Raw genomic sequence first — 144,179 nt, forward strand, 5'->3', positions numbered from 1 at the left:
AAATTAATGAAACAACGACAATGATGTGGGTATCAGTGGCTGGATCTCAATAGAGATACAAAAAAAAGCGAAAAGCTAAATCAAAACGATAAAGTAAAACAGCCAGAAAAACAATTTATATAAATACATCCATGTTTGTTTTTTTCTCAACAGTTTATGACTTTAACAAATTCAGTACACTTAAAGGCATAAGATTAAGCAAAACATACATTGTGTAACATATTTAATTTAAGGTATATATGTGTAAGGATGTGGACAACAACACAAAAGGAAAAACACGCCTTTTCTCACTTTTACCACGGTCCGGTGGTGTATTTGGTTTTAATTTGTTTTTAGCATAACAATAGAGATCAGTATGGTCCTGAAAACCACAAAATAAATACAATGAGAAACAAAAGTAAATAATATTCTAAAATACAAGCCAATTCTTAGTAACGACCTCAACTTAACAGGCGACTCTAATAAAAAGGATTCTCTCTGAGGACTGCGACTATTACGTCAAACGGCACGTCTACCTAAACAGCCTCTGTATACTTTGTTAGAGTATACAAATACCTAATTAATTACCTACACAATTGCATCATAAGTGCCTGAATATTACTATTATATTACTAGAATAAATGCATGTTGGAATTTACTCACACTATTTGAATACTAAACTTAGTCTATTCATTGAATCAAGGAGTTATAATCTTAGGTTTGTGTAAAATATATAAATAACAAATCCATGGGCGCAGCCATTTTGTATGATAAATAGAGGGCGCACTACATGACGATCTATCACGAGCATGGTAGCCTCGTGTGTACAAATTAATCAAGTGTGAACTGTAGGATGAACTATTTTATACAAACTGTTAACTAGAAACTATCTTCTATAAACTAAACATTACTAAATCTATCTAAACATATTTTGTTAATACAAAGAAGGTTTATCACAAAAGTATATATTATAACATTATATGGCATAAAATCCTAGTTCAAAGATTGTAACACAATACTATTCAATAGGCTTCCTAACTGCACATTCCATGAGTCAAGGTTAACCCAAAACAAATGTCTAGGCCTATGAATGCAATCATCTTAAAATACAACATTAATGTTTCTTAAACATAACAGAATCTTATAAATGTATAACAAAGTAATATATGTATAAAGTAGAGTAATTACCTTTTAATCAGATCTTTAATTAAGTAAGAGACAAAACTATCTGCTTCCTTGACCGGTTCATGAATACAAAAGAAAGCAAATCATTTGAAAAAGACTGTTACAATTATAGGGGGCAGTAACACCTATAGGGGGCAGTATTTAATTATCACATGATTAGATTAATCCCCACACTCCCCTGTTTAAGCCGAGTTTGTCCTCAAACTTAATATTATTCACAACAAGAAGAATCTTTTCAGCATTTTCAGAGTCAATGCCAGCATCATCAGGCCAGTCAGGGTAAACGTCCCCAGTACCATCGTCTTCAACAAAGGACTCTACACATTCCCCTTCGGCTCCCACAAAGTGTCTCATCTTCTTCTCTGGGAGAACATATACTGTGTTTCCATTACCATGGGCAGCACGCCTAGTTGCTTCTAGTTCGGCTCTTAGCTCATCAACCGTCCTCTGCACATCTCGCAACGATGCCTTGCTTGCCATCACTGATCTCTAATGTTAAAGCCAAATACGATCCACGATCCCACTTCTGACACCAAATTGTAAGGATGTGGACAACAACACAAAAGGAAAAACACGCCTTTTCTCACTTTTACCACGGTCCGGTGGTGTATTTGGTTTTAATTTGTTTTTAGCATAACAATAGAGATCAGTATGGTCCTGAAAACCACAAAATAAATACAATGAGAAACAAAAGTAAATAATATTCTAAAATACAAGCCAATTCTTAGTAACGACCTCAACTTAACAGGCGACTCTAATAAAAAGGATTCTCTCTGAGGACTGCGACTATTACGTCAAACGGCACGTCTACCTAAACAGCCTCTGTATACTTTGTTAGAGTATACAAATACCTAATTAATTACCTACACAATTGCATCATAAGTGCCTGAATATTACTATTATATTACTAGAATAAATGCATGTTGGAATTTACTCACACTATTTGAATACTAAACTTAGTCTATTCATTGAATCAAGGAGTTATAATCTTAGGTTTGTGTAAAATATATAAATAACAAATCCATGGGCGCAGCCATTTTGTATGATAAATAGAGGGCGCACTACATGACGATCTATCACGAGCATGGTAGCCTCGTGTGTACAAATTAATCAAGTGTGAACTGTAGGATGAACTATTTTATACAAACTGTTAACTAGAAACTATCTTCTATAAACTAAACATTACTAAATCTATCTAAACATATTTTGTTAATACAAAGAAGGTTTATCACAAAAGTATATATTATAACATTATATGGCATAAAATCCTAGTTCAAAGATTGTAACACAATACTATTCAATAGGCTTCCTAACTGCACATTCCATGAGTCAAGGTTAACCCAAAACAAATGTCTAGGCCTATGAATGCAATCATCTTAAAATACAACATTAATGTTTCTTAAACATAACAGAATCTTATAAATGTATAACAAAGTAATATATGTATAAAGTAGAGTAATTACCTTTTAATCAGATCTTTAATTAAGTAAGAGACAAAACTATCTGCTTCCTTGACCGGTTCATGAATACAAAAGAAAGCAAATCATTTGAAAAAGACTGTTACAATTATAGGGGGCAGTAACACCTATAGGGGGCAGTATTTAATTATCACATGATTAGATTAATCCCCACATATGTTTTATTTCATCGACCCAGTTTTAAGTGTTATTTATTAGTGTCATGTTTGGTTCAACTCAATGAGTTAGCAATGTTCGTGAGGTTCTCTCTCCAGCTGATCCTGACACAAAAACTAAAATAGTCAGAAATAAAATTGCAGAACTTTCTCTCATGCAACACACACTAACCCTTCCCCAGTACAGGATATATAGGGCCTACACTGTTAAAAAAATTCTTATAAAAAAACTGTAAATTACTGGCAATCTGGACGCCAGTAATTTACCGTAATGTAGAATTACAGGTACTGTTGAAAATAAATTACTGTAAAACTACAGTAAATTATTGTTGGTCATAAAGTCGGTTGTCTACCGTAATGTAGAATCACAGGTACTGTTGAAAATAAATTACGGTAAAACTACAAATTACTGTTAACTTGAAAGTCGGATGTCAACTATAACGTAAAATCACAGGTACCGTTTCTAATAAATTACTACAGTATAATTACTGTTAATCTGAAAGTCTGTTAATGTCAACAATAACGTAAAATCACGGGTACCATAAAACTACGTAAAATTACTGTCGATTTCAAAGGAAGTGGTCTACCATTAATGTAGAATAATGTTGATAAATAACTGTAAAACTACATTAAAATTACTGTCGATTTCAATGGTCAATGATAATGTAAAATCACAGGTACCGTTATTAATAAATTACTGCAAAAGATTCAGTGAATTCCAACCAAACAAAATATTACAAAAATATAAATACCATACAAACAAAATAAATACATGCCAATAATCTTATTTCATGCCTTATATTAAAATGACCATCAAATAAATGGAAGGTTTATTCCAGAGTACATGACCTGGATGTGGTAGATGGACACTTAACAGTAAACCACAGTAAGAATGTTGTTGATCCAATAACAGGAGTCCACACTCAAAACATAGAATCCTACTGGAATCGTGAAAAATTAAAGTTAAAAAGAATAGGTGTAAACGGGAATGGTTACCGGAATACCTTGACGAATTTATGTGGCGAGAAAGATATGGCATAATATAAATTAAACAGATTAAGTAAGTTAAAATAGTATATGTTCCTTGTGCCTTATTAAATAATGTTAAAGTCTTGTGCCTTATATTTGAATAAAGTTTGAAGAATGTATCTTTCGATCTAACGATTTTTTTCTTGTCGTTTGTAGAGGCTATTTGCAACTGTTGAGAAAAAACCAAACATGGATGTATTTATATAAATTAAAACATAAATTGGATATTTTATATAAATTAAAACATAAATTAAATAAGATTAAAATGTATATGAATCTTTTTCTTGATCTTTTCTTGTTATTTGTAGAGGCTACTTGATTTAACTGTTGAGTAAAAAAACATGTTAGGGCCTATAGGCTACTTTATATAGTGTAAAATACGATATAATTTACAGACACATAATAAAAGCTATAGGCTAACTACAGCAGCAGTTTTTTGTTTGTTTTTATCAAACACAGTGAAATACAAAACAATTGGCACAATGACACGAACAATAGAAGCCTCAACAAGCCTGGCACACCCAACCCAACATATTGACTAACACCCCTATAAATAATAATGGAATAGTCCTATATTCAAATACATGCCGAAAACTCGGGTTGATCCCTGATTTAACCTAAAGCCATAGAAATGTAAACTAAAATATGCGTAGTGCATGAATATAGAGTAACAGTAACATTTTTAGTTTTTAATCTTTCTCAGTTTACTTTTAATAATGCTTTGTTTTTTTACGTTTTGTTTTATATTTGAAGATATCAAATTTGTCAGTGGTTTGTCATGACAAATTATACTTTTTAAATATTTTTTTAATGGTTTTTATGTATATTTTTTTAAAAATATAATTATGTTTATTTACTCTTGTTGCACATCTCCCTCATTGAGACTGTGCCTCTGATAAAGAGATAAAAAAAATTCATAACATAATTAACTGTACGCCACATTAAATCTTAAAAAAAAAGTTTATATAAACTTTAGATTCTATCATCAAAACACTTCCCCTATTATGATCAAATCATCTTTCATGTAAACTTGGCCTATTTTTCAGAAATGAATATCCTTATAGTAATACGATGAGTGGTAAGTTCAGAGCTTGGGATTTTTTTAGGAAACAATGAGTTTGAAAGAATCCCAATTTGATTGGTCAAAATTATCGCTACTTATACGTCCGCTATAGATGGCGCTTTTTTTCATACAGATAACTACATAAACAGAACACAATTGTTAAAGAATAATTAATAATATTAAAGAACCAATTCTTTTAATTATTCCTTGTATAAAAATTGTCCCCATGTATGGCAAGATATTCCTAATTTTATCGTATATCATCTTTAATTGTCTGTACACACGAACCATGTTATCTGTATATTTAAATGATTGTTCACACAATTTATTATATCTTATGTATTTTTATTGTTTTACTAAGTTTTATGATTGAAATGCAGTATAGATAACCAATTCGATAGTGCTTAGCACTCAAGAAAGGAAATTCCCAGGTTGCTTTGTTGCGTTGTTTGACTGCGTGAAAATTTAATAAAATAATTCTGTTCGATCCTTTTCCTTCATCTATATGGCTTGTGTTTTTGTAATTTCTGTGTGCATGCTATACATGTTGGCTTCGTCTATGAATTTGTTACCGATTGGCTATTTCCTTTGATTGTTAATGCGTTGGTGGTTGGTTACAATCAGGCCTGCATATTATTTTTCAAAATTATAACATTTTAAATTTTGTTGTAAATTGATGCTTTCAATAATGATTGTAGATCATTTTCACTATTTCCAATGAGAATTATATCGTCGGCCAAGAATGAGTCTTTTTATCAATAAAAAATATTAATCTCTTTCTCTTTGAAATCTTTTGTAAGTTCATTTATATATAATATTAACAGAATTAGAGAGAGAGAGAGACAGCCTTTGTGTGTTGAAAAAAATGGATAATTTTCAATATAAATCCAAATTACTGAAAGAAGACAATGCTGTGGGTATCAGTGTGGCTGGGGGTATCAGCGGCTTGATCTTAATAAAGATACAAAATAATATAAACAAAAAGCTAAATCTAAACGATACAATTTAAACAACTAGACAAAATTAGCAGAGCTTTCGGGCAAAACTAGCCCTTCATCAGTGTGTAGAAATCAAGCGCTGCCTGAGTGGACTGGAATAAAAGAAATAAAACAAAAGAGGCATAATGCTGGTGAAAAGAGTGAGATTAGAAAACAATAAAGATAGCTTGGTATATATAAACAATTTAGAAATTGAATTAAAAATCAACTCAAATGGTGGTTAATATTGAAACATTAAATTTAGGTAGTCGATGGAATAATTTTACCGATCTGGGAATATGTTCCTAATGTTAAGTCAAAATATTTCGTGGTTTTAAGTAGTAATTCCAAGTGGTTTTCATGGTCTGCCCTGTCGTGAAAGAACGTCGCAATTGACACATTTTAAAAAAGCTTTTTGGGCAATTTAGGGAATGATACACCTTGTGGTGCATTCGGATTTTCAATTACTTGCAATTATTGTTCATTCCGGATGATAACAAAAACACGTTTGGTTGATTATCTGAAAATTATGCAGTATGCAGTTGAGAGGTTATTTCATGACGGGGCAGAAATGTAGGCTAATAATAATTTGTTTTGCACAATGCATGGTTAATATTAAACATCTTTTTTATGCGAGTCTTCCTTATTACTTTCATTTAAACGAAACACAATTAAGTCACCTATGTGCGCTCACTTTGCTTTTTCACTTTGCAATGTTATCGATAACTTTAAACGAAGGGAGCCAACCGAAGCGCACCCGCATCATTTGGACGCAATCATAATGGGTTTTTGGACCGATGTCTTATTAACGTTCCCTTTTGTAATGAAAATTATGTATAAAGGGTTTTTTTTCGGACCGACATAAAAGTAAGTCGAGATTCATGACATTTTTCGTTCTTTAATTTTTAAATGCCAAGGAGAACTAAATTTAGCAAAAGTATAGTCACGCGAGGGTTTATGAGTGCTATAGGATGCAAGTACAGCACGTTAGTAAATCAGGAAAGGTATGGATGATTTGTATAATGATATTGTTTGTGCTCTATCTAGTGCCTCCAAAATGTGTTTTAAAAATAAGAAAATAAAAAATGGGACCCACATTCCAGGGTGGAATGAAAATGTCGCAGAATGCCATAATGTGGCTAGAGAATCATTCCTTCTATGGGTTAATAATGGAAAGCCTAAATCTGGTTCATTATTTGAGGCGATGCGTTTTAAATGACAAGATCTCAATTTAAAATGAGTTTACGCTAGTGTAAATCAGAAGAAGAACAGCATAGGGCTGATTCTATGGTTAAGTCTTTATTAAACAAGGCCAACAGCCATTAAGTCGCGTGCTACAATGCATAGTGATACCGGACCGACAGACAAACAGACCGACAGACAGACGGACCGACCGACATAGTGAACTATACTGACCGAAATTACTGAACATGTTTACAAATGTTGAAATGTTTAAAAACATTTATATTTTTTTAATTTACACGTGCGTAGCCTGTCACTTTTGACGTGCTCGTATAACGTAATTTCGAGTTGAAAAGTAAGTCAAGAAAACAGAAATCGGGCAAAAAGAGTGCGCAATAACATTTAACGCGCAGTGCGCGCACAAAAATTTGCGCACTCATGGCAATTTTGTAAACGCTTAAAATTTCTTGAAACGTACGTCTCTTATTTCATCGAAAATAAATTTTGAAAATTTTAAGCGCGCGTACGCATGCGTTACATGCACTACGCACGTAATTGTATTGCCATATGATGATTTATGCCCTGAAATTTATGAGTACCAAATTTTATTTAATTGTGATTTATGGTTGTTAAGATATGATTACAAACGTGATTTCGTTAAATCGTGCGTAGACCGCGTACTTTTTTATTGCGCACCGTGAAAACATAACCACATCGATTCCTGGCCATAAGGAATATTCTGTGAAAAATTGACTTAGCTAGATTAAACTGATATCAAGATAAGGTCATAAAGCGATAAAACGCATAGTGATACCGGACCGACAGACAGACCGACAGACAGACCGACAGACAGACCGACCGACCGACATAGTGAACTATAGAGTCGCTTCCACGCGACTAAAAATGATTATGCTGATTTGTGGAAAAGGTTTATAAGTCTAAATCATGTACTCCTGTTCTTACTTCTTCTTTCTTGGAAATTTAAGAAATACTTACAGAATCTTTGGATAATGTTAATGGTGAATATGATAATTATAAGTAACCACTGGGCAGCTCATTTTGAGGAGCTGTTTAATTGTGTTCATAATGATAGTAATAAGGATTATGTTCACAGTATACTTGTTAATTGTAATGATGATTGTGGTTGTGAGGTAAATGTCCAACAGGTAGCGGGCATTATTAAAGATTTATCTAGTGATAAATTGTTCCGATTTTAAAATCTAAATCAGGTGATATTACGAGTAAAAGCAATTAGGCCTATAGCTTTAGCTAGTGTGGTATCTAAGGTACTAGAATTTGTATTAATTAAATTGTCCGGAGATAGCCTTAAGTCATCTGACCATCAGTTTGCGTTTAAATCGGGTCACTCCACAGATACATGTATATTAATCTTAAAACAAGTTGTTGCATTTTATAGTCGGCAAAATAGCCCTGTATATGCTTGCTTTCTTGATGCCTCTAAGGCATATGACAGATTAAATAACTGGACTCTTTTTTTAAAAATTGTTAAACAGAAAGATGCCAACCGCAATTGTAAAATTGTTATCGTGTTGGTACTCACAGCAACAGTTTTGTATTAAATGGGGAAGATCTATCTCCCGATAGTTCTATGTAAGAAACGGAGTGCGACAGGGTGGAATCATGTATCCGTTACTGTATAATGTTTACATTTCCCAAGAACCAGTGGGAATATTAAAAGAAAGCCGATCACGCTTACTAACATCTTTTAAACGGAGTTTTGGACGACGATATCAAATGCCTGTTGCCACTGAATTGGACTGTGACTTTCATATCTTGTTTTTACGTGATATTAGGATTTATTGCTAAAAATCATATACAGTATAACCAAAGTTAAATATAAACTATGAAATTATGAGCCTATGAAACATTTTAATTAACGCTTGAACTTTTTTTAAATTAATGTGATTGTAAATAGGGGCCTACCTGATTTGTATTAAAATGTTTCTATAATTATCAATTATTCCTTATATTCATCTGAATATAAAACAAAAGTCTACTTCCGAATTGGCAGGGTCGGAGTCACTATAATGTAATTAGCTACCCCATTTGGACGGAAAATAATAATAATAATAACGTTCAAATTACTAATATAATGTTCAGATACTTTAGTCTAATACCACCTCAGCCCGACCATGGGGTTGGTTAGAGCATTTTTTAGGAATATGGACATAGCTTAGATTGCTAGCAATTCCACTATTAACTCTTGATAATATCACAGATAAGTTTAAAGTTTTAAAAAAACGCTGATTATAGTTTCAAGCAATAAATAGATAGGACTGGACATGCCCTCTAGAGTAAAACTAGGTAAAACTATAGGAATCCATCCCAAAAACGTATTGGATTTGTTTCCGTTTAAAAAACTTTTCATTTACAATAATTTTTAGTTCATACATTAAATGCCAAGGAAAACTAAATTTAGCAATATTATTTGTTTAGGGGTGCAAATAAAAGTGAAAACTATAGACAAGATGTAAAGTAGTCTAATGTACCGTTTCTTCGATAATCTTAATTTTACCTATACCTATACTTTTATTCAGACATTCCGGATTTTTAATCCTCTCAAAAATAATGTTAGCTAAAAGTAAGAGTGCATTGCCTGGTCTATATTCCTGAAAAAAGTTTTGTCGTCTCTCGATTTTATGATGCTGTGTCCGATTCTATAAATACGTTTTATATTAACACTGGCAGCATTTATCTATATTAACGAACACATGCCTTTTTACTTTCCGTACTTTTGAACCTTCTGAACATAGTCTGGTTATACTGAGATTGTTTATCTAATTGAATTCGTATCATATATTACGTAATATTAGGATATATTGCTAAAAATCAAGAAGTAAATAATTGTTCGGGTTGAGTGCTATAGGATAGAATTACAGTTATGAAAAATGTAACGAACAATACACTTTAGAAGTTGTTTGAATCCCATCTAGTCTACACACTTTAAACTATTTTAATTTGATCGTAAATACCTATATTCGTGTCATTGATATTACACGATTGCGACATGAATTTTCATCAAAGTATCATACATTAAAAGTGATGCTGGTGATTGTAAATGAAAGCTCTTTTAAATGGCAACCATATACCATACGTTTCTTATAGACCTAATCCGTTAGAAAATTAAAATACTTTTAAAACTTTTAATTTGCATCTCCTATTTAGGCATCAAAACTTATTGTGTGTTGTCCCTTAGATGGAAACCAGGCAATCTAGCACCAAAATAATTTCGTAATTATATACTGTAGGCCTAGTGTATATATTAATAAAAATCACTCGAATAATTACAATACAAGTTATTGCCTATTCCCTATCGAAGTTCAAAGTTCTTCTGTATGACTAAGATACAGTCACTAAAGGCAATATTGTATGTATGTTAACTATTAAATACAAGCCCGTACTTCATCATTCAACATAATTAATAATTTCGCCATGCAAACTTCGAAGTGTTTTTTTGTATACTTTACTAAGTACTTTCCATGTATTTTAAATAGTCAATTAAGCTAAGAATATAGAGCACCGTGTTTTTTATAGGTTCAGCTTTTAAATGTGTCTCGTTGTGTGCTTTGCATCTGTTTAAAAAAAAATCGTCACATTTGTCTTAGCTTTCGGAGTCAAAAATCTCGAATGACTTTTATGTCGGTCGAACAAATTTATTATGATGAACTCGTATGTTGATTCTCTCTCTCGGACAACATCTTTATAAAACTGGCTAATCGTATCTCAGCGGTATCAGGTCGGCTGTCTTCGTTTTGCTTCTAGATATCGCATTAAGCTATTAGTAGGCCTACCTGATATAACCGAGCTATCAAAAAGCGAACTTCAATCACAGAGGTGACTTATTTGTCCCAAATTTAGTTGAGAATGTTTTAAGGCCTAAACGAATTATTATTACAAAATTTAGTGGGCCTATATTATAAAGTGATTAGTTTAATGAAATTAATAACAAAGACTCGAATTAAAAAGTACAGTATAATTAATCATGCACGTTTAAAACAAATTATTATATTAGCCTATATTTTAATGCCAACACTTTTCCAATACGTGCTTAAATTGGCTTTGCTTGTTGCTTCATAGAAAATCATAACCAATTAATTGTCTAACCAAAAATGTCATTTATCTCATACACTGTAATATTTGTAGTGAGTGGTAGAAACCAAAACACTCTCCGTATGAGAATGACACAGAGATCAGCTATAAAAAACATTAAAGTTTTTCTGTAACCGAAATGTTATTTCAACCTACTTGCAGAAATCGCACAGGACTTTTAATGTAGTCCTGTTGCTTTCAAAAGTCATGTCGCAATCGTTTAATATCTTATATCAATGACACGAACATATTAGGTTGTCAAATGGAGCGACAAAACTCGCAAAGACAAAAAAACACTTGGAATTACTACTTAAAGCCACAAAACTGTTTGATCTTAACATTAACATACTCCCAGATCAGTAAAATTATTCCATCGACTACCTAAGTTTAAGGTTCAATATTAACCACCATTTGAGTTGCTTTTTTTTAGATACAATCCTAATTGTTTATATCTACCAAGCTATCTTCATTGTTTTTAGCTTGTGCCTTGATCCTTTGTTTTTATTTCTTTATTCCAGTCCACTCAGGCAGTGCTTGTTTGCTTCATATTCTCAATTTTGTTCTTTCACTTATAAAGGGCTAGTGGATTTATATTTAAATGTTTTTTAATTTTCTGTTTTTTAACTCACATAATGTCTAAAAGATCGCAATAATAATGAAGCTTTTGAAATGGATGTAAAATATTCATATTCTCAATTTTGTAAAAGCACTTCCACTGATATAGTATATTATCCTATTAATTAAATATGACAAGTTGTACAGGTAGTTTCAGTTTTTATTTTCTATTGTTTTTGTATATATTTTTTTTAAAGTAATTGTGTTGCTTAAATCATGGAGGTATAAACATATTTTGATATGCTTAAATGTTGTATGTGTGCCACTGTTAAATATGTGTTGCTCCAAATAAATATTATTATATTATTATTACAAGGTACAGTATTCATTTCTGAAAATTATATACATAAAAGATGATTTGATCATACAGGAAATTGTTTGAAGATAGAATTTAAAGTTTAGATTTAACTTGTTTTAAAGATTTAATGTGGCTATACTTTGATATATTATAAACGAATTTAACAAAACTCTTTGAAATTTATAATTCTATTGAGCCTATATGCGTGGTACGGTCACTGTTACTCTTTATTCATTGATTTAAAATTCAGGTTAGACTTTTAATTAGAAAGAAATAAACACACCAGGGTTAAAAGGGTTAAATGATCCATAATTAAGCGATATATCTACACTGTGAGACACAAAATGCTTTCATAAAATTACACATTTATACCTTTGCTTAATAATAATATTTTATAATAATTCATTTTAACGGCACTACGCCTACATGATGATCATGGGTAGCTAATGGCATGGGGCTCCGACCCTGTATGCCACTTTTGGAAGTGTTTATATTGATGTTGCAAACAATTTCATTATCAAAATTTATATGTAGAAGACAAAACTGATTAATTAGTGTGCATGATGCATATAAGAAGTAATTACTGAAAACTATCATTGTAGTACATTTTTTATAGTATTAGTAGTACTTTATAGTATAAAGGGTGTATAAAGTTGTGCCTTTTTCAAGCATGATTTGAGTGATAGTTGTTTTTGGGGTTGGCAATTATTGCGACAAAATTGTAATGTCCTTGACGTTATTAATGCCTAATTTCCGTGACAGAGATAAACCCTTATATCAATAACATATCATTGGGATTTTTTTTTATCTAATGTGATATAAAGGGATAATCGCAGAAACAGCACAGAACTCCGAATTCCTAAAAATGCTCTAAACATTAGTCCCAATCATAGTCGAGCTGACGTGGGTTTGGACTTCCAAATATACACAACCTTAAATTACCACTAAATTTCAAAAACGTTGCGCCGGTTCTGAATATTATATCTAATCTGAATGATATAGGCCTAAATGAATAATACTGATACTTGCAGAAACCGCAAAGAACGTTCAATGTATTGCATTCAAAAGACATGTCACATTCGTGTAATATCTTATATCAATGACACGAACATATTAGGTTGTCAAAAGACAAAAAAAACTTGGAATTACTACTTAAAGCCACAAAACTGTTTGATCTTAACATTAACATACTCCCAGATCATTAAAATTATTCCATCGACTACCTAAGTTTAAGGTTCAATATTAACCACCATTTGAGTTGCTTTTTTTTAGATGCAATCCTAATTGTTTATATCTACCAAGCTATCTTCATTGTTTTCAGCTTGTGCCTTGATCCTTTGTTTTTATTTCTTTATTCCAGTCCACTCAGGCAGTGCTTGTTTGCTTCATATTCTCAATTTTGTTCTTTCACTTATAAAGGGCTAGTGGATTTATATTTAAATGTTTTTTTAATTTTCTGTTTTTTAACTCACATAATGTCTAAAAGATCGCAATAATAATGAAGCTTTTGAAATGGATGTAAAATATTCATATTCTCAATTTTGTAAAAGCACTTCCACTGATATAGTATATTATCCTATTAATTAAATATGACAAGTTGTACAGGTAGTTTCAGTTTTTATTTTCTATTGTTTCTGTATATTTTTTTTTAAAGTAATTGTGTTGCTTAAATCATGGAGGTATAAACATATTTTGATATGCTTAAATGTTGTATGTGTGCCACTGTTAAATATGTGTTGCTCCAAATAAATATTATTATATTATTATTACAAGGTACAGTATTCATTTCTGAAAATTATATACATAAAAGATGATTTGATCATACAGGAAATTGTTTGAAGATAGAATTTAACGTTTAGATTTAACTTGTTTTAAAGATTTAATGTGGCTATACTTTGATATATTATAAACGAATTTAACAAAACTCTTTGAAATTTATAATTCTATTGAGCCTATATGCGTGGTACGGTCACTGTTACTCTTTATTCATTGATTTAAAATTTAGGTTAGACTTTTAATTAGAAAGAAATAAACACACCAGGGTTAAAAGGGTTAAATGATCCATAATTAAGCGATATATCTACACTGTGAGACACAAAATGCTTTCATAAAATTACACATTTATACCTTTGCTTAATAATAATATTTTATAATAATTCATTTTAACGGCACTACGCCTACATGATGATCATGGGTAGCTAATGGCATGAGGCTCCGACCCTGTATGCCACTTTTGGAAGTGTTTATATTGATGTTGCAAACAATTTCATTATCAAAATTTATATGTAGAAGACAAAACTGATTAATTAGTGTGCATGATGCATATAAGAAGTAATTACTGAAAACTATCATTGTAGTACATTTTTTATAGTATTAGTAGTACTTTATAGTATAAAGGGTGTATAAAGTTGTGCCTTTTTCAAGCATGATTTGAGTGATAGTTGTTTTTGGGGTTGGCAATTATTGCGACAAAATTGTAATGTCCTTGACGTTATTAATGCTTAATTTCCGTGACAGAGATAAACCCTTATATCAATAACATATCATTGGGGTTTTTTTTTATCTAATGTGATATAAAGGGATAATCGCAGAAACAGCACAGAACTCCGAATTCCTAAAAATGCTCTAAACATTAGTCCCAATCATAGTCGAGCTGACGTGGGTTTGGACTTCCAAATATACACAACCTTAAATTACCACTAAATTTCAAAAACGTTGCGCCGGTTCTGAATATTATATCTAATCTGAATGATATAGGCCTAAATGAATAATACTGATACTTGCAGAAACCGCAAAGAACGTTCAATGTATTGCATTCAAAAGACATGTCACATTCGTGTAATATCTTATATCAATGACACGAACATATTAGGTTGTCAAAAGACAAAAAAAACTTGGAATTACTACTTAAAGCCACAAAACTGTTTGATCTTAACATTAACATACTCCCAGATCAGTAAAATTATTCCATCGACTACCTAAGTTTAAGGTTCAATATTAACCACCATTTGAGTTGCTTTTTTTTAGATGCAATCCTAATTGTTTATATCTACCAAGCTATCTTCATTGTTTTCAGCTTGTGCCTTGATCCTTTGTTTTTATTTCTTTATTCCAGTCCACTCAGGCAGTGCTTGTTTGCTTCATATTCTCAATTTTGTTCTTTCACTTATAAAGGGCTAGTGGATTTATATTTAAATGTTTTTTTAATTTTCTGTTTTTTAACTCACATAATGTCTAAAAGATCGCAATAATAATGAAGCTTTTGAAATGGATGTAAAATATTCATATTCTCAATTTTGTAAAAGCACTTCCACTGATATAGTATATTATCCTATTAATTAAATATGACAAGTTGTACAGGTAGTTTCAGTTTTTATTTTCTATTGTTTTTGTATATTTTTTTTAAAAAGTAATTGTGTTGCTTAAATCATGGAGGTATAAACATATTTTGATATGCTTAAATGTTGTATGTGTGCCACTGTTAAATATGTGTTGCTCCAAATAAATATTATTATATTATTATTACAAGGTACAGTATTCATTTCTGAAAATTATATACATAAAAGATGATTTGATCATACAGGAAATTGTTTGAAGATAGAATTTAAAGTTTAGATTTAACTTGTTTTAAAGATTTAATGTGGCTATACTTTGATATATTATAAACGAATTTAACAAAACTCTTTGAAATTTATAATTCTATTGAGCCTATATGCGTGGTACGGTCACTGTTACTCTTTATTCATTGATTTAAAATTCAGGTTAGACTTTTAATTAGAAAGAAATAAACACACCAGGGTTAAAAGGGTTAAATGATCCATAATTAAGCGATATATCTACACTGTGAGACACAAAATGCTTTCATAAAATTACACATTTATACCTTTGCTTAATAATAATATTTTATAATAATTCATTTTAACGGCACTACGCCTACATGATGATCATGGGTAGCTAATGGCATGGGGCTCCGACCCTGTATGCCACTTTTGGAAGTGTTTATATTGATGTTGCAAACAATTTCATTATCAAAATTTATATGTAGAAGACAAAACTGATTAATTAGTGTGCATGATGCATATAAGAAGTAATTACTGAAAACTATCATTGTAGTACATTTTTTATAGTATTAGTAGTACTTTATAGTATAAAGGGTGTATAAAGTTGTGCCTTTTTCAAGCATGATTTGAGTGATAGTTGTTTTTGGGGTTGGCAATTATTGCGACAAAATTGTAATGTCCTTGACGTTATTAATGCCTAATTTCCGTGACAGAGATAAACCCTTATATCAATAACATATCATTGGGGTTTTTTTTTTATCTAATGTGATATAAAGGGATAATCGCAGAAACAGCACAGAACTCCGAATTCCTAAAAATGCTCTAAACATTAGTCCCAATCATAGTCGAGCTGACGTGGGTTTGGACTTCCAAATATACACAACCTTAAATTACCACTAAATTTCAAAAACGTTGCGCCGGTTCTGAATATTATATCTAATCTGAATGATATAGGCCTAAATGAATAATACTGATACTTGCAGAAACCGCAAAGAACGTTCAATGTATTGCATTCAAAAGACATGTCACATTCGTGTAATATCTTATATCAATGACACGAACATATTAGGTTGTCAAAAGACAAAAAAAACTTGGAATTACTACTTAAAGCCACAAAACTGTTTGATCTTAACATTAACATACTCCCAGATCAGTAAAATTATTCCATCGACTACCTAAGTTTAAGGTTCAATATTAACCACCATTTGAGTTGCTTTTTTTTAGATGCAATCCTAATTGTTTATATCTACCAAGCTATCTTCATTGTTTTCAGCTTGTGCCTTGATCCTTTGTTTTTATTTCTTTATTCCAGTCCACTCAGGCAGTGCTTGTTTGCTTCATATTCTCAATTTTGTTCTTTCACTTATAAAGGGCTAGTGGATTTATATTTAAATGTTTTTTTAATTTTCTGTTTTTTAACTCACATAATGTCTAAAAGATCGCAATAATAATGAAGCTTTTGAAATGGATGTAAAATATTCATATTCTCAATTTTGTAAAAGCACTTTCACTGATATAGGGCTAGTGTTGCCCATATATTATCCTAATTAAATACGATTTAATGTGGCTTTACTTTTATATATTATAATAATATTTTATAATTATTCATTTTAACGGCACTTTGATAAAACAATGTTATATATCATACTATTGCACCTTTATTCATGGGGTGACCTACTATAACCTTACACTATTATGGAAGAAAAGAAAAAAAAAAACAAATAAGAATTGTGAAAGTTAACCCAATGTATCACGGGTGTGACTTGGGTACACAATTGAAAAATTCATTATATAATAATATCATGTGCATGCAAAAACAAAATTGTATTATTAAATGTGCATATCATTTATTTGTCCAATATAATTTTATATATTAGTTTAATTTATTTTTCTAACGCCTAGTTTGACAGGCCAACTTTGAAATTGAAATAATCTTTTCGTTCGACACAATATTTCAGAGATACGTGAACATTTGATGATGGTCTATCCGATATGACTTTGTTTTTTTGTACATAAAAAGTGGACAATTTTGGTTTAGATCAATGAATGCTTAAAATTGTTTTTATTTTGTGCTATATTTTTCAAGTTGATATCTGGAATACTATCAACGCTTTTATCTTATAATACACGATATATTCATATTTTTTTACAAGAAAATAAAGTATTGATCACTAGCTTGTTTTTATGTATTTAATAACTATTCTAAGTTCATTTTAAATAGGCGTATGTTTATATTTTAATGATTCATGGTAAACAATTATAAACAGCTTCAATATTACACAGTAGGTTATTCAAAAGAGACGCACAATTTATACGGACGTGTTTTTAACGACAAAATTGACCAATCAAAATGGAAATAGTCAAAATACAATAATTTTATGTTCATTGGCTACCCCACCAACAACCTAAACTTCAAATAATAAAACATCTCTGTAATACTGTATTTAAAAAAAAGCATATTTGCAACCGAAATTTCTTATTTTATAAATATAATATAAATTTACAATTATACAAAACAATATACAACTGCTTATAAAAAAGGAATTTAATTAAAGAATTTTAATTTAGTTAAAATATCAGGATTTCTTACTTCAATTTGATGTTTCCTTTAGAGGCACTAAACTTTTGAATATATGATTTATTTATTTTTTGTTATTATGTTATGTGCAAATAAAGTATTTACATAGTTGATATATATATATATATATATTATGCAGTGTAGCATAGGTGAAATTACGGGAGCCCAATATGAATTAGTTTGAAATGGTAAAAATTATTTTACTACAGTATAAGTAGATTAAAATATATAAGTTAATCTATGAAAATGATTATATATTACTGGCAGATTTTATCGATCTCTATCGTGCAAATAATACTCGTTATCGATATGAAATACGATTTGCACTTGAGTTTTTCTTCCTGCTGATCTGTAGCTTTAGTATAAACAATGTGAACAATGCCCAAACAGGGAGTTGACTAATAACTCCCTGGCCCAAATAAAAGATCGTAACAGTGTGAAAGTGCGTCACTCGTCGCCCAACATTGTTTGTGATCACTTCGTTATCGCATTTGATAAAAATGGACTGGAGGTTTTGTGTAGAGGAAGACAACATTGCTTATCTAATAATTAATAACACTAGGGCAATAAAGCATTCTGATGGTGAACAGTTAGGCAAGGTTATAAAATTTACCAAAACAACTAAAGGCAAAAACTGGCTTAAGGTAAGATTGTTGTGTTCTTCTAAATAATATAATTTTATTTTAATGTTTTTAGGGAACCATTCTTCACCAGTCTTATTACTTTATAAAGATGTTTTATTTTCCATTTTGCAGTTTTAAAAAGTGTTTCAAGCCACGCAATTATTAGTTTTATTAGTATTTTCCCAGGGGCACAATCTTCAGCTGTTTAATAGGCCTATTATATTTGGATTTTATAGGCTTTCTGATTATAATATATATTATGATTTATTCGATTATTTATTTCATCTAATTAATTGGAATGTTGTTTCAGGCCTAAAACTAAATTGTAATATATCTTTACTATAGGACCATTGATACTAATTTTGTTGACCATTTTTTTAACATTAAAGTTTTATATATGATTTAAAAAATGCATTTTCATCAAGAGCACCAACACTGAATATTAGGGTGTAGTGTGTACACTTAACAACTATATAAATTTCTATGTTTAGTAGTACGCTTGCTGCAACCAAAGTATTGTGGAGCAAATTCAAACCGGACGAAAATTGCCCATTTTGCAAATGCAAGACAATTGACGACCTTACCAAAACATTGCAAACATTACGAAAGCGAAAAGCTCAAGATGCTGAAAACGTAACTACAAAGAGAACAAGAATTAACATAAAGACAATTGACGAAACAATCAAAGAAAAGATCATTGGTTAGTATATGAAACATTTGTTATTGAAGTTACATACTGTACCATGCCCCATGGACAAGCATAATTATTATCTGCTTTTGTTTTACTGTAGTTTACAATTAAACAAACGTTACTGTTTTATATTTTTTCAAATGTTTTGTTGAATATGTCACATAATAGCTATTCACTTTGATCTTGGATAACAAAAACTGTAATTTTAAACATAACTCACAATAACTATAGGCCTAACCATGATTAGATTTAATGTATCTACAATTCGTTACGTTAAATTAGTATAATCTGGCTAGATAAGTAATTATACGTACTAGGCCTATTAAAATATAAAGCGGATGAACACATTTTTCGAAGATGAACGAACTAAAGATATTTTGAACACAGGTTTTAACTTCTTATAGTTACTCTATTTTCTATTTGTTTTATTGTTATTTAAGTTTCAAACAGTTATTATAAAACGCATAAATAGATTCCGGTCATTCGATTGGACAATTTTCTTTCACATGACTACTACTAGCCTTGCAAACCCAGACCTAGCCCGGATGCTAACATACACTAGGCCTAACCTTCCTAGATATTGTGCAAAATACCTATATAAATTCAAAATTAACTAAAATATAAAAAATAACATGTGCAGGGTGATCTCCATGCACTCAAGCAGGCAGGGGGTGATGATGTCCTGACACTACCTAGGCCTAGACTAAACGGCCTATACTGTATGGCAACGTTAAATTTTTAGGATATATATTGTTAATAAAATAAAACTAATATTAAAATATAATTTCAATCATTTTTTGTAATTCATATAATTTAATAATGTATCCTTTTTCTGAAAATGTCCAACTTTGTATGTAAAACAATTTTTAAAAATGTTTTTTACTGATGTCGCAACTTGCAATTACTGTGGAATTCCCCATTTTAGTGAAAAATAAAATTGGTTTATTAAATATGAAAATCCTATCATAATAATAATACAATGACATATTTATATTAAGTTGTTTCATTATTCAATAATATTCAAACTGTTTTTAGAGATTATATATATTATTTTATAATTCTACCCATTCTAACTGACCCCCCGAAGCCTGACACATGCAATTTTTGCATAACACAGTAACATTGAGACTGCACTGGTTTTGTTACTGGTTTTGTTACTGTTGTTATTCTTATTATATTATTTTTTCTATGCTTTTTTTTTGTAGAAATGTGAAAAAGAAATGCTGATTTCTGATGTCATCGTAGTTGTTTGCAATGACGAGGACCTGCTATACAATATGACTATTTTAAAAGACAACGATAGAGTCATGCAAGTACAGTATTGGTACTGCGAAGAACAAGGTATACCCAGTTTGTTATTGTATTTACAAATATAGTTCAGTCATTTTTATTCAATTATAAATATAGGTCAATCATTGATTGGCAGTCTACTAAAAAATTCACCAATTTGCAATACTAACTGCTTTTTGGTATGAGGTGGATGGTGGGGTAATGGGGTTATTTCTTCTTGTGTCTAATAAAAGAAAAAAAAAAGAAATGTACCATTGATATTATTATTATTATATTCAAATATACAGGAAAGTTAATGTAAGTATGTAGGCCTACAGTTTAATGATGATTCATATTTTTTTTAGACACCATTCGCACGTTATTAGTAAGCCCTCAACACGAACGCATGATGAATGGAATTGGTGGCGTCATTAAGGCTAAGTCACTAGAACTGCTAATTAAGCAACTAGTGACAAGGCATAGCAGAGAAGGTCACTTAGTTGTAAATTGCCTAGGATGGAATGGTAAATAATACATTTATACCATAACTCATAATAATCATTCATTGATGTTAACCAAAAACATATCGCGTGACAATTGGGCATGTCGCTAAAATCCAATCAAATGGGAAAAATTCTTGTTCTTTGAGTCATTACTATTGTCGTTTGTACAAACGACATTAATGAACTAACAAACTAATTTAATATTCAATTGAAATCTATTTTATTGTTATTATAATTACAGTGTTCAAGGAAATAATTTTGCAACGGCGCAATTGTATAACCTTGCTCGAGAATGATGGAGAATCTGAATTAAGATCCAGATTAGTTCGTTTCAAAGAAGAAATTGAAAACAGCATTCAGCTTGAAAATGGAGCCCAATCAGATGGTAAGTTTAAGTTAAATTAACTTTATTGTTTATCTATTGTCATGGATGCTAATACGAAGAACAATATACAAGCGATATTGTATACATTCAAGTCGCAATACAATGCTGATGATTTGATGTTTGTAGTGCAATATACTGCTACTTTTTGTTCAGGAATTTTAAAACGGCATATTAAGCTGTATTCTCATAACTTGGACGGCATACTATGCTATCTGTATTGTAAACTTGTATAAACACAGCCCATGCATTTAATTTTTAATCAATATTCAAAATACCCATAATCAATTTCTGACCCAATTTGAAACATATAGTAATACAAATTTAAAAAAAAACAAGATTCTCTATTTTAAAATTTTGTTTACACAGAGCTTCTAAAAAAATGATACAACTATTTAGAGGTCTATTAAATAATAGGGCCTTGGTTTATTCATCATTTCAGATGAGGACGACAGTACAGATGAGGAGGTTGAAAATAATGCGGAGATGGCAAATGAGGAGGACGACTACACATTTCCGGGGTGAAAATAGCATTCATGATACTGGACACATGCCTTGCAGTCACATTTTATATAACTTTTCAAATTAATTTATTAAATTTATTCTGTGCCTTGTGATGTTTATATATATACTGTATATACAATTGAGAGACTAGTACTGTTCCGCCGTACTACGACAGTGGTCTAATGGTCATCTGCATATCAAGCAGAATGTTCCGGGTTCGGATCTTGGATTGGGCATTCTCACTGATTTCCTCATCTTTATCGTTTAAAATTAAATAATTAAATTTCACTGGGCGGTTTAGAATTATTCTGTGCCTGTGAAATGTATATATCTTTTAAATATTTTCTACTACAATCACGTATAAATAGTTAGTAATGCATACAATACTTATTTTACTAGAAGCCGAGTTTAATTCTTTCTAAATTAATAACCAGTGTTAGTGAATAAATAGTTAAAATTTATCAGTTCTTTAATTCTTTGATGTAAGGCTGAGAAAAAACATGAGTGTATTCATGTTTTGTCATTAATAAAAAGCTTGTATAGCACACTAAAACTTTGTCTACTAATTATTTTTACAGAGAAATTCTTGTATTTCTGAAGTCATAAATTTTATGACCTAATGGCAGCTTCACAATCATGTCATAAATATTATGACTTATGTAAAAATAGTCAATACCTTGAAGCCCGGAAATCACAGCCTCATGTACTATAACCAGCGTATTCCGAGACATAACATGTAGTTTTAAATTGTCATAAATTTTATGACCTAATGACTGCTAAATTAATGTCATAAATATTATGACTTATGTGAAAATAGTCAATACTGTACCAGGAAGCCCCGAAATTAGTGCTTCCTGTACTATACACTATAACTAGCGTATTCCGAGACTTAACATGTACCTTTAAATTGTCATAAATGTTATGACCTAATGACTGCTAAATTAATGTCATAAATATTATGACTTATGTGAAAATAGTCAATAGGCAGCTACCATGTCGATCGAATAATACACGCTGTTATCTGCTGTATATAGCCCATAACTTTATAACTTTTTTGTTGAATCTAATATATTATTACCGAGTATAAGGTGGTTAGGAGCTAATAATACTAAGCTTTAGAGCTGAGTGGAAATGGGCCGCTACTACTAGTAATTACACCAAAGTGTTTTGTGTATGATAATCGAAGTGCAGCTAGCTCTGCCAACAAATGCATGGATTAATACATTCATTTATAAAAATAGTTTTTAACACTCAGCTAGCTTTTATCTCATTATCATAAATGAAAACAAAAAAGAATTGCCTTTTTCAACTACAAATAAAAACATATCATCCAAACTAATACACAGAAAAAAGAAACAATTATTCAATCAATATTATAGTTTATCGTTAAAGTAAGTTGATATATTTATGTTTCATTATACATTGTATTAAACTAGTTAATGTCGATGTATACATTTATATAAAACAAGGTTTTGTTTATTAATTTCTCAGCGTTACTAAAATCAAAATATAAAACAAAACAAATTATACGGCAAGTTTATGCAAATAAAAATAATTATAAGAGGAAATGTTTGTTATCGCTAAATTGTAGTATTTTGATAATATTGAAATCGATAAAAATCAAAATATGCATATTTTACGATTTTGTATACATTTTAGCTATGAATGGCCAAAATTAAAGTAAAGGTCGATTTTGTTGAATCTACACAGACGTATAATGTTTGTACTGAAAATAAAACGTGTTGTAACCAAGTTTCATCGAAAATCACAAAATGGTCTAAAACGTCTCAAAATGCGATTTGAAGCTTTTCTAAGCACTTTGGTGTTTTTATGTTAACAAGTTTTTTCGAAAATCACGAAATGGTCTAAAATGTCTCCAAATGCGATTTGAAGATATTCTGAGCACTTTGGTGTTTTTATGTTAAAAAGTTTTTTCGAAAATCACAAAATGGTCTAAAACGTCTCCAAATGCGATTTGAAGCTCTTCTGTACACTTTGATGTTTTGTGTGAAAAAGTTTTGTCGAAATGCTCAAAATGGTCTAAAACGTTTTTAAATACGATATTAAGCTGTTTTGTGCACTTTGATGATTTGTGTGAAAAGTTTTAACGAAATGCTCAAAATGGTCTAAAACGGTTTCTAATGTGATTTTAAGCACTTTGATGTTTTTGTGTAACCAAGTTTTTTCGAAAATCACAAAATAGTCTAAAACGTCTCCAAATGCGATTTGAAGCTTTTCTAAGCACTTTGGTGTTTTTATGTTAACAAGTTTTTTCGAAAATCACAAAATGGTCTAAAACGTCTCCAAATGCGATTTGAGGATATTCTGAGCACTTTGGTGTTTTTTTGTTAAAAAGTTTTTTCGAAAATCACAAAATGGTCTAAAACGTCTCCAAATGCGATTTGAAGCTATTCTGTACACTTTGATGTTTTGTGTGAAAAAGTTTTGTCGAAATGCTCAAAATGGTCTAAAACGTTTTTAAATACGATATTAAGCTATTTTGTGATCTTTGATGTTTTTGTGTGAAAAGTTTTATCGAAATGCTCAAAATGGTCTAAAACTGTTTCTATTGTGATTTTGAGCACTTTGATGATTTTGTGTAACCAAGTTTCATCGAAATGTACAAAATGGTCTAAAACGTCTCCAAATGCGATTTGAAGCTATTCTAAGTACTTTTGTGTTTTTATGTTAACAAGTTTTTTCGAAAATCACAAAATGGTCTAAAACGTCTCAAAATGCGATTTGAAGCTATTCTGTACACTTTGATGTTTTGTGTGAAAAAGTTTTGTCGAAATGCTCAAAATGGTCTAAAACGTTTTTAAAACGATATTAAGCTATTTTGTGCTCTTTGATGTTTTTGTGTAACCAAGTTTCATCGAAATCAACAAAATGGTCTAATACGTCTCCAAATGCGATTTGAAGCTTTTCCAAGCTTTTTGCTGTTTTTATGTTAAGTTTTTTCGAAAATCACAAAATGGTCTAAAACGTCTTCAAATGCGATTTGAAGCTATTCTGTACACTTTTATGTTTTGTGTGAAAAAGTTTTGTCGAAATTCTCAAAATGGTCTAAAACGTTTTTAAATACGATATTAAGCTGTTTTGTGCACTTTGATGATTTGTGTGAAAAGTTTTAACGAAATGCTCAAAATGGTCTAAAACGGTTTCTAATGTGATTTTAAGCACTTTGATGTTTTTGTAAAACCAAGTTTTTTCGAAAATCACAAAATAGTCTAAAACGTCTCCAAATGCGATTTGAAGCTTTTCTAAGCACTTTGGTGTTTTTATGTTAACAAGTTTTTTCGAAAATCACAAAATGGTCTAAAACGTCTCCAAATGCGATTTGAGGATATTCTGAGCACTTTGGTGTTTTTTTGTTAAAAAGTTTTTTCGAAAATAACAAAATGGTCTAAAACGTCTCCAAATGCGATTTGAAGCTATTCTGTACACTTTGATGTTTTGTGTGAAAAAGTTTTGTCGAAATGCTCAAAATGGTCTAAAACGTTTTTAAATACGATATTAAGCTATTTTGTGATCTTTGATGTTTTTGTGTGAAAAGTTTTATCGAAATGCTCAAAATGGTCTAAAACGGTTTCTATTGTGATTTTAAGCACTTTGATGATTTTGTGTAACCAAGTTTCATCGAAATGTACAAAATGGTCTAAAACGTCTCCAAATGCGATTTGAAGCTATTCTAAGTACTTTTGTGTTTTTATGTTAACAAGTTTTTTCGAAAATCACAAAATGGTCTAAAACGTCTTCAAATGCGATTTGAAGCTATTCTGTACACTTTGATGTTTTGTGTGAAAAAGTTTTGTCAAAATGCTCAAAATGGTCTAAAACGTTTTTAAAACGATATTAAGCTATTTTGTGCTCTTTGATGTTTTTGCGTAACCAAGTTTCATCGAAAATCACAAAATGGTCTAAAACGTCTCCAAATGCGATTTGAAGCTTTTCTAAGCACTTTGGTGTTTTTATGTTAACAAGTTTTTTCGAAAATCACAAAATGGTCTAAAACGTCTCCAAATGCGATTTGAAGCTCTTCTGTACACTTTGATGTTCTGTGTGAAAAAGTTTTGTCGAAATTCTCAAAATGGTCTAAAAGGTTTTTAAATACGATATTAAGCTGTTTTGTGCACTTTGATGATTTGTGTGAAAAGTTTTAACGAAATGCTCAAAATGGTCTAAAACGGTTTCTAATGCGATTTGAAGCTATTCTGTACACTTTGATGTTTTGTGTGAAAAAGTTTTGTCAAAATGCTCAAAATGGTCTAAAACGTTTTTAAAACGATATTAAGCTATTTTGTGCTCTTTGATGTTTTTGTGTAACCAAGTTTCATCGAAAATCACAAAATGATCTAAAACGTCTCCAAATGCGATTTGAAGCTTTTCTAAGCACTTTGGTGTTTTTATGTTAACAAGTTTTTTCGAAAATCACAAAATGGTCTAAAACGTCTCCAAATGCGATTTGAAGCTCTTCTGTACACTTTGATGTTTTGTTTGAAAAAGTTTTGTCGAAATTCTCAAAATGGTCTAAAACGTTTTTAAATACGATATTAAGCTGTTTTGTGCACTTTGATGATTTGTGTGAAAAGTTTTAACGAAATGCTCAAAATGGTCTAAAACGGTTTCTAATGTGATTTTAAGCACTTTGATGTTTTTGTGTAACCAAGTTTTATCGAAAATCACAAAATAGTCTAAAACGTCTCCAAATGCGATTTGAAGCTTTTCTAAGCACTTTGGTGTTTTTATGTTAACAAGTTTTTTCGAAAATCACAAAATGGTCTAAAACGTCTCCAAATGCGATTTGAAGCTATTCTAAGTACTTTTGTGTTTTTATGTTAACAAGTTTTTTCGAAAATCACAAAATGGTCTAAAACGTCTTCAAATGCGATTTGAAGCTATTCTGTACACTTTGATGTTTTGTGTGAAAAAGTTTTGTCAAAATGCTCAAAATGGTCTAAAACGTTTTTAAAACGATATTAAGCTATTTTGTGCTCTTTGATGTTTTTGTGTAACCAAGTTTCATCGAAAATCACAAAATGGTCTAAAACGTCTCCAAATGCGATTTGAAGCTTTTCTAAGCACTTTGGTGTTTTTATGTTAACAAGTTTTTTCGAAAATCACAAAATGGTCTAAATCGTCTCCAAATGCGATTTGAAGCTCTTCTGTACACTTTGATGTTTTGTTTGAAAAAGTTTTGTCGAAATTCTCAAAATGGTCTAAAACGTTTTTAAATACGATATTAAGCTGTTTTGTGCACTTTGATGATTTGTGTGAAAAGTTTTAACGAAATGCTCAAAATGGTCTAAAACGGTTTCTAATGTGATTTTAAGCACTTTGATGTTTTTGTGTAACCAAGTTTTTTCGAAAATCACAAAATAGTCTAAAACGTCTCCAAATGCGATTTGAAGCTTTTCTAAGCACTTTGGTGTTTTTATGTTAACAAGTTTTTTCGAAAATCACAAAATGGTCGAAAACGTCTCAAAATGCGATTTGAGGATATTCTGAGCACTTTGGTGTTTTTTTGTTAAAAGGTTTTTTCGAAAATCACAAAATGGTCTAAAACGTCTCCAAATGCGATTTGAAGCTATTCTGTACACTTTGATGTTTTGTGTGAAAAAGTTTTGTCGAAATGCTCAAAATGGTCTAAAACGTTTTTAAATACGATATTAAGCTATTTTGTGATCTTTGATGTTTTTGTGTGAAAAGTTTTATCGAAATGCTCAAAATGGTCTAAAACGTTTTTAAAACGATATTAAGCTATTTTGTGCTCTTTGATGTTTTTGTGTAACCAAGTTTCATCGAAAATCACAAAATGGTCTAAAACGTCGCCAAATGCGATTTGAAGCTATTCTGTACACTTTGATGTTTTGTGTGAAAAAGTTTTGTCGAAATGCTCAAAATGGTCTAAAACGTTTTTAAATACGATATTAAGCTATTTTGTGATCTTTGATGTTTTTGTGTGAAAAGTTTTATCAAAATGCTCAAAATGGTCTGAAACGGTTTCTAATGCGATTTGAAGCTATTCTGTACACTTTGAAGTTTTGTGTGAAAAAGTTTTCTCGAAATGCTCAAAATGGTCTAAAACGTTTTTATATACCATATTAAGCTATTTTGTGCACTTTGATGTTTTTTTTGAAAAGTTTTATCGAAATGCTCAAAATGGTCTAAAACGGTTTCTATTGGGATTTTAAGCACTTTGATGATTTTGTGTAACCAAGTTTCATCGAAAATCACAAAATGGTCTAAAACGTCTCCAAATGCGATTTGAAGCTTTTCTAAGCACTTTTGTGTTTTTATGTTAACAAGTTTTTTCGAAAATCACACAATGGTCTAAAACGTCTTCAAATGCGATTTGAAGCTATTCTGTACACTTTTATGTTTTGTGTGAAAAAGTTTTGTCGAAATTCTCAAAATGGTCTAAAACGTTTTTAAATACGATATTAAGCTGTTTTGTGCACTTTGATGATTTGTGTGAAAAGTTTTAACGAAATGCTCAAAATGGTCTAAAACGGTTTCTAATGTGATTTTAAGCACTTTGATGTTTTTGTGTAACCAAGTTTTTTCGAAAATCACAAAATAGTCTAAAACGTCTCCAAATGCGATTTGAAGCTTTTCTAAGCACTTTGGTGTTTTTATGTTAACAAGTTTTTTCGAAAATCACAAAATGGTCTAAAACGTCTCCAAATGCGATTTGAGGATATTCTGAGCACTTTGGTGTTTTTTTGTTAAAAAGTTTTTTCGAAAATCACAAAATGGTCTAAAACGTCTCCAAATGCGATTTGAAGCTATTCAGTACACTTTGATGTTTTGTGTGAAAAAGTTTTGTCGAAATGCTCAAAATGGTCTAAAACGTTTTTAAATACGATATTAAGCTATTTTGTGATCTTTGATGTTTTTGTGTGAAAAGTTTTATCGAAATGCTCAAAATGGTCTAAAACGTTTTTAAAACGATAGTAAGCTATTTTGTGCTCTTTGATGTTTTTGTGTAACCAAGTTTCATCGAAAATCACAAAATGGTCTAAAACGTCGCCAAATGCGATTTGAAGCTTTTCTAAGCACTTTGGTGTTTTTATGTTAACAAGTTTTTTCGAAAATCACGAAATGGTCTAAAATATCTCCAAATGCGATTTGAAGATATTCTGAGCACTTTGGTGTTTTTATGTTAAAAAGTTTTTTCGAAAATCACAAAATGGTCTAAAACGTCTCCAAACGCGATTTGAAGCTCTTCTGTACACTTTGATGTTTTGTGTGAAAAAGTTTTGTCGAAATTCTCAAAATGGTCTAAAACGTTTTTAAATACGATATTAAGCTGTTTTGTGCACTTTGATGATTTGTGTGAAAAGTTTTAACGAAATGCTCAAAATGGTCAAAAACGGTTTCTAATGTGATTTTAAGCACTTTGATGTTTTTGTGTAACCAAGTTTTTTCAAAAATCACAAAATGGTCTAAAACGTCTCCAAATGCGATTTGAAGCTTTTCTAAGCACTTTGGTGTTTTTATGTTAACAAGTTTTTTCGAAAATCACAAAATGGTCTAAAACGTCTCCAAATGCGATTTGAAGATATTCTGAGCACTTTGGTGTTTTTATGTTAAAAAGTTTTTTCGAAAATCACAAAATAGTCTAAAACGTCTCCAAATGCGATTTGAAGCTATTCTGTACACTTTGATGTTTTGTGTGAAAAAGTTTTGTCGAAATGCTCAAAATGGTCTAAAACGTTTTTAAAACGATATTATTAAGCTATTTTGTGCTCTTTGATGTTTTTGTGTAACCAAGTTTCATCGAAAATCACAAAATGGTCTAAAACGTCTCAAAATGCGATTTGAAGCTTTTCTAAGCACTTTGGTGTTTTTATCTTAACAAGTTTTTTCGAAAATCACGAAATGGTCTAAAATGTCTCCAAATGCGATTTGAAGATATTCTGAGCACTTTGGTGTTTTTATGTTAAAAAGTTTTTTCGAAAATCACAAAATGGTCTAAAACGTCTCCAAACGCGATTTGAAGCTCTTCTGTACACTTTTATGTTTTGTGTGAAAAAGTTTTGTCGAAATGCTCAAAATGGTCTAAGACGTTTTTAAATACGATATTAGGCTGTTTTGTGCACTTTGATGATTTGTGTGAAAAGTTTTAACGAAATGCTCAAAATGGTCAAAAACGGTTTCTAATGTGATTTTAAGCACTTTGATGTTTTTGTGTAACCAAGTTTTTTCAAAAATCACAAAATGGTCTAAAACGTCTCCAAATGCGATTTGAAGCTTTTCTAAGCACTTTGGTGTTTTTATGTTAACAAGTTTTTTCGAAAATCACAAAATGGTCTAAAACGTCTCCAAATGCGATTTGAAGATATTCTGAGCACTTTGGTGTTTTTATGTTAAAAAGTTTTTTCGAAAATCACAAAATAGTCTAAAACGTCTCCAAATGCGATTTGAAGCTATTCTGTACACTTTGATGTTTTGTGTGAAAATGTTTTGTCGAAATGCTCAAAATGGTCTAAAACGTTTTTAAAACGATATTATTAAGCTATTTTGTGCTCTTTGATGTTTTTGTGTAACCAAGTTTCATCGAAAATCACAAAATGGTCTAAAACGTCTCAAAATGCGATTTGAAGCTTTTCTAAGCACTTTGGTGTTTTTATCTTAACAAGTTTTTTCGAAAATCACGAAATGGTCTAAAATGTCTCCAAATGCGATTTGAAGATATTCTGAGCACTTTGGTGTTTTTATGTTAAAAAGTTTTTTCGAAAATCACAAAATGGTCTAAAACGTCTCCAAATGCGATTTGAAGCTCTTCTGTACACTTTTATGTTTTGTGTGAAAAAGTTTTGTCGAAATGCTCAAAATGGTCTAAAACGTTTTTAAATACGATATTAAGCTGTTTTGTGCACTTTGATGATTTGTGTGAAAAGTTTTAACGAAATGCTCAAAATGGTCTAAAACGGTTTCTAATGTGATTTTAAGCACTTTGATGTTTTTGTGTAACCAAGTTTTTTCGAAAATCACAAAATAGTCTAAAACGTCTCCAAATGCGATTTGAAGCTTTTCTAAGCACTTTGGTGTTTTTATGTTAACAAGTTTTTTCGAAAATCACAAAATGGTCTAAAACGTCTCCAAATGCGATTTGAGGATATTCTGAGCACTTTGGTGTTTTTTTGTTAAAAAGTTTTTTCGAAAATCACAAAATGGTCTAAAACGTCTCCAAATGCGATTTGAAGCTATTCTGTACACTTTGATGTTTTGTGTGAAAAAGTTTTGTCGAAATGCTCAAAATGGTCTAAAACGTTTTTAAATACGATATTAAGCTATTTTGTGATCTTTGATGTTTTTGTGTGAAAAGTTTTATCGAAATGCTCAAAATGGTCTAAAACGGTTTCTATTGTGATTTTAAGCACTTTGATGATTTTGTGTAACCAAGTTTCATCGAAATGTACAAAATGGTCTAAAACGTCTCCAAATGCGATTTGAAGCTATTCTAAGTACTTTTGTGTTTTTATGTTAACAAGTTTTTTCGAAAATCACAAAATGGTCTAAAACGTCTCAAAATGCGATTTGAAGCTATTCTGTACACTTTGATGTTTTGTGTGAAAAAGTTTTGTCGAAATGCTCAAAATGGTCTAAAACGTTTTTAAAACGATATTAAGCTATTTTGTGGTCTTTGATGTTTTTGTGTAACCAAGTTTCATCGAAATCAACAAAATGGTCTAATACGTCTCCAAATGCGATTTGAAGCTTTTCCAAGCTTTTTGCTGTTTTTATGTTAAGTTTTTTCGAAAATCACAAAATGGTCTAAAACGTTTTCAAATGCGATTTGAAGCTATTCTGTACACTTTGATGTTTTGTGTGAAAAAGTTTTGTCGAAATGCTCAAAATGGTCTAAAACGTTTTTAAATACGATATTAAGCTATTTTGTGATCTTTGATGTTTTTGTGTGAAAAGTTTTATCAAAATGCTCAAAATGGTCTGAAACGGTTTCTAATGCGATTTGAAGCTATTCTGTACACTTTGAAGTTTTGTGTGAAAAAGTTTTCTCGAAATGCTCAAAATGGTCTAAAACGTTTTTATATACCATATTAAGCTATTTTGTGCACTTTGATGTTTTTTTTGAAAAGTTTTATCGAAATGCTCAAAATGGTCTAAAACGGTTTCTATTGGGATTTTAAGCACTTTGATGATTTTGTGTAACCAAGTTTCATCGAAAATCACAAAATGGTCTAAAACGTCTCCAAATGCGATTTGAAGCTTTTCTAAGCACTTTTGTGTTTTTATGTTAACAAGTTTTTTCGAAAATCACAAAATGGTCTAAAACGTCTTCAAATGCGATTTGAAGCTATTCTGTACACTTTTATGTTTTGTGTGAAAAAGTTTTGTCGAAATTCTCAAAATGGTCTAAAACGTTTTTAAATACGATATTAAGCTGTTTTGTGCACTTTGATGATTTGTGTGAAAAGTTTTAACGAAATGCTCAAAATGGTCTAAAACGGTTTCTAATGTGATTTTAAGCACTTTGATGTTTTTGTGTAACCAAGTTTTTTCGAAAATCACAAAATAGTCTAAAACGTCTCCAAATGCGATTTGAAACTTTTCTAAGCACTTTGGTGTTTTTATGTTAACAAGTTTTTTCGAAAAACACAAAATGGTCTAAAACGTCTCCAAATGCGATTTGAGGATATTCTGAGCACTTTGGTGTTTTTTTGTTAAAAAGTTTTTTCGAAAATAACAAAATGGTCTAAAACGTCTCCAAATGCGATTTGAAGCTATTCTGTACACTTTGATGTTTTGTGTGAAAAAGTTTTGTCGAAATGCTCAAAATGGTCTAAAACGTTTTTAAATACGATATTAAGCTATTTTGTGATCTTTGATGTTTTTGTGTGAAAAGTTTTATCGAAATGCTCAAAATGGTCTAAAACGGTTTCTATTGTGATTTTAAGCACTTTGATGATTTTGTGTAACCAAGTTTCATCGAAATGTACAAAATGGTCTAAAACGTCTCCAAATGCGATTTGAAGCTATTCTAAGTACTTTTGTGTTTTTATGTTAACAAGTTTTTTCGAAAATCACAAAATGGTCTAAAACGTCTTCAAATGCGATTTGAAGCTATTCTGTACACTTTGATGTTTTGTGTGAAAAAGTTTTGTCAAAATGCTCAAAATGGTCTAAAACGTTTTTAAAACGATATTAAGCTATTTTGTGCTCTTTGATGTTTTTGTGTAACCAAGTTTCATCGAAAATCACAAAATGGTCTAAAACGTCTCCAAATGCGATTTGAAGCTTTTCTAAGCACTTTGGTGTTTTTATGTTAACAAGTTTTTTCGAAAATCACAAAATGGTCTAAAACGTCTCCAAATGCGATTTGAAGCTCTTCTGTACACTTTGATGTTCTGTGTGAAAAAGTTTTGTCGAAATTCTCAAAATGGTCTAAAAGGTTTTTAAATACGATATTAAGCTGTTTTGTGCACTTTGATGATTTGTGTGAAAAGTTTTAACGAAATGCTCAAAATGGTCTAAAACGGTTTCTAATGTGATTTTAAGCACTTTGATGTTTTTGTGTAACCAAGTTTTTTCGAAAATCACAAAATGGTCTAATACGTCTCCAAATGCGATTTGAAGCTTTTCCAAGCACTTTGCTGTTTTTATGTTAAGTTTTTTCGAAAATCACAAAATGGTCTAAAACGTCTTCAAATGCGATTTGAAGCTATTCTGTACACTTTGATGTTTTGTGTGAAAAAGTTTTGTCGAAATGCTCAAAATGGTCTAAAACGTTTTTAAATACGATATTAAGCTATTTTGTTATCTTTGATGTTTTTGTGTGAAAAGTTTTATCAAAATGCTCAAAATGGTCTGAAACGGTTTCTAATGCGATTTGAAGCTATTCTGTACACTTTGATGTTTTGTGTGAAAAAGTTTTGTCAAAATGCTCAAAATGGTCTAAAACGTTTTTAAAACGATATTAAGCTATTTTGTGCTCTTTGATGTTTTTGTGTAACCAAGTTTCATCGAAAATCACAAAATGATCTAAAACGTCTCCAAATGCGATTTGAAGCTTTTCTAAGCACTTTGGTGTTTTTATGTTAACAAGTTTTTTCGAAAATCACAAAATGGTCTAAAACGTCTCCAAATGCGATTTGAAGCTCTTCTGTACACTTTGATGTTTTGTTTGAAAAAGTTTTGTCGAAATTCTCAAAATGGTCTAAAACGTTTTTAAATACGATATTAAGCTGTTTTGTGCACTTTGATGATTTGTGTGAAAAGTTTTAACGAAATGCTCAAAATGGTCTAAAACGGTTTCTAATGTGATTTTAAGCACTTTGATGTTTTTGTGTAACCAAGTTTTATCGAAAATCACAAAATAGTCTAAAACGTCTCCAAATGCGATTTGAAGCTTTTCTAAGCACTTTGGTGTTTTTATGTTAACAAGTTTTTTCGAAAATCACAAAATGGTCTAAAACGTCTCCAAATGCGATTTGAAGCTATTCTAAGTACTTTTGTGTTTTTATGTTAACAAGTTTTTTCGAAAATCACAAAATGGTCTAAAACGTCTTCAAATGCGATTTGAAGCTATTCTGTACACTTTGATGTTTTGTGTGAAAAAGTTTTGTCAAAATGCTCAAAATGGTCTAAAACGTTTTTAAAACGATATTAAGCTATTTTGTGCTCTTTGATGTTTTTGTGTAACCAAGTTTCATCGAAAATCACAAAATGGTCTAAAACGTCTCCAAATGCGATTTGAAGCTTTTCTAAGCACTTTGGTGTTTTTATGTTAACAAGTTTTTTCGAAAATCACAAAATGGTCTAAATCGTCTCCAAATGCGATTTGAAGCTCTTCTGTACACTTTGATGTTTTGTTTGAAAAAGTTTTGTCGAAATTCTCAAAATGGTCTAAAACGTTTTTAAATACGATATTAAGCTGTTTTGTGCACTTTGATGATTTGTGTGAAAAGTTTTAACGAAATGCTCAAAATGGTCTAAAACGGTTTCTAATGTGATTTTAAGCACTTTGATGTTTTTGTGTAACCAAGTTTTTTCGAAAATCACAAAATAGTCTAAAACGTCTCCAAATGCGATTTGAAGCTTTTCTAAGCACTTTGGTGTTTTTATGTTAACAAGTTTTTTCGAAAATCACAAAATGGTCTAAAACGTCTCCAAATGCGATTTGAGGATATTCTGAGCACTTTGGTGTTTTTTTGTTAAAAAGTTTTTTCGAAAATCACAAAATGGTCTAAAACGTCTCCAAATGCGATTTGAAGCTATTCTGTACACTTTGATGTTTTGTGTGAAAAAGTTTTGTCGAAATGCTCAAAATGGTCTAAAACGTTTTTAAATACGATATTAAGCTATTTTGTGATCTTTGATGTTTTTGTGTGAAAAGTTTTATCGAAATGCTCAAAATGGTCTAAAACGTTTTTAAAACGATATTAAGCTATTTTGTGCTCTTTGATGTTTTTGTGTAACCAAGTTTCATCGAAAATCACAAAATGGTCTAAAACGTCGCCAAATGCGATTTGAAGCTATTCTGTACACTTTGATGTTTTGTGTGAAAAAGTTTTGTCGAAATGCTCAAAATGGTCTAAAACGTTTTTAAAACGATATTAAGCTATTTTGTGCTCTTTGATGTTTTTGTGTAACCAAGTTTCATCGAAAATCACAAAATGGTCTAAAACGTCTCCAAATGCGATTTGAAGCTTTTCTAAGCACTTTGGTGTTTTTATGTTAACAAGTTTTTTCGAAAATCACAAAATGGTCTAAAACGTCTCCAAATGCGATTTGAAGCTCTTCTGTACACTTTGATGTTTTGTTTGAAAAAGTTTTGTCGAAATTTTCAAAATGGTCTAAAACGTTTTTAAATACGATATTAAGCTGTTTTGTGCACTTTGATGATTTGTGTGAAAAGTTTTAACGAAATGCTCAAAATGGTCTAAAACGGTTTCTAATGTGATTTTAAGCACTTTGATGTTTTTGTGTAACCAAGTTTTTTCGAAAATCACAAAATAGTCTAAAACGTCTCCAAATGCGATTTGAAGCTTTTCTAAGCACTTTGGTGTTTTTATGTTAACAAGTTTTTTCGAAAATCACAAAATGGTCTAAAACGTCTCCAAATGCGATTTGAGGATATTCTGAGCACTTTGGTGTTTTTTTGTTAAAAAGTTTTTTCGAAAATCACAAAATGGTCTAAAACGTCTCCAAATGCGATTTGAAGCTATTCTGTACACTTTGATGTTTTGTGTGAAAAAGTTTTGTCGAAATGCTCAAAATGGTCTAAAACGTTTTTAAATACGATATTAAGCTATTTTGTGATCTTTGATGTTTTTGTGTGAAAAGTTTTATCGAAATGCTCAAAATGGTCTAAAACGTTTTTAAAACGATATTAAGCTATTTTGTGCTCTTTGATGTTTTTGTGTAACCAAGTTTCATCGAAAATCACAAAATGGTCTAAAACGTCGCCAAATGCGATTTGAAGCTTTTCTAAGCACTTTGGTGTTTTTATGTTAACAAGTTTTTTCGAAAATCACGAAATGGTCTAAAATATCTCCAAATGCGATTTGAAGATATTCTGAGCACTTTGGTGTTTTTATGTTAAAAAGTTTTTTCGAAAATCACAAAATGGTCTAAAACGTCTCCAAACGCGATTTGAAGCTCTTCTGTACACTTTGATGTTTTGTGTGAAAAAGTTTTGTCGAAATTCTCAAAATGGTCTAAAACGTTTTTAAATACGATATTAAGCTGTTTTGTGCACTTTGATGATTTGTGTGAAAAGTTTTAACGAAATGCTCAAAATGGTCAAAAACGGTTTCTAATGTGATTTTAAGCACTTTGATGTTTTTGTGTAACCAAGTTTTTTCAAAAATCACAAAATGGTCTAAAACGTCTCCAAATGCGATTTGAAGCTTTTCTAAGCACTTTGGTGTTTTTATGTTAACAAGTTTTTTCGAAAATCACAAAATGGTCTAAAACGTCTCCAAATGCGATTTGAAGATATTCTGAGCACTTTGGTGTTTTTATGTTAAAAAGTTTTTTCGAAAATCACAAAATAGTCTAAAACGTCTCCAAATGCGATTTGAAGCTATTCTGTACACTTTGATGTTTTGTGTGAAAAAGTTTTGTCGAAATGCTCAAAATGGTCTAAAACGTTTTTAAAACGATATTATTAAGCTATTTTGTGCTCTTTGATGTTTTTGTGTAACCAAGTTTCATCGAAAATCACAAAATGGTCTAAAACGTCTCAAAATGCGATTTGAAGCTTTTCTAAGCACTTTGGTGTTTTTATCTTAACAAGTTTTTTCGAAAATCACGAAATGGTCTAAAATGTCTCCAAATGCGATTTGAAGATATTCTGAGCACTTTGGTGTTTTTATGTTAAAAAGTTTTTTCGAAAATCACAAAATGGTCTAAAACGTCTCCAAATGCGATTTGAAGCTCTTCTGTACACTTTTATGTTTTGTGTGAAAAAGTTTTGTCGAAATGCTCAAAATGGTCTAAAACGTTTTTAAATACGATATTAAGCTGTTTTGTGCACTTTGATGATTTGTGTGAAAAGTTTTAACGAAATGCTCAAAATGGTTCAAAACGGTTTCTAATGTGATTTTAAGCACTTTGATGTTTTTGTGTAACCAAGTTTTTTCGAAAATCACAAAATAGTCTAAAACGTCTCCAAATGCGATTTGAAGCTTTTCTAAGCACTTTGGTGTTTTTATGTTAACAAGTTTTTTCGAAAATCACAAAATGGTCTAAAACGTCTCCAAATACGATTTGAGGATATTCTGAGCACTTTGGTGTTTTTTTGTTAAAAAGTTTTTTCGAAAATCACAAAATGGTCTAAAACGTCTCCAAATGCGATTTGAAGCTATTCTGTACACTTTGATGTTTTGTGTGAAAAAGTTTTGTCGAAATGCTCAAAATGGTCTAAAACGTTTTTAAATACGATATTAAGCTATTTTGTGATCTTTGATGTTTTTGTGTGAAAAGTTTTATCGAAATGCTCAAAATGGTCTAAAACGGTTTCTATTGTGATTTTAAGCACTTTGATGATTTTGTGTAACCAAGTTTCATCGAAATGTACAAAATGGTCTAAAACGTCTCCAAATGCGATTTGAAGCTATTCTAAGTACTTTTGTGTTTTTATGTTAACAAGTTTTTTCGAAAATCACAAAATGGTCTAAAACGTCTCAAAATGCGATTTGAAGCTATTCTGTACACTTTGATGTTTTGTGTGAAAAAGTTTTGTCGAAATGCTCAAAATGGTCTAAAACGTTTTTAAAACGATATTAAGCTATTTTGTGCTCTTTGATGTTTTTGTGTAACCAAGTTTCATCGAAATCAACAAAATGGTCTAATACGTCTCCAAATGCGATTTGAAGCTTTTCCAAGCTTTTTGCTGTTTTTATGTTAAGTTTTTTCGAAAATCACAAAATGGTCTAAAACGTCTTCAAATGCGATTTGAAGCTATTCTGTACACCTTTATGTTTTGTGTGAAAAAGTTTTGTCGAAATGCTCAAAATGGTCTAAAACGTTTTTAAATACGATATTAAGCTATTTTGTGATCTTTGATGTTTTTGTGTGAAAAGTTTTATCAAAATGCTCAAAATGGTCTGAAACGGTTTCTAATGCGATTTGAAGCTATTCTGTAATCTTTGAAGTTTTGTGTGAAAAAGTTTTCTCGAAATGCTCAAAATGGTCTAAAACGTTTTTATATACCATATTAAGCTATTTTGTGCACTTTGATGTTTTTGTGTGAAAAGTTTTATCGAAATGCTCAAAATGGTCTAAAACGGTTTCTATTGTGATTTTAAGCACTTTGATGATTTTGTGTAACCAAGTTTCATCGAAATGTACAAAATGGTCTAAAACGTCTCCAAATGCGATTTGAAGCTATTCTAAGTACTTTTGTGTTTTTATGTTAACAAGTTTTTTCGAAAATCACAAAATGGTCTAAAACGTCTCAAAATGCGATTTGAAGCTATTCTGTACACTTTGATGTTTTGTGTGAAAAAGTTTTGTCGAAATGCTCAAAATGGTCTAAAACGTTTTTAAAACGATATTAAGCTATTTTGTGCTCTTTGATGTTTTTGTGTAACCAAGTTTCATCGAAATCAACAAAATGGTCTAATACGTCTCCAAATGCGATTTGAAGCTTTTCCAAGCTTTTTGCTGTTTTTATGTTAAGTTTTTTCGAAAATCACAAAATGGTCTAAAACGTCTTCAAATGCGATTTGAAGCTATTCTGTACACTTTGATGTTTTGTGTGAAAAAGTTTTGTCGAAATGCTCAAAATGGTCTAAAACGTTTTTAAATACGATATAAAGCTATTTTGTGATCTTTGATGTTTTTGTGTGAAAAGTTTTATCAAAATGCTCAAAATGGTCTAAAACGGTTTCTAATGCGATTTGAAGCTATTCTGTACCCTTTGAAGTTTTTTGTGAAAAAGTTTTCTCGAAATGCTCAAAATGGTCTAAAAAGTTTTTATATACCATATTAAGCTATTTTGTGCACTTTGATGTTTTTTGTGAAAAGTTTTATCGAAATGCTCAAAATGGTCTAAAACGGTTTCTATTGGGATTTTAAGCACTTTGATGATTTTGTGTAACCAAGTTTCATCGAAATGTACAAAATGGTCTAAAACGTCTCCAAATGCGATTTGAAGCTATTCTAAGTACTTTTGTGTTTTTATGTTAACAAGTTTTTTCGAAAATCACAAAATGGTCTAAAACGTCTTCAAATGCGATTTGAAGCTATTCTGTACACTTTTATGTTTTGTGTGAAAAAGTTTTGTCGAAATTCTCAAAATGGTCTAAAACGTTTTTAAATACGATATTAAGCTGTTTTGTGCACTTTGATGATTTGTGTGAAAAGTTTTAACGAAATGCTCAAAATGGTCAAAAACGGTTTCTAATGTGATTTTAAGCACTTTGATGTTCTTGTGTAACCAAGTTTTTTCAAAAATCACAAAATGGTCTAAAACGTCTCCAAATGCGATTTGAAGCTTTTCTAAGCACTTTGGTGTTTTTATGTTAACAAGTTTTTTCGAAAATCACAAAATGGTCTAAAACGTCTCCAAATGCGATTTGAAGATATTCTGAGCACTTTGGTGTTTTTATGTTAAAAAGTTTTTTCGAAAATCACAAAATAGTCTAAAACGTCTCCAAATGCGATTTGAAGCTATTCTGTACACTTTGATGTTTTGTGTGAAAAAGTTTTGTCGAAATGCTCAAAATGGTCTAAAACGTTTTTAAAACGATATTAAGCTATTTTGTGCTCTTTGATGTTTTTGTGTAACCAAGTTTCATCGAAAATCACAAAATGGTCTAAAACGTCTCAAAATGCGATTTGAAGCTTTTCTAAGCACTTTGGTGTTTTTATGTTAACAAGTTTTTTCGAAAATCACGAAATGGTTTAAAATATCTCCAAATGCGATTTGAAGATATTCTGAGCACTTTGGTGTTTTTATGTTAAAAAGTTTTTTCGAAAATCACAAAATGGTCTAAAACGTCTCCAAATGCGATTTGAAGCTCTTCTGTACACTTTGATGTTTTGTGTGAAAAAGTTTTGTCGAAATGCTCAAAATGGTCTAAAACGTTTTCAAATACGATATTAAGCTGTTTTGTGCACTTTGATGATTTGTGTGAAAAGTTTTAACGAAATCCTCAAAATGGTCTAAAACGGTTTCTAATGTGATTTTAAGCACTTTGATGTTTTTGTGTAACCAAGTTTTATCGAAAATCACAAAATAGTCTAAAACGTCTCCAAATGCGATTTGAAGCTTTTCTAAGCACTTTGGTGTTTTTATGTTAACAAGTTTTTTCGAAAATCACAAAATGGTCTAAAACGTCTCCAAATGCGATTTGAGGATATTCTGAGCACTTTGGTGTTTTTTTGTTAAAAAGTTTTTTCGAAAATCACAAAATGGTCTAAAACGTCTCCAAATGCGATTTGAAGCTATTCTGTACACTTTGATGTTTTGTGTGAAAAAGTTTTGTCGAAATGCTCAAAATGGTCTAAAACATTTTTAAATACGATATTAAGCTATTTTGTGATCTTTGATGTTTTTGTGTGAAAAGTTTTATCGAAATGCTCAAAATGGTCTAAAACGGTTTCTATTGTGATTTTAAGCACTTTGATGATTTTGTGTAACCAAGTTTCATCGAAATGTACAAAATGGTCTAAAACGTCTCCAAATGCGATTTGAAGCTATTCTAAGTACTTTTGTGTTTTTATGTTAACAAGTTTTTTCGAAAATCACAAAATGGTCTAAAACGTCTTCAAATGCGATTTGAAGCTATTCTGTACACTTTGATGTTTTGTGTGAAAAAGTTTTGTCAAAATGCTCAAAATGGTCTAAAACGTTTTTAAAACGATATTAAGCTATTTTGTGCTCTTTGATGTTTTTGTGTAACCAAGTTTCATCGAAAATCACAACATGGTCTAAAACGTCTCCAAATGCGATTTGAAGCTTTTCTAAGCACTTTGGTGTTTTTATGTTAACAAGTTTTTTCGAAAATCACAAAATGGTCTAAAACGTCTCCAAATGCGATTTGAAGCTCTTCTGTACACTTTGATGTTTTGTTTGAAAAAGTTTTGTCGAAATTCTCAAAATGGTCTAAAACGTTTTTAAATTCGATATTAAGCTGTTTTGTGCACTTTGATGATTTGTGTGAAAAGTTTTAACGAAATGCTCAAAATGGTCAAAAACGGTTTCTAATGTGATTTTAAGCACTTTGATGTTTTTGTGTAACCAAGTTTTTTCAAAAATCACAAAATGGTCTAAAACGTCTCCAAATGCGATTTGAAGCTTTTCTAAGCACTTTGGTGTTTTTATGTTAACAAGTTTTTTCGAAAATCACAAAATGGTCTAAAACGTCTCAAAATGCGATTTGAAGCTAATCTGTACACTTTGATGTTTTGTGTGAAAAAGTTTTGTCGAAATGCTCAAAATGGTCTAAAACGTTTTTAAAACGATATTAAGCTATTTTGTGCTCTTTGATGTTTTTGTGTAACCAAGTTTCATCGAAATGTACAAAATGGTCTAAAACGTCTTTAAATGCGATTTGAAGCTATTCTAAGTACTTTTGTGTTTTTATGTTAACAAGTTTTTTCGAAAATCACAAAATGGTCTAAAACGTCTTCAAATGCGATTTGAAGCTATTCTGTACACTTTGATGTTTTGTGTGAAAAAGTTTTGTCAAAATGCTCAAAATGGTCTAAAACGTTTTTAAAACGATATTAAGCTATTTTGTGCTCTTTGATGTTTTTGTGTAACCAAGTTTCATCGAAAATCACAACATGGTCTAAAACGTCTCCAAATGCGATTTGAAGCTTTTCTAAGCACTTTGGTGTTTTTATGTTAACAAGTTTTTTCGAAAATCACAAAATGGTCTAAAACGTCTCCAAATGCGATTTGAAGCTCTTCAGTACACTTTGATGTTTTGTTTGAAAAAGTTTTGTCGAAATTCTCAAAATGGTCTAAAACGTTTTTAAATTCGATATTAAGCTGTTTTGTGCACTTTGATGATTTGTGTGAAAAGTTTTAACGAAATGCTCAAAATGGTCTAAAACGGTTTCTAATGTGATTTTAAGCACTTTGATGTTTTTGTGTAACCAAGTTTTTTCGAAAATCACAAAATAGTCTAAAACGTCTCCAAATGCGATTTGAAGCTTTTCTAAGCACTTTGGTGTTTTTATGTTAACAAGTTTTTTCGAAAATCACAAAATGGTCTAAAACGTCTCCAAATGCGATTTGAGGATATTCTGAGCACTTTGGTGTTTTTTTGTTAAAAAGTTTTTTCGAAAATCACAAAATGGTCTAAAACGTCTCCAAATGCGATTTGAAGCTATTCTGTACACTTTGATGTTTTGTGTGAAAAAGTTTTGTCGAAATGCTCAAAATGGTCTAAAACGTTTTTAAAACGATATTATTAAGCTATTTTGTGCTCTTTGATGTTTTTGTGTAACCAAGTTTCATCGAAAATCACAAAATGGTCTAAAACGTCTCAAAATGCGATTTGAAGCTTTTCTAAGCACTTTGGTGTTTTTGTGTAACCAAGTTTCATCGAAAATCACAAAATGGTCTAAAACGTCTCAAAATGCGATTTGAAGCTTTTCTAAGCACTTTGGTGTTTTTATGTTAACAAGTTTTTTCGAAAATCACGAAATGGTCTAAAATATCTCCAAATGCGATTTGAAGATATTCTGAGCACTTTGGTGTTTTTATGTTGAAAAGTTTTTTCGAAAATCACAAAATGGTCTAAAACGTCTCCAAATGCGATTTGAAGCTCTTCTGTACACTTTGATGTTTTGTGTGAAAAAGTTTTGTCGAAATGCTCAAAATGGTCTAAAACGTTTTTAAATACGATATTAAGCTGTTTTGTGCACTTTGATGATAATTGTGAAAAGTTTTAACGAAATGCTCAAAATGGTCTAAAACGGTTTCTAATGTGATTTTAAGCACTTTGATGTTTTTGTGTAACCAAGTTTTTTCGAAAATCACAAAATAGTCTAAAACGTCTCCAAATGCGATTTGAAGCTTTTCTAAGCACTTTGGTGTTTTTATGTTAACAAGTTTTTTCGAAAAATACAAAATGGTCTAAAACGTCTCCAAATGCGATTTGAGGATATTCTGAGCACTTTGGTGTTTTTTTGTTAAAAAGTTTTTTCGAAAATCACAAAATGGTCTAAAACGTCTCCAAATGCGATTTGAAGCTATTCTGTACACTTTGATGTTTTGTGTGAAAAAGTTTTGTTGAAATGCTCAAAATGGTCTAAAACGTTTTTAAATACGATATAAAGCTATTTTGTGATCTTTGATGTTTTTGTGTGAAAAGTTTTATCGAAATGCTCAAAATGGTCTAAAACGGTTTCTATTGTGATTTTAAGCACTTTGATGATTTTGTGTAACCAAGTTTCATCGAAATGTACAAAATGGTCTAAAACGTCTCCAAATGCGATTTGAAGCTATTCTAAGTACTTTTGTGTTTTTATGTTAACAAGTTTTTTCGAAAATCACAAAATGGTCTAAAACGTCTTCAAATGCGATTTGAAGCTATTCTGTACACTTTGATGTTTTGTGTGAAAAAGTTTTGTCAAAATGCTCAAAATGGTCTAAAACGTTTTTAAAACGATATTAAGCTATTTTGTGCTCTTTGATGTTTTTGTGTAACCAAGTTTCATCGAAAATCACAACATGGTCTAAAACGTCTCCAAATGCGATTTGAAGCTTTTCTAAGCACTTTGGTGTTTTTATGTTAACAAGTTTTTTCAAAAATCACAAAATGGTCTAAAACGTCTCCAAATGCGATTTGAAGCTCTTCTGCACACTTTGATGTTTTGTTTGAAAAAGTTTTGTCGAAATTCTCAAAATGGTCTAAAACGTTTTTAAATTCGATATTAAGCTATTTTGTGCACTTTGATGATTTGTGTGAAAAGTTTTAACGAAATGCTCAAAATGGTCAAAAACGGTTTCTAATGTGATTTTAAGCACTTTGATGTTTTTGTGTAACCAAGTTTTTTCGAAAATCACAAAATGGTCTAAAACGTCTCCAAATGCGATTTGAGGATATTCTGAGCACTTTGGTGTTTTTATGTTAAAAAGTTTTTTCGAAAATCACAAAATGGTCTAAAACGTCTCAAAATGCGATTTGAAGCTAATCTGTACACTTTGATGTTTTGTGTGAAAAAGTTTTGTCGAAATGCTCAAAATGGTCTAAAACGTTTTTAAAACGATATTAAGCTATTTTGTGCTCTTTGATGTTTTTGTGTAACCAAGTTTCATCGAAATCAACAAAATGGTCTAATACGTCTCCAAATGCGATTTGAAGCTTTTCCAAGCACTTTGCTGTTTTTATGTTAACAAGTTTTTTCGAAAATCACAAAATGGTCTAAAACGTCTTCAAATGCGATTTGAAGCTATTCTGTAGACTTTGATGTTTTGTGTGAAAAAGTTTTGTCGAAATGCTCAAAATGGTCTAAAACGTTTTTAAATACGATATTAAGCTATTTTGTGATCTTTGATGTTTTTGTGTGAAAAGTTTTATCAAAATGCTCAAAATGGTCTGAAACGGTTTCTAATGCGATTTGAAGCTATTCTGTACACTTTGAAGTTTTGTCTGAAAAAGTTTTCTCGAAATGCTCAAAATGGTCTAAAACGTTTTTATATACCATATTAAGCTATTTTGTGCACTTTGATGTTTTTTGTGAAAAGTTTTATCGAAATGCTCAAAATGGTCTAAAACGGTTTCTATTGGGATTTTAAGCACTTTGATGATTTTGTGTAACCAAGTTTCATCGAAATGTACAAAATGGTCTAAAACGTCTCCAAATGCGATTTGAAGCTATTCTAAGTACTTTTGTGTTTTTATGTTAACAAGTTTTTTCGAAAATCACAAAATGGTCTAAAACGTCTTTCAAATGCGATTTGAAGCTATTCTGTACACTTTTATGTTTTGTGTGAAAAAGTTTTGTCGAAATTCTCAAAATGGTCTAAAACGTTTTTAAATACGATATTAAGCTGTTTTGTGCACTTTGATGATTTGTGTGAAAAGTTTTAACGAAATGCTCAAAATGGTCAAAAACGGTTTCTAATTTGATTTTAAGCACTTTGATGTTTTTGTGTAACCAAGTTTTTTCAAAAATCACAAAATGGTCTAAAACGTCTCCAAATGCGATTTGAAGCTTTTCTAAGCACTTTGGTGTTTTTATGTTAACAAGTTTTTTCGAAAATCACAAAATGGTCTAAAACGTCTCCAAATGCGATTTGAAGATATTCTGAGCACTTTGGTGTTTTTATGTTAAAAAGTTTTTTCGAAAATCACAAAATAGTCTAAAACGTCTCCAAATGCGATTTGAAGCTATTCTGTACACTTTGATGTTTTGTGTGAAAAAGTTTTGTCGAAATGCTCAAAATGGTCTAAAACGTTTTTAAAACGATATTAAGCTATTTTGTGCTCTTTGATGTTTTTTTGTAACCAAGTTTCATCGAAAATCACAAAATGGTCTAAAACGTCTCAAAATGCGATTTGAAGCTTTTCTAAGCAATTTGGTGTTTTTATGTTAACAAGTTTTTTCGAAAATCACGAAATGGTCTAAAATGTCTCCAAATGCGATTTGAAGATATTCTGAGCACTTTGGTGTTTTTATGTTAAAAAGTTTTTTCGAAAATCACAAAATGGTCTAAAACGTCTCCAAATGCGATTTGAAGCTCTTCTGTACACTTTGATGTTTTGTGTGAAAAAGTTTTGTCGAAATGCTCAAAATGGTCTAAAACGTTTTCAAATACGATATTAAGCTGTTTTGTGCACTTTGATGATTTGTGTGAAAAGTTTTAACGAAATGCTCAAAATGGTCTAAAACGGTTTCTAATGTGATTTTAAGCACTTTGGTGTTTTTATGTTAACAAGTTTTTTCGAAAATCACAAAATGGTCTAAAACGTCTCCAAATGCGATTTGAGGATATTCTGAGAACTTTGGTGTTTTTTTGTTAAAAAGTTTTTTCGAAAATCACAAAATGGTCTAAAACGTCTCCAAATGCGATTTGAAGCTATTCTGTACACTTTGATGTTTTGTGTGAAAAAGTTTTGTCGAAATGCTCAAAATGGTCTAAAACGTTTTTAAATACGATATTAAGCTATTTTGTGATCTTTGATGTTTTTGTGTGAAAAGTTTTATCGAAATGCTCAAAATGGTCTAAAACGTTTTTAAAACGATATTAAGCTATTTTGTGCTCTTTGATGTTTTTGTGTAACCAAGTTTCATCGAAAATCACAAAATGGTCTAAAACGTCGCCAAATGCGATTTGAAGCTTTTCTAAGCACTTTGGTGTTTTTATGTTAACAAGTTTTTTCGAAAAATACAAAATGGTCTAAAACGTCTCCAAATGCGATTTGAGGATATTCTGAGCACTTTGGTGTTTTTTTGTTAAAAAGTTTTTTCGAAAATCACAAAATGGTCTAAAACGTCTCCAAATGCGATTTGAAGCTATTCTGTACACTTTGATGTTTTGTGTGAAAAAGTTTTGTTGAAATGCTCAAAATGGTCTAAAACGTTTTTAAATACGATATAAAGCTATTTTGTGATCTTTGATGTTTTTGTGTGAAAAGTTTTATCGAAATGCTCAAAATGGTCTAAAACGGTTTCTATTGTGATTTTAAGCACTTTGATGATTTTGTGTAACCAAGTTTCATCGAAATGTACAAAATGGTCTAAAACGTCTCCAAATGCGATTTGAAGCTATTCTAAGTACTTTTGTGTTTTTATGTTAACAAGTTTTTTCGAAAATCACAAAATGGTCTAAAACGTCTTCAAATGCGATTTGAAGCTATTCTGTACACTTTGATGTTTTGTGTGAAAAAGTTTTGTCAAAATGCTCAAAATGGTCTAAAACGTTTTTAAAACGATATTAAGCTATTTTGTGCTCTTTGATGTTTTTGTGTAACCAAGTTTCATCGAAAATCACAACATGGTCTAAAACGTCTCCAAATGCGATTTGAAGCTTTTCTAAGCACTTTGGTGTTTTTATGTTAACAAGTTTTTTCAAAAATCACAAAATGGTCTAAAACGTCTCCAAATGCGATTTGAAGCTCTTCTGCACACTTTGATGTTTTGTTTGAAAAAGTTTTGTCGAAATTCTCAAAATGGTCTAAAACGTTTTTAAATTCGATATTAAGCTATTTTGTGCACTTTGATGATTTGTGTGAAAAGTTTTAACGAAATGCTCAAAATGGTCAAAAACGGTTTCTAATGTGATTTTAAGCACTTTGATGTTTTTGTGTAACCAAGTTTTTTCGAAAATCACAAAATGGTCTAAAACGTCTCCAAATGCGATTTGAGGATATTCTGAGCACTTTGGTGTTTTTATGTTAAAAAGTTTTTTCGAAAATCACAAAATGGTCTAAAACGTCTCAAAATGCGATTTGAAGCTAATCTGTACACTTTGATGTTTTGTGTGAAAAAGTTTTGTCGAAATGCTCAAAATGGTCTAAAACGTTTTTAAAACGATATTAAGCTATTTTGTGCTCTTTGATGTTTTTGTGTAACCAAGTTTCATCGAAATCAACAAAATGGTCTAATACGTCTCCAAATGCGATTTGAAGCTTTTCCAAGCACTTTGCTGTTTTTATGTTAACAAGTTTTTTCGAAAATCACAAAATGGTCTAAAACGTCTTCAAATGCGATTTGAAGCTATTCTGTAGACTTTGATGTTTTGTGTGAAAAAGTTTTGTCGAAATGCTCAAAATGGTCTAAAACGTTTTTAAATACGATATTAAGCTATTTTGTGATCTTTGATGTTTTTGTGTGAAAAGTTTTATCAAAATGCTCAAAATGGTCTGAAACGGTTTCTAATGCGATTTGAAGCTATTCTGTACACTTTGAAGTTTTGTCTGAAAAAGTTTTCTCGAAATGCTCAAAATGGTCTAAAACGTTTTTATATACCATATTAAGCTATTTTGTGCACTTTGATGTTTTTTGTGAAAAGTTTTATCGAAATGCTCAAAATGGTCTAAAACGGTTTCTATTGGGATTTTAAGCACTTTGATGATTTTGTGTAACCAAGTTTCATCGAAATGTACAAAATGGTCTAAAACGTCTCCAAATGCGATTTGAAGCTATTCTAAGTACTTTTGTGTTTTTATGTTAACAAGTTTTTTCGAAAATCACAAAATGGTCTAAAACGTCTTTCAAATGCGATTTGAAGCTATTCTGTACACTTTTATGTTTTGTGTGAAAAAGTTTTGTCGAAATTCTCAAAATGGTCTAAAACGTTTTTAAATACGATATTAAGCTGTTTTGTGCACTTTGATGATTTGTGTGAAAAGTTTTAACGAAATGCTCAAAATGGTCAAAAACGGTTTCTAATTTGATTTTAAGCACTTTGATGTTTTTGTGTAACCAAGTTTTTTCAAAAATCACAAAATGGTCTAAAACGTCTCCAAATGCGATTTGAAGCTTTTCTAAGCACTTTGGTGTTTTTATGTTAACAAGTTTTTTCGAAAATCACAAAATGGTCTAAAACGTCTCCAAATGCGATTTGAAGATATTCTGAGCACTTTGGTGTTTTTATGTTAAAAAGTTTTTTCGAAAATCACAAAATAGTCTAAAACGTCTCCAAATGCGATTTGAAGCTATTCTGTACACTTTGATGTTTTGTGTGAAAAAGTTTTGTCGAAATGCTCAAAATGGTCTAAAACGTTTTTAAAACGATATTAAGCTATTTTGTGCTCTTTGATGTTTTTTTGTAACCAAGTTTCATCGAAAATCACAAAATGGTCTAAAACGTCTCAAAATGCGATTTGAAGCTTTTCTAAGCAATTTGGTGTTTTTATGTTAACAAGTTTTTTCGAAAATCACGAAATGGTCTAAAATGTCTCCAAATGCGATTTGAAGATATTCTGAGCACTTTGGTGTTTTTATGTTAAAAAGTTTTTTCGAAAATCACAAAATGGTCTAAAACGTCTCCAAATGCGATTTGAAGCTCTTCTGTACACTTTGATGTTTTGTGTGAAAAAGTTTTGTCGAAATGCTCAAAATGGTCTAAAACGTTTTCAAATACGATATTAAGCTGTTTTGTGCACTTTGATGATTTGTGTGAAAAGTTTTAACGAAATGCTCAAAATGGTCTAAAACGGTTTCTAATGTGATTTTAAGCACTTTGGTGTTTTTATGTTAACAAGTTTTTTCGAAAATCACAAAATGGTCTAAAACGTCTCCAAATGCGATTTGAGGATATTCTGAGCTCTTTGGTGTTTTTTTGTTAAAAAGTTTTTTCGAAAATCACAAAATGGTCTAAAACGTCTCCAAATGCGATTTGAAGCTATTCTGTACACTTTGATGTTTTGTGTGAAAAAGTTTTGTCGAAATGCTCAAAATGGTCTAAAACATTTTTAAATACGATATTAAGCTATTTTGTGATCTTTGATGTTTTTGTGTGAAAAGTTTTATCGAAATGCTCAAAATGGTCTAAAACGGTTTCTATTGTGATTTTAAGCACTTTGATGATTTTGTGTAACCAAGTTTCATCGAAATGTACAAAATGGTCTAAAACGTCTTTAAATGCGATTTGAAGCTATTCTAAGTACTTTTGTGTTTTAATGTTAACAAGTTTTTTCGAAAATCACAAAATGGTCTAAAACGTCTTCAAATGCGATTTGAAGCTATTCTGTACACTTTGATGTTTTGTGTGAAAAAGTTTTGTCAAAATGCTCAAAATGGTCTAAAACGTTTTTAAAACGATATTAAGCTATTTTGTGCTCTTTGATGTTTTTGTGTAACCAAGTTTCATCGAAAATCACAACATGGTCTAAAACGTCTCCAAATGCGATTTGAAGCTTTTCTAAGCACTTTGGTGTTTTTATGTTAACAAGTTTTTTCGAAAATCACAAAATGGTCTAAAACGTCTCCAAATGCGATTTGAAGCTCTTCAGTACACTTTGATGTTTTGTTTGAAAAAGTTTTGTCGAAATTCTCAAAATGGTCTAAAACGTTTTTAAATTCGATATTAAGCTGTTTTGTGCACTTTGATGATTTGTGTGAAAAGTTTTAACGAAATGCTCAAAATGGTCTAAAACGGTTTCTAATGTGATTTTAAGCACTTTGATGTTTTTGTGTAACCAAGTTTTTTCGAAAATCACAAAATAGTCTAAAACGTCTCCAAATGCGATTTGAAGCTTTTCTAAGCACTTTGGTGTTTTTATGTTAACAAGTTTTTTCGAAAATCACAAAATGGTCTAAAACGTCTCCAAATGCGATTTGAGGATATTCTGAGCACTTTGGTGTTTTTTTGTTAAAAAGTTTTTTCGAAAATCACAAAATGGTCTAAAACGTCTCCAAATGCGATTTGAAGCTATTCTGTACACTTTGATGTTTTGTGTGAAAAAGTTTTGTCGAAATGCTCAAAATGGTCTAAAACATTTTTAAATACGATATTAAGCTATTTTGTGATCTTTGATGTTTTTGTGTGAAAAGTTTTATCGAAATGCTCAAAATGGTCTAAAACGGTTTCTATTGTGATTTTAAGCACTTTGATGATTTTGTGTAACCAAGTTTCATCGAAATGTACAAAATGGTCTAAAACGTCTCCAAATGCGATTTGAAGCTATTCTAAGTACTTTTGTGTTTTTATGTTAACAAGTTTTTTCGAAAATCACAAAATGGTCTAAAACGTCTTCAAATGCGATTTGAAGCTATTCTGTACACTTTGATGTTTTGTGTGAAAAAGTTTTGTCAAAATGCTCAAAATGGTCTAAAACGTTTTTAAAACGATATTAAGCTATTTTGTGCTCTTTGATGTTTTTGTGTAACCAAGTTTCATCGAAAATCACAACATGGTCTAAAACGTCTCCAAATGCGATTTGAAGCTTTTCTAAGCACTTTGGTGTTTTTATGTTAACAAGTTTTTTCGATAATCACAAAATGGTCTAAAACGTCTCCAAATGCGATTTGAAGCTCTTCTGTACACTTTGATGTTTTGTTTGAAAAAGTTTTGTCGAAATTTTCAAAATGGTCTAAAACGTTTTTAAATACGATATTAAGCTGTTTTGTGCACTTTGATGATTTGTGTGAAAAGTTTTAAGAAATGCTCAAAATGGTCTAAAACGGTTTCTAATGTGATTTTAAGCACTTTGATGTTTTTGTGTAACCAAGTTTTTTCGAAAATCACAAAATAGTCTAAAACGTCTCCAAATGCGATTTGAAGCTTTTCTAAGCACTTTGGTGTTTTTATGTTAACAAGTTGTTTCGAAAATCACAAAATGGTCTAAAACGTCTCCAAATGCGATTTGAGGATATTCTGAGCACTTTGGTGTTTTTTTGTTAAAAAGTTTTTTCGAAAATCACAAAATGGTCTAAAACGTCTCCAAATGCGATTTGAAGCTATTCTGTACACTTTGATGTTTTGTGTGAAAAAGTTTTGTCGAAATGCTCAAAATGGTCTAAAACGTTTTTAAATACGATATTAAGCTATTTTGTGATCTTTGATGTTTTTGTGTGAAAAGTTTTATCGAAATGCTCAAAATGGTCTAAAACGTTTTTAAAACGATATTAAGCTATTTTGTGCTCTTTGATGTTTTTGTGTAACCAAGTTTCATCGAAAATCACAAAATGGTCTAAAACGTCGCCAAATGCGATTTGAAGCTTTTCTAAGCACTTTGGTGTTTTTATGTTAACAAGTTTTTTCGAAAATCACGAAATGGTCTAAAATATCTCCAAATGCGATTTGAAGATATTCTGAGCACTTTGGTGTTTTTATGTTAAAAAGTTTTTTCGAAAATCACAAAATGGTCTAAAACGTCTCCAAACGCGATTTGAAGCTCTTCTGTACACTTTGATGTTTTGTGTGAAAAAGTTTTGTCGAAATTCTCAAAATGGTCTAAAACGTTTTTAAATACGATATTAAGCTGTTTTGTGCACTCTGATGATTTGTGTGAAAAGTTTTATCGAAATGCTCAAAATGGTCTAAAACGTTTTTAAAACGATATTAAGCTATTTTGTGCTCTTTGATGTTTTTGTGTAACCAAGTTTCATCGAAAATCACAAAATGGTCTAAAACGTCGCCAAATGCGATTTGAAGCTTTTCTAAGCACTTTGGTGTTTTTATGTTAACAAGTTTTTTCGAAAATCACGAAATGGTCTAAAATATCTCCAAATGCGATTTGAAGATATTCTGAGCACTTTGGTGTTTTTATGTTAAAAAGTTTTTTCGAAAATCACAAAATGGTCTAAAACGTCTCCAAACGCGATTTGAAGCTCTTCTGTACACTTTGATGTTTTGTGTGAAAAAGTTTTGTCGAAATTCTCAAAATGGTCTAAAACGTTTTTAAATACGATATTAAGCTGTTTTGTGCACTCTGATGATTTGTGTGAAAAGTTTTAACGAAATGCTCAAAATGGTCAAAAACGGTTTCTAATGTGATTTTAAGCACTTTGATGTTTTTGTGTAACCAAGTTTTTTCAAAAATCACAAAATGGTCTAAAACGTCTCCAAATGCGATTTGAAGCTTTTCTAAGCACTTTGGTGTTTTTATGTTAACAAGTTTTTTCGAAAATCACAAAATGGTCTAAAACGTCTCCAAATGCGATTTGAAGATATTCTGAGCACTTTGGTGTTTTTATGTTAAAAAGTTTTTTCGAAAATCACAAAATAGTCTAAAACGTCTCCAAATGCGATTTGAAGCTATTCTGTACACTTTGATGTTTTGTGTGAAAAAGTTTTGTCGAAATGCTCAAAATGGTCTAAAACGTTTTTAAAACGATATTAAGCTATTTTGTGCTCTTTGATGTTTTTTTGTAACCAAGTTTCATCGAAAATCACAAAATGGTCTAAAACGTCTCAAAATGCGATTTGAAGCTTTTCTAAGCACTTTGGTGTTTTTATGTTAACAAGTTTTTTCGAAAATCACAAAATGGTCTAAAACGTCTCCAAATGCGATTTGAGGATATTCTGAGCACTTTGGTGTTTTTTTGTTAAAAAGTTTTTTCGAAAATCACAAAATGGTCTAAAACGTCTCCAAATGCGATTTGAAGCTATTCTGTACACTTTGATGTTTTGTGTGAAAAAGTTTTGTCGAAATGCTCAAAATGGTCTAAAACATTTTTAAATACGATATTAAGCTATTTTGTGATCTTTGATGTTTTTGTGTGAAAAGTTTAATCGAAATGCTCAAAATGGTCTAAAACGGTTTCTATTGTGATTTTAAGCACTTTGATGATTTTGTGTAACCAAGTTTCATCGAAATGTACAAAATGGTCTAAAACGTCTCCAAATGCGATTTGAAGCTATTCTAAGTACTTTTGTGTTTTTATGTTAACAAGTTTTTTCGAAAATCACAAAATGGTCTAAAACGTCTTCAAATGCGATTTGAAGCTATTCTGTACACTTTGATGTTTTGTGTGAAAAAGTTTTGTCAAAATGCTCAAAATGGTCTAAAACGTTTTTAAAACGATATTAAGCTATTTTGTGCTCTTTGATGTTTTTGTGTAACCAAGTTTCATCGAAAATCACAACATGGTCTAAAACGTCTCCAAATGCGATTTGAAGCTTTTCTAAGCACTTTGGTGTTTTTATGTTAACAAGTTTTTTCGATAATCACAAAATGGTCTAAAACGTCTCCAAATGCGATTTGAAGCTCTTCTGTACACTTTGATGTTTTGTTTGAAAAAGTTTTGTCGAAATTTTCAAAATGGTCTAAAACGTTTTTAAATACGATATTAAGCTGTTTTGTGCACTTTGATGATTTGTGTGAAAAGTTTTAACAAATGCTCAAAATGGTCTAAAACGGTTTCTAATGTGATTTTAAGCACTTTGATGTTTTTGTGTAACCAAGTTTTTTCGAAAATCACAAAATAGTCTAAAACGTCTCCAAATGCGATTTGAAGCTTTTCTAAGCACTTTGGTGTTTTTATGTTAACAAGTTGTTTCGAAAATCACAAAATGGTCTAAAACGTCTCCAAATGCGATTTGAGGATATTCTGAGCACTTTGGTGTTTTTTTGTTAAAAAGTTTTTTCGAAAATCACAAAATGGTCTAAAACGTCTCCAAATGCGATTTGAAGCTATTCTGTACACTTTGATGTTTTGTGTGAAAAAGTTTTGTCGAAATGCTCAAAATGGTCTAAAACGTTTTTAAATACGATATTAAGCTATTTTGTGATCTTTGATGTTTTTGTGTGAAAAGTTTTATCGAAATGCTCAAAATGGTCTAAAACGTTTTTAAAACGATATTAAGCTATTTTGTGCTCTTTGATGTTTTTGTGTAACCAAGTTTCATCGAAAATCACAAAATGGTCTAAAACGTCGCCAAATGCGATTTGAAGCTTTTCTAAGCACTTTGGTGTTTTTATGTTAACAAGTTTTTTCGAAAATCACGAAATGGTCTAAAATATCTCCAAATGCGATTTGAAGATATTCTGAGCACTTTGGTGTTTTTATGTTAAAAAGTTTTTTCGAAAATCACAAAATGGTCTAAAACGTCTCCAAACGCGATTTGAAGCTCTTCTGTACACTTTGATGTTTTGTGTGAAAAAGTTTTGTCGAAATTCTCAAAATGGTCTAAAACGTTTTTAAATACGATATTAAGCTGTTTTGTGCACTCTGATGATTTGTGTGAAAAGTTTTAACGAAATGCTCAAAATGGTCAAAAACGGTTTCTAATGTGATTTTAAGCACTTTGATGTTTTTGTGTAACCAAGTTTTTTCAAAAATCACAAAATGGTCTAAAACGTCTCCAAATGCGATTTGAAGCTTTTCTAAGCACTTTGGTGTTTTTATGTTAACAAGTTTTTTCGAAAATCACAAAATGGTCTAAAACGTCTCCAAATGCGATTTGAAGATATTCTGAGCACTTTGGTGTTTTTATGTTAAAAAGTTTTTTCGAAAATCACAAAATAGTCTAAAACGTCTCCAAATGCGATTTGAAGCTATTCTGTACACTTTGATGTTTTGTGTGAAAAAGTTTTGTCGAAATGCTCAAAATGGTCTAAAACGTTTTTAAAACGATATTAAGCTATTTTGTGCTCTTTGATGTTTTTTTGTAACCAAGTTTCATCGAAAATCACAAAATGGTCTAAAACGTCTCAAAATGCGATTTGAAGCTTTTCTAAGCACTTTGGTGTTTTTATGTTAACAAGTTTTTTCGAAAATCACGAAATGGTCTAAAATGTCTCCAAATGCGATTTGAAGATATTCTGAGCACTTTGGTGTTTTTATCTTAACAAGTTTTTTCGAAAATCACGAAATGGTCTAAAATGTCTCCAAATGCGATTTGAAGATATTCTGAGCACTTTGGTGTTTTTATGTTGAAAAGTTTTTTCGAAAATCACAAAATGGTCTAAAACGTCTCCAAATGCGATTTGAAGCTCTTCTGTACACTTTGATGTTTTGTGTGAAAAAGTTTTGTCGAAATGCTCAAAATGGTCTAAAACGTTTTTAAATACGATATTAAGCTGTTTTGTGCACTTTGATGATTTGTGTGAAAAGTTTTAACGAAATGCTCAAAATGGTCTAAAACGGTTTCTAATGTGATTTTAAGCACTTTGATGTTTTTGTGTAACCAAGTTTTTTCGAAAATCACAAAATAGTCTAAAACGTCTCCAAATGCGATTTGAAGCTTTTCTAAGCACTTTGGTGTTTTTATGTTAACAAGTTTTTTCGAAAATCACAAAATGGTCTAAAACGTCTCCAAATGCGATTTGAGGATATTCTGAGCACTTTGGTGTTTTTTTGTTAAAAAGTTTTTTCGAAAATCACAAAATGGTCTAAAACGTCTCCAAATGCGATTTGAAGCTATTCTGTACACTTTGATGTTTTGTGTGAAAAAGTTTTTTCGAAATGCTCAAAATGGTCTAAAACGTTTTTAAATACGATATAAAGCTATTTTGTGATCTTTGATGTTTTTGTGTGAAAAGTTTTATCGAAATGCTCAAAATGGTCTAAAACGGTTTCTATTGTGATTTTAAGCACTTTGATGATTTTGTGTAACCAAGTTTCATCGAAATGTACAAAATGGTCTAAAACGTCTCCAAATGCGATTTGAAGCTATTCTAAGTACTTTTGTGTTTTTATGTTAACAAGTTTTTTCGAAAATCACAAAATGGTCTAAAACGTCTTCAAATGCGATTTGAAGCTATTCTGTACACTTTGATGTTTTGTGTGAAAAAGTTTTGTCAAAATGCTCAAAATGGTCTAAAACGTTTTTAAAACGATATTAAGCTATTTTGTGCTCTTTGATGTTTTTGTGTAACCAAGTTTCATCGAAAATCACAACATGGTCTAAAACGTCTCCAAATGCGATTTGAAGCTTTTCTAAGCACTTTGGTGTTTTTATGTTAACAAGTTTTTTCGAAAATCACAAAATGGTCTAAAACGTCTCCAAATGCGATTTGAAGCTCTTCAGTACACTTTGATGTTTTGTTTGAAAAAGTTTTGTCGAAATTCTCAAAATGGTCTAAAACGTTTTTAAATTCGATATTAAGCTGTTTTGTGCACTTTGATGATTTGTGTGAAAAGTTTTAACGAAATGCTCAAAATGGTCTAAAACGGTTTCTAATGTGATTTTAAGCACTTTGATGTTTTTGTGTAACCAAGTTTTTTCGAAAATCACAAAATAGTCTAAAACGTCTCCAAATGCGATTTGAAGCTTTTCTAAGCACTTTGGTGTTTTTATGTTAACAAGTTTTTTCGAAAATCACAAAATGGTCTAAAACGTCTCCAAATGCGATTTGAGGATATTCTGAGCACTTTGGTGTTTTTTTGTTAAAAAGTTTTTTCGAAAATCACAAAATGGTCTAAAACGTCTCCAAATGCGATTTGAAGCTATTCTGTACACTTTGATGTTTTGTGTGAAAAAGTTTTGTCGAAATGCTCAAAATGGTCTAAAACATTTTTAAATACGATATTAAGCTATTTTGTGATCTTTGATGTTTTTGTGTGAAAAGTTTTATCGAAATGCTCAAAATGGTCTAAAACGGTTTCTATTGTGATTTTAAGCACTTTGATGATTTTGTGTAACCAAGTTTCATCGAAATGTACAAAATGGTCTAAAACGTCTCCAAATGCGATTTGAAGCTATTCTAAGTACTTTTGTGTTTTTATGTTAACAAGTTTTTCGAAAATCACAAAATGGTCTAAAACGTCTTCAAATGCGATTTGAAGCTATTCTGTACACTTTGATGTTTTGTGTGAAAAAGTTTTGTCAAAATGCTCAAAATGGTCTAAAACGTTTTTAAAACGATATTAAGCTATTTTGTGCTCTTTGATGTTTTTGTGTAACCAAGTTTCATCGAAAATCACAACATGGTCTAAAACGTCTCCAAATGCGATTTGAAGCTTTTCTAAGCACTTTGGTGTTTTTATGTTAACAAGTTTTTTCGAAAATCACAAAATGGTCTAAAACGTCTCCAAATGCGATTTGAAGCTCTTCTGTACACTTTGATGTTTTGTTTGAAAAAGTTTTGTCGAAATTTTCAAAATGGTCTAAAACGTTTTTAAATACGATATTAAGCTGTTTTGTGCACTTTGATGATTTGTGTGAAAAGTTTTAACGAAATGCTCAAAATGGTCTAAAACGGTTTCTAATGTGATTTTAAGCACTTTGATGTTTTTGTGTAACCAAGTTTTTTCGAAAATCACAAAATAGTCTAAAACGTCTCCAAATGCGATTTGAAGCTTTTCTAAGCACTTTGGTGTTTTTATGTTAACAAGTTGTTTCGAAAATCACAAAATGGTCTAAAACGTCTCCAAATGCGATTTGAGGATATTCTGAGCACTTTGGTGTTTTTTTGTTAAAAAGTTTTTTCGAAAATCACAAAATGGTCTAAAACGTCTCCAAATGCGATTTGAAGCTATTCTGTACACTTTGATGTTTTGTGTGAAAAAGTTTTGTCGAAATGCTCAAAATGGTCTAAAACGTTTTTAAATACGATATTAAGCTATTTTGTGATCTTTGATGTTTTTGTGTGAAAAGTTTTATCGAAATGCTCAAAATGGTCTAAAACGTTTTTAAAACGATATTAAGCTATTTTGTGCTCTTTGATGTTTTTGTGTAACCAAGTTTCATCGAAAATCACAAAATGGTCTAAAACGTCGCCAAATGCGATTTGAAGCTTTTCTAAGCACTTTGGTGTTTTTATGTTAACAAGTTTTTTCGAAAATCACGAAATGGTCTAAAATATCTCCAAATGCGATTTGAAGATATTCTGAGCACTTTGGTGTTTTTATGTTAAAAAGTTTTTTCGAAAATCACAAAATGGTCTAAAACGTCTCCAAACGCGATTTGAAGCTCTTCTGTACACTTTGATGTTTTGTGTGAAAAAGTTTTGTCGAAATTCTCAAAATGGTCTAAAACGTTTTTAAATACGATATTAAGCTGTTTTGTGCACTTTGATGATTTGTGTGAAAAGTTTTAACGAAATGCTCAAAATGGTCAAAAACGGTTTCTAATGTGATTTTAAGCACTTTGATGTTTTTGTGTAACCAAGTTTTTTCAAAAATCACAAAATGGTCTAAAACGTCTCCAAATGCGATTTGAAGCTTTTCTAAGCACTTTGGTGTTTTTATGTTAACAAGTTTTTTCGAAAATCACAAAATGGTCTAAAACGTCTCCAAATGCGATTTGAAGATATTCTGAGCACTTTGGTGTTTTTATGTTAAAAAGTTTTTTCGAAAATCACAAAATAGTCTAAAACGTCTCCAAATGCGATTTGAAGCTATTCTGTACACTTTGATGTTTTGTGTGAAAAAGTTTTGTCGAAATGCTCAAAATGGTCTAAAACGTTTTTAAAACGATATTAAGCTATTTTGTGCTCTTTGATGTTTTTTTGTAACCAAGTTTCATCGAAAATCACAAAATGGTCTAAAACGTCTCAAAATGCGATTTGAAGCTTTTCTAAGCACTTTGGTGTTTTTATGTTAACAAGTTTTTTCGAAAATCACGAAATGGTCTAAAATGTCTCCAAATGCGATTTGAAGATATTCTGAGCACTTTGGTGTTTTTATCTTAACAAGTTTTTTCGAAAATCACGAAATGGTCTAAAATGTCTCCAAATGCGATTTGAAGATATTCTGAGCACTTTGGTGTTTTTATGTTGAAAAGTTTTTTCAAAAATCACAAAATGGTCTAAAACGTCTCCAAATGCGATTTGAAGCTCTTCTGTACACTTTGATGTTTTGTGTGAAAAAGTTTTGTCGAAATGCTCAAAATGGTCTAAAACGTTTTTAAATACGATATTAAGCTGTTTTGTGCACTTTGATGATTTGTGTGAAAAGTTTTAACGAAATGCTCAAAATGGTCTAAAACGGTTTCTAATGTGATTTTAAGCACTTTGATGTTTTTGTGTAACCAAGTTTTTTCGAAAATCACAAAATAGTCTAAAACGTCTCCAAATGCGATTTGAAGCTTTTCTAAGCACTTTGGTGTTTTTATGTTAACAAGTTTTTTCGAAAAATACAAAATGGTCTAAAACGTCTCCAAATGCGATTTGAGGATATTCTGAGCACTTTGGTGTTTTTTTGTTAAAAAGTTTTTTCGAAAATCACAAAATGGTCTAAAACGTCTCCAAATGCGATTTGAAGCTATTCTGTACACTTTGATGTTTTGTGTGAAAAAGTTTTGTTGAAATGCTCAAAATGGTCTAAAACGTTTTTAAATACGATATAAAGCTATTTTGTGATCTTTGATGTTTTTGTGTGAAAAGTTTTATCGAAATGCTCAAAATGGTCTAAAACGGTTTCTATTGTGATTTTAAGCACTTTGATGATTTTGTGTAACCAAGTTTCATCGAAATGTACAAAATGGTCTAAAACGTCTCCAAATGCGATTTGAAGCTATTCTAAGTACTTTTGTGTTTTTATGTTAACAAGTTTTTTCGAAAATCACAAAATGGTCTAAAACGTCTTCAAATGCGATTTGAAGCTATTCTGTACACTTTGATGTTTTGTGTGAAAAAGTTTTGGCAAAATGCTCAAAATGGTCTAAAACGTTTTTAAAACGATATTAAGCTATTTTGTGCTCTTTGATGTTTTTGTGTAACCAAGTTTCATCGAAAATCACAACATGGTCTAAAACGTCTCCAAATGCGATTTGAAGCTTTTCTAAGCACTTTGGTGTTTTTATGTTAACAAGTTTTTTCAAAAATCACAAAATGGTCTAAAACGTCTCCAAATGCGATTTGAAGCTCTTCTGCACACTTTGATGTTTTGTTTGAAAAAGTTTTGTCGAAATTCTCAAAATGGTCTAAAACGTTTTTAAATTCGATATTAAGCTGTTTTGTGCACTTTGATGATTTGTGTGAAAAGTTTTAACGAAATGCTCAAAATGGTCAAAAACGGTTTCTAATGTGATTTTAAGCACTTTGATGTTTTTGTGTAACCAAGTTTTTTCGAAAATCACAAAATGGTCTAAAACGTCTCCAAATGCGATTTGAGGATATTCTGAGCACTTTGGTGTTTTTATGTTAAAAAGTTTTTTCGAAAATCACAAAATGGTCTAAAACGTCTCAAAATGCGATTTGAAGCTAATCTGTACACTTTGATGTTTTGTGTGAAAAAGTTTTGTCGAAATGCTCAAAATGGTCTAAAACGTTTTTAAAACGATATTAAGCTATTTTGTGCTCTTTGATGTTTTTGTGTAACCAAGTTTCATCGAAATCAACAAAATGGTCTAATACGTCTCCAAATGCGATTTGAAGCTTTTCCAAGCACTTTGCTGTTTTTATGTTAACAAGTTTTTTCGAAAATCACAAAATGGTCTAAAACGTCTTCAAATGCGATTTGAAGCTATTCTGTAGACTTTGATGTTTTGTGTGAAAAAGTTTTGTCGAAATGCTCAAAATGGTCTAAAACGTTTTTAAATACGATATTAAGCTATTTTGTGATCTTTGATGTTTTTGTGTGAAAAGTTTTATCAAAATGCTCAAAATGGTCTGAAACGGTTTCTAATGCGATTTGAAGCTATTCTGTACACTTTGAAGTTTTGTCTGAAAAAGTTTTCTCGAAATGCTCAAAATGGTCTAAAACGTTTTTATATACCATATTAAGCTATTTTGTGCACTTTGATGTTTTTTGTGAAAAGTTTTATCGAAATGCTCAAAATGGTCTAAAACGGTTTCTATTGGGATTTTAAGCACTTTGATGATTTTGTGTAACCAAGTTTCATCGAAATGTACAAAATGGTCTAAAACGTTTCCAAATGCGATTTGAAGCTATTCTAAGTACTTTTGTGTTTTTATGTTAACAAGTTTTTTCGAAAATCACAAAATGGTCTAAAACGTCTTTCAAATGCGATTTGAAGCTATTCTGTACACTTTTATGTTTTGTGTGAAAAAGTTTTGTCGAAATTCTCAAAATGGTCTAAAACGTTTTTAAATACGATATTAAGCTGTTTTGTGCACTTTGATGATTTGTGTGAAAAGTTTTAACGAAATGCTCAAAATGGTCAAAAACGGTTTCTAATGTGATTTTAAGCACTTTGATGTTTTTGTGTAACCAAGTTTTTTCAAAAATCACAAAATGGTCTAAAACGTCTCCAAATGCGATTTGAAGCTTTTCTAAGCACTTTGGTGTTTTTATGTTAACAAGTTTTTTCGAAAATCACAAAATGGTCTAAAACGTCTCCAAATGCGATTTGAAGATATTCTGAGCACTTTGGTGTTTTTATGTTAAAAAGTTTTTTCGAAAATCACAAAATAGTCTAAAACGTCTCCAAATGCGATTTGAAGCTATTCTGTACACTTTGATGTTTTGTGTGAAAAAGTTTTGTCGAAATGCTCAAAATGGTCTAAAACGTTTTTAAAACGATATTAAGCTATTTTGTGCTCTTTGATGTTTTTTTGTAACCAAGTTTCATCGAAAATCACAAAATGGTCTAAAACGTCTCAAAATGCGATTTGAAGCTTTTCTAAGCAATTTGGTGTTTTTATGTTAACAAGTTTTTTCGAAAATCACGAAATGGTCTAAAATGTCTCCAAATGCGATTTGAAGATATTCTGAGCACTTTGGTGTTTTTATGTTAAAAAGTTTTTTCGAAAATCACAAAATGGTCTAAAACGTCTTCAAATGCGATTTGAAGCTATTCTGTACACTTTGATGTTTTGTGTGAAAAAGTTTTGTCAAAATGCTCAAAATGGTCTAAAACGTTTTTAAAACGATATTAAGCTATTTTGTGCTCTTTGATGTTTTTGTGTAACCAAGTTTCATCGAAAATCACAACATGGTCTAAAACGTCTCCAAATGCGATTTGAAGCTTTTCTAAGCACTTTGGTGTTTTTATGTTAACAAGTTTTTTCGATAATCACAAAATGGTCTAAAACGTCTCCAAATGCGATTTGAAGCTCTTCTGTACACTTTGATGTTTTGTTTGAAAAAGTTTTGTCGAAATTTTCAAAATGGTCTAAAACGTTTTTAAATACGATATTAAGCTGTTTTGTGCACTTTGATGATTTGTGTGAAAAGTTTTAACAAATGCTCAAAATGGTCTAAAACGGTTTCTAATGTGATTTTAAGCACTTTGATGTTTTTGTGTAACCAAGTTTTTTCGAAAATCACAAAATAGTCTAAAACGTCTCCAAATGCGATTTGAAGCTTTTCTAAGCACTTTGGTGTTTTTATGTTAACAAGTTGTTTCGAAAATCACAAAATGGTCTAAAACGTCTCCAAATGCGATTTGAGGATATTCTGAGCACTTTGGTGTTTTTTTGTTAAAAAGTTTTTTCGAAAATCACAAAATGGTCTAAAACGTCTCCAAATGCGATTTGAAGCTATTCTGTACACTTTGATGTTTTGTGTGAAAAAGTTTTGTCGAAATGCTCAAAATGGTCTAAAACGTTTTTAAATACGATATTAAGCTATTTTGTGATCTTTGATGTTTTTGTGTGAAAAGTTTTATCGAAATGCTCAAAATGGTCTAAAACGTTTTTAAAACGATATTAAGCTATTTTGTGCTCTTTGATGTTTTTGTGTAACCAAGTTTCATCGAAAATCACAAAATGGTCTAAAACGTCGCCAAATGCGATTTGAAGATTTTCTAAGCACTTTGGTGTTTTTATGTTAACAAGTTTTTTCGAAAATCACGAAATGGTCTAAAATATCTCCAAATGCGATTTGAAGATATTCTGAGCACTTTGGTGTTTTTATGTTAAAAAGTTTTTTCGAAAATCACAAAATGGTCTAAAACGTCTCCAAACGCGATTTGAAGCTCTTCTGTACACTTTGATGTTTTGTGTGAAAAAGTTTTGTCGAAATTCTCAAAATGGTCTAAAACGTTTTTAAATACGATATTAAGCTGTTTTGTGCACTCTGATGATTTGTGTGAAAAGTTTTAACGAAATGCTCAAAATGGTCAAAAACGGTTTCTAATGTGATTTTAAGCACTTTGATGTTTTTGTGTAACCAAGTTTTTTCAAAAATCACAAAATGGTCTAAAACGTCTCCAAATGCGATTTGAAGCTTTTCTAAGCACTTTGGTGTTTTTATGTTAACAAGTTTTTTCGAAAATCACAAAATGGTCTAAAACGTCTCCAAATGCGATTTGAAGATATTCTGAGCACTTTGGTGTTTTTATGTTAAAAAGTTTTTTCGAAAATCACAAAATAGTCTAAAACGTCTCCAAATGCGATTTGAAGCTATTCTGTACACTTTGATGTTTTGTGTGAAAAAGTTTTGTCGAAATGCTCAAAATGGTCTAAAACGTTTTTAAAACGATATTAAGCTATTTTGTGCTCTTTGATGTTTTTTTGTAACCAAGTTTCATCGAAAATCACAAAATGGTCTAAAACGTCTCAAAATGCGATTTGAAGCTTTTCTAAGCACTTTGGTGTTTTTATGTTAACAAGTTTTTTCGAAAATCACAAAATGGTCTAAAACGTCTCCAAATGCGATTTGAGGATATTCTGAGCACTTTGGTGTTTTTTTGTTAAAAAGTTTTTTCGAAAATCACAAAATGGTCTAAAACGTCTCCAAATGCGATTTGAAGCTATTCTGTACACTTTGATGTTTTGTGTGAAAAAGTTTTGTCGAAATGCTCAAAATGGTCTAAAACATTTTTAAATACGATATTAAGCTATTTTGTGATCTTTGATGTTTTTGTGTGAAAAGTTTTATCGAAATGCTCAAAATGGTCTAAAACGGTTTCTATTGTGATTTTAAGCACTTTGATGATTTTGTGTAACCAAGTTTCATCGAAATGTACAAAATGGTCTAAAACGTCTCCAAATGCGATTTGAAGCTATTCTAAGTACTTTTGTGTTTTTATGTTAACAAGTTTTTTCGAAAATCACAAAATGGTCTAAAACGTCTTCAAATGCGATTTGAAGCTATTCTGTACACTTTGATGTTTTGTGTGAAAAAGTTTTGTCAAAATGCTCAAAATGGTCTAAAACGTTTTTAAAACGATATTAAGCTATTTTGTGCTCTTTGATGTTTTTGTGTAACCAAGTTTCATCGAAAATCACAACATGGTCTAAAACGTCTCCAAATGCGATTTGAAGCTTTTCTAAGCACTTTGGTGTTTTTATGTTAACAAGTTTTTTCGATAATCACAAAATGGTCTAAAACGTCTCCAAATGCGATTTGAAGCTCTTCTGTACACTTTGATGTTTTGTTTGAAAAAGTTTTGTCGAAATTTTCAAAATGGTCTAAAACGTTTTTAAATACGATATTAAGCTGTTTTGTGCACTTTGATGATTTGTGTGAAAAGTTTTAACAAATGCTCAAAATGGTCTAAAACGGTTTCTAATGTGATTTTAAGCACTTTGATGTTTTTGTGTAACCAAGTTTTTTCGAAAATCACAAAATAGTCTAAAACGTCTCCAAATGCGATTTGAAGCTTTTCTAAGCACTTTGGTGTTTTTATGTTAACAAGTTGTTTCGAAAATCACAAAATGGTCTAAAACGTCTCCAAATGCGATTTGAGGATATTCTGAGCACTTTGGTGTTTTTTTGTTAAAAAGTTTTTTCGAAAATCACAAAATGGTCTAAAACGTCTCCAAATGCGATTTGAAGCTATTCTGTACACTTTGATGTTTTGTGTGAAAAAGTTTTGTCGAAATGCTCAAAATGGTCTAAAACGTTTTTAAATACGATATTAAGCTATTTTGTGATCTTTGATGTTTTTGTGTGAAAAGTTTTATCGAAATGCTCAAAATGGTCTAAAACGTTTTTAAAACGATATTAAGCTATTTTGTGCTCTTTGATGTTTTTGTGTAACCAAGTTTCATCGAAAATCACAAAATGGTCTAAAACGTCGCCAAATGCGATTTGAAGCTTTTCTAAGCACTTTGGTGTTTTTATGTTAACAAGTTTTTTCGAAAATCACGAAATGGTCTAAAATATCTCCAAATGCGATTTGAAGATATTCTGAGCACTTTGGTGTTTTTATGTTAAAAAGTTTTTTCGAAAATCACAAAATGGTCTAAAACGTCTCCAAACGCGATTTGAAGCTCTTCTGTACACTTTGATGTTTTGTGTGAAAAAGTTTTGTCGAAATTCTCAAAATGGTCTAAAACGTTTTTAAATACGATATTAAGCTGTTTTGTGCACTCTGATGATTTGTGTGAAAAGTTTTAACGAAATGCTCAAAATGGTCAAAAACGGTTTCTAATGTGATTTTAAGCACTTTGATGTTTTTGTGTAACCAAGTTTTTTCAAAAATCACAAAATGGTCTAAAACGTCTCCAAATGCGATTTGAAGCTTTTCTAAGCACTTTGGTGTTTTTATGTTAACAAGTTTTTTCGAAAATCACAAAATGGTCTAAAACGTCTCCAAATGCGATTTGAAGATATTCTGAGCACTTTGGTGTTTTTATGTTAAAAAGTTTTTTCGAAAATCACAAAATAGTCTAAAACGTCTCCAAATGCGATTTGAAGCTATTCTGTACACTTTGATGTTTTGTGTGAAAAAGTTTTGTCGAAATGCTCAAAATGGTCTAAAACGTTTTTAAAACGATATTAAGCTATTTTGTGCTCTTTGATGTTTTTTTGTAACCAAGTTTCATCGAAAATCACAAAATGGTCTAAAACGTCTCAAAATGCGATTTGAAGCTTTTCTAAGCACTTTGGTGTTTTTATGTTAACAAGTTTTTTCGAAAATCACGAAATGGTCTAAAATGTCTCCAAATGCGATTTGAAGATATTCTGAGCACTTTGGTGTTTTTATCTTAACAAGTTTTTTCGAAAATCACGAAATGGTCTAAAATGTCTCCAAATGCGATTTGAAGATATTCTGAGCACTTTGGTGTTTTTATGTTGAAAAGTTTTTTCGAAAATCACAAAATGGTCTAAAACGTCTCCAAATGCGATTTGAAGCTCTTCTGTACACTTTGATGTTTTGTGTGAAAAAGTTTTGTCGAAATGCTCAAAATGGTCTAAAACGTTTTTAAATACGATATTAAGCTGTTTTGTGCACTTTGATGATTTGTGTGAAAAGTTTTAACGAAATGCTCAAAATGGTCTAAAACGGTTTCTAATGTGATTTTAAGCACTTTGATGTTTTTGTGTAACCAAGTTTTTTCGAAAATCACAAAATAGTCTAAAACGTCTCCAAATGCGATTTGAAGCTTTTCTAAGCACTTTGGTGTTTTTATGTTAACAAGTTTTTTCGAAAATCACAAAATGGTCTAAAACGTCTCCAAATGCGATTTGAGGATATTCTGAGCACTTTGGTGTTTTTTTGTTAAAAAGTTTTTTCGAAAATCACAAAATGGTCTAAAACGTCTCCAAATGCGATTTGAAGCTATTCTGTACACTTTGATGTTTTGTGTGAAAAAGTTTTTTCGAAATGCTCAAAATGGTCTAAAACGTTTTTAAATACGATATAAAGCTATTTTGTGATCTTTGATGTTTTTGTGTGAAAAGTTTTATCGAAATGCTCAAAATGGTCTAAAACGGTTTCTATTGTGATTTTAAGCACTTTGATGATTTTGTGTAACCAAGTTTCATCGAAATGTACAAAATGGTCTAAAACGTCTCCAAATGCGATTTGAAGCTATTCTAAGTACTTTTGTGTTTTTATGTTAACAAGTTTTTTCGAAAATCACAAAATGGTCTAAAACGTCTTCAAATGCGATTTGAAGCTATTCTGTACACTTTGATGTTTTGTGTGAAAAAGTTTTGTCAAAATGCTCAAAATGGTCTAAAACGTTTTTAAAACGATATTAAGCTATTTTGTGCTCTTTGATGTTTTTGTGTAACCAAGTTTCATCGAAAATCACAACATGGTCTAAAACGTCTCCAAATGCGATTTGAAGCTTTTCTAAGCACTTTGGTGTTTTTATGTTAACAAGTTTTTTCGAAAATCACAAAATGGTCTAAAACGTCTCCAAATGCGATTTGAAGCTCTTCAGTACACTTTGATGTTTTGTTTGAAAAAGTTTTGTCGAAATTCTCAAAATGGTCTAAAACGTTTTTAAATTCGATATTAAGCTGTTTTGTGCACTTTGATGATTTGTGTGAAAAGTTTTAACGAAATGCTCAAAATGGTCTAAAACGGTTTCTAATGTGATTTTAAGCCCTTTGATGTTTTTGTGTAACCAAGTTTTTTCGAAAATCACAAAATAGTCTAAAACGTCTCCAAATGCGATTTGAAGCTTTTCTAAGCACTTTGGTGTTTTTATGTTAACAAGTTTTTTCGAAAATCACAAAATGGTCTAAAACGTCTCCAAATGCGATTTGAGGATATTCTGAGCACTTTGGTGTTTTTTTGTTAAAAAGTTTTTTCGAAAATCACAAAATGGTCTAAAACGTCTCCAAATGCGATTTGAAGCTATTCTGTACACTTTGATGTTTTGTGTGAAAAAGTTTTGTCGAAATGCTCAAAATGGTCTAAAACATTTTTAAATACGATATTAAGCTATTTTGTGATCTTTGATGTTTTTGTGTGAAAAGTTTTATCGAAATGCTCAAAATGGTCTAAAACGGTTTCTATTGTGATTTTAAGCACTTTGATGATTTTGTGTAACCAAGTTTCATCGAAATGTACAAAATGGTCTAAAACGTCTCCAAATGCGATTTGAAGCTATTCTAAGTACTTTTGTGTTTTTATGTTAACAAGTTTTTCGAAAATCACAAAATGGTCTAAAACGTCTTCAAATGCGATTTGAAGCTATTCTGTACACTTTGATGTTTTGTGTGAAAAAGTTTTGTCAAAATGCTCAAAATGGTCTAAAACGTTTTTAAAACGATATTAAGCTATTTTGTGCTCTTTGATGTTTTTGTGTAACCAAGTTTCATCGAAAATCACAACATGGTCTAAAACGTCTCCAAATGCGATTTGAAGCTTTTCTAAGCACTTTGGTGTTTTTATGTTAACAAGTTTTTTCGAAAATCACAAAATTGTCTAAAACGTCTCCAAATGCGATTTGAAGCTCTTCTGTACACTTTGATGTTTTGTTTGAAAAAGTTTTGTCGAAATTTTCAAAATGGTCTAAAACGTTTTTAAATACGATATTAAGCTGTTTTGTGCACTTTGATGATTTGTGTGAAAAGTTTTAACGAAATGCTCAAAATGGTCTAAAACGGTTTCTAATGTGATTTTAAGCACTTTGATGTTTTTGTGTAACCAAGTTTTTTCGAAAATCACAAAATAGTCTAAAACGTCTCCAAATGCGATTTGAAGCTTTTCTAAGCACTTTGGTGTTTTTATGTTAACAAGTTGTTTCGAAAATCACAAAATGGTCTAAAACGTCTCCAAATGCGATTTGAGGATATTCTGAGCACTTTGGTGTTTTTTTGTTAAAAAGTTTTTTCGAAAATCACAAAATGGTCTAAAACGTCTCCAAATGCGATTTGAAGCTATTCTGTACACTTTGATGTTTTGTGTGAAAAAGTTTTGTCGAAATGCTCAAAATGGTCTAAAACGTTTTTAAATACGATATTAAGCTATTTTGTGATCTTTGATGTTTTTGTGTGAAAAGTTTTATCGAAATGCTCAAAATGGTCTAAAACGTTTTTAAAACGATATTAAGCTATTTTGTGCTCTTTGATGTTTTTGTGTAACCAAGTTTCATCGAAAATCACAAAATGGTCTAAAACGTCGCCAAATGCGATTTGAAGCTTTTCTAAGCACTTTGGTGTTTTTATGTTAACAAGTTTTTTCGAAAATCACGAAATGGTCTAAAATATCTCCAAATGCGATTTGAAGATATTCTGAGCACTTTGGTGTTTTTATGTTAAAAAGTTTTTTCGAAAATCACAAAATGGTCTAAAACGTCTCCAAACGCGATTTGAAGCTCTTCTGTACACTTTGATGTTTTGTGTGAAAAAGTTTTGTCGAAATTCTCAAAATGGTCTAAAACGTTTTTAAATACGATATTAAGCTGTTTTGTGCACTTTGATGATTTGTGTGAAAAGTTTTAACGAAATGCTCAAAATGGTCAAAAACGGTTTCTAATGTGATTTTAAGCACTTTGATGTTTTTGTGTAACCAAGTTTTTTCAAAAATCACAAAATGGTCTAAAACGTCTCCAAATGCGATTTGAAGCTTTTCTAAGCACTTTGGTGTTTTTATGTTAACAAGTTTTTTCGAAAATCACAAAATGGTCTAAAACGTCTCCAAATGCGATTTGAAGATATTCTGAGCACTTTGGTGTTTTTATGTTAAAAAGTTTTTTCGAAAATCACAAAATAGTCTAAAACGTCTCCAAATGCGATTTGAAGCTATTCTGTACACTTTGATGTTTTGTGTGAAAAAGTTTTGTCGAAATGCTCAAAATGGTCTAAAACGTTTTTAAAACGATATTAAGCTATTTTGTGCTCTTTGATGTTTTTTTGTAACCAAGTTTCATCGAAAATCACAAAATGGTCTAAAACGTCTCAAAATGCGATTTGAAGCTTTTCTAAGCACTTTGGTGTTTTTATGTTAACAAGTTTTTTCGAAAATCACGAAATGGTCTAAAATGTCTCCAAATGCGATTTGAAGATATTCTGAGCACTTTGGTGTTTTTATGTTGAAAAGTTTTTTCGAAAATCACAAAATGGTCTAAAACGTCTCCAAATGCGATTTGAAGCTCTTCTGTACACTTTGATGTTTTGTGTGAAAAAGTTTTGTCGAAATGCTCAAAATGGTCTAAAACGTTTTTAAATACGATATTAAGCTGTTTTGTGCACTTTGATGATTTGTGTGAAAAGTTTTAACGAAATGCTCAAAATGGTCTAAAACGGTTTCTAATGTGATTTTAAGCACTTTGATGTTTTTGTGTAACCAAGTTTTTTCGAAAATCACAAAATAGTCTAAAACGTCTCCAAATGCGATTTGAAGCTTTTCTAAGCACTTTGGTGTTTTTATGTTAACAAGTTTTTTCGAAAAATACAAAATGGTCTAAAACGTCTCCAAATGCGATTTGAGGATATTCTGAGCACTTTGGTGTTTTTTTGTTAAAAAGTTTTTTCGAAAATCACAAAATGGTCTAAAACGTCTCCAAATGCGATTTGAAGCTATTCTGTACACTTTGATGTTTTGTGTGAAAAAGTTTTGTTGAAATGCTCAAAATGGTCTAAAACGTTTTTAAATACGATATAAAGCTATTTTGTGATCTTTGATGTTTTTGTGTGAAAAGTTTTATCGAAATGCTCAAAATGGTCTAAAACGGTTTCTATTGTGATTTTAAGCACTTTGATGATTTTGTGTAACCAAGTTTCATCGAAATGTACAAAATGGTCTAAAACGTCTCCAAATGCGATTTGAAGCTATTCTAAGTACTTTTGTGTTTTTATGTTAACAAGTTTTTTCGAAAATCACAAAATGGTCTAAAACGTCTTCAAATGCGATTTGAAGCTATTCTGTACACTTTGATGTTTTGTGTGAAAAAGTTTTGGCAAAATGCTCAAAATGGTCTAAAACGTTTTTAAAACGATATTAAGCTATTTTGTGCTCTTTGATGTTTTTGTGTAACCAAGTTTCATCGAAAATCACAACATGGTCTAAAACGTCTCCAAATGCGATTTGAAGCTTTTCTAAGCACTTTGGTGTTTTTATGTTAACAAGTTTTTTCAAAAATCACAAAATGGTCTAAAACGTCTCCAAATGCGATTTGAAGCTCTTCTGCACACTTTGATGTTTTGTTTGAAAAAGTTTTGTCGAAATTCTCAAAATGGTCTAAAACGTTTTTAAATTCGATATTAAGCTGTTTTGTGCACTTTGATGATTTGTGTGAAAAGTTTTAACGAAATGCTCAAAATGGTCAAAAACGGTTTCTAATGTGATTTTAAGCACTTTGATGTTTTTGTGTAACCAAGTTTTTTCGAAAATCACAAAATGGTCTAAAACGTCTCCAAATGCGATTTGAGGATATTCTGAGCACTTTGGTGTTTTTATGTTAAAAAGTTTTTTCGAAAATCACAAAATGGTCTAAAACGTCTCAAAATGCGATTTGAAGCTAATCTGTACACTTTGATGTTTTGTGTGAAAAAGTTTTGTCGAAATGCTCAAAATGGTCTAAAACGTTTTTAAAACGATATTAAGCTATTTTGTGCTCTTTGATGTTTTTGTGTAACCAAGTTTCATCGAAATCAACAAAATGGTCTAATACGTCTCCAAATGCGATTTGAAGCTTTTCCAAGCACTTTGCTGTTTTTATGTTAACAAGTTTTTTCGAAAATCACAAAATGGTCTAAAACGTCTTCAAATGCGATTTGAAGCTATTCTGTAGACTTTGATGTTTTGTGTGAAAAAGTTTTGTCGAAATGCTCAAAATGGTCTAAAACGTTTTTAAATACGATATTAAGCTATTTTGTGATCTTTGATGTTTTTGTGTGAAAAGTTTTATCAAAATGCTCAAAATGGTCTGAAACGGTTTCTAATGCGATTTGAAGCTATTCTGTACACTTTGAAGTTTTGTCTGAAAAAGTTTTCTCGAAATGCTCAAAATGGTCTAAAACGTTTTTATATACCATATTAAGCTATTTTGTGCACTTTGATGTTTTTTGTGAAAAGTTTTATCGAAATGCTCAAAATGGTCTAAAACGGTTTCTATTGGGATTTTAAGCACTTTGATGATTTTGTGTAACCAAGTTTCATCGAAATGTACAAAATGGTCTAAAACGTTTCCAAATGCGATTTGAAGCTATTCTAAGTACTTTTGTGTTTTTATGTTAACAAGTTTTTTCGAAAATCACAAAATGGTCTAAAACGTCTTTCAAATGCGATTTGAAGCTATTCTGTACACTTTTATGTTTTGTGTGAAAAAGTTTTGTCGAAATTCTCAAAATGGTCTAAAACGTTTTTAAATACGATATTAAGCTGTTTTGTGCACTTTGATGATTTGTGTGAAAAGTTTTAACGAAATGCTCAAAATGGTCAAAAACGGTTTCTAATGTGATTTTAAGCACTTTGATGTTTTTGTGTAACCAAGTTTTTTCAAAAATCACAAAATGGTCTAAAACGTCTCCAAATGCGATTTGAAGCTTTTCTAAGCACTTTGGTGTTTTTATGTTAACAAGTTTTTTCGAAAATCACAAAATGGTCTAAAACGTCTCCAAATGCGATTTGAAGATATTCTGAGCACTTTGGTGTTTTTATGTTAAAAAGTTTTTTCGAAAATCACAAAATAGTCTAAAACGTCTCCAAATGCGATTTGAAGCTATTCTGTACACTTTGATGTTTTGTGTGAAAAAGTTTTGTCGAAATGCTCAAAATGGTCTAAAACGTTTTTAAAACGATATTAAGCTATTTTGTGCTCTTTGATGTTTTTTTGTAACCAAGTTTCATCGAAAATCACAAAATGGTCTAAAACGTCTCAAAATGCGATTTGAAGCTTTTCTAAGCAATTTGGTGTTTTTATGTTAACAAGTTTTTTCGAAAATCACGAAATGGTCTAAAATGTCTCCAAATGCGATTTGAAGATATTCTGAGCACTTTGGTGTTTTTATGTTAAAAAGTTTTTTCGAAAATCACAAAATGGTCTAAAACGTCTTCAAATGCGATTTGAAGCTATTCTGTACACTTTGATGTTTTGTGTGAAAAAGTTTTGTCAAAATGCTCAAAATGGTCTAAAACGTTTTTAAAACGATATTAAGCTATTTTGTGCTCTTTGATGTTTTTGTGTAACCAAGTTTCATCGAAAATCACAACATGGTCTAAAACGTCTCCAAATGCGATTTGAAGCTTTTCTAAGCACTTTGGTGTTTTTATGTTAACAAGTTTTTTCGATAATCACAAAATGGTCTAAAACGTCTCCAAATGCGATTTGAAGCTCTTCTGTACACTTTGATGTTTTGTTTGAAAAAGTTTTGTCGAAATTTTCAAAATGGTCTAAAACGTTTTTAAATACGATATTAAGCTGTTTTGTGCACTTTGATGATTTGTGTGAAAAGTTTTAACAAATGCTCAAAATGGTCTAAAACGGTTTCTAATGTGATTTTAAGCACTTTGATGTTTTTGTGTAACCAAGTTTTTTCGAAAATCACAAAATAGTCTAAAACGTCTCCAAATGCGATTTGAAGCTTTTCTAAGCACTTTGGTGTTTTTATGTTAACAAGTTGTTTCGAAAATCACAAAATGGTCTAAAACGTCTCCAAATGCGATTTGAGGATATTCTGAGCACTTTGGTGTTTTTTTGTTAAAAAGTTTTTTCGAAAATCACAAAATGGTCTAAAACGTCTCCAAATGCGATTTGAAGCTATTCTGTACACTTTGATGTTTTGTGTGAAAAAGTTTTGTCGAAATGCTCAAAATGGTCTAAAACGTTTTTAAATACGATATTAAGCTATTTTGTGATCTTTGATGTTTTTGTGTGAAAAGTTTTATCGAAATGCTCAAAATGGTCTAAAACGTTTTTAAAACGATATTAAGCTATTTTGTGCTCTTTGATGTTTTTGTGTAACCAAGTTTCATCGAAAATCACAAAATGGTCTAAAACGTCGCCAAATGCGATTTGAAGCTTTTCTAAGCACTTTGGTGTTTTTATGTTAACAAGTTTTTTCGAAAATCACGAAATGGTCTAAAATATCTCCAAATGCGATTTGAAGATATTCTGAGCACTTTGGTGTTTTTATGTTAAAAAGTTTTTTCGAAAATCACAAAATGGTCTAAAACGTCTCCAAACGCGATTTGAAGCTCTTCTGTACACTTTGATGTTTTGTGTGAAAAAGTTTTGTCGAAATTCTCAAAATGGTCTAAAACGTTTTTAAATACGATATTAAGCTGTTTTGTGCACTCTGATGATTTGTGTGAAAAGTTTTAACGAAATGCTCAAAATGGTCAAAAACGGTTTCTAATGTGATTTTAAGCACTTTGATGTTTTTGTGTAACCAAGTTTTTTCAAAAATCACAAAATGGTCTAAAACGTCTCCAAATGCGATTTGAAGCTTTTCTAAGCACTTTGGTGTTTTTATGTTAACAAGTTTTTTCGAAAATCACAAAATGGTCTAAAACGTCTCCAAATGCGATTTGAAGATATTCTGAGCACTTTGGTGTTTTTATGTTAAAAAGTTTTTTCGAAAATCACAAAATAGTCTAAAACGTCTCCAAATGCGATTTGAAGCTATTCTGTACACTTTGATGTTTTGTGTGAAAAAGTTTTGTCGAAATGCTCAAAATGGTCTAAAACGTTTTTAAAACGATATTAAGCTATTTTGTGCTCTTTGATGTTTTTTTGTAACCAAGTTTCATCGAAAATCACAAAATGGTCTAAAACGTCTCAAAATGCGATTTGAAGCTTTTCTAAGCACTTTGGTGTTTTTATGTTAACAAGTTTTTTCGAAAATCACAAAATGGTCTAAAACGTCTCCAAATGCGATTTGAGGATATTCTGAGCACTTTGGTGTTTTTTTGTTAAAAAGTTTTTTCGAAAATCACAAAATGGTCTAAAACGTCTCCAAATGCGATTTGAAGCTATTCTGTACACTTTGATGTTTTGTGTGAAAAAGTTTTGTCGAAATGCTCAAAATGGTCTAAAACATTTTTAAATACGATATTAAGCTATTTTGTGATCTTTGATGTTTTTGTGTGAAAAGTTTTATCGAAATGCTCAAAATGGTCTAAAACGGTTTCTATTGTGATTTTAAGCACTTTGATGATTTTGTGTAACCAAGTTTCATCGAAATGTACAAAATGGTCTAAAACGTCTCCAAATGCGATTTGAAGCTATTCTAAGTACTTTTGTGTTTTTATGTTAACAAGTTTTTTCGAAAATCACAAAATGGTCTAAAACGTCTTCAAATGCGATTTGAAGCTATTCTGTACACTTTGATGTTTTGTGTGAAAAAGTTTTGTCAAAATGCTCAAAATGGTCTAAAACGTTTTTAAAACGATATTAAGCTATTTTGTGCTCTTTGATGTTTTTGTGTAACCAAGTTTCATCGAAAATCACAACATGGTCTAAAACGTCTCCAAATGCGATTTGAAGCTTTTCTAAGCACTTTGGTGTTTTTATGTTAACAAGTTTTTTCGATAATCACAAAATGGTCTAAAACGTCTCCAAATGCGATTTGAAGCTCTTCTGTACACTTTGATGTTTTGTTTGAAAAAGTTTTGTCGAAATTTTCAAAATGGTCTAAAACGTTTTTAAATACGATATTAAGCTGTTTTGTGCACTTTGATGATTTGTGTGAAAAGTTTTAACAAATGCTCAAAATGGTCTAAAACGGTTTCTAATGTGATTTTAAGCACTTTGATGTTTTTGTGTAACCAAGTTTTTTCGAAAATCACAAAATAGTCTAAAACGTCTCCAAATGCGATTTGAAGCTTTTCTAAGCACTTTGGTGTTTTTATGTTAACAAGTTGTTTCGAAAATCACAAAATGGTCTAAAACGTCTCCAAATGCGATTTGAGGATATTCTGAGCACTTTGGTGTTTTTTTGTTAAAAAGTTTTTTCGAAAATCACAAAATGGTCTAAAACGTCTCCAAATGCGATTTGAAGCTATTCTGTACACTTTGATGTTTTGTGTGAAAAAGTTTTGTCGAAATGCTCAAAATGGTCTAAAACGTTTTTAAATACGATATTAAGCTATTTTGTGATCTTTGATGTTTTTGTGTGAAAAGTTTTATCGAAATGCTCAAAATGGTCTAAAACGTTTTTAAAACGATATTAAGCTATTTTGTGCTCTTTGATGTTTTTGTGTAACCAAGTTTCATCGAAAATCACAAAATGGTCTAAAACGTCGCCAAATGCGATTTGAAGCTTTTCTAAGCACTTTGGTGTTTTTATGTTAACAAGTTTTTTCGAAAATCACGAAATGGTCTAAAATATTTCCAAATGCGATTTGAAGATATTCTGAGCACTTTGGTGTTTTTATGTTAAAAAGTTTTTTCGAAAATCACAAAATGGTCTAAAACGTCTCCAAACGCGATTTGAAGCTCTTCTGTACACTTTGATGTTTTGTGTGAAAAAGTTTTGTCGAAATTCTCAAAATGGTCTAAAACGTTTTTAAATACGATATTAAGCTGTTTTGTGCACTCTGATGATTTGTGTGAAAAGTTTTAACGAAATGCTCAAAATGGTCAAAAACGGTTTCTAATGTGATTTTAAGCACTTTGATGTTTTTGTGTAACCAAGTTTTTTCAAAAATCACAAAATGGTCTAAAACGTCTCCAAATGCGATTTGAAGCTTTTCTAAGCACTTTGGTGTTTTTATGTTAACAAGTTTTTTCGAAAATCACAAAATGGTCTAAAACGTCTCCAAATGCGATTTGAAGATATTCTGAGCACTTTGGTGTTTTTATGTTAAAAAGTTTTTTCGAAAATCACAAAATAGTCTAAAACGTCTCCAAATGCGATTTGAAGCTATTCTGTACACTTTGATGTTTTGTGTGAAAAAGTTTTGTCGAAATGCTCAAAATGGTCTAAAACGTTTTTAAAACGATATTAAGCTATTTTGTGCTCTTTGATGTTTTTTTGTAACCAAGTTTCATCGAAAATCACAAAATGGTCTAAAACGTCTCAAAATGCGATTTGAAGCTTTTCTAAGCACTTTGGTGTTTTTATGTTAACAAGTTTTTTCGAAAATCACGAAATGGTCTAAAATGTCTCCAAATGCGATTTGAAGATATTCTGAGCACTTTGGTGTTTTTATCTTAACAAGTTTTTTCGAAAATCACGAAATGGTCTAAAATGTCTCCAAATGCGATTTGAAGATATTCTGAGCACTTTGGTGTTTTTATGTTGAAAAGTTTTTTCGAAAATCACAAAATGGTCTAAAACGTCTCCAAATGCGATTTGAAGCTCTTCTGTACACTTTGATGTTTTGTGTGAAAAAGTTTTGTCGAAATGCTCAAAATGGTCTAAAACGTTTTTAAATACGATATTAAGCTGTTTTGTGCACTTTGATGATTTGTGTGAAAAGTTTTAACGAAATGCTCAAAATGGTCTAAAACGGTTTCTAATGTGATTTTAAGCACTTTGATGTATTTGTGTAACCAAGTTTTTTCGAAAATCACAAAATAGTCTAAAACGTCTCCAAATGCGATTTGAAGCTTTTCTAAGCACTTTGGTGTTTTTATGTTAACAAGTTTTTTCGAAAATCACAAAATGGTCTAAAACGTCTCCAAATGCGATTTGAGGATATTCTGAGCACTTTGGTGTTTTTTTGTTAAAAAGTTTTTTCGAAAATCACAAAATGGTCTAAAACGTCTCCAAATGCGATTTGAAGCTATTCTGTACACTTTGATGTTTTGTGTGAAAAAGTTTTTTCGAAATGCTCAAAATGGTCTAAAACGTTTTTAAATACGATATAAAGCTATTTTGTGATCTTTGATGTTTTTGTGTGAAAAGTTTTATCGAAATGCTCAAAATGGTCTAAAACGGTTTCTATTGTGATTTTAAGCACTTTGATGATTTTGTGTAACCAAGTTTCATCGAAATGTACAAAATGGTCTAAAACGTCTCCAAATGCGATTTGAAGCTATTCTAAGTACTTTTGTGTTTTTATGTTAACAAGTTTTTTCGAAAATCACAAAATGGTCTAAAACGTCTTCAAATGCGATTTGAAGCTATTCTGTACACTTTGATGTTTTGTGTGAAAAAGTTTTGTCAAAATGCTCAAAATGGTCTAAAACGTTTTTAAAACGATATTAAGCTATTTTGTGCTCTTTGATGTTTTTGTGTAACCAAGTTTCATCGAAAATCACAACATGGTCTAAAACGTCTCCAAATGCGATTTGAAGCTTTTCTAAGCACTTTGGTGTTTTTATGTTAACAAGTTTTTTCGAAAATCACAAAATGGTCTAAAACGTCTCCAAATGCGATTTGAAGCTCTTCAGTACACTTTGATGTTTTGTTTGAAAAAGTTTTGTCGAAATTCTCAAAATGGTCTAAAACGTTTTTAAATTCGATATTAAGCTGTTTTGTGCACTTTGATGATTTGTGTGAAAAGTTTTAACGAAATGCTCAAAATGGTCTAAAACGGTTTCTAATGTGATTTTAAGCACTTTGATGTTTTTGTGTAACCAAGTTTTTTCGAAAATCACAAAATAGTCTAAAACGTCTCCAAATGCGATTTGAAGCTTTTCTAAGCACTTTGGTGTTTTTATGTTAACAAGTTTTTTCGAAAATCACAAAATGGTCTAAAACGTCTCCAAATGCGATTTGAGGATATTCTGAGCACTTTGGTGTTTTTTTGTTAAAAAGTTTTTTCGAAAATCACAAAATGGTCTAAAACGTCTCCAAATGCGATTTGAAGCTATTCTGTACACTTTGATGTTTTGTGTGAAAAAGTTTTGTCGAAATGCTCAAAATGGTCTAAAACATTTTTAAATACGATATTAAGCTATTTTGTGATCTTTGATGTTTTTGTGTGAAAAGTTTTATCGAAATGCTCAAAATGGTCTAAAACGGTTTCTATTGTGATTTTAAGCACTTTGATGATTTTGTGTAACCAAGTTTCATCGAAATGTACAAAATGGTCTAAAACGTCTCCAAATGCGATTTGAAGCTATTCTAAGTACTTTTGTGTTTTTATGTTAACAAGTTTTTCGAAAATCACAAAATGGTCTAAAACGTCTTCAAATGCGATTTGAAGCTATTCTGTACACTTTGATGTTTTGTGTGAAAAAGTTTTGTCAAAATGCTCAAAATGGTCTAAAACGTTTTTAAAACGATATTAAGCTATTTTGTGCTCTTTGATGTTTTTGTGTAACCAAGTTTCATCGAAAATCACAACATGGTCTAAAACGTCTCCAAATGCGATTTGAAGCTTTTCTAAGCACTTTGGTGTTTTTATGTTAACAAGTTTTTTCGAAAATCACAAAATGGTCTAAAACGTCTCCAAATGCGATTTGAAGCTCTTCTGTACACTTTGATGTTTTGTTTGAAAAAGTTTTGTCGAAATTTTCAAAATGGTCTAAAACGTTTTTAAATACGATATTAAGCTGTTTTGTGCACTTTGATGATTTGTGTGAAAAGTTTTAACGAAATGCTCAAAATGGTCTAAAACGGTTTCTAATGTGATTTTAAGCACTTTGATGTTTTTGTGTAACCAAGTTTTTTCGAAAATCACAAAATAGTCTAAAACGTCTCCAAATGCGATTTGAAGCTTTTCTAAGCACTTTGGTGTTTTTATGTTAACAAGTTGTTTCGAAAATCACAAAATGGTCTAAAACGTCTCCAAATGCGATTTGAGGATATTCTGAGCACTTTGGTGTTTTTTTGTTAAAAAGTTTTTTCGAAATTCACAAAATGGTCTAAAACGTCTCCAAATGCGATTTGAAGCTATTCTGTACACTTTGATGTTTTGTGTGAAAAAGTTTTGTCGAAATGCTCAAAATGGTCTAAAACGTTTTTAAATACGATATTAAGCTATTTTGTGATCTTTGATGTTTTTGTGTGAAAAGTTTTATCGAAATGCTCAAAATGGTCTAAAACGTTTTTAAAACGATATTAAGCTATTTTGTGCTCTTTGATGTTTTTGTGTAACCAAGTTTCATCGAAAATCACAAAATGGTCTAAAACGTCGCCAAATGCGATTTGAAGCTTTTCTAAGCACTTTGGTGTTTTTATGTTAACAAGTTTTTTCGAAAATCACGAAATGGTCTAAAATATCTCCAAATGCGATTTGAAGATATTCTGAGCACTTTGGTGTTTTTATGTTAAAAAGTTTTTTCGAAAATCACAAAATGGTCTAAAACGTCTCCAAACGCGATTTGAAGCTCTTCTGTACACTTTGATGTTTTGTGTGAAAAAGTTTTGTCGAAATTCTCAAAATGGTCTAAAACGTTTTTAAATACGATATTAAGCTGTTTTGTGCACTTTGATGATTTGTGTGAAAAGTTTTAACGAAATGCTCAAAATGGTCAAAAATGGTTTCTAATGTGATTTTAAGCACTTTGATGTTTTTGTGTAACCAAGTTTTTTCAAAAATCACAAAATGGTCTAAAACGTCTCCAAATGCGATTTGAAGCTTTTCTAAGCACTTTGGTGTTTTTATGTTAACAAGTTTTTTCGAAAATCACAAAATGGTCTAAAACGTCTCCAAATGCGATTTGAAGATATTCTGAGCACTTTGGTGTTTTTATGTTAAAAAGTTTTTTCGAAAATCACAAAATAGTCTAAAACGTCTCCAAATGCGATTTGAAGCTATTCTGTACACTTTGATGTTTTGTGTGAAAAAGTTTTGTCGAAATGCTCAAAATGGTCTAAAACGTTTTTAAAACGATATTAAGCTATTTTGTGCTCTTTGATGTTTTTTTGTAACCAAGTTTCATCGAAAATCACAAAATGGTCTAAAACGTCTCAAAATGCGATTTGAAGCTTTTCTAAGCACTTTGGTGTTTTTATGTTAACAAGTTTTTTCGAAAATCACGAAATGGTCTAAAATGTCTCCAAATGCGATTTGAAGATATTCTGAGCACTTTGGTGTTTTTATCTTAACAAGTTTTTTCGAAAATCACGAAATGGTCTAAAATGTCTCCAAATGCGATTTGAAGATATTCTGAGCACTTTGGTGTTTTTATGTTGAAAAGTTTTTTCGAAAATCACAAAATGGTCTAAAACGTCTCCAAATGCGATTTGAAGCTCTTCTGTACACTTTGATGTTTTGTGTGAAAAAGTTTTGTCGAAATGCTCAAAATGGTCTAAAACGTTTTTAAATACGATATTAAGCTGTTTTGTGCACTTTGATGATTTGTGTGAAAAGTTTTAACGAAATGCTCAAAATGGTCTAAAACGGTTTCTAATGTGATTTTAAGCACTTTGATGTTTTTGTGTAACCAAGTTTTTTCGAAAATCACAAAATAGTCTAAAACGTCTCCAAATGCGATTTGAAGCTTTTCTAAGCACTTTGGTGTTTTTATGTTAACAAGTTTTTTCGAAAAATACAAAATGGTCTAAAACGTCTCCAAATGCGATTTGAGGATATTCTGAGCACTTTGGTGTTTTTTTGTTAAAAAGTTTTTTCGAAAATCACAAAATGGTCTAAAACGTCTCCAAATGCGATTTGAAGCTATTCTGTACACTTTGATGTTTTGTGTGAAAAAGTTTTGTTGAAATGCTCAAAATGGTCTAAAACGTTTTTAAATACGATATAAAGCTATTTTGTGATCTTTGATGTTTTTGTGTGAAAAGTTTTATCGAAATGCTCAAAATGGTCTAAAACGGTTTCTATTGTGATTTTAAGCACTTTGATGATTTTGTGTAACCAAGTTTCATCGAAATGTACAAAATGGTCTAAAACGTCTCCAAATGCGATTTGAAGCTATTCTAAGTACTTTTGTGTTTTTATGTTAACAAGTTTTTTCGAAAATCACAAAATGGTCTAAAACGTCTTCAAATGCGATTTGAAGCTATTCTGTACACTTTGATGTTTTGTGTGAAAAAGTTTTGGCAAAATGCTCAAAATGGTCTAAAACGTTTTTAAAACGATATTAAGCTATTTTGTGCTCTTTGATGTTTTTGTGTAACCAAGTTTCATCGAAAATCACAACATGGTCTAAAACGTCTCCAAATGCGATTTGAAGCTTTTCTAAGCACTTTGGTGTTTTTATGTTAACAAGTTTTTTCAAAAATCACAAAATGGTCTAAAACGTCTCCAAATGCGATTTGAAGCTCTTCTGCACACTTTGATGTTTTGTTTGAAAAAGTTTTGTCGAAATTCTCAAAATGGTCTAAAACGTTTTTAAATTCGATATTAAGCTGTTTTGTGCACTTTGATGATTTGTGTGAAAAGTTTTAACGAAATGCTCAAAATGGTCAAAAACGGTTTCTAATGTGATTTTAAGCACTTTGATGTTTTTGTGTAACCAAGTTTTTTCGAAAATCACAAAATGGTCTAAAACGTCTCCAAATGCGATTTGAGGATATTCTGAGCACTTTGGTGTTTTTATGTTAAAAAGTTTTTTCGAAAATCACAAAATGGTCTAAAACGTCTCAAAATGCGATTTGAAGCTAATCTGTACACTTTGATGTTTTGTGTGAAAAAGTTTTGTCGAAATGCTCAAAATGGTCTAAAACGTTTTTAAAACGATATTAAGCTATTTTGTGCTCTTTGATGTTTTTGTGTAACCAAGTTTCATCGAAATCAACAAAATGGTCTAATACGTCTCCAAATGCGATTTGAAGCTTTTCCAAGCACTTTGCTGTTTTTATGTTAACAAGTTTTTTCGAAAATCACAAAATGGTCTAAAACGTCTTCAAATGCGATTTGAAGCTATTCTGTAGACTTTGATGTTTTGTGTGAAAAAGTTTTGTCGAAATGCTCAAAATGGTCTAAAACGTTTTTAAATACGATATTAAGCTATTTTGTGATCTTTGATGTTTTTGTGTGAAAAGTTTTATCAAAATGCTCAAAATGGTCTGAAACGGTTTCTAATGCGATTTGAAGCTATTCTGTACACTTTGAAGTTTTGTCTGAAAAAGTTTTCTCGAAATGCTCAAAATGGTCTAAAACGTTTTTATATACCATATTAAGCTATTTTGTGCACTTTGATGTTTTTTGTGAAAAGTTTTATCGAAATGCTCAAAATGGTCTAAAACGGTTTCTATTGGGATTTTAAGCACTTTGATGATTTTGTGTAACCAAGTTTCATCGAAATGTACAAAATGGTCTAAAACGTTTCCAAATGCGATTTGAAGCTATTCTAAGTACTTTTGTGTTTTTATGTTAACAAGTTTTTTCGAAAATCACAAAATGGTCTAAAACGTCTTTCAAATGCGATTTGAAGCTATTCTGTACACTTTTATGTTTTGTGTGAAAAAGTTTTGTCGAAATTCTCAAAATGGTCTAAAACGTTTTTAAATACGATATTAAGCTGTTTTGTGCACTTTGATGATTTGTGTGAAAAGTTTTAACGAAATGCTCAAAATGGTCAAAAACGGTTTCTAATGTGATTTTAAGCACTTTGATGTTTTTGTGTAACCAAGTTTTTTCAAAAATCACAAAATGGTCTAAAACGTCTCCAAATGCGATTTGAAGCTTTTCTAAGCACTTTGGTGTTTTTATGTTAACAAGTTTTTTCGAAAATCACAAAATGGTCTAAAACGTCTCCAAATGCGATTTGAAGATATTCTGAGCACTTTGGTGTTTTTATGTTAAAAAGTTTTTTCGAAAATCACAAAATAGTCTAAAACGTCTCCAAATGCGATTTGAAGCTATTCTGTACACTTTGATGTTTTGTGTGAAAAAGTTTTGTCGAAATGCTCAAAATGGTCTAAAACGTTTTTAAAACGATATTAAGCTATTTTGTGCTCTTTGATGTTTTTTTGTAACCAAGTTTCATCGAAAATCACAAAATGGTCTAAAACGTCTCAAAATGCGATTTGAAGCTTTTCTAAGCAATTTGGTGTTTTTATGTTAACAAGTTTTTTCGAAAATCACGAAATGGTCTAAAATGTCTCCAAATGCGATTTGAAGATATTCTGAGCACTTTGGTGTTTTTATGTTAAAAAGTTTTTTCGAAAATCACAAAATGGTCTAAAACGTCTCCAAATGCGATTTGAAGCTCTTCTGTACACTTTGATGTTTTGTGTGAAAAAGTTTTGTCGAAATGCTCAAAATGGTCTAAAACGTTTTCAAATACGATATTAAGCTGTTTTGTGCACTTTGATGATTTGTGTGAAAAGTTTTAACGAAATGCTCAAAATGGTCTAAAACGGTTTCTAATGTGATTTTAAGCACTTTGGTGTTTTTATGTTAACAAGTTTTTTCGAAAATCACAAAATGGTCTAAAACGTCTCCAAATGCGATTTGAGGATATTCTGAGCTCTTTGGTGTTTTTTTGTTAAAAAGTTTTTTCGAAAATCACAAAATGGTCTAAAACGTCTCCAAATGCGATTTGAAGCTATTCTGTACACTTTGATGTTTTGTGTGAAAAAGTTTTGTCGAAATGCTCAAAATGGTCTAAAACATTTTTAAATACGATATTAAGCTATTTTGTGATCTTTGATGTTTTTGTGTGAAAAGTTTTATCGAAATGCTCAAAATGGTCTAAAACGGTTTCTATTGTGATTTTAAGCACTTTGATGATTTTGTGTAACCAAGTTTCATCGAAATGTACAAAATGGTCTAAAACGTCTTTAAATGCGATTTGAAGCTATTCTAAGTACTTTTGTGTTTTTATGTTAACAAGTTTTTTCGAAAATCACAAAATGGTCTAAAACGTCTTCAAATGCGATTTGAAGCTATTCTGTACACTTTGATGTTTTGTGTGAAAAAGTTTTGTCAAAATGCTCAAAATGGTCTAAAACGTTTTTAAAACGATATTAAGCTATTTTGTGCTCTTTGATGTTTTTGTGTAACCAAGTTTCATCGAAAATCACAACATGGTCTAAAACGTCTCCAAATGCGATTTGAAGCTTTTCTAAGCACTTTGGTGTTTTTATGTTAACAAATTTTTTCGAAAATCACAAAATGGTCTAAAACGTCTCCAAATGCGATTTGAAGCTCTTCATTACACTTTGATGTTTTGTTTGAAAAAGTTTTGTCGAAATTCTCAAAATGGTCTAAAACGTTTTTAAATTCGATATTAAGCTGTTTTGTGCACTTTGATGATTTGTGTGAAAAGTTTTAACGAAATGCTCAAAATGGTCTAAAACGGTTTCTAATGTGATTTTAAGCACTTTGATGTTTTTGTGTAACCAAGTTTTTTCGAAAATCACAAAATAGTCTAAAACGTCTCCAAATGCGATTTGAAGCTTTTCTAAGCACTTTGGTGTTTTTATGTTAACAAGTTTTTTCGAAGATCACAAAATGGTCTAAAACGTCTCCAAATGCAATTTGAGGATATTCTGAGCACTTTGGTGTTTTTTTGTTAAAAAGTTTTTTCGAAAATCACAAAATGGTCTAAAACGTCTCCAAATGCGATTTGAAGCTATTCTGTACACTTTGATGTTTTGTGTGAAAAAGTTTTGTCGAAATGCTCAAAATGGTCTAAAACATTTTTAAATACGATATTAAGCTATTTTGTGATCTCTGATGTTTTTGTGTGAAAAGTTTTATCGAAATGCTCAAAATGGTCTAAAACGGTTTCTATTGTGATTTTAAGCACTTTGATGATTTTGTGTAACCAAGTTTCATCGAAATGTACAAAATGGTCTAAAACGTCTCCAAATGCGATTTGAAGCTATTCTAAGTACTTTTGTGTTTTTATGTTAACAAGTTTTTTCGAAAATCACAAAATGGTCTAAAACGTCTTCAAATGCGATTTGAAGCTATTCTGTACACTTTGATGTTTTGTGTGAAAAAGTTTTGTCAAAATTCTCAAAATGGTCTAAAACGTTTTTAAAACGATATTAAGCTATTTTGTGCTCTTTGATGTTTTTGTGTAACCAAGTTTCATCGAAAATCACAACATGGTCTAAAACGTCTCCAAATGCGATTTGAAGCTTTTCCAAGCTTTTTGCTGTTTTTATGTTAAGTTTTTTCGAAAATCACAAAATGGTCTAAAACGTCTTCAAATGCGATTTGAAGCTATTCTGTACACTTTGATGTTTTGTGTGAAAAAGTTTTGTCGAAATGCTCAAAATGGTCTAAAACGTTTTTAAATACGATATTAAGCTATTTTGTGATCTTTGATGTTTTTGTGTGAAAAGTTTTATCAAAATGCTCAAAATGGTCTGAAACGGTTTCTAATGCGATTTGAAGCTATTCTGTACACTTTGAAGTTTTGTGTGAAAAAGTTTTCTCGAAATGCTCAAAATGGTCTAAAACGTTTTTATATACCATATTAAGCTATTTTGTGCACTTTGATGTTTTTTTTTAAAAGTTTTATCGAAATGCTCAAAATGGTCTAAAACGGTTTCTATTGGGATTTTAAGCACTTTGATGATTTTGTGTAACCAAGTTTCATCGAAAATCACAAAATGGTCTAAAACGTCTCCAAATGCAATTTGAAGCTTTTCTAAGCACTTTTGTGTTTTTATGTTAACAAGTTTTTTCGAAAATCACAAAATGGTCTAAAACGTCTTCAAATGCGATTTGAAGCTATTCTGTACACTTTTATGTTTTGTGTGAAAAAGTTTTGTCGAAATTCTCAAAATGGTCTAAAACGTTTTTAAATACGATATTAAGCTGTTTTGTGCACTTTGATGATATGTGTGAAAAGTTTTAACGAAATGCTCAAAATGGTCTAAAACCGTTTCTAATGTGATTTTAAGCACTTTGATGTTTTTGTGTAACCAAGTTTTTTCGAAAATCACAAAATAGTCTAAAACGTCTCCAAATGCGATTTGAAGCTTTTCTAAGCACTTTGGTGTTTTTATGTTAACAAGTTTTTTCGAAAATCAAAAAAATGGTCTAAAACGTCTCCAAATGCGATTTGAGGATATTCTGAGCACTTTGGTGTTTTTTTGTTAAAAAGTTTTTTCGAAAATCACAAAATGGTCTAAAACGTCTCCAAATGCGATTTGAAGCTATTCTGTACACTTTGATGTTTTGTGTGAAAAAGTTTTGTCGAAATGCTCAAAATGGTCTAAAACGTTTTTAAATACGATATTAAGCTATTTTGTGATCTTTGATGTTTTTGTGTGAAAAGTTTTATCGAAATGCTCAAAATGGTCTAAAACGTTTTTAAAACGATATTAAGCTATTTTGTGCTCTTTGATGTTTTTGTGTAACCAAGTTTCATCGAAAATCACAAAATGGTCTAAAACGTCGCCAAATGCGATTTGAAGCTTTTCTAAGCACTTTGGTGTTTTTATGTTAACAAGTTTTTTCGAAAATCACGAAATGGTCTAAAATATCTCCAAATGCGATTTGAAGATATTCTGAGCACTTTGGTGTTTTTATGTTCAAAAGTTTTTTCGAAAATCACAAAATAGTCTAAAACGTCTCCAAATGCGATTTGAAGCTATTCTGTACACTTTGATGTTTTGTGTGAAAAAGTTTTGTCGAAATGCTCAAAATGGTCTAAAACGTTTTTAAAACGATATTAAGCTATTTTGTGCACTTTAATGATTTGTGTGAAAAGTTTTACGAAATGCTCAAAATGGTCTAAAACGGTTTCTAATGTGATTTTAAGCACTTTGATGTTTTTGTGTAACCAAGTTTTTTCGAAAATCACAAAATGGTCTAAAACGTCTCCAAATGCGATTTCAAGCTTTTCTAAGCACTTTGGTGTTTTTATGTTAACAAGTTTTTTCGAAAATCACAAAATAGTCTAAAACGTCTCCAAATGCGATTTGAAGCTTTTCTAAGCACTTTGGTGTTTTTATGTTAACAAGTTTTTTCGAAAATCTTGAAATGGTCTAAAATGTCTCCAAATGCGATTTGAAGCTATTCTGTACACTTTGATGTTTTGTGTGAAAAAGTTTTGTCGAAATGCTCAAAATGGTCTAAAACGTTTTTAAAACGATATTAAGCTATTTTGTGCACTTTAATGATTTGTGTGAAAAGTTTTACGAAATGCTCAAAATGGTCTAAAACGGTTTCTAATGTGATTTTAAGCACTTTGATGTTTTTGTGTAACCAAGTTTTTTCGAAAATCACAAAATGGTCTAAAACGTCTCCAAATGCGATTTCAAGCTTTTCTAAGCACTTTGGTGTTTTTATGTTAACAAGTTTTTTCGAAAATCACAAAATGGTCTAAAACGTCTCCAAATGCGATTTGAAGCTTTTCTAAGCACTTTGGTGTTTTTATGTTAACAAGTTTTTTTCTAAAATCACAAAATGGTCTAAAATGTCTCCAAATGCGATTTGAAGATATTCTGAGCACTTTGGTGTTTTTATGTTAAAAAGTTTTTTCGAAAATCACAAAATGGTCTAAAACGTCTCCAAATGCGATTTGAAGCTCTTCTGTACACTTTGATGTTTTGTGTGAAAAAGATTTGTCGATATGCTCAAAATGGTCTAAAACGTTTTTAAATACGATATTAAGCTGTTTTGTGCACTTTAATGATTTGTGTGAAAAGTTTTACGAAATGCTCAAAATGGTCTAAAACGGTTTCTAATGTGATTTTAAGCACTTTGATGTTTTTGTGTAACAAAGTTTTTTCGAAAATCACAAAATGGTCTAAAACGTCTCCAAATGCGATTTCAAGCTTTTCTAAGCACTTTGGTGTTTTTATGTTAACAAGTTTTTTCGAAAATCACAAAATGGTCTAAAACGTCTCCAAATGCGATTTGAGGATATTCTGAGCACTTTGGTGTTTTTATGTTAAAAAGTTTTTTCGAAAATCACAAAATGGTCTAAAACGTCTCCAAATGCGATTTGAAGCTATTCTGTACACTTTGATGTTTTGTGTGAAAAAGTTTTGTCGAAATGCTCAAAATGGTCTAAAACGTTTTTAAATACGATATAAAGCTATTTTGTGATCTTTGATGTTTTTGTGTGAAAAGTTTTATCGAAATGCTCAAAATGGTCTAAAACGGTTTCTAATGCGATTTGAAGCTATTCTGTACCCTTTGAAGTTTTTTGTGAAAAAGTTTTCTCGAAATGCTCAAAATGGTCTAAAAAGTTTTTATATACCATATTAAGCTATTTTGTGCACTTTGATGTTTTTTGTGAAAAGTTTTATCGAAATGCTCAAAATGGTCTAAAACGGTTTCTATTGGGATTTTAAGCACTTTGATGATTTTGTGTAACCAAGTTTCATCGAAATGTACAAAATGGTTTAAAACGTCTCCAAATGCGATTTGAAGCTATTCTAAGTACTTTTGTGTTTTTATGTTAACAAGTTTTTTCGAAAATCACAAAATGGTCTAAAACGTCTTCAAATGCGATTTGAAGCTATTCTGTACACTTTTATGTTTTGTGTGAAAAAGTTTTGTCGAAATTCTCAAAATGGTCTAAAACGTTTTTAAATACGATATTAAGCTGTTTTGTGCACTTTGATGATTTGTGTGAAAAGTTTTAACGAAATGCTCAAAATGGTCAAAAACGGTTTCTAATGTGATTTTAAGCACTTTGATGTTTTTGTGTAACCAAGTTTTTTCAAAAATCACAAAATGGTCTAAAACGTCTCCAAATGCGATTTGAAGCTTTTCTAAGCACTTTGGTGTTTTTATGTTAACAAGTTTTTTCGAAAATCACAAAATGGTCTAAAACGTCTCCAAATGCGATTTGAAGATATTCTGAGCACTTTGGTGTTTTTATGTTAAAAAGTTTTTTCGAAAATCACAAAATAGTCTAAAACGTCTCCAAATGCGATTTGAAGCTATTCTGTACACTTTGATGTTTTGTGTGAAAAAGTTTTGTCGAAATGCTCAAAATGGTCTAAAACGTTTTTAAAACGATATTAAGCTATTTTGTGCTCTTTGATGTTTTTGTGTAACCAAGTTTCATCGAAAATCACAAAATGGTCTAAAACGTCTCAAAATGCGATTTGAAGCTTTTCTAAGCACTTTGGTGTTTTTATGTTAACAAGTTTTTTCGAAAATCACGAAATGGTTTAAAATATCTCCAAATGCGATTTGAAGATATTCTGAGCACTTTGGTGTTTTTATGTTAAAAAGTTTTTTCGAAAATCACAAAATGGTCTAAAACGTCTCCAAATGCGATTTGAAGCTCTTCTGTACACTTTGACGTTTTGTGTGAAAAAGTTTTGTCGAAATGCTCAAAATGGTCTAAAACGTTTTCAAATACGATATTAAGCTGTTTTGTGCACTTTGATGATTTGTGTGAAAAGTTTTAACGAAATCCTCAAAATGGTCTAAAACGGTTTCTAATGTGATTTTAAGCACTTTGATGTTTTTGTGTAACCAAGTTTTATCGAAAATCACAAAATAGTCTAAAACGTCTCCAAATGCGATTTGAAGCTTTTCTAAGCACTTTGGTGTTTTTATGTTAACAAGTTTTTTCGAAAATCACAAAATGGTCTAAAACGTCTCCAAATGCGATTTGAGGATATTCTGAGCACTTTGGTGTTTTTTTGTTAAAAAGTTTTTTCGAAAATCACAAAATGGTCTAAAACGTCTCCAAATGCGATTTGAAGCTATTCTGTACACTTTGATGTTTTGTGTGAAAAAGTTTTGTCGAAATGCTCAAAATGGTCTAAAACATTTTTAAATACGATATTAAGCTATTTTGTGATCTTTGATGTTTTTGTGTGAAAAGTTTTATCGAAATGCTCAAAATGGTCTAAAACGGTTTCTATTGTGATTTTAAGCACTTTGATGATTTTGTGTAACCAAGTTTCATCGAAATGTACAAAATGGTCTAAAACGTCTCCAAATGCGATTTGAAGCTATTCTAAGTACTTTTGTGTTTTTATGTTAACAAGTTTTTTCGAAAATCACAAAATGGTCTAAAACGTCTTCAAATGCGATTTGAAGCTATTCTGTACACTTTGATGTTTTGTGTGAAAAAGTTTTGTCAAAATTCTCAAAATGGTCTAAAACGTTTTTAAATTCGATATTAAGCTGTTTTGTGCACTTTGATGATTTGTGTGAAAAGTTTTAACGAAATGCTCAAAATGGTCAAAAACGGTTTCTAATGTGATTTTAAGCACTTTGATGTTTTTGTGTAACCAAGTTTTTTCAAAAATCACAAAATGGTCTAAAACGTCTCCAAATGCGATTTGAAGCTTTTCTAAGCACTTTGGTGTTTTTATGTTAACAAGTTTTTTCGAAAATCACAAAATGGTCTAAAACGTCTCAAAATGCGATTTGAAGCTCTTCTGTACACTTTGATGTTTTGTTTGAAAAAGTTTTGTCGAAATTTTCAAAATGGTCTAAAACGTTTTTAAATACGATATTAAGCTGTTTTGTGCACTTTGATGATTTGTGTGAAAAGTTTTAACAAATGCTCAAAATGGTCTAAAACGGTTTCTAATGTGATTTTAAGCACTTTGATGTTTTTGTGTAACCAAGTTTTTTCGAAAATCACAAAATAGTCTAAAACGTCTCCAAATGCGATTTGAAGCTTTTCTAAGCACTTTGGTGTTTTTATGTTAACAAGTTGTTTCGAAAATCACAAAATGGTCTAAAACGTCTCCAAATGCGATTTGAGGATATTCTGAGCACTTTGGTGTTTTTTTGTTAAAAAGTTTTTTCGAAAATCACAAAATGGTCTAAAACGTCTCCAAATGCGATTTGAAGCTATTCTGTACACTTTGATGTTTTGTGTGAAAAAGTTTTGTCGAAATGCTCAAAATGGTCTAAAACGTTTTTAAATACGATATTAAGCTATTTTGTGATCTTTGATGTTTTTGTGTGAAAAGTTTTATCGAAATGCTCAAAATGGTCTAAAACGTTTTTAAAACGATATTAAGCTATTTTGTGCTCTTTGATGTTTTTGTGTAACCAAGTTTCATCGAAAATCACTAAATGGTCTAAAACGTCGCCAAATGCGATTTGAAGCTTTTCTAAGCACTTTGGTGTTTTTATGTTAACAAGTTTTTTCGAAAATCACGAAATGGTCTAAAATATCTCCAAATGCGATTTGAAGATATTCTGAGCACTTTGGTGTTTTTATGTTAAAAAGTTTTTTCGAAAATCACCAAATGGTCTAAAACGTCTCCAAACGCGATTTGAAGCTCTTCTGTACACTTTGATGTTTTGTGTGAAAAAGTTTTGTCGAAATTCTCAAAATGGTCTAAAACGTTTTTAAATACGATATTAAGCTGTTTTGTGCACTCTGATGATTTGTGTGAAAAGTTTTAACGAAATGCTCAAAATGGTCAAAAACGGTTTCTAATGTGATTTTAAGCACTTTGATGTTTTTGTGTAACCAAGTTTTTTCAAAAATCACAAAATGGTCTAAAACGTCTCCAAATGCGATTTGAAGCTTTTCTAAGCACTTTGGTGTTTTTATGTTAACAAGTTTTTTCGAAAATCACAAAATGGTCTAAAACGTCTCCAAATGCGATTTGAAGATATTCTGAGCACTTTGGTGTTTTTATGTTAAAAAGTTTTTTCGAAAATCACAAAATAGTCTAAAACGTCTCCAAATGCGATTTGAAGCTATTCTGTACACTTTGATGTTTTGTGTGAAAAAGTTTTGTCGAAATGCTCAAAATGGTCTAAAACGTTTTTAAAACGATATTAAGCTATTTTGTGCTCTTTGATGTTTTTTTGTAACCAAGTTTCATCGAAAATCACAAAATGGTCTAAAACGTCTCAAAATGCGATTTGAAGCTCTTCTGTACACTTTGATGTTTTGTGTGAAAAAGTTTTGTCGAAATTCTCAAAATGGTCTAAAACGTTTTTAAATACGATATTAAGCTGTTTTGTGCACTCTGATGATTTGTGTGAAAAGTTTTAACGAAATGCTCAAAATGGTCAAAAACGGTTTCTAATGTGATTTTAAGCACTTTGATGTTTTTGTGTAACCAAGTTTTTTCAAAAATCACAAAATGGTCTAAAACGTCTCCAAATGCGATTTGAAGCTTTTCTAAGCACTTTGGTGTTTTTATGTTAACAAGTTTTTTCGAAAATCACAAAATGGTCTAAAACGTCTCCAAATGCGATTTGAAGATATTCTGAGCACTTTGGTGTTTTTATGTTAAAAAGTTTTTTCGAAAATCACAAAATAGTCTAAAACGTCTCCAAATGCGATTTGAAGCTATTCTGTACACTTTGATGTTTTGTGTGAAAAAGTTTTGTCGAAATGCTCAAAATGGTCTAAAACGTTTTTAAAACGATATTAAGCTATTTTGTGCTCTTTGATGTTTTTTTGTAACCAAGTTTCATCGAAAATCACAAAATGGTCTAAAACGTCTCAAAATGCGATTTGAAGCTTTTCTAAGCACTTTGGTGTTTTTATGTTAACAAGTTTTTTCGAAAATCACGAAATGGTCTAAAATGTCTCCAAATGCGATTTGAAGATATTCTGAGCACTTTGGTGTTTTTATCTTAACAAGTTTTTTCGAAAATCACGAAATGGTCTAAAATGTCTCCAAATGCGATTTGAAGATATTCTGAGCACTTTGGTGTTTTTATGTTGAAAAGTTTTTTCGAAAATCACAAAATGGTCTAAAACGTCTCCAAATGCGATTTGAAGCTCTTCTGTACACTTTGATGTTTTGTGTGAAAAAGTTTTGTCGAAATGCTCAAAATGGTCTAAAACGTTTTTAAATACGATATTAAGCTGTTTTGTGCACTTTGATGATTTGTGTGAAAAGTTTTAACGAAATGCTCAAAATGGTCTAAAACGGTTTCTAATGTGATTTTAAGCACTTTGATGTTTTTGTGTAACCAAGTTTTTTCGAAAATCACAAAATAGTCTAAAACGTCTCCAAATGCGATTTGAAGCTTTTCTAAGCACTTTGGTGTTTTTATGTTAACAAGTTTTTTCGAAAATCACAAAATGGTCTAAAACGTCTCCAAATGCGATTTGAGGATATTCTGAGCACTTTGGTGTTTTTTTGTTAAAAAGTTTTTTCGAAAATCACAAAATGGTCTAAAACGTCTCCAAATGCGATTTGAAGCTATTCTGTACACTTTGATGTTTTGTGTGAAAAAGTTTTTTCGAAATGCTCAAAATGGTCTAAAACGTTTTTAAATACGATATAAAGCTATTTTGTGATCTTTGATGTTTTTGTGTGAAAAGTTTTATCGAAATGCTCAAAATGGTCTAAAACGGTTTCTATTGTGATTTTAAGCACTTTGATGATTTTGTGTAACCAAGTTTCATCGAAATGTACAAAATGGTCTAAAACGTCTCCAAATGCGATTTGAAGCTATTCTAAGTACTTTTGTGTTTTTATGTTAACAAGTTTTTTCGAAAATCACAAAATGGTCTAAAACGTCTTCAAATGCGATTTGAAGCTATTCTGTACACTTTGATGTTTTGTGTGAAAAAGTTTTGTCAAAATGCTCAAAATGGTCTAAAACGTTTTTAAAACGATATTAAGCTATTTTGTGCTCTTTGATGTTTTTGTGTAACCAAGTTTCATCGAAAATCACAACATGGTCTAAAACGTCTCCAAATGCGATTTGAAGCTTTTCTAAGCACTTTGGTGTTTTTATGTTAACAAGTTTTTTCGAAAATCACAAAATGGTCTAAAACGTCTCCAAATGCGATTTGAAGCTCTTCAGTACACTTTGATGTTTTGTTTGAAAAAGTTTTGTCGAAATTCTCAAAATGGTCTAAAACGTTTTTAAATTCGATATTAAGCTGTTTTGTGCACTTTGATGATTTGTGTGAAAAGTTTTAACGAAATGCTCAAAATGGTCTAAAACGGTTTCTAATGTGATTTTAAGCACTTTGATGTTTTTGTGTAACCAAGTTTTTTCGAAAATCACAAAATAGTCTAAAACGTCTCCAAATGCGATTTGAAGCTTTTCTAAGCACTTTGGTGTTTTTATGTTAACAAGTTTTTTCGAAAATCACAAAATGGTCTAAAACGTCTCCAAATGCGATTTGAGGATATTCTGAGCACTTTGGTGTTTTTTTGTTAAAAAGTTTTTTCGAAAATCACAAAATGGTCTAAAACGTCTCCAAATGCGATTTGAAGCTATTCTGTACACTTTGATGTTTTGTGTGAAAAAGTTTTGTCGAAATGCTCAAAATGGTCTAAAACATTTTTAAATACGATATTAAGCTATTTTGTGATCTTTGATGTTTTTGTGTGAAAAGTTTTATCGAAATGCTCAAAATGGTCTAAAACGGTTTCTATTGTGATTTTAAGCACTTTGATGATTTTGTGTAACCAAGTTTCATCGAAATGTACAAAATGGTCTAAAACGTCTCCAAATGCGATTTGAAGCTATTCTAAGTACTTTTGTGTTTTTATGTTAACAAGTTTTTCGAAAATCACAAAATGGTCTAAAACGTCTTCAAATGCGATTTGAAGCTATTCTGTACACTTTGATGTTTTGTGTGAAAAAGTTTTGTCAAAATGCTCAAAATGGTCTAAAACGTTTTTAAAACGATATTAAGCTATTTTGTGCTCTTTGATGTTTTTGTGTAACCAAGTTTCATCGAAAATCACAACATGGTCTAAAACGTCTCCAAATGCGATTTGAAGCTTTTCTAAGCACTTTGGTGTTTTTATGTTAACAAGTTTTTTCGAAAATCACAAAATGGTCTAAAACGTCTCCAAATGCGATTTGAAGCTCTTCTGTACACTTTGATGTTTTGTTTGAAAAAGTTTTGTCGAAATTTTCAAAATGGTCTAAAACGTTTTTAAATACGATATTAAGCTGTTTTGTGCACTTTGATGATTTGTGTGAAAAGTTTTAACGAAATGCTCAAAATGGTCTAAAACGGTTTCTAATGTGATTTTAAGCACTTTGATGTTTTTGTGTAACCAAGTTTTTTCGAAAATCACAAAATAGTCTAAAACGTCTCCAAATGCGATTTGAAGCTTTTCTAAGCACTTTGGTGTTTTTATGTTAACAAGTTTTTTCGAAAATCACAAAATGGTCTAAAACGTCTCCAAATGCGATTTGAGGATATTCTGAGCACTTTGGTGTTTTTTTGTTAAAAAGTTTTTTCGAAAATCACAAAATGGTCTAAAACGTCTCCAAATGCGATTTGAAGCTATTCTGTACACTTTGATGTTTTGTGTGAAAAAGTTTTGTCGAAATGCTCAAAATGGTCTAAAACGTTTTTAAATACGATATTAAGCTATTTTGTGATCTTTGATGTTTTTGTGTGAAAAGTTTTATCGAAATGCTCAAAATGGTCTAAAACGTTTTTAAAACGATATTAAGCTATTTTGTGCTCTTTGATGTTTTTGTGTAACCAAGTTTCATCGAAAATCACAAAATGGTCTAAAACGTCGCCAAATGCGATTTGAAGCTTTTCTAAGCACTTTGGTGTTTTTATGTTAACAAGTTTTTTCGAAAATCACGAAATGGTCTAAAATATCTCCAAATGCGATTTGAAGATATTCTGAGCACTTTGGTGTTTTTATGTTAAAAAGTTTTTTCGAAAATCACAAAATGGTCTAAAACGTCTCCAAACGCGATTTGAAGCTCTTCTGTACACTTTGATGTTTTGTGTGAAAAAGTTTTGTCGAAATTCTCAAAATGGTCTAAAACGTTTTTAAATACGATATTAAGCTGTTTTGTGCACTTTGATGATTTGTGTGAAAAGTTTTAACGAAATGCTCAAAATGGTCAAAAACGGTTTCTAATGTGATTTTAAGCACTTTGATGTTTTTGTGTAACCAAGTTTTTTCAAAAATCACAAAATGGTCTAAAACGTCTCCAAATGCGATTTGAAGCTTTTCTAAGCACTTTGGTGTTTTTATGTTAACAAGTTTTTTCGAAAATCACAAAATGGTCTAAAACGTCTCCAAATGCGATTTGAAGATATTCTGAGCACTTTGGTGTTTTTATGTTAAAAAGTTTTTTCGAAAATCACAAAATAGTCTAAAACGTCTCCAAATGCGATTTGAAGCTATTCTGTACACTTTGATGTTTTGTGTGAAAAAGTTTTGTCGAAATGCTCAAAATGGTCTAAAACGTTTTTAAAACGATATTATTAAGCTATTTTGTGCTCTTTGATGTTTTTGTGTAACCAAGTTTCATCGAAAATCACAAAATGGTCTAAAACGTCTCAAAATGCGATTTGAAGCTTTTCTAAGCACTTTGGTGTTTTTATCTTAACAAGTTTTTTCGAAAATCACGAAATGGTCTAAAATGTCTCCAAATGCGATTTGAAGATATTCTGAGCACTTTGGTGTTTTTATGTTAAAAAGTTTTTTCGAAAATCACAAAATGGTCTAAAACGTCTCCAAATGCGATTTGAAGCTCTTCTGTACACTTTGATGTTTTGTGTGAAAAAGTTTTGTCGAAATGCTCAAAATGGTCTAAAACGTTTTTAAATACGATATTAAGCTGTTTTGTGCACTTTGATGATTTGTGTGAAAAGTTTTAACGAAATGCTCAAAATGGTCTAAAACGGTTTCTAATGTGATTTTAAGCACTTTGATGTTTTTGTGTAACCAAGTTTTTTCGAAAATCACAAAATAGTCTAAAACGTCTCCAAATGCGATTTGAAGCTTTTCTAAGCACTTTGGTGTTTTTATGTTAACAAGTTTTTTCGAAAATCACAAAATGGTCTAAAACGTCTCCAAATGCGATTTGAGGATATTCTGAGCACTTTGGTGTTTTTTTGTTAAAAAGTTTTTTCGAAAATCACAAAATGGTCTAAAACGTCTCCAAATGCGATTTGAAGCTATTCTGTACACTTTGATGTTTTGTGTGAAAAAGTTTTGTCGAAATGCTCAAAATGGTCTAAAACGTTTTTAAATACGATATTAAGCTATTTTGTGATCTTTGATGTTTTTGTGTGAAAAGTTTTATCGAAATGCTCAAAATGGTCTAAAACGGTTTCTATTGTGATTTTGAGCACTTTGATGATTTTGTGTAACCAAGTTTCATCGAAATGTACAAAATGGTCTAAAACGTCTCCAAATGCGATTTGAAGCTATTCTAAGTACTTTTGTGTTTTTATGTTAACAAGTTTTTTCGAAAATCACAAAATGGTCTAAAACGTCTCAAAATGCGATTTGAAGCTATTCTGTACACTTTGATGTTTTGTGTGAAAAAGTTTTGTCGAAATGCTCAAAATGGTCTAAAACGTTTTTAAAACGATATTAAGCTATTTTGTGCTCTTTGATGTTTTTGTGTAACCAAGTTTCATCGAAATCAACAAAATGGTCTAATACGTCTCCAAATGCGATTTGAAGCTTTTCCAAGCTTTTTGCTGTTTTTATGTTAAGTTTTTTCGAAAATCACAAAATGGTCTAAAACGTCTTCAAATGCGATTTGAAGCTATTCTGTACACTTTGATGTTTTGTGTGAAAAAGTTTTGTCGAAATGCTCAAAATGGTCTAAAACGTTTTTAAATACGATATTAAGCTATTTTGTGATCTTTGATGTTTTTGTGTGAAAAGTTTTATCAAAATGCTCAAAATGGTCTGAAACGGTTTCTAATGCGATTTGAAGCTATTCTGTACACTTTGAAGTTTTGTGTGAAAAAGTTTTCTCGAAATGCTCAAAATGGTCTAAAACGTTTTTATATACCATATTAAGCTATTTTGTGCACTTTGATGTTTTTTTTGAAAAGTTTTATCGAAATGCTCAAAATGGTCTAAAACGGTTTCTATTGGGATTTTAAGCACTTTGATGATTTTGTGTAACCAAGTTTCATCGAAAATCACAAAATGGTCTAAAACGTCTCCAAATGCGATTTGAAGCTTTTCTAAGCACTTTTGTGTTTTTATGTTAACAAGTTTTTTCGAAAATCACAAAATGGTCTAAAACGTCTTCAAATGCGATTTGAAGCTATTCTGTACACTTTTATGTTTTGTGTGAAAAAGTTTTGTCGAAATTCTCAAAATGGTCTAAAACGTTTTTAAATACGATATTAAGCTGTTTTGTGCACTTTGATGATTTGTGTGAAAAGTTTTAACGAAATGCTCAAAATGGTCTAAAACGGTTTCTAATGTGATTTTAAGCACTTTGATGTTTTTGTGTAACCAAGTTTTTTCGAAAATCACAAAATAGTCTAAAACGTCTCCAAATGCGATTTGAAGCTTTTCTAAGCACTTTGGTGTTTTTATGTTAACAAGTTTTTTCGAAAATCACAAAATGGTCTAAAACGTCTCCAAATGCGATTTGAGCATATTCTGAGCAGTTTGGTGTTTTTTTGTTAAAAAGTTTTTTCGAAAATAACAAAATGGTCTAAAACGTCTCCAAATGCGATTTGAAGCTATTCTGTACACTTTGATGTTTTGTGTGAAAAAGTTTTGTCGAAATGCTCAAAATGGTCTAAAACGTTTTTAAATACGATATTAAGCTATTTTGTGATCTTTGATGTTTTTGTGTGAAAAGTTTTATCGAAATGCTCAAAATGTTCTAAAACGGTTTCTATTGTGATTTTAAGCACTTTGATGATTTTGTGTAACCAAGTTTCATCGAAATGTACAAAATGGTCTAAAACGTCTCCAAATGCGATTTGAAGCTATTCTAAGTACTTTTGTGTTTTTATGTTAACAAGTTTTTTCGAAAATCACAAAATGGTCTAAAACGTCTTCAAATGCGATTTGAAGCTATTCTGTACACTTTGATGTTTTGTGTGAAAAAGTTTTGTCAAAATGCTCAAAATGGTCTAAAACGTTTTTAAAACGATATTAAGCTATTTTGTGCTCTTTGATGTTTTTGTGTAACCAAGTTTCATCGAAAATCACAAAATGGTCTAAAACGTCTCCAAATGCGATTTGAAGCTTTTCTAAGCACTTTGGTGTTTTTATGTTAACAAGTTTTTTCGAAAATCACAAAATGGTCTAAAACGTCTCCAAATGCGATTTGAAGCTCTTCTGTACACTTTGATGTTCTGTGTGAAAAAGTTTTGTCGAAATTCTCAAAATGGTCTAAAAGGTTTTTAAATACGATATTAAGCTGTTTTGTGCACTTTGATGATTTGTGTGAAAAGTTTTAACGAAATGCTCAAAATGGTCTAAAACGGTTTCTAATGTGATTTTAAGCACTTTGATGTTTTTGTGTAACCAAGTTTTTTCGAAAATCACAAAATGGTCTAATACGTCTCCAAATGCGATTTGAAGCTTTTCCAAGCACTTTGCTGTTTTTATGTTAAGTTTTTTCGAAAATCACAAAATGGTCTAAAACGTCTTCAAATGCGATTTGAAGCTATTCTGTACACTTTGATGTTTTGTGTGAAAAAGTTTTGTCGAAATGCTCAAAATGGTCTAAAACGTTTTTAAATACGATATTAAGCTATTTTGTTATCTTTGATGTTTTTGTGTGAAAAGTTTTATCAAAATGCTCAAAATGGTCTGAAACGGTTTCTAATGCGATTTGAAGCTATTCTGTACACTTTGATGTTTTGTGTGAAAAAGTTTTGTCAAAATGCTCAAAATGGTCTAAAACGTTTTTAAAACGATATAAAGCTATTTTGTGCTCTTTGATGTTTTTGTGTAACCAAGTTTCATCGAAAATCACAAAATGATCTAAAACGTCTCCAAATGCGATTTGAAGCTTTTCTAAGCACTTTGGTGTTTTTATGTTAACAAGTTTTTTCGAAAATCACAAAATGGTCTAAAACGTCTCCAAATGCGATTTGAAGCTCTTCTGTACACTTTGATGTTTTGTTTGAAAAAGTTTTGTCGAAATTCTCAAAATGGTCTAAAACGTTTTTAAATACGATATTAAGCTGTTTTGTGCACTTTGATGATTTGTGTGAAAAGTTTTAACGAAATGCTCAAAATGGTCTAAAACGGTTTCTAATGTGATTTTAAGCACTTTGATGTTTTTGTGTAACCAAGTTTTATCGAAAATCACAAAATAGTCTAAAACGTCTCCAAATGCGATTTGAAGCTTTTCTAAGCACTTTGGTGTTTTTATGTTAACAAGTTTTTTCGAAAATCACAAAATGGTCTAAAACGTCTCCAAATGCGATTTGAAGCTATTCTAAGTACTTTTGTGTTTTTATGTTAACAAGTTTTTTCGAAAATCACAAAATGGTCTAAAACGTCTTCAAATGCGATTTGAAGCTATTCTGTACACTTTGATGTTTTGTGTGAAAAAGTTTTGTCAAAATGCTCAAAATGGTCTAAAACGTTTTTAAAACGATATTAAGCTATTTTGTGCTCTTTGATGTTTTTGTGTAACCAAGTTTCATCGAAAATCACAAAATGGTCTAAAACGTCTCCAAATGCGATTTGAAGCTTTTCTAAGCACTTTGGTGTTTTTATGTTAACAAGTTTTTTCGAAAATCACAAAATGGTCTAAATCGTCTCCAAATGCGATTTGAAGCTCTTCTGTACACTTTGATGTTTTGTTTGAAAAAGTTTTGTCGAAATTCTCAAAATGGTCTAAAACGTTTTTAAATACGATATTAAGCTGTTTTGTGCACTTTGATGATTTGTGTGAAAAGTTTTAACGAAATGCTCAAAATGGTCTAAAACGGTTTCTAATGTGATTTTAAGCACTTTGATGTTTTTGTGTAACCAAGTTTTTTCGAAAATCACAAAATAGTCTAAAACGTCTCCAAATGCGATTTGAAGCTTTTCTAAGCACTTTGGTGTTTTTATGTTAACAAGTTTTTTCGAAAATCACAAAATGGTCGAAAACGTCTCAAAATGCGATTTGAGGATATTCTGAGCACTTTGGTGTTTTTTTGTTAAAAAGTTTTTTCGAAAATCACAAAATGGTCTAAAACGTCTCCAAATGCGATTTGAAGCTATTCTGTACACTTTGATGTTTTGTGTGAAAAAGTTTTGTCGAAATGCTCAAAATGGTCTAAAACGTTTTTAAATACGATATTAAGCTATTTTGTGATCTTTGATGTTTTTGTGTGAAAAGTTTTATCGAAATGCTCAAAATGGTCTAAAACGTTTTTAAAACGATATTAAGCTATTTTGTGCTCTTTGATGTTTTTGTGTTACCAAGTTTCATCGAAAATCACAAAATGGTCTAAAACGTCGCCAAATGCGATTTGAAGCTATTCTGTACACTTTGATGTTTTGTGTGAAAAAGTTTTGTCGAAATGCTCAAAATGGTCTAAAACGTTTTTAAAACGATATTAAGCTATTTTGTGCTCTTTGATGTTTTTGTGTAACCAAGTTTCATCGAAAATCACAAAATGGTCTAAAACGTCTCCAAATGCGATTTGAAGCTTTTCTAAGCACTTTGGTGTTTTTATGTTAACAAGTTTTTTCGAAAATCACAAAATGGTCTAAAACGTCTCCAAATGCGATTTGAAGCTCTTCTGTACACTTTGATGTTTTGTTTGAAAAAGTTTTGTCGAAATTTTCAAAATGGTCTAAAACGTTTTTAAATACGATATTAAGCTGTTTTGTGCACTTTGATGATTTGTGTGAAAAGTTTTAACGAAATGCTCAAAATGGTCTAAAACGGTTTCTAATGTGATTTTAAGCACTTTGATGTTTTTGTGTAACCAAGTTTTTTCGAAAATCACAAAATAGTCAAAAACGTCTCCAAATGCGATTTGAAGCTTTTCTAAGCACTTTGGTGTTTTTATGTTAACAAGTTTTTTCGAAAATCACAAAATGGTCTAAAACGTCTCCAAATGCGATTTGAGGATATTCTGAGCACTTTGGTGTTTTTTTGTTAAAAAGTTTTTTCGAAAATCACAAAATGGTCTAAAATGTCTCCAAATGCGATTTGAAGCTATTCTGTACACTTTGATGTTTTATGTGAAAAAGTTTTGTCGAAATGCTCAAAATGGTCTAAAACGTTTTTAAATACGATATTAAGCTATTTTGTGATCTTTGATGTTTTTGTGTGAAAAGTTTTATCGAAATGCTCAAAATGGTCTAAAACGTTTTTAAAACGATATTAAGCTATTTTGTGCTCTTTGATGTTTTTGTGTAACCAAGTTTCATCGAAAATCACAAAATGGTCTAAAACGTCGCCAAATGCGATTTGAAGCTTTTCTAAGCACTTTGGTGTTTTTATGTTAACAAGTTTTTTCGAAAATCACGAAATGGTCTAAAATATCTCCAAATGCGATTTGAAGATATTCTGAGCACTTTGGTGTTTTTATGTTAAAAAGTTTTTTCGAAAATCACAAAATGGTCTAAAACGTCTCCAAACGCGATTTGAAGCTCTTCTGTACACTTTGATGTTTTGTGTGAAAAAGTTTTGTCGAAATTCTCAAAATGGTCTAAAACGTTTTTAAATACGATATTAAGCTGTTTTGTGCACTTTGATGATTTGTGTGAAAAGTTTTAACGAAATGCTCAAAATGGTCAAAAACGGTTTCTAATGTGATTTTAAGCACTTTGATGTTTTTGTGTAACCAAGTTTTTTCAAAAATCACAAAATGGTCTAAAACGTCTCCAAATGCGATTTGAAGCTTTTCTAAGCACTTTGGTGTTTTTATGTTAACAAGTTTTTTCGAAAATCACAAAATGGTCTAAAACGTCTCCAAATGCGATTTGAAGATATTCTGAGCACTTTGGTGTTTTTATGTTAAAAAGTTTTTTCGAAAATCACAAAATAGTCTAAAACGTCTCCAAATGCGATTTGAAGCTATTCTGTACACTTTGATGTTTTGTGTGAAAAAGTTTTGTCGAAATGCTCAAAATGGTCTAAAACGTTTTTAAAACGATATTAAGCTATTTTGTGCTCTTTGATGTTTTTGTGTAACCAAGTTTCATCGAAAATCACAAAATGGTCTAAAACGTCTCAAAATGCGATTTGAAGCTTTTCTAAGCACTTTGGTGTTTTTATGTTAACAAGTTTTTTCGAAAATCACGAAATGGTCTAAAATGTCTCCAAATGCGATTTGAAGATATTCTGAGCACTTTGGTGTTTTTATGTTAAAAAGTTTTTTCGAAAATCACAAAATGGTCTAAAACGTCTCCAAATGCGATTTGAAGCTCTTCTGTACACTTTGATGTTTTGTGTGAAAAAGTTTTGTCGAAATGCTCAAAATGGTCTAAAACGTTTTTAAATACGATATTAAGCTGTTTTGTGCACTTTGATGATTTGTGTGAAAAGTTTTAACGAAATGCTCAAAATGGTCTAAAACGGTTTCTAATGTGATTTTAAGCACTTTGATGTTTTTGTGTAACCAAGTTTTTTCGAAAATCACAAAATAGTCTAAAACGTCTCCAAATGCGATTTGAAGCTTTTCTAAGCACTTTGGTGTTTTTATGTTAACAAGTTTTTTCGAAAATCACGAAATGGTCTAAAATGTCTCCAAATGCGATTTGAAGATATTCTGAGCACTTTGGTGTTTTTATGTTAAAAAGTTTTTTCGAAAATCACAAAATGGTCTAAAACGTCTCCAAATGCGATTTGAAGCTCTTCTGTACACTTTGATGTTTTGTGTGAAAAAGTTTTGTCGAAATGCTCAAAATGGTCTAAAACGTTTTTAAATACGATATTAAGCTATTTTGTGATCTTTGATGTTTTTGTGTGAAAAGTTTTATCGAAATGCTCAAAATGGTCTAAAACGGTTTCTATTGTGATTTTAAGCACTTTGATGATTTTGTGTAACAAAGTTTCATCGAAATGTACAAAATGGTCTAAAACGTCTCCAAATGCGATTTGAAGCTATTCTAAGTACTTTTGTGTTTTTATGTTAACAAGTTTTTTCGAAAATCACAAAATGGTCTAAAACGTCTTCAAATGCGATTTGAAGCTATTCTGTACACTTTGATGTTTTGTGTGAAAAAGTTTTGTCAAAATTCTCAAAATGGTCTAAAACGTTTTTAAAACGATATTAAGCTATTTTGTGCTCTTTGATGTTTTTGTGTAACCAAGTTTCATCGAAAATCACAAAATGATCTAAAACGTCTCCAAATGCGATTTGAAGCTTTTCTAAGCACTTTGGTGTTTTTATGTTAACAAGTTTTTTCGAAAATCACAAAATGGTCTAAAACGTCTCCAAATGCGATTTGAAGCTCTTCTGTACACTTTGATGTTTTGTTTGAAAAAGTTTTGTCGAAATTCTCAAAATGGTCTAAAACGTTTTTAAATACGATATTAAGCTGTTTTGTGCACTTTGATGATTTGTGTGAAAAGTTTTAACGAAATGCTCAAAATGTTCTAAAACGGTTTCTAATGTGATTTTAAGCACTTTGATGTTTTTGTGTAACCAAGTTTTATCGAAAATCACAAAATAGTCTAAAACGTCTCCAAATGCGATTTGAAGCTTTTCTAAGCACTTTGGTGTTTTTATGTTAACAAGTTTTTTCGAAAATCACAAAATGGTCTAAAACGTCTCCAAATGCGATTTGAAGCTATTCTAAGTACTTTTGTGTTTTTATGTTAACAAGTTTTTTCGAAAATCACAAAATGGTCTAAAACGTCTTCAAATGCGATTTGAAGCTATTCTGTACACTTTGATGTTTTGTGTGAAAAAGTTTTGTCAAAATGCTCAAAATGGTCTAAAACGTTTTTAAAACGATATTAAGCTTTTTTGTGCTCTTTGATGTTTTTGTGTAACCAAGTTTCATCGAAAATCACAAAATGGTCTAAAACGTCTCCAAATGCGATTTGAAGCTTTTCTAAGCACTTTGGTGTTTTTATGTTAACAAGTTTTTTCGAAAATCACAAAATGGTCTAAATCGTCTCCAAATGCGATTTGAAGCTCTTCTGTACACTTTGATGTTTTGTTTGAAAAAGTTTTGTCGAAATTCTCAAAATGGTCTAAAACGTTTTTAAATACGATATTAAGCTGTTTTGTGCACTTTGATGATTTGTGTGAAAAGTTTTAACGAAATGCTCAAAATGGTCTAAAACGGTTTCTAATGTGATTTTAAGCACTTTGATGTTTTTGTGTAACCAAGTTTTTTCGAAAATCACAAAATAGTCTAAAACGTCTCCAAATGCGATTTGAAGCTTTTCTAAGCACTTTGGTGTTTTTATGTTAACAAGTTTTTTCGAAAATCACAAAATGGTCGAAAACGTCTCAAAATGCGATTTGAGGATATTCTGAGCACTTTGGTGTTTTTTTGTTAAAAAGTTTTTTCGAAAATCACAAAATGGTCTAAAACGTCTCCAAATGCGATTTGAAGCTATTCTGTACACTTTGATGTTTTGTGTGAAAAAGTTTTGTCGAAATGCTCAAAATGGTCTAAAACGTTTTTAAATACGATAATAAGCTATTTTGTGATCTTTGATGTTTTTGTGTGAAAAGTTTTATCGAAATGCTCAAAATGGTCTAAAACGTTTTTAAAACGATATTAAGCTATTTTGTGCTCTTTGATGTTTTTGTGTAACCAAGTTTCATCGAAAATCACAAAATGGTCTAAAACGTCGCCAAATGCGATTTGAAGCTATTCTGTACACTTTGATGTTTTGTGTGAAAAAGTTTTGTCGAAATGCTCAAAATGGTCTAAAACGTTTTTAAAACGATATTAAGCTATTTTGTGCTCTTTGATGTTTTTGTGTAACCAAGTTTCATCGAAAATCACAAAATGGTCTAAAACGTCTCCAAATGCGATTTGAAGCTTTTCTAAGCACTTTGGTGTTTTTATGTTAACAAGTTTTTTCGAAAATCACAAAATGGTCTAAAACGTCTCCAAATGCGATTTGAAGCTCTTCTGTACACTTTGATGTTTTGTTTGAAAAAGTTTTGTCGAAATTTTCAAAATGGTCTAAAACGTTTTTAAATACGATATTAAGCTGTTTTGTGCACTTTGATGATTTGTGTGAAAAGTTTTAACGAAATGCTCAAAATGGTCTAAAACGGTTTCTAATGTGATTTTAAGCACTTTGATGTTTTTGTGTAACCAAGTTTTTTCGAAAATCACAAAATAGTCTAAAACGTCTCCAAATGCGATTTGAAGCTTTTCTAAGCACTTTGGTGTTTTTATGTTAACAAGTTTTTTCGAAAATCACAAAATGGTCTAAAACGTCTCCAAATGCGATTTGAGGATATTCTGAGCACTTTGGTGTTTTTTTGTTAAAAAGTTTTTTCGAAAATCACAAAATGGTCTAAAATGTCTCCAAATGCGATTTGAAGCTATTCTGTACACTTTGATGTTTTATGTGAAAAAGTTTTGTCGAAATGCTCAAAATGGTCTAAAACGTTTTTAAATACGATATTAAGCTATTTTGTGATCTTTGATGTTTTTGTGTGAAAAGTTTTATCGAAATGCTCAAAATGGTCTAAAACGTTTTTAAAACGATATTAAGCTATTTTGTGCTCTTTGATGTTTTTGTGTAACCAAGTTTCATCGAAAATCACAAAATGGTCTAAAACGTCGCCAAATGCGATTTGAAGCTTTTCTAAGCACTTTGGTGTTTTTATGTTAACAAGTTTTTTCGAAAATCACGAAATGGTCTAAAATATCTCCAAATGCGATTTGAAGATATTCTGAGCACTTTGGTGTTTTTATGTTAAAAAGTTTTTTCGAAAATCACAAAATGGTCTAAAACGTCTCCAAACGCGATTTGAAGCTCTTCTGTACACTTTGATGTTTTGTGTGAAAAAGTTTTGTCGAAATTCTCAAAATGGTCTAAAACGTTTTTAAATACGATATTAAGCTGTTTTGTGCACTTTGATGATTTGTGTGAAAAGTTTTAACGAAATGCTCAAAATGGTCAAAAACGGTTTCTAATGTGATTTTAAGCACTTTGATGTTTTTGTGTAACCAAGTTTTTTCAAAAATCACAAAATGGTCTAAAACGTCTCCAAATGCGATTTGAAGCTTTTCTAAGCACTTTGGTGTTTTTATGTTAACAAGTTTTTTCGAAAATCACAAAATGGTCTAAAACGTCTCCAAATGCGATTTGAAGATATTCTGAGCACTTTGGTGTTTTTATGTTAAAAAGTTTTTTTGAAAATCACAAAATAGTCTAAAACGTCTCCAAATGCGATTTGAAGCTATTCTGTACACTTTGATGTTTTGTGTGAAAAAGTTTTGTCGAAATGCTCAAAATGGTCTAAAACGTTTTTAAAACGATATTAAGCTATTTTGTGCTCTTTGATGTTTTTGTGTAACCAAGTTTCATCGAAAATCACAAAATGGTCTAAAACGTCTCAAAATGCGATTTGAAGCTTTTCTAAGCACTTTGGTGTTTTTATGTTAACAAGTTTTTTCGAAAATCACGAAATGGTCTAAAATGTCTCCAAATGCGATTTGAAGATATTCTGAGCACTTTGGTGTTTTTATGTTAAAAAGTTTTTTCGAAAATCACAAAATGGTCTAAAACGTCTCCAAATGCGATTTGAAGCTCTTCTGTACACTTTGATGTTTTGTGTGAAAAAGTTTTGTCGAAATGCTCAAAATGGTCTAAAACGTTTTTAAATACGATATTAAGCTGTTTTGTGCACTTTGATGATTTGTGTGAAAAGTTTTAACGAAATGCTCAAAATGGTCTAAAACGGTTTCTAATGTGATTTTAAGCACTTTGATGTTTTTGTGTAACCAAGTTTTTTCGAAAATCACAAAATAGTCTAAAACGTCTCCAAATGCGATTTGAAGCTTTTCTAAGCACTTTGGTGTTTTTATGTTAACAAGTTTTTTCGAAAATCACGAAATGGTCTAAAATGTCTCCAAATGCGATTTGAAGATATTCTGAGCACTTTGGTGTTTTTATGTTAAAAAGTTTTTTCGAAAATCACAAAATGGTCTAAAACGTCTCCAAATGCGATTTGAAGCTCTTCTGTACACTTTGATGTTTTGTGTGAAAAAGTTTTGTCGAAATGCTCAAAATGGTCTAAAACGTTTTTAAATACGATATTAAGCTATTTTGTGATCTTTGATGTTTTTGTGTGAAAAGTTTTATCGAAATGCTCAAAATGGTCTAAAACGGTTTCTATTGTGATTTTAAGCACTTTGATGATTTTGTGTAACCAAGTTTCATCGAAATGTACAAAATGGTCTAAAACGTCTCCAAATGCGATTTGAAGCTATTCTAAGTACTTTTGTGTTTTTATGTTAACAAGTTTTTTCGAAAATCACAAAATGGTCTAAAACGTCTTCAAATGCGATTTGAAGCTATTCTGTACACTTTGATGTTTTGTGTGAAAAAGTTTTGTCAAAATGCTCAAAATGGTCTAAAACGTTTTTAAAACGATATTAAGCTATTTTGTGCTCTTTGATGTTTTTGTGTAACCAAGTTTCATCGAAAATCACAAAATGATCTAAAACGTCTCCAAATGCGATTTGAAGCTTTTCTAAGCACTTTGGTGTTTTTATGTTAACAAGTTTTTTCGAAAATCACAAAATGGTCTAAAACGTCTCCAAATGCGATTTGAAGCTCTTCTGTACACTTTGATGTTTTGTTTGAAAAAGTTTTGTCGAAATTCTCAAAATGGTCTAAAACGTTTTTAAATACGATATTAAGCTGTTTTGTGCACTTTGATGATTTGTGTGAAAAGTTTTAACGAAATGCTCAAAATGTTCTAAAACGGTTTCTAATGTGATTTTAAGCACTTTGATGTTTTTGTGTAACCAAGTTTTATCGAAAATCACAAAATAGTCTAAAACGTCTCCAAATGCGATTTGAAGCTTTTCTAAGCACTTTGGTGTTTTTATGTTAACAAGTTTTTTCGAAAATCACAAAATGGTCTAAAACGTCTCCAAATGCGATTTGAAGCTATTCTAAGTACTTTTGTGTTTTTATGTTAACAAGTTTTTTCGAAAATCACAAAATGGTCTAAAACGTCTTCAAATGCGATTTGAAGCTATTCTGTACACTTTGATGTTTTGTGTGAAAAAGTTTTGTCAAAATGCTCAAAATGGTCTAAAACGTTTTTAAAACGATATTAAGCTATTTTGTGCTCTTTGATGTTTTTGTGTAACCAAGTTTCATCGAAAATCACAAAATGGTCTAAAACGTCTCCAAATGCGATTTGAAGCTTTTCTAAGCACTTTGGTGTTTTTATGTTAACAAGTTTTTTCGAAAATCACAAAATGGTCTAAATCGTCTCCAAATGCGATTTGAAGCTCTTCTGTACACTTTGATGTTTTGTTTGAAAAAGTTTTGTCGAAATTCTCAAAATGGTCTAAAACGTTTTTAAATACGATATTAAGCTGTTTTGTGCACTTTGATGATTTGTGTGAAAAGTTTTAACGAAATGCTCAAATCGGTCTAAAACGGTTTCTAATGTGATTTTAAGCACTTTGATGTTTTTGTGTAACCAAGTTTTTTCGAAAATCACAAAATAGTCTAAAACGTCTCCAAATGCGATTTGAAGCTTTTCTAAGCACTTTGGTGTTTTTATGTTAACAAGTTTTTTCGAAAATCACAAAATGGTCGAAAACGTCTCAAAATGCGATTTGAGGATATTCTGAGCACTTTGGTGTTTTTTTGTTAAAAAGTTTTTTCGAAAATCACAAAATGGTCTAAAACGTCTCCAAATGCGATTTGAAGCTATTCTGTACACTTTGATGTTTTGTGTGAAAAAGTTTTGTCGAAATGCTCAAAATGGTCTAAAACGTTTTTAAATACGATATTAAGCTATTTTGTGATCTTTGATGTTTTTGTGTGAAAAGTTTTATCGAAATGCTCAAAATGGTCTAAAACGTTTTTAAAACGATATTAAGCTATTTTGTGCTCTTTGATGTTTTTGTGTAACCAAGTTTCATCGAAAATCACAAAATGGTCTAAAACGTCGCCAAATGCGATTTGAAGCTATTCTGTACACTTTGATGTTTTGTGTGAAAAAGTTTTGTCGAAATGCTCAAAATGGTCTAAAACGTTTTTAAAACGATATTAAGCTATTTTGTGCTCTTTGATGTTTTTGTGTAACCAAGTTTCATCGAAAATCACAAAATGGTCTAAAACGTCGCCAAATGCGATTTGAAGCTATTCTGTACACTTTGATGTTTTGTGTGAAAAAGTTTTGTCAAAATGCTCAAAATGGTCTAAAACGTTTTTAAAACGATATTAAGCTATTTTGTGCTCTTTGATGTTTTTGTGTAACCAAGTTTCATCGAAAATCACAAAATGGTCTAAAACGTCTCCAAATGCGATTTGAAGCTTTTCTAAGCACTTTGGTGTTTTTATGTTAACAAGTTTTTTCGAAAATCACAAAATGGTCTAAATCGTCTCCAAATGCGATTTGAAGCTCTTCTGTACACTTTGATGTTTTGTTTGAAAAAGTTTTGTCGAAATTCTCAAAATGGTCTAAAACGTTTTTAAATACGATATTAAGCTGTTTTGTGCACTTTGATGATTTGTGTGAAAAGTTTTAACGAAATGCTCAAAATGGTCTAAAACGGTTTCTAATGTGATTTTAAGCACTTTGATGTTTTTGTGTAACCAAGTTTTTTCGAAAATCACAAAATAGTCTAAAACGTCTCCAAATGCGATTTGAAGCTTTTCTAAGCACTTTGGTGTTTTTATGTTAACAAGTTTTTTCGAAAATCACAAAATGGTCGAAAACGTCTCAAAATGCGATTTGAGGATATTCTGAGCACTTTGGTGTTTTTTTGTTAAAAAGTTTTTTCGAAAATCACAAAATGGTCTAAAACGTCTCCAAATGCGATTTGAAGCTATTCTGTACACTTTGATGTTTTGTGTGAAAAAGTTTTGTCGAAATGCTCAAAATGGTCTAAAACGTTTTTAAATACGATATTAAGCTATTTTGTGATCTTTGATGTTTTTGTGTGAAAAGTTTTATCGAAATGCTCAAAATGGTCTAAAACGTTTTTAAAACGATATTAAGCTATTTTGTGCTCTTTGATGTTTTTGTGTAACCAAGTTTCATCGAAAATCACAAAATGGTCTAAAACGTCGCCAAATGCGATTTGAAGCTATTCTGTACACTTTGATGTTTTGTGTGAAAAAGTTTTGTCGAAATGCTCAAAATGGTCTAAAACGTTTTTAAAACGATATTAAGCTATTTTGTGCTCTTTGATGTTTTTGTGTAACCAAGTTTCATCGAAATCAACAAAATGGTCTAATACGTCTCCAAATGCGATTTGAAGCTTTTCCAAGCTTTTTGCTGTTTTTATGTTAAGTTTTTTCGAAAATCACAAAATGGTCTAAAACGTCTTCAAATGCGATTTGAAGCTATTCTGTACACTTTGATGTTTTGTGTGAAAAAGTTTTGTCGAAATGCTCAAAATGGTCTAAAACGTTTTTAAATACGATATTAAGCTATTTTGTGATCTTTGATGTTTTTGTGTGAAAAGTTTTATCAAAATGCTCAAAATGGTCTGAAACGGTTTCTAATGCGATTTGAAGCTATTCTGTACACTTTGAAGTTTTGTGTGAAAAAGTTTTCTCGAAATGCTCAAAATGGTCTAAAACGTTTTTATATACCATATTAAGCTATTTTGTGCACTTTGATGTTTTTTTTGAAAAGTTTTATCGAAATGCTCAAAATGGTCTAAAACGGTTTCTATTGGGATTTTAAGCACTTTGATGATTTTGTGTAACCAAGTTTCATCGAAAATCACAAAATGGTCTAAAACGTCTCCAAATGCGATTTGAGGATATTCTGAGCACTTTGGTGTTTTTTTGTTAAAAAGTTTTTTCGAAAATCACAAAATGGTCTAAAACGTCTCCAAATGCGATTTGAAGCTATTCTGTACACTTTGATGTTTTGTGTGAAAAAGTTTTGTCGAAATGCTCAAAATGGTCTAAAACGTTTTTAAATACGATATTAAGCTATTTTGTGATCTTTGATGTTTTTGTGTGAAAAGTTTTATCGAAATGCTCAAAATGGTCTAAAACGTTTTTAAAACGATATTAAGCTATTTTGTGCTCTTTGATGTTTTTGTGTAACCAAGTTTCATCGAAAATCACAAAATGGTCTAAAACGTCGCCAAATGCGATTTGAAGCTTTTCTAAGCACTTTGGTGTTTTTATGTTAACAAGTTTTTTCGAAAATCACGAAATGGTCTAAAATATCTCCAAATGCGATTTGAAGATATTCTGAGCACTTTGGTGTTTTTATGTTAAAAAGTTTTTTCGAAAACCACAAAATGGTCTAAAACGTCTCCAAACGCGATTTGAAGCTCTTCTGTACACTTTGATGTTTTGTGTGAAAAAGTTTTGTCGAAATTCTCAAAATGGTCTAAAACGTTTTTAAATACGATATTAAGCTGTTTTGTGCACTTTGATGATTTGTGTGAAAAGTTTTAACGAAATGCTCAAAATGGTCAAAAACGGTTTCTAATGTGATTTTAAGCACTTTGATGTTTTTGTGTAACCAAGTTTTTTCAAAAATCACAAAATGGTCTAAAACGTCTCCAAATGCGATTTGAAGCTTTTCTAAGCACTTTGGTGTTTTTATGTTAACAAGTTTTTTCGAAAATCACAAAATGGTCTAAAACGTCTCCAAATGCGATTTGAAGATATTCTGAGCACTTTGGTGTTTTTATGTTAAAAAGTTTTTTCGAAAATCACAAAATAGTCTAAAACGTCTCCAAATGCGATTTGAAGCTATTCTGTACACTTTGATGTTTTGTGTGAAAAAGTTTTGTCGAAATGCTCAAAATGGTCTAAAACGTTTTTAAAACGATATTATTAAGCTATTTTGTGCTCTTTGATGTTTTTGTGTAACCAAGTTTCATCGAAAATCACAAAATGGTCTAAAACGTCTCAAAATGCGATTTGAAGCTTTTCTAAGCACTTTGGTGTTTTTATCTTAACAAGTTTTTTCGAAAATCACGAAATGGTCTAAAATGTCTCCAAATGCGATTTGAAGATATTCTGAGCACTTTGGTGTTTTTATGTTAAAAAGTTTTTTCGAAAATCACAAAATGGTCTAAAACGTCTCCAAATGCGATTTGAAGCTCTTCTGTACACTTTTATGTTTTGTGTGAAAAAGTTTTGTCGAAATGCTCAAAATGGTCTAAAACGTTTTTAAATACGATATTAAGCTGTTTTGTGCACTTTGATGATTTGTGTGAAAAGTTTTAACGAAATGCTCAAAATGGTCTAAAACGGTTTCTAATGTGATTTTAAGCACTTTGATGTTTTTGTGTAACCAAGTTTTTTCGAAAATCACAAAATAGTCTAAAACGTCTCCAAATGCGATTTGAAGCTTTTCTAAGCACTTTGGTGTTTTTATGTTAACAAGTTTTTTCGAAAATCACAAAATGGTCTAAAACGTCTCCAAATGCGATTTGAGGATATTCTGAGCACTTTGGTGTTTTTTTGTTAAAAAGTTTTTTCGAAAATCACAAAATGGTCTAAAACGTCTCCAAATGCGATTTGAAGCTATTCTGTACACTTTGATGTTTTGTGTGAAAAAGTTTTGTCGAAATGCTCAAAATGGTCTAAAACGTTTTTAAATACGATATTAAGCTATTTTGTGATCTTTGATGTTTTTGTGTGAAAAGTTTTATCGAAATGCTCAAAATGGTCTAAAACGGTTTCTATTGTGATTTTAAGCACTTTGATGATTTTGTGTAACCAAGTTTCATCGAAATGTACAAAATGGTCTAAAACGTCTCCAAATGCGATTTGAAGCTATTCTAAGTACTTTTGTGTTTTTATGTTAACAAGTTTTTTCGAAAATCACAAAATGGTCTAAAACGTCTCAAAATGCGATTTGAAGCTATTCTGTACACTTTGATGTTTTGTGTGAAAAAGTTTTGTCGAAATGCTCAAAATGGTCTAAAACGTTTTTAAAACGATATTAAGCTATTTTGTGCTCTTTGATGTTTTTGTGTAACCAAGTTTCATCGAAATCAACAAAATGGTCTAATACGTCTCCAAATGCGATTTGAAGCTTTTCCAAGCTTTTTGCTGTTTTTATGTTAAGTTTTTTCGAAAATCACAAAATGGTCTAAAACGTCTTCAAATGCGATTTGAAGCTATTCTGTACACTTTGATGTTTTGTGTGAAAAAGTTTTGTCGAAATGCTCAAAATGGTCTAAAACGTTTTTAAATACGATATTAAGCTATTTTGTGATCTTTGATGTTTTTGTGTGAAAAGTTTTATCAAAATGCTCAAAATGGTCTGAAACGGTTTCTAATGCGATTTGAAGCTATTCTGTAATCTTTGAAGTTTTGTGTGAAAAAGTTTTCTCGAAATGCTCAAAATGGTCTAAAACGTTTTTATATACCATATTAAGCTATTTTGTGCACTTTGATGTTTTTGTGTGAAAAGTTTTATCGAAATGCTCAAAATGGTCTAAAACGGTTTCTATTGTGATTTTAAGCACTTTGATGATTTTGTGTAACCAAGTTTCATCGAAATGTACAAAATGGTCTAAAACGTCTCCAAATGCGATTTGAAGCTATTCTAAGTACTTTTGTGTTTTTATGTTAACAAGTTTTTTCGAAAATCACAAAATGGTCTAAAACGTCTCAAAATGCGATTTGAAGCTATTCTGTACACTTTGATGTTTTGTGTGAAAAAGTTTTGTCGAAATGCTCAAAATGGTCTAAAACGTTTTTAAAACGATATTAAGCTATTTTGTGCTCTTTGATGTTTTTGTGTAACCAAGTTTCATCGAAATCAACAAAATGGTCTAATACGTCTCCAAATGCGATTTGAAGCTTTTCCAAGCTTTTTGCTGTTTTTATGTTAAGTTTTTTCGAAAATCACAAAATGGTCTAAAACGTCTTCAAATGCGATTTGAAGCTATTCTGTACACTTTGATGTTTTGTGTGAAAAAGTTTTGTCGAAATGCTCAAAATGGTCTAAAACGTTTTTAAATACGATATTAAGCTATTTTGTGATCTTTGATGTTTTTGTGTGAAAAGTTTTATCAAAATGCTCAAAATGGTCTGAAACGGTTTCTAATGCGATTTGAAGCTATTCTGTACACTTTGAAGTTTTGTGTGAAAAAGTTTTCTCGAAATGCTCAAAATGGTCTAAAACGTTTTTATATACCATATTAAGCTATTTTGTGCACTTTGATGTTTTTTTTGAAAAGTTTTATCGAAATGCTCAAAATGGTCTAAAACGGTTTCTATTGGGATTTTAAGCACTTTGATGATTTTGTGTAACCAAGTTTCATCGAAAATCACAAAATGGTCTAAAACGTCTCCAAATGCGATTTGAAGCTTTTCTAAGCACTTTTGTGTTTTTATGTTAACAAGTTTTTTCGAAAATCACAAAATGGTCTAAAACGTCTTCAAATGCGATTTGAAGCTATTCTGTACACTTTTATGTTTTGTGTGAAAAAGTTTTGTCGAAATTCTCAAAATGGTCTAAAACGTTTTTAAATACGATATTAAGCTGTTTTGTGCACTTTGATGATTTGTGTGAAAAGTTTTAACGAAATGCTCAAAATGGTCTAAAACGGTTTCTAATGTGATTTTAAGCACTTTGATGTTTTTGTGTAACCAAGTTTTTTCGAAAATCACAAAATAGTTTAAAACGTCTCCAAATGCGATTTGAAGCTTTTCTAAGCACTTTGGTGTTTTTATGTTAACAAGTTTTTTCGAAAATCACAAAATGGTCTAAAACGTCTCCAAATGCGATTTGAGGATATTCTGAGCACTTTGGTGTTTTTTTGTTAAAAAGTTTTTTCGAAAATCACAAAATGGTCTAAAACGTCTCCAAATGCGATTTGAAGCTATTCTGTACACTTTGATGTTTTGTGTGAAAAAGTTTTGTCGAAATTCTCAAAATGTTCTAAAACGTTTTTAAATACGATATTAAGCTATTTTGTGATCTTTGATGTTTTTGTGTGAAAAGTTTTATCGAAATGCTCAAAATGGTCTAAAACGTTTTTAAAACGATATTAAGCTATTTTGTGCTCTTTGATGTTTTTGTGTAACCAAGTTTCATCGAAAATCACAAAATGGTCTAAAACGTCGCCAAATGCGATTTGAAGCTTTTCTAAGCACTTTGGTGTTTTTATGTTAACAAGTTTTTTCGATAATCACGAAATGGTCTAAAATATCTCCAAATGCGATTTGAAGATATTCTGAGCACTTTGGTGTTTTTATGTTCAAAAGTTTTTTCGAAAATCACAAAATAGTCTAAAACGTCTCCAAATGCGATTTGAAGCTATTCTGTACACTTTGAAGTTTTGTGTGAAAAAGTTTTGTCGAAATGCTCAAAATGGTCTAAAACGTTTTTAAAACGATATTAAGCTATTTTGTGCACTTTAATGATTTGTGTGAAAAGTTTTACGAAATGCTCAAAATGGTCTAAAACGGTTTCTAATGTGATTTTAAGCACTTTGATGTTTTTGTGTAACCAAGTTTTTTCGAAAATCACAAAATGGTCTAAAACGTCTCCAAATGCGATTTCAAGCTTTTCTAAGCACTTTGGTGTTTTTATGTTAACAAGTTTTTTCGAAAATCACAAAATGGTCTAAAACGTCTCCAAATGCGATTTGAAGCTTTTCTAAGCACTTTGGTGTTTTTATGTTAACAAGTTTTTTCGAAAATCTTGAAATGGTCTAAAATGTCTCCAAATGCGATTTGAAGCTATTCTGTACACTTTGATGTTTTGTGTGAAAAAGTTTTGTCGAAATGCTCAAAATGGTCTAAAACGTTTTTAAAACGATATTAAGCTATTTTGTGCACTTTAATGATTTGTGTGAAAAGTTTTACGAAATGCTCAAAATGGTCTAAAACGGTTTCTAATGTGATTTTAAGCACTTTGATGTTTTTGTGTAACCAAGTTTTTTCGAAAATCACAAAATGGTCTAAAACGTCTCCAAATGCGATTTCAAGCTTTTCTAAGCACTTTGGTGTTTTTATGTTAACAAGTTTTTTCGAAAATCACAAAATGGTCTAAAACGTCTCCAAATGCGATTTGAGGATATTCTGAGCACTTTGGTGTTTTTATGTTAAAAAGTTTTTTCGAAAATCACAAATTGGTCTAAAACGTCTCCAAATGCGATTTGAAGCTATTCTGTACACTTTGATGTTTTGTGTGAAAAAGTTTTGTCAAAATGCTCAAAATGGTCTAAAACGTTTTTAAAACGATATTAAGCTATTTTGTGCTCTTTGATGTTTTTGTGTAACCAAGTTTCATCGAAATCAACAAAATGGTCTAATACGTCTCCAAATGCGATTTGAAGTTTTTCCAAGCACTTTGCTGTTTTTATGTTAACAAGTTTTTTCGAAAATCACAAAATGGTCTAAAACGTCTTCAAATGCGATTTGAAGCTATTCTGTACACTTTGATGTTTTGTGTGAAAAAGTTTTGTCGAAATGCTCAAAATGGTCTAAAACGTTTTTAAATACGATATAAAGCTATTTTGTGATCTTTGATGTTTTTGTGTGAAAAGTTTTATCGAAATGCTCAAAATGGTCTAAAACGGTTTCTAATGCGATTTGAAGCTATTCTGTACCCTTTGAAGTTTTTTGTGAAAAAGTTTTCTCGAAATGCTCAAAATGGTCTAAAAAGTTTTTATATACCATATTAAGCTATTTTGTGCACTTTGATGTTTTTTGTGAAAAGTTTTATCGAAATGCTCAAAATGGTCTAAAACGGTTTCTATTGGGATTTTAAGCACTTTGATGATTTTGTGTAACCAAGTTTCATCGAAATGTACAAAATGGTCTAAAACGTCTCCAAATGCGATTTGAAGCTATTCTAAGTACTTTTGTGTTTTTATGTTAACAAGTTTTTTCGAAAATCACAAAATGGTCTAAAACGTCTTCAAATGCGATTTGAAGCTATTCTGTACACTTTTATGTTTTGTGTGAAAAAGTTTTGTCGAAATTCTCAAAATGGTCTAAAACGTTTTTAAATACGATATTAAGCTGTTTTGTGCACTTTGATGATTTGTGTGAAAAGTTTTAACGAAATGCTCAAAATGGTCAAAAACGGTTTCTAATGTGATTTTAAGCACTTTGATGTTTTTGTGTAACCAAGTTTTTTCAAAAATCACAAAATGGTCTAAAACGTCTCCAAATGCGATTTGAAGCTTTTCTAAGCACTTTGGTGTTTTTATGTTAACAAGTTTTTTCGAAAATCACAAAATGGTCTAAAACGTCTCCAAATGCGATTTGAAGATATTCTGAGCACTTTGGTGTTTTTATGTTAAAAAGTTTTTTCGAAAATCACAAAATAGTCTAAAACGTCTCCAAATGCGATTTGAAGCTATTCTGTACACTTTGATGTTTTGTGTGAAAAAGTTTTGTCGAAATGCTCAAAATGGTCTAAAACGTTTTTAAAACGATATTAAGCTATTTTGTGCTCTTTGATGTTTTTGTGTAACCAAGTTTCATCGAAAATCACAAAATGGTCTAAAACGTCTCAAAATGCGATTTGAAGCTTTTCTAAGCACTTTGGTGTTTTTATGTTAACAAGTTTTTTCGAAAATCACGAAATGGTTTAAAATATCTCCAAATGCGATTTGAAGATATTCTGAGCACTTTGGTGTTTTTATGTTAAAAAGTTTTTTCGAAAATCACAAAATGGTCTAAAACGTCTCCAAATGCGATTTGAAGCTCTTCTGTACACTTTGATGTTTTGTGTGAAAAAGTTTTGTCGAAATGCTCAAAATGGTCTAAAACGTTTTCAAATACGATATTAAGCTGTTTTGTGCACTTTGATGATTTGTGTGAAAAGTTTTAACGAAATCCTCAAAATGGTCTAAAACGGTTTCTAATGTGATTTTAAGCACTTTGATGTTTTTGTGTAACCAAGTTTTATCGAAAATCACAAAATAGTCTAAAACGTCTCCAAATGCGATTTGAAGCTTTTCTAAGCACTTTGGTGTTTTTATGTTAACAAGTTTTTTCGAAAATCACAAAATGGTCTAAAACGTCTCCAAATGCGATTTGAGGATATTCTGAGCACTTTGGTGTTTTTTTGTTAAAAAGTTTTTTCGAAAATCACAAAATGGTCTAAAACGTCTCCAAATGCGATTTGAAGCTATTCTGTACACTTTGATGTTTTGTGTGAAAAAGTTTTGTCGAAATGCTCAAAATGGTCTAAAACATTTTTAAATACGATATTAAGCTATTTTGTGATCTTTGATGTTTTTGTGTGAAAAGTTTTATCGAAATGCTCAAAATGGTCTAAAACGGTTTCTATTGTGATTTTAAGCACTTTGATGATTTTGTGTAACCAAGTTTCATCGAAATGTACAAAATGGTCTAAAACGTCTCCAAATGCGATTTGAAGCTATTCTAAGTACTTTTGTGTTTTTATGTTAACAAGTTTTTTCGAAAATCACAAAATGGTCTAAAACGTCTTCAAATGCGATTTGAAGCTATTCTGTACACTTTGATGTTTTGTGTGAAAAAGTTTTGTCAAAATGCTCAAAATGGTCTAAAACGTTTTTAAAACGATATTAAGCTATTTTGTGCTCTTTGATGTTTTTGTGTAACCAAGTTTCATCGAAAATCACAACATGGTCTAAAACGTCTCCAAATGCGATTTGAAGCTTTTCTAAGCACTTTGGTGTTTTTATGTTAACAAGTTTTTTCGAAAATCACAAAATGGTCTAAAACGTCTCCAAATGCGATTTGAAGCTCTTCTGTACACTTTGATGTTTTGTTTGAAAAAGTTTTGTCGAAATTCTCAAAATGGTCTAAAACGTTTTTAAATTCGATATTAAGCTGTTTTGTGCACTTTGATGATTTGTGTGAAAAGTTTTAACGAAATGCTCAAAATGGTCAAAAACGGTTTCTAATGTGATTTTAAGCACTTTGATGTTTTTGTGTAACCAAGTTTTTTCGAAAATCACAAAATGGTCTAAAACGTCTCCAAATGCGATTTGAGGATATTCTGAGCACTTTGGTGTTTTTATGTTAAAAAGTTTTTTCGAAAATCACAAAATGGTCTAAAACGTCTCAAAATGCGATTTGAAGCTAATCTGTACACTTTGATGTTTTGTGTGAAAAAGTTTTGTCGAAATGCTCAAAATGGTCTAAAACGTTTTTAAAACGATATTAAGCTATTTTGTGCTCTTTGATGTTTTTGTGTAACCAAGTTTCATCGAAATCAACAAAATGGTCTAATACGTCTCCAAATGCGATTTGAAGCTTTTCCAAGCACTTTGCTGTTTTTATGTTAACAAGTTTTTTCGAAAATCACAAAATGGTCTAAAACGTCTTCAAATGCGATTTGAAGCTATTCTGTAGACTTTGATGTTTTGTGTGAAAAAGTTTTGTCGAAATGCTCAAAATGGTCTAAAACGTTTTTAAATACGATATTAAGCTATTTTGTGATCTTTGATGTTTTTGTGTGAAAAGTTTTATCAAAATGCTCAAAGTGGTCTGAAACGGTTTCTAATGCGATTTGAAGCTATTCTGTACACTTTGAAGTTTTGTGTGAAAAAGTTTTCTCGAAATGCTCAAAATGGTCTAAAACGTTTTTATATACCATATTAAGCTATTTTGTGCACTTTGATGTTTTTTGTGAAAAGTTTTATCGAAATGCTCAAAATGGTCTAAAACGGTTTCTATTGGGATTTTAAGCACTTTGATGATTTTGTGTAACCAAGTTTCATCGAAATGTACAAAATGGTCTAAAACGTCTCCAAATGCGATTTGAAGCTATTCTAAGTACTTTTGTGTTTTTATGTTAACAAGTTTTTTCGAAAATCACAAAATGGTCTAAAACGTCTTTCAAATGCGATTTGAAGCTATTCTGTACACTTTTATGTTTTGTGTGAAAAAGTTTTGTCGAAATTCTCAAAATGGTCTAAAACGTTTTTAAATACGATATTAAGCTGTTTTGTGCACTTTGATGATTTGTGTGAAAAGTTTTAACGAAATGCTCAAAATGGTCAAAAACGGTTTCTAATGTGATTTTAAGCACTTTGATGTTTTTGTGTAACCAAGTTTTTTCAAAAATCACAAAATGGTCTAAAACGTCTCCAAATGCGATTTGAAGCTTTTCTAAGCACTTTGGTGTTTTTATGTTAACAAGTTTTTTCGAAAATTACAAAATGGTCTAAAACGTCTCCAAATGCGATTTGAAGATATTCTGAGCACTTTGGTGTTTTTATGTTAAAAAGTTTTTTCGAAAATCACAAAATAGTCTAAAACGTCTCCAAATGCGATTTGAAGCTATTCTGTACACTTTGATGTTTTGTGTGAAAAAGTTTTGTCGAAATGCTCAAAATGGTCTAAAACGTTTTTAAAACGATATTAAGCTATTTTGTGCTCTTTGATGTTTTTTTGTAACCAAGTTTCATCGAAAATCACAAAATGGTCTAAAACGTCTCAAAATGCGATTTGAAGCTTTTCTAAGCACTTTGGTGTTTTTATGTTAACAAGTTTTTTCGAAAATCACGAAATGGTCTAAAATGTCTCCAAATGCGATTTGAAGATATTCTGAGCACTTTGGTGTTTTTATGTTAAAAAGTTTTTTCGAAAATCACAAAATGGTCTAAAACGTCTCCAAATGCGATTTGAAGCTCTTCTGTACACTTTGATGTTTTGTGTGAAAAAGTTTTGTCGAAATGCTCAAAATGGTCTAAAACGTTTTCAAATACGATATTAAGCTGTTTTGTGCACTTTGATGATTTGTGTGAAAAGTTTTAACGAAATGCTCAAAATGGTCTAAAACGGTTTCTAATGTGATTTTAAGCACTTTGGTGTTTTTATGTTAACAAGTTTTTTCGAAAATCACAAAATGGTCTAAAACGTCTCCAAATGCGATTTGAGGATATTCTGAGCTCTTTGGTGTTTTTTTGTTAAAAAGTTTTTTCGAAAATCACAAAATGGTCTAAAACGTCTCCAAATGCGATTTGAAGCTATTCTGTACACTTTGATGTTTTGTGTGAAAAAGTTTTGTCGAAATGCTCAAAATGGTCTAAAACATTTTTAAATACGATATTAAGCTATTTTGTGATCTTTGATGTTTTTGTGTGAAAAGTTTTATCGAAATGCTCAAAATGGTCTAAAACGGTTTCTATTGTGATTTTAAGCACTTTGATGATTTTGTGTAACCAAGTTTCATCGAAATGTACAAAATGGTCTAAAACGTCTTTAAATGCGATTTGAAGCTATTCTAAGTACTTTTGTGTTTTTATGTTAACAAGTTTTTTCGAAAATCACAAAATGGTCTAAAACGTCTTCAAATGCGATTTGAAGCTATTCTGTACACTTTGATGTTTTGTGTGAAAAAGTTTTGTCAAAATGCTCAAAATGGTCTAAAACGTTTTTAAAACGATATTAAGCTATTTTGTGCTCTTTGATGTTTTTGTGTAACCAAGTTTCATCGAAAATCACAACATTGTCTAAAACGTCTCCAAATGCGATTTGAAGCTTTTCTAAGCACTTTGGTGTTTTTATGTTAACAAGTTTTTTCGAAAATCACAAAATGGTCTAAAACGTCTCCAAATGCGATTTGAAGCTCTTCAGTACACTTTGATGTTTTGTTTGAAAAAGTTTTGTCGAAATTCTCAAAATGGTCTAAAACGTTTTTAAATTCGATATTAAGCTGTTTTGTGCACTTTGATGATTTGTGTGAAAAGTTTTAACGAAATGCTCAAAATGGTCTAAAACGGTTTCTAATGTGATTTTAAGCACTTTGATGTTTTTGTGTAACCAAGTTTTTTCGAAAATCACAAAATAGTCTAAAACGTCTCCAAATGCGATTTGAAGCTTTTCTAAGCACTTTGGTGTTTTTATGTTAACAAGTTTTTTCGAAAATCACAAAATGGTCTAAAACGTCTCCAAATGCGATTTGAGGATATTCTGAGCACTTTGGTGTTTTTATGTTAATAAGTTTTTTCGAAAATCACAAAATGGTCTAAAACGTCTTCAAATGCGATTTGAAGCTATTCTGTAGACTTTGATGTTTTGTGTGAAAAAGTTTTGTCGAAATGCTCAAAATGGTCTAAAACGTTTTTAAATACGATATTAAGCTATTTTGTGATCTTTGATGTTTTTGTGTGAAAAGTTTTATCGAAATGCTCAAAATGGTCTAAAACGGTTTCTATTGTGATTTTAAGCACTTTGATGATTTTGTGTAACCAAGTTTCATCGAAATGTACAAAATGGTCTAAAACGTCTCCAAATGCGATTTGAAGCTATTCTAAGTACTTTTGTGTTTTTATGTTAACAAGTTTTTTCGAAAATCACAAAATGGTCTAAAACGTCTTCAAATGCGATTTGAAGCTATTCTGTACACTTTGATGTTTTGTGTGAAAAAGTTTTGTCAAAATGCTCAAAATGGTCTAAAACGTTTTTAAAACGATATTAAGCTTTTTTGTGCTCTTTGATGTTTTTGTGTAACCAAGTTTCATCGAAAATCACAAAATGGTCTAAAACGTCTCCAAATGCGATTTGAAGCTTTTCTAAGCACTTTGGTGTTTTTATGTTAACAAGTTTTTTCGAAAATCACAAAATGGTCTAAATCGTCTCCAAATGCGATTTGAAGCTCTTCTGTACACTTTGATGTTTTGTTTGAAAAAGTTTTGTCGAAATTCTCAAAATGGTCTAAAACGTTTTTAAATACGATATTAAGCTGTTTTGTGCACTTTGATGATTTGTGTGAAAAGTTTTAACGAAATGCTCAAAATGGTCTAAAACGGTTTCTAATGTGATTTTAAGCACTTTGATGTTTTTGTGTAACCAAGTTTTTTCGAAAATCACAAAATAGTCTAAAACGTCTCCAAATGCGATTTGAAGCTTTTCTAAGCACTTTGGTGTTTTTATGTTAACAAGTTTTTTCGAAAATCACAAAATGGTCGAAAACGTCTCAAAATGCGATTTGAGGATATTCTGAGCACTTTGGTGTTTTTTTGTTAAAAAGTTTTTTCGAAAATCACAAAATGGTCTAAAACGTCTCCAAATGCGATTTGAAGCTATTCTGTACACTTTGATGTTTTGTGTGAAAAAGTTTTGTCGAAATGCTCAAAATGGTCTAAAACGTTTTTAAATACGATAATAAACTATTTTGTGATCTTTGATGTTTTTGTGTGAAAAGTTTTATCGAAATGCTCAAAATGGTCTAAAACGTTTTTAAAACGATATTAAGCTATTTTGTGCTCTTTGATGTTTTTGTGTAACCAAGTTTCATCGAAAATCACAAAATGGTCTAAAACGTCGCCAAATGCGATTTGAAGCTATTCTGTACACTTTGATGTTTTGTGTGAAAAAGTTTTGTCGAAATGCTCAAAATGGTCTAAAACGTTTTTAAAACGATATTAAGCTATTTTGTGCTCTTTGATGTTTTTGTGTAACCAAGTTTCATCGAAAATCACAAAATGGTCTAAAACGTCTCCAAATGCGATTTGAAGCTTTTCTAAGCACTTTGGTGTTTTTATGTTAACAAGTTTTTTCGAAAATCACAAAATGGTCTAAAACGTCTCCAAATGCGATTTGAAGCTCTTCTGTACACTTTGATGTTTTGTTTGAAAAAGTTTTGTCGAAATTTTCAAAATGGTCTAAAACGTTTTTAAATACGATATTAAGCTGTTTTGTGCACTTTGATGATTTGTGTGAAAAGTTTTAACGAAATGCTCAAAATGGTCTAAAACGGTTTCTAATGTGATTTTAAGCACTTTGATGTTTTTGTGTAACCAAGTTTTTTCGAAAATCACAAAATAGTCTAAAACGTCTCCAAATGCGATTTGAAGCTTTTCTAAGCACTTTGGTGTTTTTATGTTAACAAGTTTTTTCGAAAATCACAAAATGGTCTAAAACGTCTCCAAATGCGATTTGAGGATATTCTGAGCACTTTGGTGTTTTTTTGTTAAAAAGTTTTTTCGAAAATCACAAAATGGTCTAAAATGTCTCCAAATGCGATTTGAAGCTATTCTGTACACTTTGATGTTTTATGTGAAAAAGTTTTGTCGAAATGCTCAAAATGGTCTAAAACGTTTTTAAATACGATATTAAGCTATTTTGTGATCTTTGATGTTTTTGTGTGAAAAGTTTTATCGAAATGCTCAAAATGGTCTAAAACGTTTTTAAAACGATATTAAGCTATTTTGTGCTCTTTGATGTTTTTGTGTAACCAAGTTTCATCGAAAATCACAAAATGGTCTAAAACGTCGCCAAATGCGATTTGAAGCTTTTCTAAGCACTTTGGTGTTTTTATGTTAACAAGTTTTTTCGAAAATCACGAAATGGTCTGAAATATCTCCAAATGCGATTTGAAGATATTCTGAGCACTTTGGTGTTTTTATGTTAAAAAGTTTTTTCGAAAATCACAAAATGGTCTAAAACGTCTCCAAACGCGATTTGAAGCTCTTCTGTACACTTTGATGTTTTGTGTGAAAAAGTTTTGTCGAAATTCTCAAAATGGTCTAAAACGTTTTTAAATACGATATTAAGCTGTTTTGTGCACTTTGATGATTTGTGTGAAAAGTTTTAACGAAATGCTCAAAATGGTCAAAAACGGTTTCTAATGTGATTTTAAGCACTTTGATGTTTTTGTGTAACCAAGTTTTTTCAAAAATCACAAAATGGTCTAAAACGTCTCCAAATGCGATTTGAAGCTTTTCTAAGCACTTTGGTGTTTTTATGTTAACAAGTTTTTTCGAAAATCACAAAATGGTCTAAAACGTCTCCAAATGCGATTTGAAGATATTCTGAGCACTTTGGTGTTTTTATGTTAAAAAGTTTTTTTGAAAATCACAAAATAGTCTAAAACGTCTTCAAATGCGATTTGAAGCTATTCTGTACACTTTGATGTTTTGTGTGAAAAAGTTTTGTCGAAATGCTCAAAATGGTCTAAAACGTTTTTAAAACGATATTAAGCTATTTTGTGCTCTTTGATGTTTTTGTGTAACCAAGTTTCATCGAAAATCACAAAATGGTCTAAAACGTCTCAAAATGCGATTTGAAGCTTTTCTAAGCACTTTGGTGTTTTTATGTTAACAAGTTTTTTCGAAAATCACGAAATGGTCTAAAATATCTCCAAATGCGATTTGAAGATATTCTGAGCACTTTGGTGTTTTTATGTTAAAAAGTTTTTTCGAAAATCACAAAATGGTCTAAAACGTCTCCAAACGCGATTTGAAGCTCTTCTGTACACTTTGATGTTTTGTGTGAAAAAGTTTTGTCGAAATTCTCAAAATGGTCTAAAACGTTTTTAAATACGATATTAAGCTGTTTTGTGCACTCTGATGATTTGTGTGAAAAGTTTTAACGAAATGCTCAAAATGGTCAAAAACGGTTTCTAATGTGATTTTAAGCACTTTGATGTTTTTGTGTAACCAAGTTTTTTCAAAAATCACAAAATGGTCTAAAACGTCTCCAAATGCGATTTGAAGCTTTTCTAAGCACTTTGGTGTTTTTATGTTAACAAGTTTTTTCGAAAATCACAAAATGGTCTAAAACGTCTCCAAATGCGATTTGAAGATATTCTGAGCACTTTTGTGTTTTTATGTTAAAAAGTTTTTTCGAAAATCACAAAATAGTCTAAAACGTCTCCAAATGCGATTTGAAGCTATTCTGTACACTTTGATGTTTTGTGTGAAAAAGTTTTGTCGAAATGCTCAAAATGGTCTAAAACGTTTTTAAAACGATATTAAGCTATTTTGTGCTCTTTGATGTTTTTTTGTAACCAAGTTTCATCGAAAATCACAAAATGGTCTAAAACGTCTCAAAATGCGATTTGAAGCTTTTCTAAGCACTTTGGTGTTTTTATGTTAACAAGTTTTTTCGAAAATCACAAAATGGTCTAAAACGTCTCCAAATGCGATTTGAGGATATTCTGAGCACTTTGGTGTTTTTTTGTTAAAAAGTTTTTTCGAAAATCACAAAATGGTCTAAAACGTCTCCAAATGCGATTTGAAGCTATTCTGTACACTTTGATGTTTTGTGTGAAAAAGTTTTGTCGAAATGCTCAAAATGGTCTAAAACATTTTTAAATACGATATTAAGCTATTTTGTGATCTTTGATGTTTTTGTGTGAAAAGTTTTATCGAAATGCTCAAAATGGTCTAAAACGGTTTCTATTGTGATTTTAAGCACTTTGATGATTTTGTGTAACCAAGTTTCATCGAAATGTACAAAATGGTCTAAAACGTCTCCAAATGCGATTTGAAGCTATTCTAAGTACTTTTGTGTTTTTATGTTAACAAGTTTTTTCGAAAATCACAAAATGGTCTAAAACGTCTTCAAATGCGATTTGAAGCTATTCTGTACACCTTGATGTTTTGTGTGAAAAAGTTTTGTCAAAATGCTCAAAATGGTCTAAAACGTTTTTAAAACGATATTAAGCTATTTTGTGCTCTTTGATGTTTTTGTGTAACCAAGTTTCATCGAAAATCACAACATGGTCTAAAACGTCTCCAAATGCGATTTGAAGCTTTTCTAAGCACTTTGGTGTTTTTATGTTAACAAGTTTTTTCGATAATCACAAAATGGTCTAAAACGTCTCCAAATGCGATTTGAAGCTCTTCTGTACACTTTGATGTTTTGTTTGAAAAAGTTTTGTCGAAATTTTCAAAATGGTCTAAAACGTTTTTAAATACGATATTAAGCTGTTTTGTGCACTTTGATGATTTGTGTGAAAAGTTTTAACAAATGCTCAAAATGGTCTAAAACGGTTTCTAATGTGATTTTAAGCACTTTGATGTTTTTGTGTAACCAAGTTTTTTCGAAAATCACAAAATAGTCTAAAACGTCTCCAAATGCGATTTGAAGCTTTTCTAAGCACTTTGGTGTTTTTATGTTAACAAGTTGTTTCGAAAATCACAAAATGGTCTAAAACGTCTTCAAATGCGATTTGAGGATATTCTGAGCACTTTGGTGTTTTTTTGTTAAAAAGTTTTTTCGAAAATCACAAAATGGTCTAAAACGTCTCCAAATGCGATTTGAAGCTATTCTGTACACTTTGATGTTTTGTGTGAAAAAGTTTTGTCGAAATGCTCAAAATGGTCTAAAACGTTTTTAAATACGATATTAAGCTATTTTGTGATCTTTGATGTTTTTGTGTGAAAAGTTTTATCGAAATGCTCAAAATGGTCTAAAACGTTTTTAAAACGATATTAAGCTATTTTGTGCTCTTTGATGTTTTTGTGTAACCAAGTTTCATCGAAAATCACAAAATGGTCTAAAACGTCGCCAAATGCGATTTGAAGCTTTTCTAAGCACTTTGGTGTTTTTATGTTAACAAGTTTTTTCGAAAATCACGAAATGGTCTAAAATATTTCCAAATGCGATTTGAAGATATTCTGAGCACTTTGGTGTTTTTATGTTAAAAAGTTTTTTCGAAAATCACAAAATGGTCTAAAACGTCTCCAAACGCGATTTGAAGCTCTTCTGTACACTTTGATGTTTTGTGTGAAAAAGTTTTGTCGAAATTCTCAAAATGGTCTAAAACGTTTTTAAATACGATATTAAGCTGTTTTGTGCACTCTGATGATTTGTGTGAAAAGTTTTAACGAAATGCTCAAAATGGTCAAAAACGGTTTCTAATGTGATTTTAAGCACTTTGATGTTTTTGTGTAACCAAGTTTTTTCAAAAATCACAAAATGGTCTAAAACGTCTCCAAATGCGATTTGAAGCTTTTCTAAGCACTTTGGTGTTTTTATGTTAACAAGTTTTTTCGAAAATCACAAAATGGTCTAAAACGTCTCCAAATGCGATTTGAAGATATTCTGAGCACTTTGGTGTTTTTATGTTAAAAAGTTTTTTCGAAAATCACAAAATAGTCTAAAACGTCTCCAAATGCGATTTGAAGCTATTCTGTACACTTTGATGTTTTGTGTGAAAAAGTTTTGTCGAAATGCTCAAAATGGTCTAAAACGTTTTTAAAACGATATTAAGCTATTTTGTGCTCTTTGATGTTTTTTTGTAACCAAGTTTCATCGAAAATCACAAAATGGTCTAAAACGTCTCAAAATGCGATTTGAAGCTTTTCTAAGCACTTTGGTGTTTTTATGTTAACAAGTTTTTTCGAAAATCACGAAATGGTCTAAAATGTCTCCAAATGCGATTTGAAGATATTCTGAGCACTTTGGTGTTTTTATCTTAACAAGTTTTTTCGAAAATCACGAAATGGTCTAAAATGTCTCCAAATGCGATTTGAAGATATTCTGAGCACTTTGGTGTTTTTATGTTGAAAAGTTTTTTCGAAAATCACAAAATGGTCTAAAACGTCTCCAAATGCGATTTGAAGCTCTTCTGTACACTTTGATGTTTTGTGTGAAAAAGTTTTGTCGAAATGCTCAAAATGGTCTAAAACGTTTTTAAATACGATATTAAGCTGTTTTGTGCACTTTGATGATTTGTGTGAAAAGTTTTAACGAAATGCTCAAAATGGTCTAAAACGGTTTCTAATGTGATTTTAAGCACTTTGATGTTTTTGTGTAACCAAGTTTTTTCGAAAATCACAAAATAGTCTAAAACGTCTCCAAATGCGATTTGAAGCTTTTCTAAGCACTTTGGTGTTTTTATGTTAACAAGTTTTTTCGAAAATCACAAAATGGTCTAAAACGTCTCCAAATGCGATTTGAGGATATTCTGAGCACTTTGGTGTTTTTTTGTTAAAAAGTTTTTTCGAAAATCACAAAATGGTCTAAAACGTCTCCAAATGCGATTTGAAGCTATTCTGTACACTTTGATGTTTTGTGTGAAAAAGTTTTTTCGAAATGCTCAAAATGGTCTAAAACGTTTTTAAATACGATATAAAGCTATTTTGTGATCTTTGATGTTTTTGTGTGAAAAGTTTTATCGAAATGCTCAAAATGGTCTAAAACGGTTTCTATTGTGATTTTAAGCACTTTGATGATTTTGTGTAACCAAGTTTCATCGAAATGTACAAAATGGTCTAAAACGTCTCCAAATGCGATTTGAAGCTATTCTAAGTACTTTTGTGTTTTTATGTTAACAAGTTTTTTCGAAAATCACAAAATGGTCTAAAACGTCTTCAAATGCGATTTGAAGCTATTCTGTACACTTTGATGTTTTGTGTGAAAAAGTTTTGTCAAAATGCTCAAAATGGTCTAAAACGTTTTTAAAACGATATTAAGCTATTTTGTGCTCTTTGATGTTTTTGTGTAACCAAGTTTCATCGAAAATCACAACATGGTCTAAAACGTCTCCAAATGCGATTTGAAGCTTTTCTAAGCACTTTGGTGTTTTTATGTTAACAAGTTTTTTCGAAAATCACAAAATGGTCTAAAACGTCTCCAAATGCGATTTGAAGCTCTTCAGTACACTTTGATGTTTTGTTTGAAAAAGTTTTGTCGAAATTCTCAAAATGGTCTAAAACGTTTTTAAATTCGATATTAAGCTGTTTTGTGCACTTTGATGATTTGTGTGAAAAGTTTTAACGAAATGCTCAAAATGGTCTAAAACGGTTTCTAATGTGATTTTAAGCACTTTGATGTTTTTGTGTAACCAAGTTTTTTCGAAAATCACAAAATAGTCTAAAACGTCTCCAAATGCGATTTGAAGCTTTTCTAAGCACTTTGGTGTTTTTATGTTAACAAGTTTTTTCGAAAATCACAAAATGGTCTAAAACGTCTCCAAATGCGATTTGAGGATATTCTGAGCACTTTGGTGTTTTTTTGTTAAAAAGTTTTTTCGAAAATCACAAAATGGTCTAAAACGTCTCCAAATGCGATTTGAAGCTATTCTGTACACTTTGATGTTTTGTGTGAAAAAGTTTTGTCGAAATGCTCAAAATGGTCTAAAACATTTTTAAATACGATATTAAGCTATTTTGTGATCTTTGATGTTTTTGTGTGAAAAGTTTTATCGAAATGCTCAAAATGGTCTAAAACGGTTTCTATTGTGATTTTAAGCACTTTGATGATTTTGTGTAACCAAGTTTCATCGAAATGTACAAAATGGTCTAAAACGTCTCCAAATGCGATTTGAAGCTATTCTAAGTACTTTTGTGTTTTTATGTTAACAAGTTTTTCGAAAATCACAAAATGGTCTAAAACGTCTTCAAATGCGATTTGAAGCTATTCTGTACACTTTGATGTTTTGTGTGAAAAAGTTTTGTCAAAATGCTCAAAATGGTCTAAAACGTTTTTAAAACGATATTAAGCTATTTTGTGCTCTTTGATGTTTTTGTGTAACCAAGTTTCATCGAAAATCACAACATGGTCTAAAACGTCTCCAAATGCGATTTGAAGCTTTTCTAAGCACTTTGGTGTTTTTATGTTAACAAGTTTTTTCGAAAATCACAAAATGGTCTAAAACGTCTCCAAATGCGATTTGAAGCTCTTCTGTACACTTTGATGTTTTGTTTGAAAAAGTTTTGTCGAAATTTTCAAAATGGTCTAAAACGTTTTTAAATACGATATTAAGCTGTTTTGTGCACTTTGATGATTTGTGTGAAAAGTTTTAACGAAATGCTCAAAATGGTCTAAAACGGTTTCTAATGTGATTTTAAGCACTTTGATGTTTTTGTGTAACCAAGTTTTTTCGAAAATCACAAAATAGTCTAAAACGTCTCCAAATGCGATTTGAAGCTTTTCTAAGCACTTTGGTGTTTTTATGTTAACAAGTTGTTTCGAAAATCACAAAATGGTCTAAAACGTCTCCAAATGCGATTTGAGGATATTCTGAGCACTTTGGTGTTTTTTTGTTAAAAAGTTTTTTCGAAAATCACAAAATGGTCTAAAACGTCTCCAAATGCGATTTGAAGCTATTCTGTACACTTTGATGTTTTGTGTGAAAAAGTTTTGTCGAAATGCTCAAAATGGTCTAAAACGTTTTTAAATACGATATTAAGCTATTTTGTGATCTTTGATGTTTTTGTGTGAAAAGTTTTATCGAAATGCTCAAAATGGTCTAAAACGTTTTTAAAACGATATTAAGCTATTTTGTGCTCTTTGATGTTTTTGTGTAACCAAGTTTCATCGAAAATCACAAAATGGTCTAAAACGTCGCCAAATGCGATTTGAAGCTTTTCTAAGCACTTTGGTGTTTTTATGTTAACAAGTTTTTTCGAAAATCACGAAATGGTCTAAAATATCTCCAAATGCGATTTGAAGATATTCTGAGCACTTTGGTGTTTTTATGTTAAAAAGTTTTTTCGAAAATCACAAAATGGTCTAAAACGTCTCCAAACGCGATTTGAAGCTCTTCTGTACACTTTGATGTTTTGTGTGAAAAAGTTTTGTCGAAATTCTCAAAATGGTCTAAAACGTTTTTAAATACGATATTAAGCTGTTTTGTGCACTTTGATGATTTGTGTGAAAAGTTTTAACGAAATGCTCAAAATGGTCAAAAACGGTTTCTAATGTGATTTTAAGCACTTTGATGTTTTTGTGTAACCAAGTTTTTTCAAAAATCACAAAATGGTCTAAAACGTCTCCAAATGCGATTTGAAGCTTTTCTAAGCACTTTGGTGTTTTTATGTTAACAAGTTTTTTCGAAAATCACAAAATGGTCTAAAACGTCTCCAAATGCGATTTGAAGATATTCTGAGCACTTTGGTGTTTTTATGTTAAAAAGTTTTTTCGAAAATCACAAAATAGTCTAAAACGTCTCCAAATGCGATTTGAAGCTATTCTGTACACTTTGATGTTTTGTGTGAAAAAGTTTTGTCGAAATGCTCAAAATGGTCTAAAACGTTTTTAAAACGATATTAAGCTATTTTGTGCTCTTTGATGTTTTTTTGTAACCAAGTTTCATCGAAAATCACAAAATGGTCTAAAACGTCTCAAAATGCGATTTGAAGCTTTTCTAAGCACTTTGGTGTTTTTATGTTAACAAGTTTTTTCGAAAATCACGAAATGGTCTAAAATGTCTCCAAATGCGATTTGAAGATATTCTGAGCACTTTGGTGTTTTTATCTTAACAAGTTTTTTCGAAAATCACGAAATGGTCTAAAATGTCTCCAAATGCGATTTGAAGATATTCTGAGCACTTTGGTGTTTTTATGTTGAAAAGTTTTTTCGAAAATCACAAAATGGTCTAAAACGTCTCCAAATGCGATTTGAAGCTCTTCTGTACACTTTGATGTTTTGTGTGAAAAAGTTTTGTCGAAATGCTCAAAATGGTCTAAAACGTTTTTAAATACGATATTAAGCTGTTTTGTGCACTTTGATGATTTGTGTGAAAAGTTTTAACGAAATGCTCAAAATGGTCTAAAACGGTTTCTAATGTGATTTTAAGCACTTTGATGTTTTTGTGTAACCAAGTTTTTTCGAAAATCACAAAATAGTCTAAAACGTCTCCAAATGCGATTTGAAGCTTTTCTAAGCACTTTGGTGTTTTTATGTTAACAAGTTTTTTCGAAAAATACAAAATGGTCTAAAACGTCTCCAAATGCGATTTGAGGATATTCTGAGCACTTTGGTGTTTTTTTGTTAAAAAGTTTTTTCGAAAATCACAAAATGGTCTAAAACGTCTCCAAATGCGATTTGAAGCTATTCTGTACACTTTGATGTTTTGTGTGAAAAAGTTTTGTTGAAATGCTCAAAATGGTCTAAAACGTTTTTAAATACGATATAAAGCTATTTTGTGATCTTTGATGTTTTTGTGTGAAAAGTTTTATCGAAATGCTCAAAATGGTCTAAAACGGTTTCTATTGTGATTTTAAGCACTTTGATGATTTTGTGTAACCAAGTTTCATCGAAATGTACAAAATGGTCTAAAACGTCTCCAAATGCGATTTGAAGCTATTCTAAGTACTTTTGTGTTTTTATGTTAACAAGTTTTTTCGAAAATCACAAAATGGTCTAAAACGTCTTCAAATGCGATTTGAAGCTATTCTGTACACTTTGATGTTTTGTGTGAAAAAGTTTTGGCAAAATGCTCAAAATGGTCTAAAACGTTTTTAAAACGATATTAAGCTATTTTGTGCTCTTTGATGTTTTTGTGTAACCAAGTTTCATCGAAAATCACAACATGGTCTAAAACGTCTCCAAATGCGATTTGAAGCTTTTCTAAGCACTTTGGTGTTTTTATGTTAACAAGTTTTTTCAAAAATCACAAAATGGTCTAAAACGTCTCCAAATGCGATTTGAAGCTCTTCTGCACACTTTGATGTTTTGTTTGAAAAAGTTTTGTCGAAATTCTCAAAATGGTCTAAAACGTTTTTAAATTCGATATTAAGCTGTTTTGTGCACTTTGATGATTTGTGTGAAAAGTTTTAACGAAATGCTCAAAATGGTCAAAAACGGTTTCTAATGTGATTTTAAGCACTTTGATGTTTTTGTGTAACCAAGTTTTTTCGAAAATCACAAAATGGTCTAAAACGTCTCCAAATGCGATTTGAGGATATTCTGAGCACTTTGGTGTTTTTATGTTAAAAAGTTTTTTCGAAAATCACAAAATGGTCTAAAACGTCTCAAAATGCGATTTGAAGCTAATCTGTACACTTTGATGTTTTGTGTGAAAAAGTTTTGTCGAAATGCTCAAAATGGTCTAAAACGTTTTTAAAACGATATTAAGCTATTTTGTGCTCTTTGATGTTTTTGTGTAACCAAGTTTCATCGAAATCAACAAAATGGTCTAATACGTCTCCAAATGCGATTTGAAGCTTTTCCAAGCACTTTGCTGTTTTTATGTTAACAAGTTTTTTCGAAAATCACAAAATGGTCTAAAACGTCTTCAAATGCGATTTGAAGCTATTCTGTAGACTTTGATGTTTTGTGTGAAAAAGTTTTGTCGAAATGCTCAAAATGGTCTAAAACGTTTTTAAATACGATATTAAGCTATTTTGTGATCTTTGATGTTTTTGTGTGAAAAGTTTTATCAAAATGCTCAAAATGGTCTGAAACGGTTTCTAATGCGATTTGAAGCTATTCTGTACACTTTGAAGTTTTGTCTGAAAAAGTTTTCTCGAAATGCTCAAAATGGTCTAAAACGTTTTTATATACCATATTAAGCTATTTTGTGCACTTTGATGTTTTTTGTGAAAAGTTTTATCGAAATGCTCAAAATGGTCTAAAACGGTTTCTATTGGGATTTTAAGCACTTTGATGATTTTGTGTAACCAAGTTTCATCGAAATGTACAAAATGGTCTAAAACGTTTCCAAATGCGATTTGAAGCTATTCTAAGTACTTTTGTGTTTTTATGTTAACAAGTTTTTTCGAAAATCACAAAATGGTCTAAAACGTCTTTCAAATGCGATTTGAAGCTATTCTGTACACTTTTATGTTTTGTGTGAAAAAGTTTTGTCGAAATTCTCAAAATGGTCTAAAACGTTTTTAAATACGATATTAAGCTGTTTTGTGCACTTTGATGATTTGTGTGAAAAGTTTTAACGAAATGCTCAAAATGGTCAAAAACGGTTTCTAATGTGATTTTAAGCACTTTGATGTTTTTGTGTAACCAAGTTTTTTCAAAAATCACAAAATGGTCTAAAACGTCTCCAAATGCGATTTGAAGCTTTTCTAAGCACTTTGGTGTTTTTATGTTAACAAGTTTTTTCGAAAATCACAAAATGGTCTAAAACGTCTCCAAATGCGATTTGAAGATATTCTGAGCACTTTGGTGTTTTTATGTTAAAAAGTTTTTTCGAAAATCACAAAATAGTCTAAAACGTCTCCAAATGCGATTTGAAGCTATTCTGTACACTTTGATGTTTTGTGTGAAAAAGTTTTGTCGAAATGCTCAAAATGGTCTAAAACGTTTTTAAAACGATATTAAGCTATTTTGTGCTCTTTGATGTTTTTTTGTAACCAAGTTTCATCGAAAATCACAAAATGGTCTAAAACGTCTCAAAATGCGATTTGAAGCTTTTCTAAGCAATTTGGTGTTTTTATGTTAACAAGTTTTTTCGAAAATCACGAAATGGTCTAAAATGTCTCCAAATGCGATTTGAAGATATTCTGAGCACTTTGGTGTTTTTATGTTAAAAAGTTTTTTCGAAAATCACAAAATGGTCTAAAACGTCTCCAAATGCGATTTGAAGCTCTTCTGTACACTTTGATGTTTTGTGTGAAAAAGTTTTGTCGAAATGCTCAAAATGGTCTAAAACGTTTTCAAATACGATATTAAGCTGTTTTGTGCACTTTGATGATTTGTGTGAAAAGTTTTAACGAAATGCTCAAAATGGTCTAAAACGGTTTCTAATGTGATTTTAAGCACTTTGGTGTTTTTATGTTAACAAGTTTTTTCGAAAATCACAAAATGGTCTAAAACGTCTCCAAATGCGATTTGAGGATATTCTGAGCTCTTTGGTGTTTTTTTGTTAAAAAGTTTTTTCGAAAATCACAAAATGGTCTAAAACGTCTCCAAATGCGATTTGAAGCTATTCTGTACACTTTGATGTTTTGTGTGAAAAAGTTTTGTCGAAATGCTCAAAATGGTCTAAAACATTTTTAAATACGATATTAAGCTATTTTGTGATCTTTGATGTTTTTGTGTGAAAAGTTTTATCGAAATGCTCAAAATGGTCTAAAACGGTTTCTATTGTGATTTTAAGCACTTTGATGATTTTGTGTAACCAAGTTTCATCGAAATGTACAAAATGGTCTAAAACGTCTTTAAATGCGATTTGAAGCTATTCTAAGTACTTTTGTGTTTTTATGTTAACAAGTTTTTTCGAAAATCACAAAATGGTCTAAAACGTCTTCAAATGCGATTTGAAGCTATTCTGTACACTTTGATGTTTTGTGTGAAAAAGTTTTGTCAAAATGCTCAAAATGGTCTAAAACGTTTTTAAAACGATATTAAGCTATTTTGTGCTCTTTGATGTTTTTGTGTAACCAAGTTTCATCGAAAATCACAACATGGTCTAAAACGTCTCCAAATGCGATTTGAAGCTTTTCTAAGCACTTTGGTGTTTTTATGTTAACAAATTTTTTCGAAAATCACAAAATGGTCTAAAACGTCTCCAAATGCGATTTGAAGCTCTTCATTACACTTTGATGTTTTGTTTGAAAAAGTTTTGTCGAAATTCTCAAAATGGTCTAAAACGTTTTTAAATTCGATATTAAGCTGTTTTGTGCACTTTGATGATTTGTGTGAAAAGTTTTAACGAAATGCTCAAAATGGTCTAAAACGGTTTCTAATGTGATTTTAAGCACTTTGATGTTTTTGTGTAACCAAGTTTTTTCGAAAATCACAAAATAGTCTAAAACGTCTCCAAATGCGATTTGAAGCTTTTCTAAGCACTTTGGTGTTTTTATGTTAACAAGTTTTTTCGAAAATCACAAAATGGTCTAAAACGTCTCCAAATGCAATTTGAGGATATTCTGAGCACTTTGGTGTTTTTTTGTTAAAAAGTTTTTTCGAAAATCACAAAATGGTCTAAAACGTCTCCAAATGCGATTTGAAGCTATTCTGTACACTTTGATGTTTTGTGTGAAAAAGTTTTGTCGAAATGCTCAAAATGGTCTAAAACATTTTTAAATACGATATTAAGCTATTTTGTGATCTCTGATGTTTTTGTGTGAAAAGTTTTATCGAAATGCTCAAAATGGTCTAAAACGGTTTCTATTGTGATTTTAAGCACTTTGATGATTTTGTGTAACCAAGTTTCATCGAAATGTACAAAATGGTCTAAAACGTCTCCAAATGCGATTTGAAGCTATTCTAAGTACTTTTGTGTTTTTATGTTAACAAGTTTTTTCGAAAATCACAAAATGGTCTAAAACGTCTTCAAATGCGATTTGAAGCTATTCTGTACACTTTGATGTTTTGTGTGAAAAAGTTTTGTCAAAATTCTCAAAATGGTCTAAAACGTTTTTAAAACGATATTAAGCTATTTTGTGCTCTTTGATGTTTTTGTGTAACCAAGTTTCATCGAAAATCACAACATGGTCTAAAACGTCTCCAAATGCGATTTGAAGCTTTTCCAAGCTTTTTGCTGTTTTTATGTTAAGTTTTTTCGAAAATCACAAAATGGTCTAAAACGTCTTCAAATGCGATTTGAAGCTATTCTGTACACTTTGATGTTTTGTGTGAAAAAGTTTTGTCGAAATGCTCAAAATGGTCTAAAACGTTTTTAAATACGATATTAAGCTATTTTGTGATCTTTGATGTTTTTGTGTGAAAAGTTTTATCAAAATGCTCAAAATGGTCTGAAACGGTTTCTAATGCGATTTGAAGCTATTCTGTACACTTTGAAGTTTTGTGTGAAAAAGTTTTCTCGAAATGCTCAAAATGGTCTAAAACGTTTTTATATACCATATTAAGCTATTTTGTGCACTTTGATGTTTTTTTTTAAAAGTTTTATCGAAATGCTCAAAATGGTCTAAAACGGTTTCTATTGGGATTTTAAGCACTTTGATGATTTTGTGTAACCAAGTTTCATCGAAAATCACAAAATGGTCTAAAACGTCTCCAAATGCAATTTGAAGCTTTTCTAAGCACTTTTGTGTTTTTATGTTAACAAGTTTTTTCGAAAATCACAAAATGGTCTAAAACGTCTTCAAATGCGATTTGAAGCTATTCTGTACACTTTTATGTTTTGTGTGAAAAAGTTTTGTCGAAATTCTCAAAATGGTCTAAAACGTTTTTAAATACGATATTAAGCTGTTTTGTGCACTTTGATGATATGTGTGAAAAGTTTTAACGAAATGCTCAAAATGGTCTAAAACCGTTTCTAATGTGATTTTAAGCACTTTGATGTTTTTGTGTAACCAAGTTTTTTCGAAAATCACAAAATAGTCTAAAACGTCTCCAAATGCGATTTGAAGCTTTTCTAAGCACTTTGGTGTTTTTATGTTAACAAGTTTTTTCGAAAATCAAAAAAATGGTCTAAAACGTCTCCAAATGCGATTTGAGGATATTCTGAGCACTTTGGTGTTTTTTTGTTAAAAAGTTTTTTCGAAAATCACAAAATGGTCTAAAACGTCTCCAAATGCGATTTGAAGCTATTCTGTACACTTTGATGTTTTGTGTGAAAAAGTTTTGTCGAAATGCTCAAAATGGTCTAAAACGTTTTTAAATACGATATTAAGCTATTTTGTGATCTTTGATGTTTTTGTGTGAAAAGTTTTATCGAAATGCTCAAAATGGTCTAAAACGTTTTTAAAACGATATTAAGCTATTTTGTGCTCTTTGATGTTTTTGTGTAACCAAGTTTCATCGAAAATCACAAAATGGTCTAAAACGTCGCCAAATGCGATTTGAAGCTTTTCTAAGCACTTTGGTGTTTTTATGTTAACAAGTTTTTTCGAAAATCACGAAATGGTCTAAAATATCTCCAAATGCGATTTGAAGATATTCTGAGCACTTTGGTGTTTTTATGTTCAAAAGTTTTTTCGAAAATCACAAAATAGTCTAAAACGTCTCCAAATGCGATTTGAAGCTATTCTGTACACTTTGATGTTTTGTGTGAAAAAGTTTTGTCGAAATGCTCAAAATGGTCTAAAACGTTTTTAAAACGATATTAAGCTATTTTGTGCACTTTAATGATTTGTGTGAAAAGTTTTACGAAATGCTCAAAATGGTCTAAAACGGTTTCTAATGTGATTTTAAGCACTTTGATGTTTTTGTGTAACCAAGTTTTTTCGAAAATCACAAAATGGTCTAAAACGTCTCCAAATGCGATTTCAAGCTTTTCTAAGCACTTTGGTGTTTTTATGTTAACAAGTTTTTTCGAAAATCACAAAATAGTCTAAAACGTCTCCAAATGCGATTTGAAGCTTTTCTAAGCACTTTGGTGTTTTTATGTTAACAAGTTTTTTCGAAAATCTTGAAATGGTCTAAAATGTCTCCAAATGCGATTTGAAGCTATTCTGTACACTTTGATGTTTTGTGTGAAAAAGTTTTGTCGAAATGCTCAAAATGGTCTAAAACGTTTTTAAAACGATATTAAGCTATTTTGTGCACTTTAATGATTTGTGTGAAAAGTTTTACGAAATGCTCAAAATGGTCTAAAACGGTTTCTAATGTGATTTTAAGCACTTTGATGTTTTTGTGTAACCAAGTTTTTTCGAAAATCACAAAATGGTCTAAAACGTCTCCAAATGCGATTTCAAGCTTTTCTAAGCACTTTGGTGTTTTTATGTTAACAAGTTTTTTCGAAAATCACAAAATGGTCTAAAACGTCTCCAAATGCGATTTGAAGCTTTTCTAAGCACTTTGGTGTTTTTATGTTAACAAGTTTTTTTCTAAAATCACAAAATGGTCTAAAATGTCTCCAAATGCGATTTGAAGATATTCTGAGCACTTTGGTGTTTTTATGTTAAAAAGTTTTTTCGAAAATCACAAAATGGTCTAAAACGTCTCCAAATGCGATTTGAAGCTCTTCTGTACACTTTGATGTTTTGTGTGAAAAAGATTTGTCGATATGCTCAAAATGGTCTAAAACGTTTTTAAATACGATATTAAGCTGTTTTGTGCACTTTAATGATTTGTGTGAAAAGTTTTACGAAATGCTCAAAATGGTCTAAAACGGTTTCTAATGTGATTTTAAGCACTTTGATGTTTTTGTGTAACAAAGTTTTTTCGAAAATCACAAAATGGTCTAAAACGTCTCCAAATGCGATTTCAAGCTTTTCTAAGCACTTTGGTGTTTTTATGTTAACAAGTTTTTTCGAAAATCACAAAATGGTCTAAAACGTCTCCAAATGCGATTTGAGGATATTCTGAGCACTTTGGTGTTTTTATGTTAAAAAGTTTTTTCGAAAATCACAAAATGGTCTAAAACGTCTCCAAATGCGATTTGAAGCTATTCTGTACACTTTGATGTTTTGTGTGAAAAAGTTTTGTCGAAATGCTCAAAATGGTCTAAAACGTTTTTAAATACGATATAAAGCTATTTTGTGATCTTTGATGTTTTTGTGTGAAAAGTTTTATCGAAATGCTCAAAATGGTCTAAAACGGTTTCTAATGCGATTTGAAGCTATTCTGTACCCTTTGAAGTTTTTTGTGAAAAAGTTTTCTCGAAATGCTCAAAATGGTCTAAAAAGTTTTTATATACCATATTAAGCTATTTTGTGCACTTTGATGTTTTTTGTGAAAAGTTTTATCGAAATGCTCAAAATGGTCTAAAACGGTTTCTATTGGGATTTTAAGCACTTTGATGATTTTGTGTAACCAAGTTTCATCGAAATGTACAAAATGGTTTAAAACGTCTCCAAATGCGATTTGAAGCTATTCTAAGTACTTTTGTGTTTTTATGTTAACAAGTTTTTTCGAAAATCACAAAATGGTCTAAAACGTCTTCAAATGCGATTTGAAGCTATTCTGTACACTTTTATGTTTTGTGTGAAAAAGTTTTGTCGAAATTCTCAAAATGGTCTAAAACGTTTTTAAATACGATATTAAGCTGTTTTGTGCACTTTGATGATTTGTGTGAAAAGTTTTAACGAAATGCTCAAAATGGTCAAAAACGGTTTCTAATGTGATTTTAAGCACTTTGATGTTTTTGTGTAACCAAGTTTTTTCAAAAATCACAAAATGGTCTAAAACGTCTCCAAATGCGATTTGAAGCTTTTCTAAGCACTTTGGTGTTTTTATGTTAACAAGTTTTTTCGAAAATCACAAAATGGTCTAAAACGTCTCCAAATGCGATTTGAAGATATTCTGAGCACTTTGGTGTTTTTATGTTAAAAAGTTTTTTCGAAAATCACAAAATAGTCTAAAACGTCTCCAAATGCGATTTGAAGCTATTCTGTACACTTTGATGTTTTGTGTGAAAAAGTTTTGTCGAAATGCTCAAAATGGTCTAAAACGTTTTTAAAACGATATTAAGCTATTTTGTGCTCTTTGATGTTTTTGTGTAACCAAGTTTCATCGAAAATCACAAAATGGTCTAAAACGTCTCAAAATGCGATTTGAAGCTTTTCTAAGCACTTTGGTGTTTTTATGTTAACAAGTTTTTTCGAAAATCACGAAATGGTTTAAAATATCTCCAAATGCGATTTGAAGATATTCTGAGCACTTTGGTGTTTTTATGTTAAAAAGTTTTTTCGAAAATCACAAAATGGTCTAAAACGTCTCCAAATGCGATTTGAAGCTCTTCTGTACACTTTGACGTTTTGTGTGAAAAAGTTTTGTCGAAATGCTCAAAATGGTCTAAAACGTTTTCAAATACGATATTAAGCTGTTTTGTGCACTTTGATGATTTGTGTGAAAAGTTTTAACGAAATCCTCAAAATGGTCTAAAACGGTTTCTAATGTGATTTTAAGCACTTTGATGTTTTTGTGTAACCAAGTTTTATCGAAAATCACAAAATAGTCTAAAACGTCTCCAAATGCGATTTGAAGCTTTTCTAAGCACTTTGGTGTTTTTATGTTAACAAGTTTTTTCGAAAATCACAAAATGGTCTAAAACGTCTCCAAATGCGATTTGAGGATATTCTGAGCACTTTGGTGTTTTTTTGTTAAAAAGTTTTTTCGAAAATCACAAAATGGTCTAAAACGTCTCCAAATGCGATTTGAAGCTATTCTGTACACTTTGATGTTTTGTGTGAAAAAGTTTTGTCGAAATGCTCAAAATGGTCTAAAACATTTTTAAATACGATATTAAGCTATTTTGTGATCTTTGATGTTTTTGTGTGAAAAGTTTTATCGAAATGCTCAAAATGGTCTAAAACGGTTTCTATTGTGATTTTAAGCACTTTGATGATTTTGTGTAACCAAGTTTCATCGAAATGTACAAAATGGTCTAAAACGTCTCCAAATGCGATTTGAAGCTATTCTAAGTACTTTTGTGTTTTTATGTTAACAAGTTTTTTCGAAAATAACAAAATGGTCTAAAACGTCTTCAAATGCGATTTGAAGCTATTCTGTACACTTTGATGTTTTGTGTGAAAAAGTTTTGTCAAAATTCTCAAAATGGTCTAAAACGTTTTTAAATTCGATATTAAGCTGTTTTGTGCACTTTGATGATTTGTGTGAAAAGTTTTAACGAAATGCTCAAAATGGTCAAAAACGGTTTCTAATGTGATTTTAAGCACTTTGATGTTTTTGTGTAACCAAGTTTTTTCAAAAATCACAAAATGGTCTAAAACGTCTCCAAATGCGATTTGAAGCTTTTCTAAGCACTTTGGTGTTTTTATGTTAACAAGTTTTTTCGAAAATCACAAAATGGTCTAAAACGTCTCAAAATGCGATTTGAAGCTAATCTGTACACTTTGATGTTTTGTGTGAAAAAGTTTTGTCGAAATGCTCAAAATGGTCTAAAACGTTTTTAAAACGATATTAAGCTATTTTGTGCTCTTTGATGTTTTTGT

This window comes from Antedon mediterranea, chromosome 11, assembly GCF_964355755.1.
Source record: "Antedon mediterranea chromosome 11, ecAntMedi1.1, whole genome shotgun sequence".
Taxonomy (NCBI): domain Eukaryota; kingdom Metazoa; phylum Echinodermata; class Crinoidea; order Comatulida; family Antedonidae; genus Antedon; species Antedon mediterranea.